At 43.6% G+C, this 129,435-nt stretch overlaps 3 protein-coding genes across 8 annotated transcripts; all 3 read left to right on the top strand.

Annotated features, from left to right (window-relative positions):
- The first annotated feature begins 11,907 nt into the window (after positions 1-11,907).
- Positions 11,908-44,870, top strand: ctsh (cathepsin H). Its single transcript, XM_078530136.1, has 12 exons — positions 11,908-12,123; positions 15,942-15,973; positions 17,147-17,252; positions 18,474-18,544; positions 33,833-33,937; positions 36,651-36,737; positions 36,833-36,888; positions 37,196-37,277; positions 39,253-39,321; positions 39,615-39,721; positions 42,981-43,106; positions 44,162-44,870. Exons 1-12 carry the CDS (start codon positions 12,045-12,047, stop codon positions 44,235-44,237), a joined length of 996 nt encoding a protein of 331 aa, XP_078386262.1. The 5' UTR covers positions 11,908-12,044; the 3' UTR covers positions 44,238-44,870.
- A 2,783-nt stretch (positions 44,871-47,653) lies between these two features.
- Positions 47,654-100,824, top strand: blm (BLM RecQ like helicase). 6 transcript variants are annotated; one of them, XM_078530124.1, is made up of 22 exons: positions 47,654-47,722; positions 57,155-57,253; positions 59,288-60,033; positions 62,768-62,942; positions 67,678-67,796; positions 68,735-68,867; positions 70,115-70,923; positions 72,697-72,876; positions 75,531-75,649; positions 76,609-76,722; positions 79,644-79,742; positions 82,704-82,852; positions 86,520-86,626; positions 88,326-88,486; positions 89,724-89,919; positions 92,157-92,347; positions 92,449-92,596; positions 93,992-94,191; positions 94,366-94,561; positions 95,906-96,028; positions 97,607-97,808; positions 99,965-100,824. In XM_078530124.1, the coding sequence occupies exons 2-22, from the start codon at positions 57,156-57,158 to the stop codon at positions 100,110-100,112; spliced, it is 4,413 nt and encodes a 1,470-aa protein (XP_078386250.1). In that variant the 5' UTR covers positions 47,654-47,722; position 57,155; the 3' UTR covers positions 100,113-100,824. The 6 variants fall into 6 exon arrangements, with proteins under 6 accessions (XP_078386250.1, XP_078386252.1, XP_078386251.1 ...); XM_078530126.1 differs by having other exon boundaries at positions 62,780-62,942; positions 99,965-100,823; XM_078530125.1 differs by having other exon boundaries at positions 59,288-60,055; positions 62,802-62,942; positions 99,965-100,823.
- A 2,398-nt stretch (positions 100,825-103,222) lies between these two features.
- On the top strand, positions 103,223-120,394 carry wdr76 (WD repeat domain 76). The gene is made up of 13 exons (XM_078530123.1): positions 103,223-103,676; positions 104,869-104,967; positions 106,220-106,284; positions 106,933-107,068; positions 108,196-108,285; positions 108,909-108,952; positions 109,062-109,215; positions 111,424-111,576; positions 113,095-113,213; positions 114,789-114,887; positions 115,633-115,785; positions 118,518-118,571; positions 119,503-120,394. The coding sequence occupies exons 1-13, from the start codon at positions 103,371-103,373 to the stop codon at positions 119,771-119,773; spliced, it is 1,743 nt and encodes a 580-aa protein (XP_078386249.1). The 5' UTR covers positions 103,223-103,370; the 3' UTR covers positions 119,774-120,394.
- The last annotated feature ends 9,041 nt before the right edge of the window (positions 120,395-129,435 follow it).

Here is a 129,435-nt window from a genome sequence, read left to right as displayed (position 1 = left end):
TTATAATATGTTTTAAGGGAGGTAGATAGTCCGCTACTGAATTTTCTGTAACTTAAAAAAAAGAATTGATCTAAGTTACAAGAGCTGTTTGTGCTGAAGAGAAAGAGAGAGGGTACTCCTAGGGGTTAATGAGCAATTGACAAGCAGCAGCAGAGAAAATGTGAGCTTTGGTCAGTTTGAAGGTCCCTATAGGTGGAGCCTTCAAGATCCCTTTATTCCCCCACTGCTACTTGAAGCTTCGTTTAGAGTTAAGTTCAATATTATAGGAGTATCAGTACATACTTTTATCTATGTGTTTGTTTGTGTACAATGAAGCATTTATATGTGAGCCTTAATGTGTTTTCTTCCCTGAATTGTCTTTTGTGCGTGTAGTTGAGCACTTTAGAGTCGAAAGCCCCATATGAAATTAAAGGAAAAGTTTATTCAAATATTCCAAAGTTTTGAGTATAAGGTTTGAGTTGAGATTTCTGGCATAAATCGTAATTTGAAGGTAGTGTAAAGATAAAACAGGGCTTGCCTTTGTTTGAGATGAACCAACCCTTGTACCACCCCCATGCAGACTAGCAGGGAATAATCCTCATCATCAGCTTCCAAGATGATTGGGATTAATACATACGAGTTCGTATTCTAAAATTCTGAGGGAAAAAAATTACTTGAAATTCAGAAAGATTCTAGGAAAACCAGAAGACATAAACACGAGGTCTAGGTGGTTCCAATGGATAAAAAGGGGTTTCTTATGAAGAGATGAATTAAATATTAAAGGAAATCTGCTTTCCAAAAGCACTGAAATTTAAATTTGGGACAATCTTGAGATGTAAAGTGCAGTGTAATTTAACAGGTTACTTTGAATAACAAGGATGCTATCTAAGATAAAGAATGTGTCGATAAACATACGGAAATTGTAACTGGGATACAAATTGTTACACATGAAAAAGAGGTTGTTTTAATTTTGATAGTGTAAATTACAGTTCTTACAAAGTTTAAAAATTTGAGGTTTGGTTCTTGATAAAGTTCTCAAAAGGGAATTTTCATTTTAAAAGGCTTTTTGACAACAATTGGCACTAATTTAAATGCTGCAAGCTTTTATGTTTGTAAGTCTGTTCCCAAAATGTGAAGTTAAGCTCAAGACCTTGACAAAGTTTGGCAGAAATCCATTTTTTGGCCAAGTTAATGAATCTGGGATAATGCAAAAAAAAAGTCAGACATAATTTAGTGGGACAATAAGATGTTGTTTGAGAAGAAGATAAGGAAGCAAAACATGTCAATTCTTGATTTCTGTTTTAAAACTGTTATGAGAATACTTTGTTGGACTGTAAAGTCTCTCCAGACAATCTGAACAAGATAAGATGGTAGCTGTTGCATGTGTAAACTGGTATGAGGAAAGTAGGAGAAAGAGTTAGGGAAAGAGGACATAATGTACAAACTATTTTAAGGGAAATGAATTTGATAATCTGGCCATCAACTGAGGGATTGGAACTGCACAGGGGGAGATAAGCAAAGATCTAGAGACAGAGATCCCTGTTGAAATGGAATAGTTAATATGGCCTAAAGAGTAAGGAAACATTTTAAACAATCAAGACAATAGAGAAACTGACTTCAAGAGAATCAAAATGATTGTGGTCAGGGAAAAAAAACCTTAGAGGTAAAATTATTCAGTGTCTGTAGTTGAGGCAATTGAAGGGCAAGGAGAAATAAAACTTAACAATTTACCACAAGATAGATACAGGTGAAGGGAAAGCTGGGAAAAGGCTAAATAGATGTATTACTGATTATATTAATGTGCCTGTGAGCTACAAAAAGTAAGACCACAGGATTAACACCTTGATGACAGGCAGAGTTAAGCGGTTCCCAGAGAGAACCATCACTGGAAGTGAAGATACTGAGCCATTGAAAGATAGGATAAGAAGGTGCACTGTAGAGTTGTGTTGGCAGTTTAAGGAATTGAGGCCTGACATGAGACAGCAGCAGGAGAGAATAAACTGGAAGGAGTGGGGGTGCCTACCCAGATGGATTCAGATCAGGGAACTCATTTCACAGGGAGAGTCATTAAAGAAGTGTGTAATCTTATGGAGATTAAACAGAAATTCCATATTCCTTACCATCCCCAGAGTCCAGGGATGGTGGAAAGGATGAACTGAACTTTAAAAACATCTATAGCCTAAGCAATTCAGGAGACAGGCAACAACTGGGCCACAGTATTGCCCAACATTCTGATGTGCCTTAGGGCTACACCAAATAGGACTACCAGGTTCACAGCATTGAATTGATAACAGGAAGGGCCATGCAATTACCTGAAGGCATTATAGTAGGAGGTGTAGGGCCACTGAAAGGAAAAATACAGGACAATGTAAGGGAATTAAGTAGGCAATTTCATGAGTTGAGAGAGGAAGTTAGAGACTGACAGATGATTAAGGATATGGAAACAGGCAAAAAAAAAGAGCAACAATGGACACCCCCCCCCCCAACCAAGTGGGGAATAAGGTGATGGTCAGGGTGAGCTTGGAGCAAACAGGCATGGACTAAACGAGGTAATTATGACAGGTGACACATGCGCACATGCGCACTTGTAGATATGAGGACGAGAGCCGATGTTAATGTCTCCACAGATCTACGATCCTGGTCGTGGGCTTATCAGTACTGGCAACAAGGTCATACTCATGACACAAGAATCATGACTTGACCGGTTGCCAGCTCAGAGGTTTAACATGTGTATATAGACTGAATGTTGAATGTATAGTGAATAGTAATATGCTAATAGGCATTGTATTAGTAATACCTGTCATACCTATGTCAATGACATAACCCAGGCAAGACGCCCACAGTGACTGCTGGTACGGGACCCCAGCCATGGGGCCCATTTGTACATCTACAAATGGACTTTATACAAATGCCTAAATGTATGGGATACAATTATGTTTTAGTTATAGTATGTTTGTTCTCGCGATGGGTGGAGATGTATCCCACCCGACGAAATGATGCTGTTATTGTTGTAAAATTGTTGTTACGTGAATACATACCCAGGTTTGGGATACCAGAGATTTTATCGAGTGATAACGGGCCTCATTTTACCGCTAAAGTGATAAAGGAACTGTTGAAGGCCTTACAATGCAACCATCACCTTTCCTGCCCATACCATCCCCAGTCTACTGGGGCGGTGGAAAGGCAAAATGGTATTCTGAAAAACAAACTAGCTAAATTATGTGAAGAAACCGATTTGAAATGGCCTGAAGCTCTATCCTTGGGGTGCTCATGACTATGCGCTCTCACCCTAACCGTACCACCTCCCTCTCTCCTTATGAAGTTGTAATGGGACGTCCCATGCGCCTCCCAGTGGCCCCACCTTTGTCTGCTAGGGAACTGGACATCCACGCTATGGATGAGGGAATGGTTACATACTGTATAGCGCTCACTAATTCTCTCAAATGCATATACAGGTAGTAGAAGCTCAGAAAAAAGCCCACCATTGAAGATTGCCATCAATACCAGCCTGGGGACCTAGCCCTGGTAAAGACCTTCAGGAGAAAGAACTGATTGGAACCTCGATGGGAGGGGCCTTTCCAAGTCCTGCTCACCACCCATACGGCTGTGAAGGTTGAAGGACGACCCTCGTGGATCCACGTATTGCACGTCAGGCGGACGCTGACCTCGGACGGAAGTGCTTGTGCAAGAACTTTAACTGAGCCGTCAGAATGCTGACTCTGATTTGGATCCTGTCCTGCATGCTCCTTGTGGGTCCATGGACTACCAATTCTGCGGTTCAATGAATGCAGGCCGTAGCCTCGCAAGTTAATCGGACTAAATGTTGGATTTGTACTCATTTTCCTGTTAACCCCTCCTCCTCAGAGATGCATTTTCTGGCTTTCCCCTCAGATTCCGCATGGTCCCTAGGTAATACAGGGGCCCTCATTCAGTAAACACCCATTTGGAGACGGGAACCCACCTTTGTGTTTGTTAAGGGGGAGGCCTGGCTCTGCGTCAGGAGAAATTATACCAAGGAGAGCACTAGGGTGGGCGAGCTGCCATTGGGTTCCTGTGCCTACCTTGCTGATTCAAGCCAGCTATCTATTCCCTCCCTATCCTCTGGAATCAGGATTCCACTGAGGAAGAAGCTCGGCGACTAGGATACATAGAACTTGGCTCAGGTTGGTGGATTGTCCTTTTAGGACAAAAGGGGGGAAGTGTGGTGGCCTAGACAACTATAGGGAGCCCACTCAGTATTGAAAGGGTTAATGGAGAAATGGAATTAAATGCTTAGGCCTAAGAGAAAAATACTGCAACCTCGAAGAACAATAGCATCTTGTCTGACCACTATAGCAGAATGGACCTTGAGACATTCCATGTGACTCTCTCTTGGGCCAAATGTAATCAAAGTTGTGATAGTTAAATTATAAACAACTGCACTTGTGGTGTAGGAATGGAAATTTACTGGAACATGGATTGGTCAGTTAACGTATGCAAATAAGTGGATTGAGATGTGCAAAATTTACTGATTGGTTGTAAAATGCTTTTAAGCAAGTGTTTGTGTATTCTGCTTGGAGACAGTACAATAACTCTCACTGTATTGTTCTCCCTTGTGCACAAGAAATAAATGGGGTTTCTATGTATTAATGATGCCTCGGTGTGATTAATTTCCGACAACAGAATGTATGGTTGCTAAGTTTGCTGAAACACAAAGATAGGTAAGAGGTTGAATTGTGAAAAGGACATAAGGCAAAGGGATATAGATAGGTTAAGTGAGTGGGTAGATGGAATATAATGTGTGCAAATGTGGACTTGTCCACTTTGGCAGGAAGAATAGAAAAACAACACATTATTTAAATAGAGGGAGATTGCAGAACTCTGCAGTACAGAGGCATCTGGATGTCCTGATACATTGCAAAAAGTTGGTATGCAGGTACAAGTGATTAGGAAGGCAAACGGAATGTTGGTGTTTATTGCAAGTATAAAAATAGGAACGTTTTGCTACAGTTCTACAGGCCATTGATGAGACTATGTCTGGAATACTGCATACAGTTTTGCTCTCCTCACTTAAAAATATATATATAATTGCATAGAAGCAGTTCCGAGAAGGTTCACTTGACTGATTCCTGGGTTGATGGGGTTGTCTTATGAGTAAAGGTTCGACAGTTTGGCCTGTATCCATTGGAGTTTCGAAGGATGTGAAGTGATCTTATTGAAACATATAAGATCCTGAGGTGACTTGACAGGTTGTACACCGAGAGGATGTTTCCCTTTGTGGGAGAAAGAGCTAGAGTTTACAGTTTAAAAATAAGCAGTTGCTCATCTAAGATGGAGATGTGGAGAAATTTTTCTCTCAGGTAATCATTAGTCTGTGGAATTCTATACCCGAGAGAGCAGTGGAGGCAGGGTCTTTGAATATTTTTAAGGCTGTTAGATAGATTCTTGATGAACACAGGGGTCAAAGGTTATAGAAGGCAGACAGGAAATTAGAGTGGGAGCCACATTCAAATCAGCGATGACCTTATCAAATGGTGAAGCAGGCCCGCCGGGCCAAATGGCCCACTCCTGCTCCTAATTCATATGTATCATAAACGAACTTTAAAAGAAAATTAAAAATCTAATTTAAAAAAATCTGGTGATTAATCATAGTGGAGAAATATAACAACATTCCATTACTTTTTCAGCACCAGATCAGTTGTTTAGCAGTAGTTATTATTCAGGTCCCCCTGCTAAAAACCCGGTTAAACCTCAGTGCACAAGGTTTAAGTTTTATGAGATCTTGACAATATGAGAACAGAAAAGGGGAAGTTCTTGTCAAATCTTGTTCTCATCATCAGTTGCAAGATTATCTTTTAATGTTCCCAGCTCTTCTCTTGCAATTCTCTATTTAGTGCAGCATAAAAAGACCTTTCCAGTGAAAGAAGGTTTGCCTTTTTCCCCACATTATTCTTTAAAGGTGATCCATTTTCTTCCATTGAAATGTTTACAAAAATCCTCCATCAATCATCTTGCCTCAATTATCCTCATCTCCTTTTGAATTTAACGGGAAGCTATGTAAGCATATGAGGGAGAAAAGTTTAGAAGGATATGTTGATGGTGTGTGATGAGGAGCGTGGGAGGAGGCTTGCATAAACATCGGTGTGGAAAGTTGGGCAGAAGGGCCTGTTTCTGTGCTGCAAATTCTATGGGTGGAATTTTCCCAAATTTGCACTAAGTGCGGTAGCGGGCAGGTACAACGACGTGGCCAGCAGGTTTTCGCACCATATCATCCCAAATCTGCCTCATTATTTATGCACTCCTGGGAAACATGCCATTTCCATGGTGGGTGGGCTCTCAATCACCCGCCCGCCATCACCCCACCGCTGCATCATGCCGTGCGCCATGTTTAAAGTCCAGCTGCAAGCACACATCTCAGTGCTTCCAGCTCACTACTGCTGCACGGAGGACATGGCCCTGAAACGGAAGAAGACTGCAGCCCCCCGGTTTAATGATGGTTTCTCAAGCAACCTTTGGATGCAGTGGAGGCCGTCGGGATGTCCTGTACCCCCCACTCTGGCCGTAGGGTGGGCAGCAATGTGACCCATCCAGCTTGGGAGGCAGTGGCAGTGGTGGACAGCGCCAACGTCCTTCAGAAGAGGACAGCCACCCAGTGCCGCAAGAGGATGAATTAGCTCCTCTGTTCCGCCAGGGTAAGTCTGTCTTTTCATCACTCTTAACGCACATACTCACAAACCCAGCACACATCCACAGGGCCCTCACTCATTGCCAGTTCCAGGGAGGTGGAGGAAGTCTGCTGACTGCAACACCCTATCTGTGATGACATTGGCAGGCATCCTCCTGAGGGCCGAGACTTGGAGGGCCCCAGCCTGCTTTCAGGGTCCTGCTGTGTGGCCTGTGGAGCTAGAGCTGCTGAGGTCACAGGAAGAGCGGAATCGGATGGGCCGGACACTCTCTCACATCCACCGTCATTGTCCTCATCCCATCCATGGGACCACTGAACACCCACACAGGCCAGGCATACTTGTTATCTGATCTGGTAGGCATCCTGCTTACACCTTCTCCATCTCTATCCATGCAGGACAAGCTGGCAGACAACAAGAGAGAGAGGTCGCTGACCAGTGGCGGAATGCCCAAAATCAGGGTCCTCACGGACTTTGAAAACAGAGCCATTCAGCTGGCCAGCAAGGATCCTGTGTTGATGGTGAGGTCGGCGCTCCTCTACCAAGTGAGGATCCAGCAGTGCAGCATCCATCAGGCGACCATGCCGTGAGTGATGAGCCATTTTCCACAGCCACTGCCATGCACGAATTATCTCTCCTTGTTTTCGCAGGCACATCTGCCAAACAGCCGACAGAGTCCATGGCCCAGGGCCTCTAATCAAGCCCCGAAGAAACCTCTGAAGAGGAATCTGGAGGCACCCTCCCTGAAGTCCCATCACAGCATTCAGGCACACCTTCCACCAGGGCAGAGACACACACCTTGGTGGGACCTAGCTTTAGAGTAGCCTTGGGATCACAATCTGGTGAGCACATCGCACTCTCTGATCCACTTCAGGCGGCGGCAGGGACTTCCCAGGTGTCTGGCACTTGGAGGACTGCTGGGGGCCAGAACATTACTGAGTCCGAATCAGATGATGAGCCTCTGGACTTGGTCATGTCACAGTTGCTGGAGCTGCAAAGGCAAGCTCAGGAACATCAGCAAGGGATGTCTGCTGCACTCCTCAGATTGCAAGACACAATGGAGGAGTCTTCAGTCTGAGGCGATAGCACCGGCATTGCAACACACCGAGGTCAACACTATTGGGTAGCGGCCGCCATGGAAACCTTGGCCCAGGACTTCGCTCCTGCACTGTTGCGCGGGCTCAACTCCATCGCTGATGTCATAGTCGGCCTCCAACAGTGTGTACACGAGAGGGGTGCTGGGCAGCTCAATCTCACTCCAGCTACCCCTGCTCCTCAAGAAGTCAGCCTGGGGCCCCTGGACACCCAGGAAGGAGGATCCACAGCTGCATGCTCCGGGCCCTTCCATCCAGGTGACTCCAGGAGTGTCTGGCCCATCTGATTCCCCACTTCCTGTGACCTCAGCAGCTCTAGCTCCGCAGGTCAAGGAGCGTGCCACTGCCACACAGCACGACCCCGAAAGCAAGCCGGGGTCCTCCAAGTCTCGGCCCTCAAGAGGACGCCCGCCAAAGTCATCACAGACAGGGCGTTGCAGCCAGCAGATTGCCTCCACCTCCGCAGTGGATGTCCGGGGAGCACCAAGGCACAACGGGAGGGTTAGGATGGTTATAGAGAATTAGTTACACAGCCTGGGCATGGGTGTTAATCACTCGTACATACTGTTCACTATTGTCAATAAACTCCCAAGAATGTCTCTCTGCCTATGGTTCCTTGTTTTGATGCGCATTGTTCTTGTCACTCAGATGTGAAACCTTTTTGCACAAGATAAAGGCACGTCCCTCAGTTCAGGGCCTCTTCCCTGTGCTCTGTGCAGCCTTCAGGCCAAAGTGATGGTCTGGCCTCACACTCCCTGGAGACGTTACTGACGCCTGCATCTCAGTGGTGCTTGTCATTGCTGCCAGAATATAGTGGGCAGGTGCCACAGAGTTCTCTCATTCTCTTGGTGTGCTCTCAGCACCTTTATGGAGGGGCTGGCCCCCATCTCTTCAGCATCTGTGATCACTGATGCTGTGCTCCAGCTCCCGAAGGACACAGGTGCTGAAGGCGGACAAAGCATCAGTTGCATCTAAAGTTTCATGGCTGCGTCTCTATGATGTGACCCTGATCACGGGGTGCAAGTGAGCTGCCCTCGGCCAGACAGGAGTCAGAAATTCCCTGGGGCTGTATGAAGATTTATGGAGTGTCTTCACTGCATGTCGTCATCATCCTCCTGCAATCGAATGACTATTAGGGCCTCTACTGCGTCTCCGTGACAGGGGCATTCTCACATAGGGTATTTACACTGCCATAAGCCAGATTTGAATCAAACGTTCACAAATGCGATGTGAGGAACTAAGGGGTCACCTCACTGTATGTCGTCATCATCCTCCACAAATCTAGCAGCTATGAGGGTCTTACAAGCGTGCCTGCCTCATCTAGCCAGTGTGAGGGCCTCATCGCCATCAACGTCGCCTCCGAGGAACTTCTCAGCCTCATCACCATCGGCGTCCTTCTCATCGGAGGAGACAGGCAGCTCCTCCATCTCCTCCTCAGCCAGCTTATCTCCCCGTTGGAGCACCAGGCTGTAAAGGGCACAGGAGACAATGACTATGCATGACACCCTCTGCAGACAGTACTGCAGGGCTCCACCAGATTGGCCCAGGCACTGGAACCTCATCTTCAGCATCCTGATGGTCTGCTCCACCAAAGTGTGAGCTGCAGCAGGAGCCTCATTACACTGTCGCTCTGCTGCAGTCTGAGGCTGCCGCATGGGTGTCATCAGCCATGGCCTCTGCGGGTAGCCCTTGTCCCCAAGGAGCCATCCCTGCCACTTCTGTGGACCCTGGAAGACTCCAGGGATCTGCGAGTGACTCAGGATGTAGGGGTCATGCACACTCCCTGGAAACCATGTGCACACCTGCAGGATGCGTTTCTGGTGGTCGCACACCAGCTGCACATTCAGCAAATGGAAGCCCTTGAGGTTGATGTAGTCCACCATGTGTTGCAACTGAGATCTGAGCGTCACATGAGTGCAGCAATCGCACCCTGCACCTGTGGAAAACCCGAGGTCTGGGCAAAACCAATTGCTCTTGCATCCTGGCTGTCCTGGTCCCGGGCGAAATGCACAAAGTTGTGTGCCCTTGCAAAGATGGCATCCGTGACCTCATGGATGCATTTGTGGGTGGGGGCTTGAGAGATCCCACAGAGGTCACCTGTGAAGTCCTGAAAGGAACCACTGGCATAGAATTTGAGCTCTGTGGTCACTTTCACAGCCACTGGCAGTGGATGCCCTCCATTTCCCCGTGGCGCCAAATCCTGCAGTAAGTGGTAGATGTGAGCGATCAGTTCCCTAGACATTCACAGTCTTCAGCGACACAGGTTCTCAGTCATCTGCAGGGATGAAAGACAGTGTCTATAGATCCTGTGTGTCGCTAGGCGTCAGCCTGCAATGACTCGCTGTGGCTCTTGGGTGGCATGCGCGGGAGCCCGAGCCAACCCTTCTTCCTGAGGTTGCTGCTCCCGCTTCTGCACAGCCAAGAGCCTCAGTCGCTCTCTTCTCCGTCTTCTTCATGCTCTGTAGGCCATCAGGCATACAGCTAGTTCATCAGGCTTCATGATCCTGATGTACTCCTCCTGCAGGATGAAAAACAGAGACACGTGGTTAGCATGGGTGTACTAAGAACCTGTCCTATTTGAGTGTGATGGCCCCTTAACACTTCCCGGAAAGTACTGGCCACCACTTGGATGGCCAGAGATTAGTGCGCTGCATGGCTCCCCTTTTAGCTTGAATCATGGGGGAGATTGGTCCAAACCAGGATGTTGCCATTGCAAGGAGCTGTGAGCACCTCCAGCAATGACTGCTACATGGCCAGCTTTAGCGAGGAGATTGTATAAGGTGTGCAGTCCAACTGTTCTGCAATCCATTAAAGTGCTCATGAATTTTCAGTCTGTGCTGGAGGGAGGGTGGGGGGAGCTCTGGAGAACTTGGTGGCACTTTGATGCCTCTGCATTGCTTGAGTGGGCAGATAGGCGAGGAGCCCAACCCCAATCATATCAATTTGGTTGCGCCTGAACTGTCTCAGTTGCAGAGGAATGGTCACTTTCTACAGGTTTCCCAAATGCGTGGCCACTTCCTCGTCCACCTGACACCCCCGCTCCATCCCGAATGCTTGTGCGCTATATTCAACGGCAGAGCTGCCCTTGCCCAACACCCCCCTTGCCATCAGTTGCCTCAGAAGTAAGGCTGCATTCGCCCACCGCTCCCCCTCACCCTCAAAAGTCACCTCAGAGGCAAGGCTACACTTAACCTCACTCCTGCAGCCAGCAAAGCAACAGGTGACCCTGGCGAGCTCTGCTGAATGTTGCTGTGCCCAATTCGCCCAAAGTGCAAGCCGCCAAGTGCACGTCACCTCTGTGCTGTTGCGAAACACGTCAGCGTGCTTTCCCACCGATGTGGACGGACGGTCCAGTGGGGGTCCAAGAACTTGGCGCGATGGCCTGATAATGATATGCTGATGTATTACAATGAGGTTCCCGATGACCGATGGCGGGAAGCGTGGCCCACCCATTGGCGAGCTGAACGGACAATCGTGACCTGCCTTCCTGCCGTCGTGAAACCGATCATGCCATATTGTCCGCTCATGCCACCTATCCCACCCGTCGCCAGTGGGCATGGAAAATTCCACCCGATGTAATTAACCTATTTAAAGTTCTAAACTTGGTCCTTGGTCTTGGGTTTAATTGGATCCCAGATCGCAATAAACTTGCTGGTACTGTTATTCTGTAATTGCTGTGTTTATATAACATAGCTCTACCCAATTATTTTCATTGTTGCAGGTGATGTTATTACCTTGTAAAACAGCCAGGATTATTATGCAGCAAGATAAAAGCAAAAAACTGCGGATGCTGGGAATCCAAAACAAAAACAAAAATACCTGGAAAAACTCAGCAGGTCTGGCAGCATCTGCGGAGAGGAACACGGTTAATGTTTCGAGTCCGAATGACCCTTCAATAGTTCTGAGTTTTTCCAGGTATTTTTGTTTTTATCATGCAGCAATGTGTCCCTCACACCACATGGTGGCACCAACAGCAGAGGAGAAAAACACAGGATAATCTTTTAACAGTACTAATTCCAATCTAGCAAAATTTCTATCTTTATCTCAAGCTCAGCACACCACAAAGATTGCACAATCCTCCATTTACTAGTTTGCTTTACTGGTTTTATTGTCCCCTCCCCTCTTGTCACTAATGGTCTTCAGTCAGAAAAGAGGCTGTTACTGAGCTCCACGTATACAACATCCTTCCCAGTTCCACATCTGATTATGAATTCGCAGCTGCCTGACTGTAAGAGGAAGTACAAGTACCAAGCTGTAATAGGAAGAAGGGGATTTCCAGCCACTGCTTTATTCAAAGAGCTTACTGAAAATGGGGCTGTTAACTTCACTTATCACAATTTTCCTACTATCGCACATTGTGTGCAGCCTGCCAGAGTTTTCTTTCAAAGGTAAGCAGAAATCTTTTTGGAAACAATTTCATTCAACTTTCGGGGAGCTAATTACATTTGTACAACACCGGAGATTTTAGTCAGGAGAATCTTTTGTAACAGCAATATAATAAAAGCAAAAAACTGCGGATGCTGGAAATCCAATCTTTTGTAACAGTGAGCTGTTATGTTCTGATGCACTGTAGGTTGATAGAAACTGATTTAGTAGTAACTTTCACAATGTAAATTAGATTTATGCATGACAGGGAAACATGTGCAGGGCTCAGTAGGGAGAGAATAGTGGGTGGGACTAATTGGATAATTCTTTCAGACAATCAGCGTAGGCAGGATGGGCTAAATGACAAAACAAAAACAGAATTACCTGGAAAAACTCAGCAGGTCTGGCAGCATCGGTGGAGAAGAAATCAGTTAACGTTTCGAGTCTTCATGACCCTTCGGCAGAACTCAGGGTCATGAAGACTCGAAACGTTAACTGATTTCTTCTCCACCAATGCTGCCAGACCTGCTGAGTTTTTCCAGGTAATTCTGTTTTTGTTTTGGATTTCCAGCATCCGCAGTAGCTTTTAGCTTTTTGTTTTTATCTTTGGGCTAAATGACTTCCTTTTGTGCTCTACCATTATCTAATTTTTAAACGCAGACCTCTGTAAGTGCACAGACTATCTGGCTTTAATTCAAGGATGCAAAACACTAAGAATATGCATGTCTCATCGGTCTCCCAGTTCCTTCTGCTTCTCCTCTGAAAATGCTGACTAGTATTGTGGAAAGTTACACCAGTTCCCCTTCCACAAGTCATAACTTTATGTGCGCACCTAGACTGTGAATCCAGAGTTTCCATTACACTGGATCTCCTTCCACTTTTACACAGACTCCATTCTTCCATGTTGTTTCTATTAACAGTGCAAAACTAGGGGCTGGGGTTGTTGGAATTCAAGTATTATCTGTGGCTTAATAGGGAGCACTTTTACCTTTGCATCAGAAGGGCATGGGTTCAAGTTTCATTGCAGAGACTTGAGCACAAAATTGAGGCTGACAATCCCAGTGTCGTACTGACGGGCTGCTGACTGTCAGAGGTGCCATATTTTGGATAAGATGTTAAACCAAGGTTCCATCAGTCCCCTTGGCCATGATCCCATGACACTATTTTGGAGAAGAGCATAGGAGTCCTCCCTGGTGTCCTGTCTAATATTTATCCGTCAACCAATATTAATAACAAAGCAGGCTATTTGGCTGTTGTCACATTGCAGTTTGTAAAATTGTGCTGTGTGCAAACTAACTGTCACATTTCTGACATTACCGCAGTGAACTTGAAAAGTACTTCATTGGCTGTAAAGGGCTTTGGGTGTAAGGCACTGTTCAAATTCAAGATGTCTTTCTTTCGTTTGTACCCGCTTTACTCCAAAAAAAAAGGAATAAATGATTTCAATCTCTTTCCTAATTACCTTTCACACGTTTGATCTTTGCTCCTTTCTCTGACACTTACACCTGCTCAGAAGTTGGTCACACTCTCAGGGCATCACCACTCACTCCCTCCTATCACTCAGATGGCTGAGCACAGACCTCAGTGATTCTCCTGATGATATTTCTCTCTGACTTGGCTGGGGACTGTTTGACCTTCACTCTGTGCCTTCCAGTTGTGACAGAGAATAGATCTGAAACTGAAGATGTGAAAGATTGCAGGAACGTGGAAGATTGCAAGAACATAGTGGGGAGTAATGAGTGGAGTGTCACGGGGATCAGTGCTGGGGGCCTTAGCTATTTACAACCTATATCAATGACTTGGATGAAGGGACCAAATGTGTGGCTGCTAAATTTGCTGATGACACAAAGGTAGATAGGAGAGTAAGTTGTGAAGAGGACATTAGGAGTGTGCAAAGGGATATAGATAGGTTAAGTAAGTGGGCAAAAATTTGGCAGATTGAGTATAATGTGGGAAAATGGGAACTTGTCCACTTTGGCAGGAAAAATAGGAAAGCAGAATATTATTAAATGGTGAGAGATTGCAGAACTCTGCAGTACAGACGGATCTGGATGTCCTGGTACATGAATCGCAAAATGGTAGTATGCAGGTACAGCAAGTGATTAGGAATGCAAATTGAATGTTGTTGTTTATTGCAAGGGGAGTGGAAGATAAAAGTACAGGGTGTTGGTGAGATCGCATCAGGAATACTGTGTACAGTTTTGGTCTCCTTGTTTACGAAAGGATATAAGTGCATTGAAGCAGCTCAGAGAAGGTTCACTTGACTGATTCCTGGGATGGAGGTGTTATCTTATGAGGAAAGGTTAGACAGCTTGGGCCTTTATCCATAGGGGTTTAGAATAATGAGCAATGATCTTATAAAATGACTCTTCTTCCACTGTTGTCTGGGGAAAAGAATTCCACAGACTAACGGCCCTCAGAGAAGGATTTTCTTCATCTCCTTAAATGGGAGACCCGTTATTTTAAAACAGTGTCCCCTAGTTCTGGACTCACCCACAAGAGGGAGCATCCTTTCCACATCCACCTTGTCAAGACCATCAGGATCTAATGTTTTTTTTTAAATATTCATTTACAGGATGTGAGCTTTGCTGGCTGGGCCAGCATTTATTGCCCATCCATAGTTGCCCTTGAGAAGGTGGCAGTGAGCTGCCTTCTTGAACCGCTGCAGTCCATGTGGTGTAGGTACACCCACAGTGCTGTTAGGGAGGGAGTTATATAAAATAGCGTGTACCATCTGCAAGACGTACTGCAGAAATTCACCAAGGCTCCTTAGACAGCACCTTCCAAACCCACGACCACTACCAGCTAGAAAGACAAGGGCAGCAGATACATGGGAACACCACCAACTGGAAGTTCCCCTCCAAGCCACCCATCATCCTGACTTGGAAATATATCACTGCTCCTTCACTGTCGTTGTGTCAAAATCCTGGAACTCCCTTCCTAACAGCACTGTGGGTGTACCTACACCACATGGACTGCAGCGGTTCAAGAAGGCAGCTCACCACCACCTTCTCAAGGGAAACTAGGGATGGGCAATAAATGCTGGCCCAGCCAGTGAAGCTCACATCCTGTAAATGAATATTTAAAAAAAAACATAAGATGCTGATGGTCTTGACAAGGTGGATGTGGAAAGGATGCTCCCTCTTGTGGGTGAGTCCAGAACTAGGGGACACTGTTTTAAAATAACGGGTCTCCCATTTAAGGAGATGAAGAGAAATCCTTCTCTGAGGGCCGTTAGTCTGTGGAATTCTCTTCCCCAGACAGCGGTGGAAGAGTCATTGAATATTTTTAAGGCTGAGTTAGGTGAATTTTTGACTGACAAGGAAGTCGAAGGGTATTGGGTGTAGACAAGACAGTAGAGGCCTCAATCAGATCAATCATGATATTAACAAAAGGTGGAGCTGGCTCAAGTGGCAAAATGGCCTACTCCTGCTCCTAGTTCGTATGAGTCAATCTCGGATGAATATTGAAGCCTTCCTCTGATCCCATCAGTCAGGGCTGTTAACAGCACTCAATTATGGCAGCAATAGAGACACTACAGCTGCCTTAACACCTCTGGAGAAGCAGGACAAAATTGGAATGTGATAAGCCCCCCCCCCCAACACCGCTCCCACCTCCCCCCCCCGCCAACCCCTGTAATCTAATAGCCTCCTCACATCATCCACTGGGAGGCCCATACATGATGGGTGGCCACTTGGGATAGTATTGATTGGGAGAATATTGATTGGGATGAGACAGTATTGAGTGGAACAACAAGAGTCAGTACCTACAGGACAAGAGAGAAGAAAAATAGTTAAAAAGTGTTCACTGTGGATAATTTTCTTTCTTGTTTATTTTTCAGAAATACGTTTTTTCAAGGAATGGATGATCAAGGTAAATATTTATTTCCTCTGTTTTTTTGCCTGTCCAGACGACCTGTCTTTCTCTCAGCATGTCATGTTCTGTCTCGCTGCACTAGAACACTGCTTATATTTGATAAACCTTTGTACTGAGGGCATCTTGCTCTTTGAAAGAATTAGGGTAGTTCCAGTGGGTTTACCACCACCCCCCAAAAACCAACATCACTAATAAACAGATCATTGCTATTTCAACGATCTTCATGTGCACAAAATATTTGACATATTTGCCTACAAAACAAGTCACTGAACCGCAAAGCATGTCCTTGTGTGTTGAGTTGTATCTCAGAGGTACCCTGGGAAGCTCTATCTGCATTGCAAAAGAAACTGTTTCCACTGCCAGGAAATCTGATAACCAGAGGTCGCTCATTTAATGTAATTGCCAAAAGAGTCAGAGGGGAGTGAGAATTGTTCTTATGCAGCAGGTTGTTGTGATCTGGAATGTGCTGCTTGAAAAGATAGTGGAAGCACATGCAAAAGTAACTTTCTAAAGGGAATTGAATAAGCACTTTAAGGGTAATAATTTACAGGACTATGGGGAAAGAGCAGGGGAGCGGGAATAACTGGATATCTCTTTCAAAGAGCTGGCACAGGCATGATGACCCAACTGGCGTCCTCCTGTGCTGTAACATTCTAAGCTCTGGAATTCCCTCCCTAAACCTCTCTACCTCGCTACCTCTCTCTCCCTCTTTAAGATGTTCCTTAAAACCTCTGTTATTGTAGCCTTGGGTCTTAGATGTGGTAATCGTGGGTATGGACTTACAGAGACTGCGGGAGGCATGGCTGTTGGTAAACTCTACCTTTTATTGAATATTATACTAACTATGTACAATACAAACTCAGCACAAAGCTCTACATAGAACTATCTCTCTCCATGCCTGTTGTCATGTGATCTTACGTTACTGATGATTTTGACTATATATTTACCTATTTCACATTAACCCTTCATGCTATAAAAACTACCTTTGTGACCAAGCTCTTGGTCATGTGTCTTAATATCGCCCTATTTGGTTCAGTGTTACATTTTATTTGATAATCGCTCCTGTGAAGCACCCTGGGACAATTTACTACATTAAAAGTGTGATAGAATCAACAACAACAATGTGCATTTATAAATGGTCATTTACTTATTTCCATTCTTTGCAAACAGCACAACAAAAACTATGGCCCAGAAGAGTACGATCACAGGCTACAGACCTTTATCCAGAACAAGAGAAAGATTGAAGCTCACAACAGTGGTAAACACACTTTTCAAAGTAAGTTCACTCAAGTAGTTTTACAGCTACTTTTTGGCATTGCCTCTCACAGATGTCCCAGGAGCTGCATGTTGCCCAGTGAGGAAGAGTCCAGAGCAAGGAGACATACCCTTAAATTTATAGCTAAGCCTTTTGTGGGCAATGTCAAGAAGCACTTCTTCACACAAAGGGGAGTGGAAATTACTCCCCAAAAGCTGTTGAGACTGAGATTCAGTTGAAAACTTTGAAACTGAGATCCATAGATTTTTGTTAGTTAAGGGTATTAAGGGTTAAAGAACCAAGGCAGGTCGATGGAGTTAAGACACAGCCAGTCATGATCTAATTGAATGGTGGAACAGGCTCAAGGGGCTGAATGGCCTCTTCCTGTTTCTTTGTTTCCAATTAGCCCAGAGAATACAAGATTAAAGAGGTGAACATAAAGGTTGGGATATCAAGGAAAATAGGAACAGGTGGCAGCAATTTAGCCTTTCAAGCCTGTTCCGTCATTAAAAGAGATCATGACTGATCTGCAATCTAACTCCATATGCCTGACCTTGCCCGTGTCCCTTAATTCCTTTGGTTAACAAAAATCCATCCATCTCCGATCTAGTTGACAATTAATATTGTATCTATTGTTTACAAGAGTTCCAAACTTCTACCACCCTTTCTTTGTAAAGTGTTTCCAAATTTCACTCCTGAAAGGTCAGGCTCTAATTTATTGATGTTGCTCCAACTCCTAGACTCACCAACCAGCAGAAATGCTTTCTCACAGCAGACCAGAAGTAGATTATCTAATTATATTTATTCAGGGTATATAAAACATCAGAGATTTAAGTTACTTTTGTGGAATCTTACTCTTGTTCAATTGATGCTTTCACTGGAACACAAAGGAATTTCACAGCCCTGTAACATCATCGCCAATATCTGACCTAGTATCTTTTTTAGTGACTTGGTGTCATTCTTTGTTTTATAATGCTCCCGTGAAGTGCCTTGGGACATTTCACTATGTTAAACACACTATATAAATATAAATTGTAGTAGAATACGGATTAGAGAGTGACTCAAAACCCCACATTTTGTCAAAATTACACTGAGTGGTACTTTTACAGTAACATTCAGTCCCAGTGTGGGAGCTGTAATAATTACTGTAAAATATAAAAGAGCACAGTGACGCACAATCGCCCAGAGATACAAGCATTGCAAGGATCTAACATATTGTTTTTGTTAATTCTGTCTATACAGTGGGACTGAACCAGTTTTCTGATTTGACCTTCAGTGAATTTAAGTCACTGTACTTGCTACAGAAACCACAGGTAACAAGTTCTTTCAGCTGGCCCTCCAGCTGAGTATGTGCTATCTTCCCTTGCTTTGTGCTGGACCTCTGTGCATTCCCGCTAGACCTCTGTGCCCCTCACCTGCGGTTTTAGATTCAAACTCCGTCAACAAAAATACAAAGTCTAGGCTGATGGTGCACAGATCCCCAAGGGTAAAAAAAGCAGAATGAAAATAAGACTGAGGGAGGTAGAGAGGGAGGGGAACACCCAATAGAACTTGGTAGTTTAAACTACCCTATTATACACCTTATTCTCAACTCCTTTTGTGTCCATGTTGAGTTCCATATTCTTTTGAAGTGCTATCTCAGTGGTGGCACCCTACCCTCTCAGTCAGAAGGTTGTGGGTTCAAGTTACACTCCAGAGACATGAGGACATAATCTAAGCCAACATTCCTGGTGCCAGTGCTAAAGTAACGCTGCATTGTCAGAGGTGCTACCTTTTAGGTGACACTGTGAGGCATTACACTGAGGCCTTGTCTGCCCTTTCAGGTTGTTATCACACAGCAATTGGTAAAGCTGAGTTATTTAAAAATCTCAGAGGGGAACTTTAAACAACTGTCACACAGAATCACAGTGCAGAAGAGGCCCTTTGGCCCATCGAGTCTCCACCGACACGTGAGAAACACCCGACCTACCTACCTAATCCCATTTACCAGCATTTGGCCCATAGCCTTGAATGTTATGATGTGCCAAGTGCTCATCCAGGTACTTTTTAAAGGATGTGAGGCAATCCGCCTCCACCACCCTCCCAGGCAGTGCATTCCAACCGTCACCACCCTCTGGGTAAAAACGTTTTTCCTCACATCCCCCTTAAACCTCCTGCCCCTCACCTTGAACTTATGCCCCCTCGTGACAGACCCTTCAACTAAGGGGAACAGCTGCTCCCTATCCACGCTGTCCATGCCCCTCATAATCTTGTACACCTTGTTCAGGTCGCCCCTCAGTCTTCTCTGCTCCAACAAAAACAACCCAAGTCTATCCAACCTCTCCTCATAACTTAAATGTTTCATCCCAGGCAACATCCTGGTGAATCTCCTCTGCATCACCTCCAGTGCAATCACATCCTTCCTATAATGTGGCAACCAGAACTGCACACAGTACTCCAGCTGTGGCCTCACTTATGTTCTATACAACTCCAACATGACCTCCCTACTTTTGTAATCTATGCATTGATTGATAAAGGCAGGTGTCCCATATGCCTTTTTCACCACCCCACTAACATGCCCCTCCGCCTTCAGAGATCTATGGACACACATGCCAAGGTCCCTTTGTTCCTCATAACTTCCTTGTGCCATGCTGTTCATTGAATACTTCCTTGCCAAATTACTCCTTCCAAAGTGTATCACCTCACACTTTTCAGGGTTAAATTCCATCTACCACTTATCTGCCCATTTGACCATCCCGTCTATATCTTCCTGTAGCCCAAGACATTCAACCTCACTCTTAACCACCCGGCCAATCTTTGTGTCATCCGCAAACTTACTAATCCTACCCCCCGCATAGTCATCTATGTCGTTTATATAAATGGCAAATAATAGGGGACCGAGCACAAATCCCTGTGGTACGCCACTGTACACTGGCTTCCAGTCACTAAAGCAGCCTTCTGTCATCACCCTCTGCCTCCTACAACTAAGCCAATTTCAATCCACCTTATCAAATTACCCTGTATCCCATGCATTTGTGTCTTCTTTATAAGTCTCCCATGTGGGACCTTGTCAAAGGCTTTGCTGAAATCCATATAAACTACATCAACTGCACTACCCTCATCTACACACCTGGTCACCTCCTCAAAAGTTTCAATCAAATTTGTTAGGCATGACCTCCCTCTGACAAAGCTATGCTATCCCTGATCAAACCTTGCCTCTCCAAGTGGAGATAGATACTCTCCTTCAGAACTTTCTCCAATAGTTTCCCTAGAACTGACGTGAGACTCACTAGCCTGTAGTTCCCTGGCTTATCTCTACAACCCTTCTTAAATAGCAGAACCACATTAGCTGTTCTCCAGTCCTCTGGCACCACCCCCGTGGCCAGAGAGGAATTAAAAATTTGGGTCAGAGCCCCTGCAATCTCCTCCCTTGCCTCCCTCAGCAGTCTGGGACACAAATCATCTAGACCTGGAGATCTGTCCACTTTTAAGCCTGCCAACACCTCCAATACCTTGTCACTCCCTATATCAATTTGCTTAAGAACCTCGCAGTCTCTCTCCCCAAGTTCGATAACTTCATCCCTCATTCTCTTGGGTGAAGACAGACATGAAGTATTCATTCAACACTCTAGCCATGTCCTCTGGCTCCACCCATAGATTGCCCCCTTGGTCCCTTATGGGCCCTACTCTTTCCCTGGTTATCCTCTTCCCATTGATATACTTATAGAATATCTTGGGATTTTCCCTACTTTTACCAGCCAGAGCTTTCTCATATCCCCTCTTTGCTCTCCTAATTGCTTTCTTAAGCTCCACCCTGCACTGTCTGTACTCCACTAATGCCTCTGCTGATTTGCTTCCCTTGTACCTGCTAAAAGCCTCTCTTTTCCTTCTCATCGTAACCTGAATATCTCTGGTCATCCATGGTTCTCTGGGCTTGTTACTCCTTCCTATCACCCTAGAGGGAACATGTTGAGCCTGTACCCTCCCCATTTCCTTTTTGAACACCCCCCATTGTTCCTCTGTAGATTTCCCCACAAGTAACTGTTCCCAGTCTACCTTGGCCAGATCCTGCCTTATTTTACTAAAATCTACTCTTCCCCGAGTCCAAAACATTTTTTTGCAACTTGTCAATTTCTTTGTCCATAACAAACTTAAACTGTATCATGCTGCGGTCGCTATCACTAAAATGCTCGCCCACCACCACCTCAGCCACCTGTCCGGCTTCATTCCCCAGAATTAGGTCCAGCAATGCACCATCCCTTGTTGGACCCTCTACATATTGACCTAAAAAGTTTTCCTGTACACATTTCAAGAAATCCACTCCATCCAAGCCCTTAACACTATGTCTATCCCAATTAATGTTGGGAAAGTTGAAATCACCTAATATAATTACCCTATTGTTATTGTTTTTACACACCTCCACAGATTGTGTACATATTTGCTCCTCAATTTCCCGCTGACTATCTGGGGGTCTATAATAAACACCTAATAATGTGGCTGCCCATTTTTTATTCCTCAGCTCTACCCACAAAGCTTCATTCGATGCCCCCTCCAAGATATCACCTCTCCTTACTGCAGTAACTGACTCCTTAACGAATAATGCTGCAACGCCTCCTCCTCTTTTACCCTCTCCCCTGTCTCGCCTGAAGATTCTATATCCCGGAATGTTGAGCTGCCAGTCCTGCCCCTCCCTCAACCACGACTCAGTGATGGTTACTATATCACAATTCCACGTGTCAATCCTCACCCTTAACTCATCCATTTTACCTGTAATACTCCTGGCATTAAAGTTGAGGCCATCCAGCCTTGCCTTACTCCCTTGAAGCTTATTGCAGCTGTACTCCCTCTGACTTGATTGTTTTACTGTATTATGATGTGTCCCTATTCTGCTAACATTCTGTGTCCCCTCCCCTTGCCAAATTAGTTTAAACTCCTCCCAACAACACTAGCAAACCCGCCCGCAAGGATGTTAGTCCCGCTCTGGTTCAGATGTAGACCATCCCACTTGTACAGGTCCCACCTTCCCCAGAAATGGTCCCAGTGATCCAGGAATCTAAAACCCTCCCTCTTGCACCAACTCTTAAGCCACGTATTGATCTGCGCTATTCTCCTACTTCTGAGCACATTAGCACGTGGCATTGGGAGTAATCCAGAGATTACAACCCGAGAGGTCTTGCTTTTTAGTCTACTGCCTAATTCCCTGAATTCTTGATGCAAGACCTCATCTCTCTTTCTACCTATGTCATTGGTACCAATATGTACTATGACCTCTGCCTTATCACCCTCCCCCTTCAGGATGCCCTGCAGCCGTTCAGTGACATCCCGGACCCTGGCACCAGGGAGGCAACATACCATCCTGGAGTCACGTTGACGGCTACTGTAGCATCTATCTGTTCCCCTGACTATAGAATCCCCTATTACTATTGCTCTTCCTCCCTTCCTCCCCTCCTGTACAGACAGGCTGCTTGTAGTGCCAGAAACTTCGCTCTGTCCACACTCCCTGGAGGAACCAGCGCCCTCATCAGCCTCCAAAACGGAATACCGATTTGCGAGCGGGACCCCAGGGGACTCCTGAGCTACCTGCTTGTTTCTCTTGGACAGCCTGGTGGTCACCCATTCCCCTCCTTCTTCAAGTTCCTTCAACTGCAGTGTGACCACCTCTCTAAACGTGCTATCCATGATGCTCTCAGACTCGCGGATGCTCCACAGTGTCCTCAGCCGCCGTTCCAGCTCTGAAACCCGAGCTTCCAGGAGCTGCAGCTGGACACACTTCCTGCACACATGCTGGTCCCAGGCACTGGAAATGTCCCCAGCTTCCCACATGGAGCACACCATGGCTTTTGAGCACTCCTGCCATGACTTATCCCTTTAAATTAAATTAATCAATTTCTCTAGGGCCCTTCTTTCCTAATCCTCATTACTGTAGAATGTACAAACTGTAAACCACAAAAAGACCTTAAGCTCTAAGTGATTGAAGTAGTAAATACCTTACCCACTACTTACCAGTGATTCCTTTCCCTTGTAGCCTCTACTGCTGCAGCATGCTCTGAAGATTTAAGAAGTTGGATAGCAAGGAAAAAAATGCAAAGAGCACCTCGTCCCCTATGCACCGAATTGGCGCTTTGCACCAAGTTCCCAATACCCACTCTGGCTGTGCCCCACTAGATAGTCCCTGTGCTACTAGATAGTCCCTTTCTTAAATCGAGCTGAGTTGACTCACCACTAGTTAAGCTTCAGATAGTAATTAACACCTATTCAGGCCCTTATCGGGCTTCAGGTGATTGACAGTTAACTGTCACACAGTCAGCTGAGACAGCTACCTTACCAACCTTTTAACTAGACTACTGAACTTACAAAAATTAAAGAGACTTACCAGCTCAATTCCCGCTTTACGCCAAATTCCCAATACCCACTCTGGCTGTGCCCCACTCAGGATGTGCTCTCTCTCCTGTTCATGTGTGAGCACATTGTCATAACTTATATTTTTAAGTGGTATGTTTGAGATGCAGCTCTAAATTCAGGAATCAGACCATCAGTTCTTGAGAGGTTTTTATATCAAACTACATGAGACATTTATTAATTTACACAAGTTAAATTTATACACATGGCTACAAATTACAACTATCATAACTTTAACAAATTCCCAAACTAATCTCCACAAAGGCAACAGCAATTCATAGACTTCAAGCAGACACCAGGCAAAGAAATTTCACCTTACAAATTCAAAATGAGGTTCCTTTCACTTTGGTTCCTTTGCAGACACAGCCGTAGGCTTACAGGCTTTATCGTTACATGCCTCTGCCCTGCACACACAAAACTGCTATCGGTTATACCCGGCACATCTCATTGAATGTAAATTCTCATTGTATCACCAGCCTCTTTGAACTCCACCTCTTCTAACAATAAAACCCCTTTCATAGTACCAATTTTATTAGTGAAATAAACATTGCTTGGTTTCTGCTAGTGTGGTGCCAGAATTCACTCCCCTTCTTGAATGCTCTATTCAACAAAATGCAAACACACACTGCCTCTTTTACATGAGTTGCTAGATCTGGAATCAAGGAGATCAAGGAATGAAACCAGATGGATCACCCAGCATCGACCTAGGCACCGGAAACGACAATGGGAATCGCAGCCCTGTCGACCCTGCAAAGTCCTCCTTACTAACATCTGGGTGCTAGTGCCAAAAGTGGGAGAGCTGTCTCACGAGTAATCAAGCAACAGCCTGACATAGTCATCCTCATGGAATCATACCTTACGGATAATGTCCCAGACTCCACCATCACCATCCCTGGGTATGTCCTGTCCCACCGGCAGGACAGACCCAGCAGAGGTGGGGGCACAGTGGTATACAGTCGGGTGGGAATTGCTCTGGGAGCCCTCAACATCAACTCTGGACCCCATGAGGTTTTGTGGCATCAGGTCAAACATGGGCAAGGAAATCTCCTGCTGATTACCACGTACCGCCCTCCCTCAGCTGATGAGTCAGTGCTCCTCATTGTTGAACATCACTTGGAGGAAGCACTGAGGGTGGCAAGGGCACAGAATGTACTCTGGGTGGGGGACTCCAGAACTTGCTGCGCCCCTAGCCAAGCTGTTTCAGTATAGCTACAACACTGGCATCTACCCAGCTATGTGGAAAATTGCCCAGGTACGTCCTGTACACAAAAAGTAGGACAAGTCCAATCCGGCCAATTACCGCCCCATCAGTCTACTCTCGATCATCAGTAAAGTAATGGAAGGGGTCAGTGCTATCAAGCGGCACTTGCTTAGCAATAACCTGCTCACTGATGCTTAGTTTGGGTTCTGCCAGGGTCACTCAGCTCCTCACCTCGTTACAGCCTTGGTTCAAACATGGACAAAAGAGCTGAACTCCCTAGGTGAGGTGAGAGTGACTGCCCTTGACATCAAGGCAGCATTTGACAGAGAGTGGCATCAAGGAGCCCTAGCAAAAACTGAGGTCAATGGGAATCAGGGGGAAAACTCTCCGCTGGTTGGAGTCATACCTAGCACAAAGGAAGATGATAGTAGTTGTTGGAGGTCAGTCATCTCAGCTCCAGGACATCACTGCAGGAGTTCCTCAGGGTAGTGTCCTAGGCCCAGCCATCTTCAGCTGCTTCATCAATGATCTTCCTTCCATCATAAAGTCAGAAGTGGGGATGTTCGCTGATGAATGCACAATGTTCAGCACCATTTGGACCTCCTCAGATACTGAAGCAGTCCATGTCCAAATGCAGCAAGACCTGGACAATATCCAGGCTTGGGCTGACAAGTGGCAAGTAACATTCACGCCACACAAGTGTCAGGCAATGACCATCTCCAAAAAGAGAGAATCCAACCATTACCCCTTGATGTTCAATGGCTTTACCATCACTGAATCCCCCACTATCAACATCCTGGTGGTTGCCATTGACCAGAAACTGACCTGGACGAGCCATATAAATATTGCAGCTACAAGGGCAGGTCAGAGGTTAGGAATCGTTTGGCGAGTAACTCGCCTCCTGACTCCCCAAAGCTTGTCCACCATCTACAAGGCACAAGTCAGGAGTGTGATGGAATACTTTCCACTTGCCTGGATGAGTGCAGCTCCTACAACACTGAAGAAGGTGGACACAATCCAGGACAAAGCAGTCCGCTTGATTGGCACCACATCAACAAACATTCACTCTCTCCACCACCGACGCACAGTAGCAGCAGTGTGTACCATCTACAAGATGCACTGCAGGAATTCACCAAGGCTCCTTAGACAGCACCTTCCAAACCCACGACCACTACCACCTAGAAGGACAAGGGCAGCAGATACATGGGAACACCACCACCTGGAAGTTCCCCTCCAAGTCACTCACCATCCTGACTTGGAAATATATCGCTGTTCCTTCACTGTCGCTGTGTCAAAATCCTGGAACTCCATCCCTAACAGCACTGTGGATGTACCTACACCACATGGACTGCAGAGGTCAAGAAGGCAGCTCACCACCACCTTCTCAAGGGCAACTAGGGACGGGCAATAAATGCTGGCCCAGCCAGCGAAGCCCACATCCTGTGAATGAATTTTTAAAAATTACATCTCAGAACTAGTATATATCAAAGCACCCAGACAAGCTGGCTTTAATCCAATTAAGACACATCCACAGACTAACCCTCTAATAATTTCCAATATCATTATATACATTAAAGCTTAATGACATCCCCCATCCCATTGAAAAATGAACCGTCATAATTCTAAAAGATGGTTTCATTTTAATAACCCATCTCACACTATCTCCTATATTTATTACACTATTACATTACCAGATACATGCATTAACATAACATATATATATATATATATATATATATATAGTATATATATACACAAGTCAAATTCACTTTTAGCCAAGTTCATTACCAAACTAGCTTCTTGTAGTCGAGTAAAGAATTCTTCCAGATGTTGTAAATGCTCCTCCCACGTCTGACTGAAAACGATTAGATCATCAATATGAACAGCACAATTGCTTAGACCTGCAATTACTTTGTTTGTCAATCTTTGAAATATCGCAGGTGCATTCTTCATACAAAATGGCATGACTTTAAACTGATATAGTCCACTTGGCATTACATCTCCTTTGCTCTCTCTGACAACGGTACCTGCCAATATCCTTTTCGCAAACTAATCTTTGAGATAAATTTTGACTTTCCCACTTTCTCAATGCAATCTTCCAACTGTGGTATGGGATATGAATCCGCTTTTGTCACTGAATTCATATTTCGATAGTTTACACACAGTCTTTGTGTTCCATCCGGTTTCGGTACCAGTACTCCAATTACTGCAACTAGACTCAATGACATCATTTTGAAGCGTGAAATCAATTTTTTTTTGTACTTGTGATAACTTTGCCAGATTTAATCTATAAGGTTTTTGCCTTATTGAAGATAATATTTCTATACATACATCATGTATAGCTAAATGTGTCTTCCCCAACTTATTTCCACAAATAGGTTTGTATGACTGCAATAGCTTTTTCAAGTCACTTTGACACTTGCTTGGAAGTTAACTCAATATTTCATTTAAATTTTCAAGCACCCCTTCATTATCCAATTTGCTTAGAGGAAAATCAATTTCAGAGCCCTGTACTTCTACCTCTTTCTCAACATCCACCATCACTAATACCTCTTCTTGTTCCTCTTCCCTGTCAAAGTACTTTTAAAGAATATTTACATGACACATCCTCTGCTTCTTTCTTCTATCTGTGGTATTTATTAAATAATTTACTTCACTCAATTTCTTTTCAATCCTGTAAGGCCCAATAATTCTTGCATTTAATGAATTAGCTAGTACTGGTAACAAAACTAGTACTTAATCTCCAGAAACAAAACTGCGAGTTTTAGTTTTCTTATCTGCCTTCACTTTCATCACTTGCTATGATATCTTTAAATGTTCCCTAGCCAACTCACACGCTCTGTTCAATCTTTCCCTGAAATTTGATATGTAATCCAGGAGAATAGTTTCTGAATTTTGACCCACCAATTTCAGTAGTCCCCTTACCTCATGACCATAAACTAGTTCAAAAGGGCTAAAACCAGTTGATGCATTAGGAGCATCTCTAATAGCAAATAACAATAATGGAATTCCTGTATCCCAATCCTGTGCATAATCCTGACAGTATGCTCTCAGCATAGTTTTTAAAGTTTGATGCCATCTTGCCGAAGCTCCTTGTGACTCCAGGTGATAAGCTGTTGACTTAAACTGTTTTATCCCAAACTGTTCATTACTTCCTTAAACAGCTGTGGCATGAAATTTGACCCCTGATCTGATTGTATTTCCTAAGGTAAACCATATCTTGTAAAAAAACGTTTAATTAACTCCTCCACAGTTTTCTTAGCTGTAATATTTCTTAAAGGTATCGCTTCAGGAAACCTGGTAGACATATCCATTATTGTCAGTAAATACTGATTTCCACTTTTAATCTTAGGGAAGGGTCCTGCACAATCAATCATGTAAAGGTAAAAGGTTCTTCAAATGCTGATATTGGGATTAAAGGCGCCAGCTTAATCACTACTTGTGATTTTCCTGTTATTTGACATGTATAACAGGAAAAATTAGAGTATGAGAAAAAGCTAGCCACAAATATAAAAACAGAAAGTGGCGGAAGAAATGAACAAATATTTTGCTTCTGTATTCACCATAGAGGATACAAAAAACATTCCAGTCATAGCTACAAATCAGGAGGTGAATGGGAGAAAAGAATTTGGTGAAATTGAAATCACTAGGGAAATGGTACTGAGCAAATTGATGGAGCTGCAGGTTGGCAAGTCTCCGGGTCCCGATGGACTACATCCTAGGGTCTTAAAAGAGGTAGTCGATGTGCTGTTGTTAATTTTCTAAAATTCGCTAGATTCTGGAAAGGTTCCATCAGATTGGAAAGTAACAAATATAACCTATATTCAAGAAGGGTGGGAAGCAGGAAACAGGAAACTATAGGCCAGTTAGCTTGACATCTGTCGTGGGGAAGTTATTGGAATCGATGATTAAGGAGGTTATAGCTGGGCACTTAGTAGAGCTCAAGGCAATTGGGAAGAGTCAGCATGGTTTTGTGAAAGGAAAATCATGTTTAACCAATTTATTGGAGTCCTTTTAAGGAGTAACATGCGCAGTTGATAAAGAGGAGCCTGTAAACGTACTGTACTTGGATTTCCAGAAGGTATTTGATAGGATGCCACATCAAAGATTATTATGGAAAATAAAAGCACATGGTGTTGGGAGTAACATATTAGCATGGATAGAAGATTAGCTGGCTGGCAGAAACAGAAGGTATGCATAAATGGGTCTTTTTCTGACTGGCAGGATGTGGTGAGTGGCATCCCACAGGGGTCTGTACTCAGGGCTCAACTTTTTACAATTTACATCAATGACTTAGATGAGGGGAGTGAAGACATGGTAGCTAAATTTGAAGATGATACAAAGATAGGTAGGAAAGTATGTTGTGAAGAGGACATGAGGATGTTGCAGATGGATACAGATAGGTTGACTGAATGGGCAAAGATCTGGCAAATAGAGTTTAATGTGGGAAAATGTGAAGTTGTTCACTTTGACAAGAAGAACAAAAAAGCAGAGTATTAGTTAAATGGAGAACAGCTGCATAATTCTGAGATGCAGAGGGATTTAGGTGTTCTAGTACATGGGTCACGAAAAGTTAGTATGCAGGTACGGCAAGTAATTAAGAAGGCTAATGTTATGCTCTCCTTTATTACGAGAGGGATCGAACATAAAAGTACGGATAAACTCAGCAGGTCTGCCAGCATCTGCGGAGAGGAACACAGTTAACGTTTCGAGTCCGTATGACGTTCTGTTGAAGAGTCATACGGACTCGAAACGTTAACTGTGTTCCTCTCCGCAGATGCTGCCAGACCTGCTGAGTTTTTCCAGGTATTTTTATTTTTATTTTTGTTTTGGATTTCCAGCATCCGCAGTTTTTGCTTTTATAAAAGTACGGATGTTATGCTTCAGTTATACAGGGCATTGGTGAGTCCGCACCTTGAATACTGTGTACAGTTTTGGTCTCCTTATTTAAGGAAGGATGTAAATGCATTGGAGGCAGTTCAAAGGAGGTTTATTAGATTGATACCTGGAATGAGTGGGTTGGCTTATGAGGGAAGGCTGGACAGACTGGGCTTATTTCCACTGGAGTTTAGAAGAGTGAAGGGTGATTTGATTGAAGTACACAAGATCCCGAATGGCCTTGACAAGGTGGAAGTCAAAAGGATCTTTCCTCTTGTGGGTGAGTCGAGAACTAGGGGGTGTTTTAAAATTAGGGGTTGCCCTTTTAGGACAGAGATGAGGAGAATTTTTTTCTCTCAGAGGGTTGTGCGACTTTGGAATTCTCTGCCTCAGAAGGTGGTGGAGGCAGGGTCATTGAATATTTTTTAAGGCAGAGGTAGAGTCATTAGGGGAGGGAATCAAAGGTTATCAGGGTTAGGTGGGAACATGGAAATCGAAACACAAGAAGATCAGCCGTTATCTTATTGAATGGTGGAGTAGACTTGAGGGGCAGAATGGTCTACTCCTATTACTATTTCCTATGTTCTTTTAAATGAGTTGTGGGTTTCTGCCTCCACCACCAAACTAGGTAGTGAATTCCAGACACCCACCACCCTCTGGGTGAAGAAGTTTTTCCTCATGTCCCCTCTAATTCTTTTACCAATCACCCTAATTCTGTGCCCCCTGGTAATTGACCTCTCTGCTAAAGGAAACAGGACATCTCTGTCTACTCTATCTAGGCCTCTCATAATCTTGTAGACCTCAATTAGGTCACCCTCAGTTCCAAGGAAAACAACCCCAGCCTATCCAATCTTTTCTCATAGGCTGCAATTTTCAAGACCTGGCAACATTCTTGTAAATTTCCTCTGTACTCTCTCTAGAGCAATTATGTGCTTCCTGTAATGAGGCAACCAGAACTGTACACAGAATTGCAGCTGTAGCCTAACCAGCATTTTATACAGTTCCATCATTACATCTCTGCTTTTGTATTCAATACCTCATCCAATAAAGGAACGCATTCTATATGCTTTCTTTACCACCTTATCCACCTGTCCTGCCACCTTCATGAACCTGTGGACATGTACTCCATGGTGTCTCACTTCCTCTACCCCACCCAATATCTTCCCATTTATTGTGTATTCCCCAGCGTTGTTTGTCCTCCCCAAATGCATTACCTCACACTTCTCTGGATTGAATTCCGTCTGCCACTTTTCCACCTACTCAACCAAACCATTGATATCATTCTGGAGACAACAGCTATCCTTTTCACTATCAACTACGCAGCCAATTTTTGTCATCTGCAAATTTCCCAATCATGCCACCCACTTTTAAGTCCAAATCATTAATTTATTCAACAAACAGTAAGGGACCCAACACTGAGCCCTGTGGAACGCCACTGAAAGCCATCTTCCATCTGCAAAAATATCCATCAATCATTACCCCTTGTTTCCTTTCGCTGAGTCAATTTTGGAACCAACTCTCCACATTCCCCTGTATCCCGAGGGCTTTTACTTTTCTGACCAGTCTGCCATGTGGGACTTTAAAATGCCTTACTAAAATCTGTCAACAACATCCACTGCACTACCCTCACCAATCCTCCTTTATTACTTCCTCAAAAAATTTGATTAAATTAGTAAGATGCAACCTTCCCCTAACAAAACCATGCTGACTATTCCTGATTAATCCACCAGTTTCTAAGTGACAGTTTATCCTGCCTCTCAGAATTGATTCTAATAATCTGCCCACCACTGAAATCAGACTGACAGGCCTATAATTATTTGGCCTGTCCCTCGCACCGTTTTTAAATAGCGGTACAGTATTCAGCAGACCTCCTGATTGGAAAATGATCCTCAGAGCATCCACTATTTCTTCCCTGGCTTCCTTTAACAGCCTGGGATACAATCCATCTGGCCCTGGTAATTTATCCACCTTCAAGATGTCAGTCCCTCCAGTACATCCTCTCTCACTATGCTCATTGTATCTAATATTTTGCACTCCTCTTTAACTAGAAAACTGTATCATCCCTCTCTTTAGTGAAGATAGAGACAAAGTACTCGTTGAGAACCCCACCCACATCTTCAGCATCAGCGCACAAGTTACCGTGTACATCTTTGATAAGCCCTGCCTTTTCCTTACTTATTCTCTTGCTCTTAATGTATTAGTAAAACAACATTGGGTTTTCTTTGATTTTACTGTATCATTTCCTAGTTGATATTAGGGTAGTTGAAGTCCCTAACTATTATTGCCCTATTGTTTTTGCACTCAGAAATTTGCCTACATATTTGCTCTTCTATCTCCCGCTCACTATTTGGGGGTCTATAGTACACTCCTAGAAGTGTGGCTGCCCCTTTTTATTTCTGAGCTCAACTCATATAACCTTATTTGGTGATTCATTTAGTATATCATCCCTCCCCTCACAGCTGTAATTGATTCTTTAATCAATAATGCTACACCCCCAACTTTTTTAGCCCCCTCTCCATCCTGCCTGGAAAGCTTATATTCAGGGATGTTAAGCTGCCATTTTTGCCCTTCTTTAAGCCAAGTTTCTGTTATAGCAATGATGCCATGCTGTCCTATGTCAATCTGTGCCCTCAGTTCATTGGTTTTGTTTGCGATACTCCTTGCATTAACTGAATACCTTTTAACGTTGCCAAATTCCTGTACTGTAAACCTTTTAACCTTTGCTTTTTCTGTCTTTCAGAGTCACTTGCTAATTTTCTGTCTCCCATTCCCTGCTCTGAATTTGTCCTATCTGAGTTTGCTGTCAGTTTCCCACCCTCTGCCAATCTAGTTTAAACCCTCCCCAACAACACCAACAAATCTCCCTGCAAGGACATTTGTCCTGGTCCTAATCAGATGTAGACCATCCAGCTTGTACAGTTCCAACCTTTCCCAGAACCAGTCCCGATGCTGCAGAAATCTGAAGCCCTCCCTCCTGCACCATCTCTCCAGCCGCGCATTCATCTGATGTATTCTCCTATTTATGTACTCACAAACACATGGCCTTGGAAGTAATCTGGAGATTCCTGCCTTTTGAGGACCTGCTTTCTAATTTTTTTCCAAACTCCCTGTACTCAGCCTGCAGAACTTCATCATTTTTTCTACCTATATCATTGGTACCAATGTGAACCACGACATCGGGCTGTGCACCCCCACCCTCCAGAATGCTCTGGAGCCACTTGGTGATATCCATGACCCTTACACCAAGCAATATACCATCCTGGAATCATGTTTGTGACCACAGAAGCACTTGTCTGTTCTCCTAACTATAGAGTCTCCTACCTATAGAGTCCCCTATCACTATTGCTCTTCTCTCTTTTCCCCTCCCTCCCTGCACAGCTGAATCACCATAGTGCTCTGGTCATGAATCTTGCTGCTCTTTCAGGAGGAACCCTGTCCCCCACTGGTACTCAGAACTGAGTACCAGTTAGAAAGTGGGATGTCCTCAGAGGTCTGCTGCACTACCTGCCTTGTCTCTCTGATGGCCACAGTCCGCCTCTGCCTGTTCTTTCTTAAGCTGCGGGGTGACCAACTTCTGAAACGTGCTATCCACATAGCTCTCATCCTCGCGAATGCTCCTCAGTGACACCAGCTGCTCCTCAAGTTCCAAGAAACGGCGCTCAAGTTTTTCCATTTGGTGGCACTTTCTGCACATGTAGTTGTACAGGACATGGGTAGCATCCTGGCGTTCCCACATGGTACAGGATGTGCACTGCACAGGTATGAACGGCCCTGCTGTGCCTCAAATTATTTATTTACTGCACCAAAATTGGAACTTAAGTAAACACAATAAAACGTTAAGTAACTCTCAGTCTGTCCTCGCGCTGGTTATATTTTTTAAATCCCCCGAGTCTCGCTGGAACTCTCGCTCTATCCTTGTGCCGGTTTTTTTAAAGCCCCAATTCTCACTGGAACTCTCGCTCTGTCCTTGCGCCGGTTTTTTTTTCAAATCTTCAACAGCAAATTCTATTTCCAATTGTCTGGCAACCTTAAGCAGAGCTAGACAATTTACAGCTAGGTCCCAGTCTGAGGGAGAATACCAGGATCTAAACCACAGTAGTTCTGGGTTTAAACATTTTTTTATTCCTCTACCCTTCCCCAACAGAACTGCTCAGCTACACGAGGGAAACATCACAACAACATGAAGCTGCTCCCTGAGTTTGTAGACTGGAGAAAAAGAGGAAATTACATCACCCCCGTGAAGAATCAGGTAAAGCTGGTCCACAATAAAAACAGAAAAACGCTGGAAAATACTCAGCAGGTCAGTCAGCATCTGTGAAGAGAGAAATAAGTTATTGGGCCTGATTTTAACTCACTCAAAACCTATTCCCTTACACAGATAAAATTGGGCTCAATGTTAGAGATTTAATAGTTTTTAAACAAGTGCAGAGGCAAAGAAAAGTACAACACCCACTGCATCAGCCAATGAGTTAGAGGGGGTTGGGACGTATGGCAAAACTCGCAGCAAACAGTCCCATTTGAAACAAGTCTATTTACTCAGAAAACAGTTTGTTTAAACAGCACAGTGAAGGAACGGCGATATATTTCCAAGTCAGGATGGTGAGTGACTTGGAGGGGAACTTTCAGGTGGTGGTGTTCCCATCTATCTGCTGCGCTTGTCTTTCTAGATGGTAATGGTCGTGGGTTTGGAAGGTGCCGTCGAAGGAGCCTTGGTGAATTCCTGCAGTGCATCTTGTAGATGGTACACACTGCTGCTACAGGGCATCAGTGGTGGAGAGAGTGAATGTTTGTTGATGTGGTGCCAGTCAAGTGGACTGCTTTGTCCTCGAAGGTGTGAAGCTTCTTGATTGTTGTGGGAGCCGCACTCATCCAGGCAATTGGGGAGTATTTCATCACACTCCTGACTTGTGCCTTGTAGATGGTGGACAGGCTTTGGGGAGTCAGGAGGTGAGTTACTCAACGCAGGATTCCTAGCCTCTGACCTGCTCTTGCAGCCACAGTATTTATATGGCTGGTCCAGTTCAGTTTCTGGTTGATGGTAACTCCCAGAATGTTGATAGCGGGGGATTCAGTGATAGTAATACCATTGAGCATCAAGGGGCGATGATTAGATTCTCTCTAGTTGAAGATGGTCATTGCGTGGCACATTGCGTGGGCCAGCAATAAATGCTGGCCCAGTCAGCAAAGCCCATATCCCATGAATGAATAAAAATGAACACAACCATCTTCCTTGGTGCTAGGTCTGATTCCAACCAGCGGAGAGTTTTCCGCCTGATTCCCATTGACTCCAGTTTTGCTCGGGCTCCTTGATGCCACACTCGGTCAAATGCTGCCTTGATGTCAAGGGCAGTCACTCTCACCTCACCTCGGCAGTTCAACTCTTTTGTCCGTGCCTGAACCAAGGCTGTAATGAGGTCAGGAGCTGAGTGGCCCTGGCAGAACCCAAACTGGGTGTCAGTGAACAGGTTATTGCTAAGCAAGTGCCACTTGATAGCACTGTAGATGACCCCTTCCATTACAAATTCCTCTCGTATATTTGTTTCTGCATCTGAACAGTGCACCCCATACACAGGCTGTAGTTATTTTGTCCCCACCTGACTGACCTGGTCCATTGACAGAATGCCATATGCTTCGTATAGCCTGGTATTGGTGGTTGGAAATGCATTGACCCAAATCCACGAGATACACATTAATTAGTACACTGATACCTGTGAATGTGGGCCTATTGTCTGAGGTTGCAAAAATATGAGGGGGCCATTCAGCTCCTCCAGACTGTTGTACCAATTCATGGCTGGCCAAAAACTATGGGGTAGCCCTTGGCCTGCGTTTTCTCATTCTGCGAGCGGAAATGAACATTCAGGAGTTGAATTTCAGTCAGTTTTTACCCAGACATACAGTTATCTGAGCAAAATCTTCCCCACATTCATGCTGGCCAGAATATTATAACTAAACACTTCCTCCCTCCCACAGCCACGTAATCTCCCAGGGGATGCAAAAACCCAGGGCCAATGAGGAAAAAAATCCTCTGGTGAATTCCTCTTTGACCTCTTCAAGAGATCAAAATCCAGGAGATCACATGGACTAAATGTTACTTATAAAGACACTGACCTATGTGATGTGATCTCTGCCCCAATAAGGAATCGGTCCAGCGCCGTGTGGAACCAACTGGCAACATATTCCAGAGACTCGCTACTCTCTGGGAAAAGAAGAGCCGCCCAATATCCTATTCCTACCCTTCCATAGTTTAAACCCATGTCTCTGATCCTTCCCATTCTGTTAAGCTGTAATTATCTAGCAATAGGGACGCTATTCAACCCTTTAATTATTTGATAGAGCTGTCGCAGGCAACATTCCATCCAATTTTGTTTTTTGGAGTGGGTAATTTATTTAAGTGTTTGTCCCCTTTAATTTTTTTTTTTGCACAGCTGCTCACATGCAGTAAATTAAAGGGACTGACTTGTGTGCAGCCTGCATGGCAACTTTCGAATTGCTGTGTAGCTACAAGGCTTACAGCGAACATTGGCAGCAGTTCATTGCTAAGTCTACACTGCTCTAACAACAGCATTAATATGTTGTCTTTAACATAGTAAAATGTCACAAGGTGCATTACAGGATTGTGATCAGATAAAAATGACATTGAATCACAGAAGGAAATATTGTCAGTTGGTCAAAATCTTGGTCAAAGAAGTAAGTTTTAAGAAGTGTCATAAAGATGGAAAGAAAGTTAGAGAAGCAAAGGGGTTTAAGGAGGGAATTCTGGAACTTAGGGCCCAAGCAGCTAAAGGCATGTCCACCAGTGGTGGAGTAAAGGGAATCGGGAATCAGGAAGGCCAAAGTAAATAGACACAGCTCCAGAAGCCTATCTGAGTAACTAATGTTCTTTAAGCTTGGATTCACACACAATTGCCCACTTTGCTCCTGTTTCTGGTCTCTGAGTTATTTCTGGATTGTATTCTACACAGGGTGCGTGTGGAAGCTGCTGGACCTTTTCTACCACTGGATGCTTGGAATCTGTGATTGCAATAAAGTCAGGAAAACTTGTTTCACTGGTGAGTTTTGGTCAAAACTTTGGTAACCTTTAGAATCATATTACGCATCTGTCCTAATACTGGAGTACATTTTGATATTTTAAATCTTTCCATAGGCGGAACAACAACTTGTAGACTGTGCTCAAAACTTTAAAAACCATGGATGCGCAGGGTGAGTGAGCCAGTGGCACACTGAGTTTCCAATTATATCTTTTTTGAACATGGGAGATACAGGTGACCATTAGGGAGTCATTTCTTCAAAATGAATGCTCAGTTCTCCTTACCTTAACCTCTCATCACAAAACTTCCCAGTGGTGAAAATTTTCCAATGAGGAGTTCACCTCCACACCATCCATTTTAATGTAATACACTCTGCCTTAAATAAACCATGTTCTTAACCTTATAAAATAGTAACTCGCTCTGTGTAACAGTCCTCTATTTATTCCCTGTTTTACATTATTGTTTTTAACATTTTTCAGAGGACTGCCAAGTCAAGCTTTTGAATATATTAAATACAACCATGGGCTGGAAAGGGAACAGGATTATCCTTATGAAGGAAAGGTCTGACTTTACATTTTTAACTGTCTGATAATAATAGAGCATGACTCACTTAATGGTACAGTGTTTTTATCACAAGTCTATCTGCAAATGAACCGATAACAAATACATTTCAAAATGGCAGACTGATGGAGGACACAGTGAACTGGTCTCTGCCATATTGGGAGCAATTTCTACTTGTATCTAAATTAGTGAGAGGATGGGGAATATGCAAATAAAACGCAACATTGAAAAATGTGTGTACATAAGCAGTTTAGGAAAATAAGTGTTTTGAGGTTGACTCTGGTCCAGAGGGTAAATGCACTTCTGCGATATCAGCACACAAGTTCACCATGTAACAAAATTGCCATTACTTTTTTTCCCAGTAAACCCAGCTAAATGTATCAGCTGTAATGACAACATGAACAGAAAGTACAAACTAGTATGAGGAAGTTCAATAGGGGAAAGACAGGAGGATTGTGGCAGATATTTGAAGAACTGGGCTATAATTCCCAAGACACTGTTTATTTTTGCTCTAACACTAGGGAGACCGCTTCCTGCACATGCTTGGCTGCCATCTCAGTACCAGTGCGCCAACTGGCAGCATTAAAACAAACAAGTTGGCTTGACACAGACTAATGTTCAAGTTACCTATTTTTTGGTCTGTTCAGTCCATAAGCAACTGTAAGAGAGATAAAAGAGATCAGGGGAAAAGTTTTTTAAAATTATTTAAGTTTTAAATTTTAAAAAAATACCCAACAATAATTAAAATTCAAATGAATGAGACACCACATGCTTAAAAGTTAAATTTCAGAGCCAGAAAGGTTGTTTGGCAATAATTAAGATTTATCATGCCACTAAAATTTAACTAGACTTGAATGAATAACCCTTAACTTTTTCTGGCATATTTAGTGGGTATCTATTGGGTAAGTACACCAACTTCATGCAATTCATGTGTTTGAGTGTCTCTCGGCAAGGTACCAGTGTGACGAAGCTTGTGGAGAAGCAGGGTAACACGGACAGCAACTTCCTGATTTTCACGTTTAACTGAGCATGTGCAGACATCAGAAGATGCTTTCTGATTTATTCTTTAATAATGGTGAGTGCTGATCACCTCCATGCCATGCTGGTAGTGTTTATGGAACTATGTGCCAATATCAATGAAGTCAATGGAGCATAAAATGAGACATTATGTGAAACAGTCATTGAACCCAAACCTACTCTGTTCCCATTGGGTGGTTTGTATTAACATCAGGGATCAAGTGTGAGAGTCCCAAGGGAAATTTGACCGTATTAACCCAGTTTCCATTGGACATCAGTCCTCAATACAGGACAATATATGATTCTGGCACTAATTTGGTTTTATAAATTGAAGACAATGAGGGAGACTGGTGCTGAAAATGAGAAATGTCACACTTGTGTGAATGGGGGGGGTGGCGCAATACTGGCAGTGTCTCATCTCAAGATAATCATGGATAAGGAATGCTATTTGAACTTCTGGGAAGTTGTGGGTACAATGTAACAATTGCACGATTATGTAACATGGTGATAGTGAGTTGCCAGCAATGAACCCTAAATTGTTTCCACTGTGCGTTGCTTTTAATGCATAGTACGTTTAATTTTTTTTGCATGGCCACACATACATAGTACCTTAAAGAGGACAATTTGTGAGTGGCCTTCTGGTACCTTTTAGATTGGTGTGCAACTTCACGCATGCAGCTTACAGAGAACATTGGTCACCATTCTGTTTTACATCCCATCCCATTAACCTTCAATCCTCTATGATTCATTTTACACAATCACACAAATCCTACTCCCATAATTTAATTTAATGTTCCAGATTTCCCTTCACAATCTTGAGACTGAGAATTAGTCCCAAAATCTTTTAGAAAATCAACACCACTTCAGCAGTAACCTCTTAATGAGCAGAGAATCTGTCAAATCAGCATGATACTGAAGCAAATGGTCCTGTTGTGATTTTCCTTTGTGTTTCTCTCAGGATGGACCTTGTCGGTTCCAGTCCAGCAAAGCTGCTGCATTTGTCAAGAGTGTAGTCAACATCACTGAGGTAGGTTGCAGGTCTTCCAATAACCATGTTATGACACTTGCATAATAGTGCTCGCTCAATAATCCCAGCCATTTCAATTACTTTTCTCAGATAAATCCAGAAACCAGTTTTTTTTAAAAATCCTCAGCTGAATCTAAATTGGATCAAAGCTCCTGATTTTATTTGAAATTAATTAGAACTGATTGAATTGCAATTCTGAGTTTAGAGTACATTATTATAGCGCACTTAGAATGCTGCATTTACTTCTCACCCCTGAGGAAGTACATTGATCTAACACCCTGTTTGTTTTATAGTACGATGAAGATGGAATGGTGGATGCTGTGGCAAGACTGAACCCGGTCAGTTTTGCTTTTGAAGTGACTGATGACTTTCTGCGTTACGAGAAAGGTGTTTATTTCAAGTAAGTCCTTGACTTTCAAGAAGATGGCTCAACACCACCTTCTCAAGGGCAAGTAGTAGTGGACAAATAAAAGCTGGCCTTACCTGTAACATCAACATCCCATGAATAAATTTTTAAAAAACTTTAAATATAGGATTTGGTTTCAAAAAAGGGCCTGTGCGGCATAGCAATGCAACTGTGCTTGTCTGAACTTCTCCATGTTGGAGAGAAGGAGGGAGAAAGAGAGAACACACAAGCTTTACAGCCAATTATATATTTTTGAGATGTAGTCCCTGTAGCTCCCACAAACAATAATTTTTAATGATATTAGTTAAGGAACAAATATTGGCCCAGGACATTGGAAAGTTTCCAATACTCTTCTTCAGAACACTAGCCTTGGGATTTATGCCCACCTTAAGAGGACAGACAAGGCTTTGATTTAACATCTCATCTGAAAGGTATCCTCAATGAACCACTTCTATACCTAATGGCCCATTTCTTCCACTGATTTACAGCAAGCAGATTGTCCTCCGAATTATTTCCATAACACTGTCCCATTTTATGAGGACATTGCCTGACTCAGAACTTCTTTACAGGATATCAAGCTCGATGCGATGGAGTGGTTACCATTTCATTCATATTGGGCATTTTTTACCCCTGTGGACACCAACCCAGTATTCAGGCATCAGAACTCTTGCCTCCACTCATTATGGATGGGGCTTGTACCTCATGACCTTACAATTCAGAGATGGGAGACTAACACTGAGCTACAGTTCAACCCACTAATGGACCACAACCAGAACTAAATAGAAGCTTTGTTATAATGAGAGTTTGTACTAATGAACCGTCCTGAAAACAATTAGGAAGATAAAAGTTGTAGGACCAAAAGTCCAGGGGCATAAGTGCGGTGGAATGGGACTTATGGCTGCCCTAAAGTGAAGGCTGATGATCCCAACCCAAGTGCAAATAACAGGGTCATTAGCACAATATTGTCTGGTGCATTTACGATGCTCACCCTGACTGAGGCTTGGAATGTCAAAGAGCCTTATCGTGTTGGCCATCATTCATTGGATAACTCTCTTGATTCTGAGTCAGAAGGTTGTGGGTTCAAGCCCTACTTCAGAGACTTGAGCACATAATTTAGACTGACACCCCCAGTGCAGTACTGAGGGAATGCTGGAGGTGCCGTTTCAGATGAAATATTAAACTGAGGACCTATCTTTCCTCTCAGGTGGACATAAAAGGTCTTGGGGCACTATTTGAAAACAAAGCAGGGGAAATTGCCCTGGCCAATATTTATCACTTTATCGCTAAAACAGGTTGCCTGGGCATTATCACACTGTTGTTTGTGAAAGCTTGCTGTGGGCATACTGGCAGCTATGTATCCTCTAATACAACAGTGACCACACTTCAAAAGTACTTCATTGGTTGTAAAGTGTTTTGGGACATCCAGAGGTTGTGAAAAGTGCTATATCAATGTAAGTTTTTTTTTCTCTCATTTTGCTCCAACATAGCAGATGTAATTCAAGAAGAGCCTCACAGACACAAAGCGGCTGGAAACTCAGCAGTGCCCAGCGCATATCCTTTACCATTACTGATCTCCTCCAAGGTCGATGACCTGGTTTGGTCATTGATCTGGGGCCTTTGCTGAGCCTGTAGCAAAATCTGTGCCTGTTCTCAGTTTATGCTGAGAGCTATCAGGAAACCTACTGCATGGGATTTCCTGGGAAATCCCAGGAACCCCTCCGCCACCCAAGCTCCTTCACTATGGGAGATGCAGGTGGGGTATCCGCCCATTGCTCATCCCATTAGAACTTAGGAACAGAGGAATAGGAGTAGGATGTTTAGTGCCTCGAGCCTGTTCTAACATTCAGTGGCTGATCTGTGACCTAAATTCATATACCCACCTCTACCCTCTTAATTACTTTGGTTAACAAAAATCAATCAGTTTTAAATTTAACAATTGATCCAGCATTGATTGCCATTTGCGGAAGAGAGTTCCAAACTTCAACCACCCTTTGACTGTAGAAGTGTTTCCTAGTTTCGCTCTTGAAAGGTCTGGCTCTAATTTTACATTATGTCCCTTAGTCCTAGACTCCTCAACCAGCAGAAAAAGTTTCTCTCTCTCTACCCTATCTATTCCCCTTAATATCTTGAAAATCTCAATCTAATTACCCCTTAACCTTCTAAATTACAGGGACTAGGACCCTAGTTTATGTAATCTTTCCTAAATTAACCTTTGGAGTTCAATAATCATTCTAGTAAATCAACGCTGCACTTCCTCCAAAGCCAGTATATCCTTTCGAAGGTGTGGTACCCAGAACAGCTCACAGTACTCCAGGTGTGGTTTAACTAGGGCTTTGTATAACTGAAGCTTGACTTCTACCCCCTTCTCATCCTCTAGTTGTAAAGGCCAGCATTCCATTAGCCTTTTTGATTATTTTCTGTACCTGTTCATGACAATTTAAAGATCTGTGTACCTTGACCCCCAAATCTCTGTGTACCTCCACTGTCTCTAGCTTTTCACTATTTAGAAAGTACATTGTTTTATCCTTTTTAGGTCCAAATTGGATGACCCCACATTTCTCTACATTGAAATCCATTAATGTTTCTACTCTGTCCCTTTTAAACTCTTGTCTCTCCTCAAAATGATCCAGTTCTCCTTGTGGACCCATTTACACCATCCAATTCAATCATCTTCCCCCAATATTTCATTCCATAGCTCTACTACTCACTGAATAAAATGATTCTACCTCACGACCATATAACACTGTGTTCTAAATCTTAACCTGTGATTTCTGAATTTTTGAATCCTTGAAAATGTTTGAGACAATTCTGGAAGATCTGCTTTTCCCCAGAGTTTCTAGTTGGAAATTGGAGTTGATTTCTCAATGATGTTGCACACCAGGAGTCAAGATCAAATTTTCAGGTGAAGTGGGGCTAGAGACCAGTGAATGATTGGACCAGGTCAGAGAATTGTAATTCAGTCCCCATTTCAAAGTAATGTATTCAGTCCTCATTTTTATATGCCCGTTACAAATTCCAGTGGCTGCATTTATGACAATTGCCTGTGTAAACCTGTCACAGTGCAATTACAGCCTTGTGTCACTGGTGGTGATGTAATTACAACGTGACAAGTTTACATTGGGCGTTCTCATTATAAATGTTTACACAGGAATTTATAATGGGAAAAGTTGAATGGAATTGCAAATAAATATAAGAATTTTGATGTATTGAATAGAAATTGTAACACAATTTTTAAAACTTAAATCTTCAACAGCGACAATTGCCATTCAACCCCGGATAAAGTGAATCATGCTGTGCTGGCTGTGGGTTACGGAGTGTCCAATGGTACCAAGTATTGGATTGTGAAGAATTCTTGGGGCACTTCCTGGGGAATTGATGGGTCTGTACATTTTCTTGAAAATAAAATTAGATTTCTTTTTTCAACAGCAAGTACATGAATCGTGGAGAGTACCTTTTAGTGGGTAACATAATGAGCTGTCCCAGCAGCTCAGCTGGTTAATATATTTTATGAGCTCAGCTGTGAAGACAGGAAGGTCCCAGGCTCAATATTTGGTGTGTGTCGAGGTACCCTTTCACTCCCCACCCCTATGTGCTGATCGCTAAGTAAACACATAGACCACATTACACTGATTTAAGTGTAAATTTTCATGGTTTATTTAATCAACAATGTAAGAACATAAGGAAAGAGGAGCAGTGGGTCATATGGCCCCTTAAGTCAGCTCCGTTATTCAGTAAGATCATAGCTGATCTTTCACCTCAACTCCATTCTCGCTCTATTCCCGTATTCCATGATTCCCTTAGTGTCCAAAAATCTATTGATCTCGTAATATTTGTGGAACCAGGTGTGGAAGAGCAGCCCATTCAAATAGTGGAAAAGGGGTTGCAATCTCTCACACTTGGTGTTCACACAGAACACGGCCATATCCAGGCTGCAAAAGTTACAGGCAGCCTAGGAGTGCGTGAAGGTGACTTAAAAAGTTATTTGTCAGTACTGCTCCATGTAACACTCGAGAAATCAGTGTGCGACCAGTTTTGAGTGGGCCTATTTTGTTTGGTATACCTGACATTTAAAGTGCGTAGGAGCTGAGCTACCTTTGGTTGAGTGGATTGTAAGGACACAAAGTGGTGATACAAGTGTTGGCCATCCTGAAACAAGAGCCACTTGATAAGGCCTTATAGTAACAAAGCTACTCAGCCTCCAGAAATAGTCTCGTCACTGTAACATTAACCTTGAATTACACTTACTCAAAACTTTTCATGACTGATGTCTCTCCATCCTGCTGTTTGTTGGAGCTTGCTATGTGTAAAATAGGCTGCTGAATTTCCTGCATTACAGCAGTGACTACACTTCAAAAGTATTTCATTGACTGTAAAGTGTTTTAGGACTTCTTGTGCTTATAAAAGGTGCTATAGAAGTTCTTTCTTTTTTTAAAGATATTTCTACATTGAACGAGGGAAGAACATGTGTGGCTTGGCTGCGTGTGCTTCCTACCCCGTCCCCCTGCTCTGAGATGATGAGGCTGCTCAGGTACAACGGAATCCCAGGCCAAATCCAAGAATCGCAAGGCTGATGTGACACAACAGAAAACTTTACAACGCCGATTACTGCTTAAAAGAGTACTAATTAACAATCTGTTTTCCATTCTGCTTCTTAATGTAAATTGCACTGAGTTCGAATCATGTACTGATTGTATGTACCATTTCTGATTTCTCGGAGCATAAAATGATCTCTGATGATCAGTTTTAAATGCTTACTACCACTAAATCCAGTCAAGTGTCAAATTTCAACTAGAGGCAAATGTTCATTTTATAAAAAGAATCTCTTTTGTGACAAATGATTGTGTTTTTTTAATCGAAGTGCTGATTGTAGTCATGAACAAATGATAAAAAAGCTGCTGAAATGAAATACAAATTGATCAATTTTATCTAGAGCTCGAGACCCAAACAAAATATTTCTGTCAATGAGCTTCACACACTTATCAGAATTCAGTGGCAAAACTTTAATGAATAAAACCTTAGCTATAATTTAAAAAAAATTAAATGCTGCAAATTGAAACAAAAACAAAATATGTTTGAAATACAAAGAAATCTCATCAACATCTGAGTAGACCAAAGGCAGTTTAATGTCTCAGATTCAGACCTGTCATCATGCCTGGTGAAAAAATGCAGGACATCGCCTTTATGAGAGTAACTAACATTAAGAGTAGGCAGGAACTGACAGGTATAGGAGTCAAGTACAGGCTTGCAAACTGCTAAAGACAAAGAGGCAGCAATTTCAAGTATTAACCTCTATTTTTCCAGTTGCCTTCCCTACAATAAAGTGACACTGTCTCATCAACAAAAAAACAAAGCTGCCCTACAACTGATAAAGAACTGAATCATAAAAATAAAGGAAATTTTACAAATATAAATAATATTTTTTGCCAGTGTTGATTAGACACTCCAAGCCCCCTAGTCCTCACCAGTTGCAAAGAACCTCAAGAATGCTGGAGGATATTGCACACTCCCTTTCTAGAGCTACCAGGGCACAGACAATGCCAAGAAAGAGAGGCAAGCAGTCAGAGTGACCACCAGCCTCCATGGGCCTCATCCAACCTGGACCTGTGTTGATGAGTGCCTTGGCCAGTCTTGGGAACAGGCCTTTTATCAAGTGTTGATTAACCTGCTTGGATTTCCTGTAGCTGCTACTTTTACCTTAAATATAAAGCTTGAAACAGACTTATATTGTTAATCACTTTGAGAAGGCTCCTGCTGTGTGTTGCAATGTGAGTGAGGCTGATAGGCTTACATCTGCTGTAATTTGGTACTTAAATAAGTACATTCTTTGGTTTCAATTTCAACCTCTATCAATCAGGCAGGATGCCTTTATGTCTGGTAGATCTTACTTATGTTAGTAACATTAGTTGAGTAATTACAGCTAGAAATTTAAATCAGTGGTGCTTTCACATAAATACCTAGGATCACAGAAACGAGGAGGCCATTCAGCCCCTCAAGCCTGTTCTGCCATTCAGTTAGATCATGGCTAATCCACATTTTAACTCCATCTACCTGCCTAGGTTCTGTAACCTAACAAAAATCCATCAATCTCAGTTTTTAAATTTTCAGTTGATCCCCAACCTCAACAGCTATTTGGGGGAGAGAACTCCAGATTTCTGCACCCGCTTAATGTGCTCAAACTTCTCTCGGTGCTATCTTCACACAAGCTGACTTTGAAATAATTAAAACTGTGTTAAGAATTTGCACAAAAATAGTGTGGATTGTAATTTCTATACCTTGCATTTCATTTTTGTTTTGTTTTCTGTTAAGCTTTTTACAACAGCAATAACATTTTTATTCTTTTGCAATCAAGTGTTTAGTTTTGTCTTTCATGCACAAGATGCATATTGACATTTTAATATGTTAAACTCTCAGCACCACCAGCACGTGGTTATTTTCACATTTTTATGTTTTTGTATTGTCAATGTCAGGAAATGGGAACATTTTCCCACCTCTCTACAACAATGGGTTGCATGTAGAGTATAGCTCCCTCCACTCCGTCCAAACAATTTACCTTAATTCCAATCTCCGAAGATGGGCATTCCCTATTGTAACTGTGACCTTCCCATTTCCCGGACATTCACTCTTGTATTCTCTCTGAGTATGTTGTTGATTTTGTGATGAACTGAAAAAGGCGACATAAAAAAGATCTTATTTATACAGAAGAAATCCTGATATCCATCCAAGGATTCTTTTAACCTACAATCAAAGCAGCACAGAAAAAAATACATACATCAATCTTGTCAGTAATCAATCTAGTTCATAGAAACGTAGAAAACTTACGGCACAGAAGGAAGCTATTTGGCCCACTCGGTCTGTGCCAGTCAAAAAAGTGCTATCCAACCTAATGCCACTTTCCAGCTCTTTATCTTTAGCCATTTAGGTTATGTCATTTCAAGTACATATCCAAGTGTTTTATTTAATGTGATGAGGGTTTCTTCCTCTACCATCCTTTCAGGTAGTGAGTTCTAGATCTCCGCCACCCTCTGGGTGAAAACAATACTCCTCAACTTTAATTTTTCTATCAATTATTTTAAATTTGTTATTGACCTCTCTACTGAGGGAAATAGGTCCTTCCCTATCCATTCTATCTAGATCTTCAAAGGCTCAGTAGTCACAGTTTGATTCAAGAGGGTCTTGGGTTCAAGTCCCACTTTAGTAACATTGAGAACACAATCTAGACAACAGTCTAGAGTTACCCTTCAGTGAATTGCAGGAGTGGTGCATTGCTGGGATTGTGAAAATTTGGAAGAGATTTTAAATTGAGCCTCATTATATTTAAGTGGGTATAAAAGATTATATGGTACTATTGAAGAATAGCAGGGTAATTTTCCTGCCCTGATCAACATCTATCCTTCAACCAACACTATCACAATAAATTAAATGGCCATTGACCTGATTGTTGTTTGCAAACCTGCAAATTGCTGTTGTATTTGACTACAAAATACCAGTGACTACATTTCAAAAAATAATTAATTCATAGTGAAGCACTTTGTAACATCCTCAGGAATGCAATTTTTTACTTTCAATAACTTTTCTTCCATTTCTAAGTTCCCCCACTCACATTTTTCTGTCGAATCTCAAGGGATTTTCTTGCTACAACTTAAACATTACAACTACATCCAGCAATTTTTCAAGTTAGTTCCTATTTTTGCATAAGGAAGCTTGGATGTGGGAAGGGTGACACATAAAACTGTCTTCTGAGGAAAGGTGACGACATCACTAAAAAAAAATGCGGTAATATTTGTTGTTTTTGCGCGAATCTTTCCCAAATCTTCCATTGTAGGGCAAGGGTGTAACTGGCACAGTATTTTTAAGCTTTTCTCACGAGGAAGAGCTTCAGGCTGTTGGCATAGAAACCGCCGGCGGAAGTGAATCCTTGACCTCTGAAGCACTTCCTGGAGACGGCGGTGGCGGTTTAGCCACGGAATTTACGCGGCAACTCCAACCCGGGAGCGGGTAAGTGGGGCGGCCCGGGGACCAGCGTTACAGACCCTTTAAACCGGCCGGGTTGGGCCGGTTACGATGGTTACAGTCCCCTTGATGGGGATATAGGACCGGTTTGCAATGGTTACAACCTTCTTAAAGTGACCACGTCTGGTTTGCAATGGTCACTGTCCCCTGAATCGGGCCTGGACAGGTTTGCAACGATTACAGTCCCCTTAAAAGGATAAAAACAAAAAGCTACTGCGGATGCTGGAAATCCAAAACAAAAACAGAATTACCTGGAAAAACTCAGCAGGTCTGGCAGCATCGGCGGAGAAGAAATCAGTTAACGTTTCGAGCCTTCATGGCCCTTCGGCAGAATTGAAGCATAGTTAGAAGAAGGGAGAAATATAAATTGGTTTAAGGTGGGTGGGGGGGGAGAGACACATTGAGGGTGTGGTGATTGTGGAGATGAGCAGATAATCAAAAGATGTCACAGACAAAAGGGTCAAAGAGGTGTTGAAGGTGGTGATATTTGAGAAAAGTGCTAATTAAGAATGGAAGACAGGATATTCAAAGTACAGCTCTAGTGGGGGTGGGGTGGAAAGACTAACAAGGTTTTAGTTTAGATTTAAAAATAATGGAAATAGGTGGGGAAAGAAGAATCTATATAAATTATTGAAAAAAAAGGGAGGGGGGGAGAGACGGGGTGGGGATGGGGGGAGGGGGAGTTTAAGATCTAAAGTTGTTGAATTCAATATTCAGCCCGGAAGGCTGTAAAGTGCCTAGTCGGAAGATGAGGTGCTGTTCCTCCAGTTTGCGTTGGGCTTCACTGGAACAATGCAGCAAGCCAAGGACAGACATGTGGGCAAGAGAACAGGGTGGAGTGTTAAAATGGCAAGCGCAGGGAGGTTTGGGTCTTTCTTGCGGACAGACCGCAGGTGTTCTGCAAAACGGTCGCCCAGTTTGCGTTTGGTCTCTCCAATGTAGAGGAGACCGCATTGGGAGCAACGAATGCAGTAGACTAAGTTAGGGGAAATGCAAGTGAAATGCTGCTTCACTTGAAAGGAGTGTTTGGGCCCTTGGACAGTGAGGAGAGAGGAAGTGAAGGGGCAGGTGTTGCATCTTCTGCGTGGGCATGGGGAGGTGCCATAGGTGGGGGTTGAGGAGTAGGGGGCGATGGAGGAGTGGACCAGGGTGTCCCGGAGGGAACGATCCCTACAGAATGCCGTCGGGGGGGTGAAGGGAAGATGTGTTTGGTGGTGGCATCATGCTGGAGTTGGCGGAAATGGCGGAGGATGATCCTTTGAATGCGGAGGCTGGTGGGGTGATAAGTGAGGACAAGGGGGACCCTATCATGTTTCTGGGAAGGAGGAGAAGGCGTGAGGGAGGATGCGCGGGATATGGGCCGGACACGGTTGAGGGCCCTGTGAACGACCGTGGATGGAAAACCTCGGTTAAGGAAGAAGGAGGACATGTCAGAGGAGCTGTTTTTGAAGGTAGCGTCATCAGAACAGATGCGACGGAGGCGAAGGAACTGAGAGAATGGGATGGAGTCTTTACAGGAAGCGGGGTGTGAGGAGCTGTAGTCGAGGTAGCTGTGGGAGTCGGTAGGCTTGTAATGGATATTGGTGGACAGTCTATCATCAGAAATTGAGACAGAGAGGTCAAGGAAGGGAAGAGAAGTGTCAGAGATGGACCATGTGAAGATGATGGAGGGGTGGAGATTGGAAGCAAAATTAATAAATTTTTCCAGGTCCCGACGAGAGCATGAAGCAGCACCGAAGTAATCATCGATGTACCGGAGAAAGAGTTGTGGGAGGGGGCCGGAGTAGGACTGGAGCAAGGAATGTTCCACATACCCCATAAAGAGACAGGCATAGCTGGGGCCCATGCGGGTACCCATAGCCACACCTTTTATTTGGAGGAAGTGAGAGGAGTTAAAGGAGAAATTGTTCAGTGTGAGAACAAGTTCAGCCAGACGGAGGAGAGTAGTGGTGGATGGGGATTGTTGGGGCCTCTGTTCAAGGAAGAAGCTAAGGGCCCTCAGACCATCCTGGTGGGGGATGGAGGTGTAGAGGGATTGGACATCCATGGTGAAGAGGAAGCGGTTGGGGCCAGGGAACTGGAAATTGTTGATGTGACGTAAGGTGTCAGAGGAATCACGGATGTAGGTGGGAAGGGACTGGACAAGGGGAGAGAGAAGGGAGTCAAGATAACGAGAAATGAGTTCCGTGGGGCAGGAACAGGCTGACACGATCGGTCTGCCAGGACAGTTCTGTTTGTGGATTTTGGGTAGGAGGTAGAAGCGGGCCGTCCGAGGTTGGGCGACTATCAAGTTGGAAGCTGTGGGAGGAAGATCTCCAAAGGAGATGAGGTCAGTGACAGTCCTGGAAACAATGGCTTGATGTTCTGTGGTGGGGTCATGGTCCAGGGAGAGGTAGGAGGAAACGTCTGCGAGTTGACGCTCAGCCTCTGCGAGGTAGAGGTCAATGCGCCAGACAACAACAGTACCACCCTTGTCAGCGGGTTTGATGACAATGTTGGGGTTGGACCTGAGAGAACGGAGTGCAGTGAGTTCAGAGAGAGACAGATTAGAATGGGTGAGAGGAGCAGAGAAATTGAGACGGCTAATGTCACGCCGACAGTTCTCAATGAAAAGATCAAGAGAAGGTAAGAATCCAGAGGGAGGGGTCCAAGTGGAGGGAGAATATTGGAGGTGGGTAAAAGGGCTGGGGTTGGTTTGCAACGGCGATAGTCCCCTTCAAGGGCCCAGGACTGGTTTAGCATGATTATAGCCCCCTTAAAGGGACTGTGGCATCATCTTGGTTTACAGGGTCCTTTAAACAGGGATGTTCAGACATAGGAACTGAATAAATTCAATTGTTCTTCCTTCGTTGAAATTCTTGCTATTTTTGGAGGATGAAATTGAACAAATGACAAAAACAGTACTGAGTTTAGAATCATTATAACTCCTTAAACCAGCTGTTGTGACCTTTTAGTTTAATGCCTCTTTCCAGTGCAGCATTGCTTAGATAGTGAGCTCAGATTCTGCAAGGGCCTAAAGTGAAATTGAGGGAAAACTGCATCTTTATGAACACCTATTTCTGGAAGGTGTCAAAGGATTAATTAGCAGTTGCAAATTGCCATCCCCACAGAAAAAAGATGCATCCTGTTGGATTCCTAATCTGTCTAAAATAGAAAGATTTGCACTTATATAGCACTTTTCACAACCGCTGGAAGTCTCACAGCACTTTAAAGCCAATGAAGTACTTTTAAAGAAACACAGCCAGAGCTGTCCCTAGGGTACAGCGAATCAGGGCAACCACCAGTGCTTTGGGGGGCCCTGCACTTTGAAATCACAGTGTCAGATGTAATACTATTCCAAACTAGTTAAATGTCTTTATAAAGGGCATAGCATCCGACTTGTGGGGGTAAGTCATTCTCATGCTGTATATGTGTTCAGTCCTGGGCAATTTAAATGCTCTGCTTCTTATTTTTCTTCTAGTATTTGTTTGTTTACCATTGGAAGATGAACAGTTTTTGGTTTAGACCATAAGCAGAAATTAGGCCAATTGGCCCATCGAGTCTGCTCCGCCATTCAATCATAGCTAATAAGTTTCTCAACCCCATTCTCCCACCTTCTCCCCGTAACATTTGATCCCCTTACCAATCAAGAACCTATCTATCTCGGTCTTAAATACACTCAATGACCTGGCCTCCACAGCTTTCTGTGGCAATGAATTCCATGGATTCACCACTCTCTGGCTAAAGAAATTTCTCCTCATCTCTGTTCTAAAAGGTCTTCCCTTTACTCTGAGGCTGTGCCCTCGGGTCCTAGTCTCTCCTACTAATGGAAACATCTTCCCCACGTCCACTCTATCCAGGCCTTTCAGTATTCTGTAAGTTTCAATCAGATCCCCCCTCATCCTTCTAAACTCCATCGAGTATAGACCCAGAGTCCTCAAACGTTCCTCATATGTTAAGCCTTTCATTCCTGGGATAATTCTCGTGAACCTCCTCCGGACCCTCTTCAAGGTCAGCACATCCTTCCTGAGATACGGGGCCCAAAATTGCTCACAATATTCTAAATGTGGTCTGACCAGAGCCTTATAAAGCCTCAGCAGCACATCCCTGCTTTTATATTCTAGTCCTCTCGAAATAAATGCCAACATTGCATTTGCCTTCCTAACTACCGCGTCAACCTGCAAGTTAACCTTAAGAGAATCTGGGCTAGGACTCCCAAGTCCCTTTGCACTCCAGATTTCTGAATTCTCTCCCCATTTAGAAAATAGTCTATGCCTCTATTCTTCCTACCAAAGTGCATGACCTCACACTACCCCACATTGTATTCCATCTGCCACTTCTTTGCCCATTCTCCTAACCTGTCCAAATCCTTCTGCAGCCTCCTCGCCTCCTCACTACTACCTGTGCCTCCACCTATCTTTGTAACATCTGCAAACTTAGCCAGGATGCCCTCAGTTCCTTCATCTAGATCATTAATGTATAAAGTGAAAAGTTGTGGTCCCAACACTGACCCTTGCGGAACTCCACTTGTCACCGGCCGCCATCCTGAGATGGACCCCCTTATCCCTACTCTCTGCCTTCTGCCAGACAGCCAATCTTCTATCCATGCTAGTACCTTGCCTCTAACACCATGGGCTCTTATCTTACTGAGCAGCGGCACCTTGTCAAAGGCCTTCTGGAAGTCCAAGTAGATAACATCCATTGGCTCTCCTTTGTCTAACCTACTCGTTACCTCCTCAAAGAATTCTAACAGATTTGTCAGGCATGACCTCCCCTTGATGAAACCATGCTGTCTTTGCCCGATTTTACCATGCACTTCCAAGTATTCTGAAATCTCATCCTTAATAATGGACTCTAAGATCTTACCAACGACCAATGTCAGGCTAATCGGCCTGTAATTTCCCGTCTTTTGCCTCACTCCCTTCTTAAACAGGGGGGTTACATTAGCGATTTTCCAGTTCTCTGGGACCCTCCCTGACTCGAGTGATTCCTGAACGATCACCACTAACGCCTCCACTATCTCTTCAGCTATCTCCTTCAGAACTCTGGGGTGTAATCCATCTATCTGGTCCAGGTGATTTATCCACCTTCAGACCTTTCAGTTTTCCTAGCACCTTCTCCTTGGTAATGGCCACCATACTCACCTCTGCCCCCCGACTCTCTTGAACTTTGGGGATGTCACTCGTGTCTTCCACTGTGAAGACTGACACAAAGTACCTATTCAGTTCCTCCGCCATTTTTTTGTTCCCCACTACTACTTCTCCAGTGTCATTTTCCAGCGGCCCAATGTCCACTTTTGCCTCTCTCTTACCCTTTATATATCTAAAAAAACTCTTGCAATCTTCTTTTATATTACTGGCTAGTTTACCCTCATATTTAATCTTCTCCCTCCTTATTTCTTTTTTAGTTGTCCTCTGTTGGTCTTTGTAGGCTTCTGAATCCCCTGGTTTCCCATTGCTCTTCGCCGCATTGTATGCTTTCTCTTTAGCTTTTAAGCTGTCCTTGACTTCCCTTGTCAGCCATGGTTGCCTTCCTTTAGTATGCTTCTTCTTCCTAGGGATGAATTTTTGCTGTGTCTCCCAAATTACTCCCAGAAACTCCTGCCATTGCTATTCCACTGTCTTTCCTGCTAGGCTCATCTCCCAGTCAATTCTGGCCAGCTCCTCCCTCACGCCTCTGTAGTTGCCTTTATTCAACTGTAATACCGTTACATCTGATTCCAGCTTTTTCCTCTCAAATTGCAGGGTAAATTCTATCATATTATGGTCACTTCCTCCTAAGGGTTCCTTCACCTTAAGCTCCCTTATCAAATCTGCCTCATTACACATCACTAAATCTAGAATTGCCTGTTCCCTAGTGGACTCCACCACAAGCTGCTCCAAAAAGCCATCTTGTAGACATTCCACAAATTCCTTTTCTTGGGATCCACTACCAACCTGATTTTCCCAGTCTACCTGCATATTGAAATCCCCCATGATCACTGTAACCTTGCCTTTCTTACACACCTTTTCTATCTCCTGGTGTATCTTGTGCCCCACATCCTGACTACCGTTCGGAGGCCTGTACATAACTCCCATTATGGTTTTTTTTACCTTTGCGGTTCCTCAACTCTACCCACACAGATTCTACATCATCTGACCCTCGTCGTTTCTTGCTATCGATTTAATTTCATTTCTTACTAACAAAGCAACCCCACCCCCTCTGCCAACCTGCCTATCTTTTTGATAGGATGTATATCCTTGGATATTTAGCTCCCAGTCCTGATCCCCTTGCAGCCATGTCTCCGTAATGCCCACCACATCATACCTGCCAATTTCAATCTGCGCCACAAGCTCATTTACCTTATTTCGTATACTGCGTGCATTCAGATCCAACACCTTCAGTCCTGTATTTCCCGTCCCCTTTCTCATTGTCGTCCCTTTATCTGATGTGCTTGAAGTTAGATTCCTAGCCCTTTCCAAACACTCTGTCCTATTTTGTGTTCTGGAGACTTTAATAGCCTCCTATTTACCCTTTTCGCTAGAACATTGGTCCCAGATCGGTTCAGGTGGAGACCGTCCCAACGGTACAGATCCCTCCTGTTCCAATACTGATGCCAGTGCCCCATGAAATGGAACCCCTCTTTCCCGCACCACTCCTTTAGCCACGTGTTTACTTCCCTTATTCTCGCGTCCCTATGCCAATTTGCACGTGGCTCGGGTAGTAATCCAGAGATTATAACCCTTGAGGACCTGTTCTTTAATTTAGTTCCTAGTTCCTGATAATCCCCAAACAGGTCCTCTTTCCTAGTCTTACCTATGTTATTTGTCCCGACGTGGACCACAACAACTGGATCCTCCCCCTCCCTCTCCAATATCCTTTCAAGCTGGTCAGAGATGTCCCTCACCCTGGCACCGGGCAGGCAACATACCATGCGGGACTCTCGATCCTGCTTACAAAGGAAGCTATCAATTCCCCTAATTATAGAATCCCCTACAACTACCAATTGTCTTTTTGCTGCCCCCTCTTGAATGGCCTCCTGTGCCATGGTGCCGTGGTCAGCTGGCTCATCCTCCCTACAGCCCTGTTCCTCATCCACACAGGGAGCAAGTACCTCGTACCTGTTGGACAAGGTCAAGAGCTGAGGCTCCTCTGTTCCTGAACACAGGATCCCTCTACGTGCCTCACTTGCAGTCACACCCTGCTGACCCTGACCACTGACCGGACTTGAGGTACTTAATCTACCGGGTGTGACCGCCTCTTGATACAAAGCGTCCAGGTAACTCTCCCCCTCCCGGATGTGCTGCAGCATCCAGAGCTCGGACTCCAGCTCATCAATTCTGAGCCGGAGTTCCTCCAGCAACCAACACTTGCTGCAGATGTGGTCACTGCGGCTCGCAATGGGATCTGCCAGCTCCCACATCATACAGCTACAGCACATCACCTGCCCAGCCATCTCTACTTAGATAATTAATTTATTAATTAGCTTTGCAGTGTTTTTTTTTTCAAATTTGGTGCTGATTTCCTACCAACCAATCAGGTCACAGCTTTCCTGTGACGTCACTTTTTCAGTTTTGGCTTCAGTTACTCTGTGCCCCGAGGTCACCGTTCTGGTGCTCCTCCCTCCGAGTCTGCTCCCTAGAGACAATGCCGCGAATCCCCGAGGTAAGCTAGATTTAAACTCACTGCTCCGGTGCTCCTTCCTCCGAGTCTGCTCCCTGGAGACAAGGCCGCGAATCCCCGAGGTAAGCTAGATTTATACTCACCGCTCCATTGCTCCTCCCTGGAGACAAGGCCGCAAATCCCTGAGGTAAGCTAGATTTATACTCACTGCTCCGGTGCTCCTCCCTCTGAGTCTGCTCCCAGGATTTACTCACCAATCAGCTGCTTTTTCTTTAAAATCCACTTTCAGAAAGCGTGTCCCTCGTAGGTCTGGTGCACTCCTGAAGGCACTGCCTCTTCCTCTCTTTTTTAGGTTTGAGGAGGAGGGAGGGATGGAAACACTACAGCAATGTAATGTTTGGGGCTATTCCGTTCTTTGACAGTGGGTCCTCAATTCCCTCCTGAGTCGCGGTGGCTGCGATTACTTCTCCCAGAATCCTTCAGTCACTTCTCACCAGCTGTTGTTTAAAAAAAAAGTAATTATTTATTGCATTGTTTCTGTAAATTTTTTTTGGAAATTGAACACAGCTCACTCTGAAATTTAGGCTGGAATTTTTCAGCCCCACCACCCCCAACACCGCGGCAGATTTCCCCACAGCGGGGCCAGTGAGCCACTGAAATCCCTGTTCACATCGGTGGGACTGGAAGATCCTGCCGGCGTGAGGAGCTGGAAAATTCCGGCCTTAAAGTTTTCTCCAGTTGGGGTGTGGGGTGTGTTAGTAAAAGTGTTATAACGGAATCCCATAGAGATCATGGATTTCTCCCTAACAAAAGGAGAGCCAACAATTATGTTCAGTCTTGGAAGCAAGGTGTAGTTTTACGTACGACACAATTATCACAGTCAATAGTACAGTGTGTGCTAGTAACCGAGTGTTCAGTAGCTGGGATGCTGCTAGTGCACCTTTTCACACAGACGTTCAGGGGCCCAGCCGTCAGAGGAAATGTGTATAAAAATGTTACGGGGGGCCCACACAGTGAGATTTGCCCCAGGCCCCGCACCTCCCTAGTGCCCTGAACACAGCAGCCAATTTGTACACAGCAAGCTCCCATACAGCAATGTATTCATGATCAGATTACCTGTTTCTGTTTAGTGATGTTGGTTGAGGGATAAATATTGGCAGGTACATTGGGGGAACTCCCGTGCTCTTTGAAAATATCATGGGATCTTATGTTTGCCTGAGAAGGCATACAGGGCCTTAACGTCTCATCTGAGAGATGGCAGCTCTGACAGTGCAACACTGTATAACAATACTGTAACGGGAGTGTCAAGTCTTTGGAGTGGGACTTGAACCCACAACCTTCTGACTTAGCGTAAACAAAACTGAGGAAATATGACAAAAACAGAAAATGCTAGAAAAACTCAGCAGGCCTGGTAGCATCTGTGGAGAGAAACAGAGTTAACATTTCGAGTCCATATGACTTCTTCAGAGCTCGAAACATTACTCTGTTTCTCTCTCCACAGATGCTGCCAGACCTGCTGAGTTTTTCCAGCATTTTCTGTTCTTATTTCAGATTTCCAGCATCCGTGGTATTTTGCTTTTATCTGAGGAAATATGACTCTTGGAGACTGAAAGAAAAGCAGATTGCGAGTTGTCTTGGATCACATTTCTGCTATTTCATGTGGATCATTGTATTACAGCATTAGCAGAAATCTGGGATGAGGGTGTCTGACCAGGGAGAGGTAGTGCAAAGAGAAAGTAAAAGATTTTTTTTTAAAAGAAGGAATATAAGTTAAGCTGTCACTGAGCGTTTACACTAACACAGAATAATGCTTACTCTAACTTGGTTGTTCTGCAGAATGACTTGCTTACCACAGAACAACCTCCAGAAACATCTGGAGCTTCACTCAGAGAAGGGGGTCCACAACAGGCTTTCACTTGGGAAACACAAGCAAGGGTATGTACTAAACAGCTGAACAAAGTGAGGTAATGCAATACTGAGTATTAGACATGTGCTGTTTCTATATACAGTACATTGACATTTGCGGTCGTGTTAACAGCCGATATAACGTTAAAACGTGTATTAGTGAAGCATTTCTTCCGTCGCTTGTAAAAAAAAATTGTATTTGAAGCAGTATTTGCATCTAACTGTTTGCTCTTGCATTTGCTGACGCATCCCTCCTGGGCAATCCATCCCACACAATCACTGGGTTTTGTGTGAAATATTTATCTACTCGCTTGTCTTCTGCTGACTGTGAATCCGTGATCTCTTGTTATAAAGCTCGTGATTGTCAAACATGCCCGTAGGTTTCTATTTATCTAGACTCCTTAAAGCAGAATGCCTCAAACTTCTGAATAGTCTTTTCTCCAGTTAAACATTTCCTGATTCCCTAGTTGCTACTTAAAACACAGCTGTTCAATCCCAAATGTTTATTTTGGGCACCATGTTTTAGGAAGGATAATAAGGCCTTGAGTGACTGGAGAGAAGATTTACTGGAATGGTACCATGAGGGAGTTCAGTTGCTGGAGAAGCTGAGATTGTTCTCCCCAGAGCAGAGAAGGTTAAGAGGAGAATTGGTAGAGGCTTTCAACATAAAGTAGTTCAGGAGCAACTTTCCAGTGGCAGAAGGGTCAGTAACCAGTGGACATGGATTTTTTTAAAATTCATTTTTAAGAGCCAACCACATTCCTCTGGGTCTGGAGTCACATGTAGGCTAGACCAGGTAAGGACAGCAGATTTCCTTCTCTAAAGGACATTTGTGAACCAGATGTGTTTTTACAGCAATCGACAATGGTCATCATTAGACTTTTAATTCCAGATATTTATTGAATTCACATTCCACCATCTGCCGTGGTGAGATTCGAACCCAAGTCCCCAGATCATTACCCTGGGTCTCTGGATTACCAGTCCAGTGACAAAAGCACTATGCCACTGCCTCTCCAATCATTTACAATGATTGGCTAAAGAAGGCAACATAAAGGAAAAGAAGTACACAGGAAAAAAAGTGATCTGGAATGCAGTGCCTGAAAAGATGATGGTAGCAGATTCAACAATAACTTTCAAAAGAGAATCAGATATATTTTTAAAATTCTTTCATGGGACGTGGGTGTTGCTGACAGGGCCAACATTTGTTGCCCATCCCTAATTACCCTTGAGAAGGTGGTGGTGAGCTGCCTTCTTGAACTGCTGCAGTCCCTGCGGTGTAGGTACACCCACAGTGCTGTTAAGGAGGGAGTTCCAGGATTTTGACCTAGCAACAGTGATATAGTTTCAAATCACATGGGTGTGCCTTGGTGGGCAACAGGTGGTTGGTGTTCCCATGCATTTGCTGCCCTTGTCTTTCTAGGTTGTAGAGGTCGCAGTTTTAGAAGATGCTGTTGAAGGAACCTTGGTGAGTTGCTGCAGTGCATCTTGTATATGGTACACATTGTTGCATTGTGTCGATGATGGAGGCAGTGAATGTTTAAGGAGGTAGTTGGGGTGCTGATCAAGCGAGCTACGGTGTTGAGCTTCTTAAGTATTGCTGGAGCTGCACTCAACCAGGCAAGTGAGGAGTATTCCATCACACTCCTGAGTTGTTTGTAGATGGTGGACAGGCTTTAGGGAGTGAGGAGGTGAGTTACTCGCTTCAGAATTCTCAGTCTCTGAGCTGCATTTGTAGTCACAGTATTTATATGGCTGTTTCCATTTCAGCTTCTGGTTAATGGTGATCCCCAAAATGTTGAGAGTGGGGTATTCAGTGATGGGAATGCCATTGAATGTCAAGGGAAGATGGTTAGATACTTGAGGGCAACTCAGGACGGGCAGAAAATAGTGGCTCAACAGCAATACCCGTGTCCTGTGAATGAATTATTTTTAAAAAAGAGAAGGGAATGCAAAATGGAAGCAATATCTTTTCTGGTCCTGTTAAGTATGCCTAGAACTAATACCTTGAAACACTAGCACATCTCCAAATAGGATTTACATTTGAATATAATTGATCATTGACAGGACATTCACGTTTAAGAAGATTCTGCCAGGCACTGTTGGAACACCCAATTTCCAAAGGATAACTGGTACCTGCGCTCTGAGGGACAGGAATGTGAACACTTTTAAGGATGTTACTGTGAGTAAGCCACAATCAGCCCTATGCTTGACGAAAACTAGTGAGCAGCAGCCAAAAACCAACAACTTTTTGAAACAAACTGCCAAGCAATTGGAGTCAGCCTTACGAACAGCTCCTGCTTCGTTACCTGGTTCTCCTCTGAGGCAGGCTGCAATAACTAGCCCCGTTTCTAAGAAGCTTGACCCCGATCAGTCATTTGCCTCTGTTATTAGCTTGGATGACTGGGATGATCTGGATGATTTTGAAACGCCATGGAATGAAAGTAGTAGTTTGAAAGCCAATTCGCCTTCAGGCACAGAGCAACCATTGCAAAAGCCGAATAAACTGAAGAATATAAATACCAGCAGACAGACTTCTCCCAAAAATCAAACTGGGAATGATCTTCATTTGAAAAATGCTGATGCTGAAGTGACCAAGGACAATACAGCTGGGCTGTCTCCAAGTGAACCCAGTACAAAGTTAAAGGATGTGAACGATCTTGACAGCTTCCAGAAGGAATTTCCACATACCGAAGATGAAGACTGCATCGAGCTTTTCCCTCCAAGAAAGAAAAGTTCCTCTTCTTCTGCAAGGATCATCTTGAGCGACAGTGAGTCAGATGGCAGCGGGAAGGAGGATGAAGAAGAGAAAAGTAAGATTAATTTTATTTTATTGTTCTGAGTTGTTGAAAATTAATAAGCTGCTTCAAGGAGGCTCTAGTAAAGCGTTAAAGATTGCTGATCTTTAAACATCTGGGTGTTTACTTTAGTCGCAAATCCAATACCATTAAGCAGAATATCTACAAGCTGCCTTTGCTATGAAATCTAATCTCTCATTGCCTAACTTATGCGGAGGCTTTATATTTAATCTTTAAAAAAATTATACATGTTTCTCGGAATGAGAAGTTGCCCCATAACTGTAGTTTCCAAGACCCATGTGACTGAGCTGTTAAGCTGAATTCTATTATTCATTGATTCTTACTGGACTCGGTCTAATAGCCCGTTGTTGGCCCAGAGTGTGAGATAAATCTTTATTCCTCTCCTCTACATTTCTGCTATTTGCCTGGTTGCTCTCCATGCCAATGTGCCCCAAAGATTTCTCTCCCCAGAGCCACCAAGTTTCTACCTAGGTCCCCTCTCTGGAATTCTGACGGAACATCTCCTCGTCCCTTTCCTCCTCTAACCTTCTCTAAGATTTCACTTTAAAACCCTTCTCTTTGACTAAGCCTCTGGTTGCCTCTCCTAATTTTTGTCTGTTGACTATTCCAGTGTTCTCCGGGCTGGCCTCCCACCTTCCACCCTCTTTTGAACTCAAGCTCACCCAAAACTCCACTTCCTGTAACTTAACTCACACCAAGTCCCATTAGCTAATGCTCGAATTATATTGGCTCCTGATCTGGCAACGCCTTGAATTTCAAATCCTTTCAAGGCCTCTCCTCTCCCTATCTCTGTAACCCCCTTCAGTCCTACAATCAACCCTGCAAGATTTCTGCACTCCTCCAATTATAATCACTCCGTCATTGTTGGTCATGCCTCCAGTTACATAGGCCCTTAGCTCTGGAATTCCCCCACTTAATCTCTCTGCCTTGCCCCTTCTCATTGAAGATGCTACTTCTTTAACCAAGCTTTTGGTTTAAAGTCCTCATAATTGTCTGTGGGGCTCAGGGTCAAATTTAGTCCTATTACTCTCTTGTGAAGCATCTTGGGATATTTTTATTATGTTAAAGGCACTGTACAAGTGCAAGTTGTTGTTGTCTCAGTGCCTCTATAAAAAGGTCATCCCAATTCACTTCTCATTAAAAACAAAAACAAAAATACCTGGAAAAGCTCAGCAGGTCTGGCAGCATCTGCAGAGAGGAACACAGTTAACGTTTCAAGTCCGAATGACCCTTCAACAGAACTAAGTAAAAATAGAAAAGAGAGGTGAAATATAAGCTGGTTTAAGGGGGTGGGGTGGGACAAGTAGAGCTGGATAGAGGGCCAGTGATAGGTGGAGATAACCAAAAGATGTCACAGACAAAAGGACAAAGAGGTGTTGAAGGTGGTGATATTATCTAAGGAATGTGCTAATTAAGGGTAGAAAGCAGGACAAGCAGATAGCCCTAGTGTGGGTGGGGTGGGGTGAAGGAATCGAAAAAGGCTAAAAGGTAGAGATAAAACAATGGTTGGAAATACATTTTAAAATTATGGAAATAGGTGGGAAAAGAAAAATCCATATAAATTATTGGAAAAAAGGGGAAAAAAAGGGGGGGGTCGGAAAGGGGGTGGGGATGGAGGAGAGAGTTCATGATCTAAAATTGTTGAACTTAATATTCAGTCCAGAAGGCTGTAAAGTGCCTAGTCGGAAGATGAGGTGCTGTTCCTCCAGTTTGCGTTGAGCTTCACTGGAACAATGCAGCAGGCCAAGGACGGACATGTGGGCATGAGAGCAGGGTGGTGTGTTGAAATGGCAAGCGACAGGGAGGTCTGGGTAATGCTTGCGGACAGACCGAAGGTGTTCTGCAAAGCGGTCACCCAGTCTGCGTTTGGTCTCTCCAATGTAGAGGAAACCGCATTGGGAGCAACGAATGCAGTAGACTAAATTGAGGGAAGTGCAAGTGAAATGCTGCTTCACTTGAAAGGAGTGTTTGGGCCCTTGGACGGTGAGGAGAGGGGAAGTAAAGGGGCAGGTGTTAAAGTTGCTTTATAGATGTATTGTTGCTACTGTGTTCTGTGTATCAGTTAGAACATAAGAAAAAGGAGCAAGAGTAGACCAAATGACCCCTTGAACTTGCTCCATCATTCAGTAAGATCATGACTGATCTTTGACCTCAACTCCACTTTCCTGCTCTATCATGCTAACCCTTGACTTATTTAGTGCCCAACAATCTATTGATCTCAGTCTTGAATATACTCAATGACTGAGCATCCATAGCTCTGGGTAGAGAATTCCAAACATTCACAACATCCTAATTGAAGACATTTTTCCTCATTTCGGTCTTAAATGACCAACCCCTTACCCTGGGACTCTGTCCCTGTGTTCTAGATGCAACAGCTGAGGAAGCAGCCTTTCAGCATCTACCCTGTCAAAATCTCTGAGAATCCTATACATTTAAATCAGATCTCATTCTTCTAAACTCTGGAGAATATAGGCCCATTCAACTCAATCTCTCCTTATAAACAACCCTCCATTCCCAGGAATGAACTTTTGCACATCAGCCCAGAGCACGAATATTCTTCCTTAGGTAAGGAGGCCAGTTCTCCGGGTGTGACCTCACCAAAGCCCTGTACAATTGCAGCAAGGCTACCTTACACTTATACTCCAACCCCTTCTAATAAAGGTTACCATACAATGCACCTTCCTGTTGTTTTCTGTACTTGCATTTTAACTTTCAGTGATTTGTTTAGTTAACCTAATAGATGTCGACAGCTGCCTAAACAGCCAGCCACAACCACAGCTGGATACCATCACGGACTGTGCACAACCCAGATACCTGGAAAATGAGGATTGCGAGTTAGATTGTATTCCGCCATCCCCTGAAAGTGATCAGCTCTCTCTGCCATCGTTCCTGAAATGCCTCAGGTTTGCCATATATAAACAATTGTTTTTACAGTAGATTGTAAGGGAAGAGACTGATATCAGCTTGTGGTTGGGGGTGTAATATTCTGACCCTCTCCGCTGAGAGACTTCCTGAGTTACAGAATGTAGAATTTCAATTGACTAGAATCTGCTGCTGATGTAGCAGTGAGTATAATGGCATTTACTGTTATTACTATATAAATCATCCAACAGCTTATGGCGAGACCCCATGAACTAGAAATCACCACAGGTTATTGGACAATTTGCGCTATTCTGCTGCTGGCTTCATAAAAACAGCAGCTTGCCCTCAACTTCCCTTTGAGTTTCAAAGCATTGCTGAATTTGTGCATTAACTATCCACTAAACTTGTGACTGAAAGTTAGGGCTAGTACTTAACAAGGTAAATGTTTATGTTCCTGCAAAGCCACTCAACCCCTCTGGCCCAGAAGGGAACAATTTAAACTGTGGAGTCTCATTCCTGCAGCTAGTAAATTGTTCTTAGAGATATTTTCATTTTTTTTTCCTGCTGATTTTCATGTCTGTCTGTTTCTCTCTCCTATCTGATCTTTTTTTGCCTGTCTCTATCTCTATTTCTGAACCTGTTTTGACTCTAATTCGCCCAATTTCATTCTCCACCATTCCCCTGTTTCTTTCTCCGTCCTTATATCTCATTGGTTAAGGAAATAGCCTGTTATTCCTATTGTTCACCGAGCTCCCAGAAGTCCAGTTACCCTCTCCGCGCTGTTAACATTTCACACTTCCTGTAAATTGTGTTGCAAAAGATTTTTGAACTGAAGGGTGGAGGGAAAACATCTTATCGGTCACCGCTGCAGCAAAGGCTGGGCCAATATTTGCCTCCAGCTTTTTTGTTTTCAATGTTTTGTTTGTCAAGTTATCATGGGTTGCACAACCATGTTGTCAAATGAGTTATGTATGGCTTTATTATTCCTGGTTTTTTTTCCATCTTTCACTTGTATTTTCTTTTGCATCGTGTTTAACTGGCTCAGGTCAATAGTTTCACTGAAGAATCCCATAGGGAAGAGTTACCAAACCCAGTTGAAAGCATCATTGATCATGTTAAGAAATAAAAATTATACAGTGCCGCATTATGTCTCAAAAATGCTTCATTGAGCAGAGAATTACTTTGGGAACATTATCACCACATAGACTAATCTGGTTTAAGGAGGAAGCCCACCAATAACTCAGGGCAGCTTGCAATTGGCAATAAATGGAGCCTTATTTACACTGTCTACACTTGTAGGTAAGTGCAGCAACCTGCACACAAGATCCCGCAGGCAGCGATGCTGTTTGAGGGAGGAATGCAGAGTTAGGCCCAGGAAGAAACTTTCTGTAATTTAGCATCATGGCCATGATCACATTGAATGGCAGAACAGGCTGAAGAAGCTGGATGGTCTTGACCTGTTCTTACATAAGACCATGCACTGGAGTGTTGGCTGAAATTAGAGGTTGAGGTCTCATGCATGGGACTTGAACCCACAGCCTCGTGACTCTAGGGAGGGCTGCTGACATTGCCAGGCTGTCAGTTTGTGTGGTGCATCGCCCACACCCAGCAAGGTGAATTGTGCAAGTTAACGCAACTTCCTGGCACATCCTTGGGTTCAGGGACTCCTACAAGCCCAGTCCTGCCTTGAACTCTTAAGAAAAAAGCAAAATACTGCAGACGCTGGAAATCTGAGATAAAAACAAGAAAATGCTGGAAAAACTCAGCAGGTCTGGCAGCATCTATGGAGAGAGAGAAAAAGAGTTAACGTTTCAAGTCCGAATGACTCTTCAGAGCTAAAGATGAGTAGAAATGTGGTGGATGTTATACTATTTAATAGGTGGTGGAGCAAAATGGAAGGTCAGGGATGGTTGGGAGCTCAGGAGAGATTGAATAAGATGTCATGGACACAAGACAAAGAGAGAGTTAATGATGGTGTTAAAGACTAATGCCTCTGATGCTCGACATCATATCAACAATTTCCAGTTTCCTGACATGTCTTCCTTTTCCTTAACCTAGGTACCCCCAGCCCCGCACAAACTATGGTCAACTGGGCCCTCAACAGTGTCTGACCCATTTCCCACACCTCTACCCCCACCCCTTCCCCTCCCTCCCATGATGGGGTCCCCCTTGTCCTCACTTTTCACCCCACCAGCCTCTGCATTCAAAGGATCCACCTCTGCCATTTCTGCCAAATCAGCATGATGCCACCACCAAACAAATCTTCCTTTCACGCCCCTTTACCTCCTCCCTCCTCACAGTCCAAGGCCCGAGCACTTCACTTGCACCTCCCTCAATTTGGTTTACTGTATTTGCAGCTCCCAGTGCGATCTCCTCTACATTGGGGAGTCTAAACGTAGACTGGGTGACCGCTTTGCGGAACACCTTCGGTCTGTCCGCAAGCATGACCAAGACCTCCCTGTCGCTTGCCATTTCAACACACCACCCTGCTCTCATGCCCACATGTCCGCCCTTGGCCTTCCAGTGAAGCTCAACGCAAACTGGAGGAACAGCACCTCATCTTCCGACTAGGCACTTTGCAGCCTTCCGGACTTAACATTGAGTTCAACAACTTCAGACCAGGAACTCCCTCCTCCATCCCCAACCCCTTTCCGATCCCCCTTTTTCCAATAATTTATAATTTAAAAAAATATATATTTTTCTTTTCCCACCTAGTTCCATTATTTTTAAATGTATTTCCATGCATTGTTTTGTCTCTACCTTTTAGCCTATTTCGATCCCTTCCCTCCACCCCACCCCCACTAGGGCTATCTGTACCTTGCTCGCCCTGCTTTCTACCCTTAATGTCACCATTAGCACATTCCTTAGCTCAATCACCACCGTCAGCATCCCTTTATCCTTTTGTCTATGACATCTTTGGCAATCTCTTCTTTACCTCCACCTATCGCTGGCCCTCTATCCAGCTCCACCTGTCCCACTCCCCTATGTAACAGCTTGTATTTCACTTCTTTTCTATTTTTCTTTAGTTCTGATGAAGAGTCATACGGACTCGAAACGTTAACTTGTGTTCCTCTCCACAGATGCTGTCAGACCTGCTGAGTTTTTCCAGCTATTTTTGTTTTTGTGTCTTTAATTTTTATTTTTATTTATTTTATTTATATTTTTATCTTTCTTTTATTATCCTTTTTCCCCAACTATCCCCCCCAACCCCCACCCCACAAGGCTAACTGTCACTGGTTTCTATGTTGTGCTTTCACAGACACTGACCCTTGTTCTGTTATTAACATATTTTGCTGTTATGTTTTTGTCACTATCTGCACCTTCTTTAGTTGTTAACACCGCCATTAACACTCACATTGTCCTGTGTCCATGACATCTTTGTCAATATCCCCTGATCTCCCACTTATCCCTGACCTTCCACTTTGCTCCACCTGCTCCACCCCCTCTTAAACAGTATTATATTCATCCCATTCTGTCTTCAGCTCCCGGTTTTGAAATTATATTCTGATCTTTCCTGAGGGGCACAGACCCATGTCTGCAGCACTCTGATACCTCACCCAAGCGCTCTTTCTTTATGCATCGAACTGGGCGAAGAGTCTTTGCTAGGCTGTCACTGCAGAGGGCATTACAACTGTGTCTAGTCTTGTCCTCAGTGTTCACACGTACACTGTCGAGTAGGAGTGGAAATAGCAGCAACAGACACCCTGGCCCCAGCAGCGTGAAGGCAAAGTGTTGTTTCTGTCTCTGCTGTTCCAGCTGAGATCAGTTAACAGACCACATCTTGAATCCTGGGGTCTTTTGGTATCTATAGAAAGTACCGCATCAGGCAGTGCGAGAATCTGTCAAATAAACTCACTGCCAGAAATTCGTAGCTCCTTCTGAGAGTAAGGAGCCCTATCTCGGGTAATAATTCAGTGCTGAATATTGTTATGTTCCTCAGCTGCTTTCATCTGTAAATAATGATGTGAATAATTGATATATCTGCCATTTATAGAGTGCCTTAAACCAAAAAAACCATCCCAGGGCCCTTCACAGAAGCATAAGTGACAAATTATCAACACTGATCCCGAGACGGAGAATGGTTTTAAGGAGTAGCAGGAGGTGGAGGGATTTGGAGAGTAAATTCCAGTGCGTGAGGATTATGGAGTTGAAGGCGGAGATGAGATGCGGCAGCAAGAGGCTGGAGTCAGAAGAACAATGAGTTCAGGGAATGGTGGGCTGGAGGAGGTGCTGATGGGGTGGAATTGAAATGTATTTTTAAAAAGTGATGTATATGGCACATTGTTAATGGTTGACACCTGGCATTGCCTTTGGTGGTAGCATATACTGAACTCCCATGATCCCTCCTCCCAACTGAGTGATGGGGGTGTGTGGGATTGGGGATGGGGGGAGGGGTTTGGGTGGGGAGGATTGGGGGTGGGGGAGGGGCTTGGGTGAGTGTATTGGTAGTGTGGGTGGACAGGTTGGCTTAGGTCCAACTTTTCACAGGTCTGAAAATGCCCAACAGAGACACAAAAAGTGAAACATTTGTCATCCCCAAACCCCCTCTGACTTTCAGCTGGTTCACAATCACTGCCAAGTGCTCCGAGATTGCCTGATATCTGGGATACCAGCAGAAATGTTAAATTTCATTGTTATCTTACGGTTTGTTGCTGGCTGCCGGCTCCCTGATGTGGGTGGTTATAGAACTAGCAAAGCTTGTGGAAGATAGCCAACAATTTCTGTATAGTTGTATTCGTAAATATAACCCTTTATTTATACAATCTCTATCCACAGTGACTCTGCAGAAACTGTACAGTCCAGAGAAAAAGCTGTCTCCTCGACTTGTTCACAGCCACAAGAAAGGGAACCCACCAAAGGACCAGTGTGTACATCAAATAATAGAATAGTTAAGGGTAAGAGTTGTAATGTATTGCTGGACTAGTTGAGATTTCCTCCTATAGGTCGAGAAAGTGGTTAAAAAAGCATACGGGATCCTGGGCTTTACAAATCGGGGCATAAAAATACCGAAACCTTTATAAAACACTAGTTCAGCCTTAACTAGAGTATTGTGTACAATTCTTTAGGAAGGATGTGAAGACTTTGGATAGGGTGCAGTGAAGATCTACAAAACTGGTTCTGGGGATGAGAGACTTCAGTTACATAGATAGATTGATGAAGCTGGGTTTATTCTCTGTAGAGAAGAGAAGATTGAGAGGAGATTTGATAGAGATGTTCAAAATCATGAGGGATCAAGACAGATTAGATCTGGAGAAACTGTTCTCATTGGCTGAGGATTGAGAACCAGAGGACACTGATTTAAGATGATTGGCAAAAGAACCAATGGCGACATGAGGAAAAGCTTTTTCATGCAGTGAGTGGTTAGGATCTGAATGTACTGCCTGAGAGTGTGTTGGAGACAGGTTCAATCGTGGCTTTCAAAGGGGAATTGAATAATTATCTGAAGACAAAAATTTGCAGAACTACGGGGAAGCGGGGCTGTGCGAGTTGCCCTTGCAGAGAGCTGATACAGATACAACGGGCTGAATGGCTTCCCTCAATGCTGTAACCATTCTAAGGTTTTAAATGACCTACTCCAGCTCCTAATTCGAATGTATATTAAAATATCTTCATACCTAGGTTCACTCGCTGTTAACATTTTTCGTTATAAATTCCTATGTTATTATGGGAACTGCCACTGGAGCAGTGATGGGCAACCTAGGCTAGTGAGTGGGCCACATGAGTGGCCCTCCTTCATCTCAGTGGGCCACAAGACTGAAATATTTCTGAATATTTAAACTTGAGAATTTGTGGACATTAAGATGCCAACTTTGTCTATTTTGATCTGAAACAGACACACCAATCGGCTACAGCGAACAGCTGATCCAAGTAATGGAAGATATCTGTAGAATGGTTGACCGGATTCCTGTAAGTGAACTACAACTTCTGTCCTGTGCAAGTCAGCTGCTTCAGCAGAGAGCGCTCCGGTAGGTGCTGGCTCTCACTCAGGAGCTTCCATTGTATTCATGAATCTTTGAACCAACACAGTGAGTTGCTTCAATTGTTACTTCCAACTATCCTCATGTTCCCCTGGCTGGCCTTTCACCCTCCATAAACTTCAACTTGTTCAAAACTTTGCCCCCAGTATGATAACAGCCCTGTTCACCTATCTCTCTGACCCAGCAATGACTCAATTTTAAGATTCTCATCCTGCTTTTCAAATCCCTCCCAAGACCTCGCCCCTTCTGTTTTGCTGCAGAAAGCCAGTTGGTGAAGGATAGAACTGGAGCCAATCTTTACACACTTTTATATTTATCTACAGAGTTCTACATTACAAGCATACACCTCCTAGCCCAACAACCACAGTTTCAGTCTGTGCCTATTTATAGGGACTCAATTAATGCCCACCACCTTCAAACAATTAACATACAATTAACACTCCCTATTTCTGTAACCTCCTCTGAGACCTTTGCATTCCCCTAATCTGGCCTCTTTCAGATCCTCCACTTCCTTTGGTCCACCATTGGCAGCTGTGTCTTCAACTGCCTATGCCTTAAGCTCTGGAATTTCCTCCCTAAACTCTGCCTCTCTACCACACCCACCTTTGTAGAACTCATCTCTTTTAATCAAACTTTTGGTCATGTTCTAATATCTCAGTGTCAATTTTTGTCTGATAATGCTTATGTGAAATGCCTCAGTTTGTTTTACTACTAAAGGTGCTATACAAATGCAAGTTGTTAAAATTTTTATTCCTATAATGATATCGAGCAAGTAGAATCTTAACTCTGCATGCGCTTTCTGACAACCTTATAAATGTGGACTTAGGAATTTATTTAAAAATAAGGACAGTATAATGAAATTTTAAAAATAAAGACAAAATGTATGGCTCTAACATGGGGCTGAGTTATGTCTGTGTACCTTGGTTCAATTATTTCCCATGTCCCTGGTTCATCTGAATAATACAGAATGGGAGTTTGTGTCATAAACTCACCAGGAGGGCCTGTTCAGCCATTCTGCCAATAGAGGTGCTCAATGACTGAATCTCCCTCCAGTGGTGCAAAACAGTAATGCAGAGGTTCTGTTTATTATCTGCTCTGATTGCCTGTCGAATAACCAGCTATACGGTACTGTATTTGGCAGCTGTCTGCCTACAGACAGTCTGTTACTGCTTCACAGCTCATTTACAGAACGACTGATGGAGGACATAACTAAGAATTTTTATTTTCCCTTCTAGGAAGAAACTTCTGGCTGATAAGAATGAAGCACTGAACACACCAAATGGAGGTATCTTGAGGGCTGCTACACTGCCCAAGCAGAGCACTGTGAAGAGTAATATTTCCACAGATTCTGCTCTCCCTCCTGTTTCCCTCAATTCAACTCAGGGATTGAGTTCTCCTAAAACATTTACATTTAAGAAATCTTCCTTGAATGCCTCAGCTGTGCCTGGGGATAATTTTTTCAGTATTACAGATTTCTTTGCAATGGACCAAACCTCTGTAGAAGCAGAGAGGAACAGTACCTCATCTGCTGCTAGCAACAAGAGCTTGCAGAGTAAGTTGTGCCTCCAAAGAGGAAAGCTGGATCTTTCAAAAGTACGGAATGAAGCCTCCCCACCAAGTGCCTCTCAAATGTCCAAGTATCCTCCACTTGATCGCATCCCATATGAATCCCCCAATGCAAACGGTGCAAGCGACCTGGACAAACACTCGCGTGTGTCTGCTGCAAGAAAAGGCTCCGCTCACGATCAAAAACCGCTCAGCAGCAATGGCGAGGGCGGCAGGATGGAAGAAGAATCGGTTTTTGATGATAGCTTTGATATTGATAACTTTGACATTAATGATTTGGATGAAGAGGAAGTGCCAGAGTGTTTTTTGAATTCACCGAGTCGCCCTGCAATGTACGCAGCAGTTCAGCCAATCCGAGAGGGAGGAGCCAAGACGATGTGGGAAAAGAGAACGCCAACACGAGGCGACAGTGAATACACATCACGTCCCTCTGCAACAGCTAGTGTCAAAAAATCTCAAACAGTGCTGGGCTCCTCAGGTAACCAGTGTTCCAATTGAGCTTCACATAATAGAACCAATGACCGTGTTAGTAAACAAATATTCTGCTGAATAAGCCAGTGACCAAGGCTTTATCTGCCCAAAATGTTACGTCATGCTGTGCCAGACTCTCAGTTTCTGACTCTCCCTCCGCTATCACACACAGCTGATTCCAATCCTCCACACCTCACCATGTGCACCCATTTTTCTTTGAATTCTTTGTTAGCATACGGGCATTGCTGCCATTGATTGCCTATTTGTGGTCACTCTGCTTAAACTGCTGCATTAGCAGTTCGATATAACCAAGTGTCAAACACATTCAATGAGAGTGTGGAGTCGCAGGCAGCTTAAACTGGGTAAGAATAGCAGATGGCCTCCCTCAAAGGGAATTACTAAACCAGTTTGGTTTTGACAACAATCCGACCGCTTCATGCTCGTTTATATCAGTTTTATTATTTCTATATGTTTGAGCTGAATTCAAATTCTCAAACTGCCAATGGAGGATTTGAACCCTCACTCTCTGGATTACCACTCTCAGTAATATAACCACTACACTACTTTGTGCTTTGCAGCACATATTACTGAATGACAGAGCCCCGATTGACATTTTTCGTGCCCAGCCCAGGGCACTGACATCAATTGCAGTGACTGACTGGGATCAGCTAATTCTGCACAGACCAGGAATCAAACCTAGAACCTTTTGTTAATTTGCCTCTGTAATATAACACTTGGTGTACTTACCCAAGACCATCCAGGGACTTATGTGTTTGTTTTGTTAACTGGAATGTTGCGCAAAGATTCCGGGTTTGGTGTACGGTCTGTGAGGAACAAGTTAACCTGGCTGTGGCTATGATTGTCCTCAAAGTTCTGAATTAGGAATGAAAGAAAATGTCAGCCAGCATCCTGATTCCTGATTTGATGGATGATATCTCTTGTATTAGAACGTGACATAATGACAGGATTGGATCATACTTATGATGCACATACAGGTTGAATTTCCATTGACATTAAACAGGATTGCATCCCATTTTAAAAGAAAATCAATACCTATCTCCTTACTAACCCACAGTCATTTCCAGTTACGCCTTCAATTCCAATGTTAAAATGTACTTTTCTTTTGACATCATCCACCCTTTTCCGTGATGCAGGAGGAACTGGTGAGGGTCTAACGTACCCATATTTACCCAATGGTGTGTCACTTGCCTGTGAAGTAGCATTTGATCTTTATTCAGTGTTTGTCCCTCCTACTGTACGACCCAAATGTACCAACAGGAACTTATGTCTTAGAATCTCCTCTGTCCCGCCTCCAAGGTCTTCACATCCTTCCTGAAGTGTGGCACTCACAAAGTACTCTAGCTGAGGACTAACCAGCGATTTGTAAAGGTTTAGCATGATTTCCTTGTTTATGTGTTCAGTGTTCCTATTTACAATGCCAAATACCCCACACATTTTCTTAACTGTCTTATCAATGTGCTGTACTACTGTTAAAAATTTGTGACTATCCACCCCCCTCAAAATAGTGCCATTTAGGTTATAATTTGTCTCTCTCAAAAGTGCAACACTTGACATTATTCTGAATTAAATTGCATCTGCACATTTCACTAGTCTGCCTGTGTCCTCCTGAAATCTGCTACCATCATTCTTGCTGTTTACTACCCTGCCAAGCAGATCACTGCATGACTTCAAGAGACCACCAGCGCCGGGACATGTACAATAACAGTGAGATGTCTTTTTAAAATGCACGGTGTAAAAGTGCGTTTATTTTTTTCATCAGAGCAAGGGTGTCCTAAGAACCCTGTGCTGGAACGTTTTCATGGCTTCCATTTCCCCCACTCCAAGGAGATGATGCATATCTTTCACAAAAGATTTGGGTTGCACCAGTTCCGAACAAACCAGCTGGAAGCGATCAATGCCGCCCTTTTGGGTGAAGACTGCTTCATTTTGATGCCCACAGGTATGGATGCAGTACCTAAGATACTTGGAATATGTGCCTCAAATAATTTGGGTCCTTTTCCTCTTTTAAAGGTGCTAAATACATGCAAGTTTGTATTGTGCTTCTAATTACTGACCTTAAATGACTCTGTGGATGTTAGTTTTCTCTCTCTCTCTCTCTCTCTCTTCACTCTTCTCTCTCTCTCTCTCCTCTCTTCTCTCTTCTCTCTCTCTCTCTCACTCTATCTGCCACCTCAGGCGAATGTAAAAGATTCTGCAGCCACTCTTCAGTAAGCCAAGGGGAATTCTAGACAATAGTTTATTATGTTAAAGAAAATATGATCTGGCCAATTATTTCATTGTTGTTTGTAGGAGTTTGTGGTATGTAAATTAGCTGCTGACTTCCCTACATTACAATAGTAACTACATTTCAAAAAGTACTTCATTGGCTGCAAAACACATTGGGATATCCTGAGGTTGTGAAAGGGGCAAATGAAATGCAAGCCATTTCTCTCTCTGTTGCACACTCTCTACCTGTGCTAATCTTAATCTTCATCAGAGCCTTCCCTCTTGTCTGCCATACCTCAAAATTTGTCATCTTTCCTCCGCCATGCTGAAATAAAGCCCAAGATTTTTAAGATGCCGGAGTTTCCCTTTCTGCCATCTGAGGAGTCGGCGGCAAACACATCCCCACCGATTACTGGCTGCCTCACAGCCATTTATTTAATGCTCCAATGAGTGTTAATTGACTGGAGGTGGGACTTCTGCCCCTCAGTCAGGAGATAGTCCCGCCTCTGGAGATTGGCCGGCGGCTCTCTGGTCCCAGCAGCGCCAGAAGCTGCAATGGACAGGACTAGGACTGCGAGCAGTCCCCAGAGTCTAAGTCCCAGAAATCTAGAACTGGGTAAGTATGGGGCTCTTAGGGTGGAGAGAGGAGGTGAGACACAGCGGTTTGGGCAGAGGGGAATGGGAGTGATGGTGGAGAGGGAGCACCCGCAGGGCCAGATGTTTTTGGGGGGATGGGTGGGGGGGGAGTTGCTGATGTTGATGGGAGCTTGTTGATAGAGGCGCCACCCCCAACCCCTCCTTCCTGCCTGAGGCCTGAGCTGGGTGAGTTTCCAGGCTTCCCCCTGCCCCTAAGACCCTTCCACTAGCCTGAAAATTGAGGCTGGGCAGGAAACGGCCCTTAAGTGGTCAATAATTGGCTACTTAAGGGTCTCAACTGGGGCAAGGGCGAGTGGACTGGTCTGGGCCTTGCCCATTCCACCATAACATTGCGGAGAGGTCGGGGTGGGCAGGAGTCCGGTGGGAAGATCACCTCAAACCTGCCTGCAAACCCACCAGCGGGGAACGTAAAATTCTGACCCTAAGTCTTTTCACACCATCTCCAATGCTCACTCGGTCTTTTGCAGGATCTCCAAACTGTGGAACTCCTCCCCTCCCACTGCCTTCATCTACATGTTCCTGAACACCTCAGCTGAGTGCCACCTAATCACTACCTCCCACCTTCTTTCCTGCACTTTCCATAGCCAATGAAATACTTTTGAATTGTAGTCACTGTCTGCAACATTTCCTGCGTTAGAATTTGCAAATGTGACAAACACCAATGTGACAATGACCAGGTAATCTGCTTTAGTAATGTTGGTGAAGGATAAATATTTGCTAAGATACTGAGGAGAGGACAAATGAGGCCTCATTTAATATCTTATTCAAAAGAGTGATTGCCAAATCAAATGTTCAGTTAGTTGATTGCATTTAAAGATTACTTCTTTTGTAAAACATGCAGCCACCAGGTATGGCTCTTCGTATGTTGTGTGTGTCTGTTTATTTTTTTGTGGTATCTCTTTATAAGAATAATTATTTGTAAAGTATAGCTTCACCGATAGCTCAGTTGATAAAGGCCTTTTGCTCCCCTGGTGCCCTGACATGATTGTGGTATGTGAAAGCCCTAATGGCTCTGAGTCTGAACGAGTGAGTAAAACTGAGCCTTACAGAGCAGCAGGACCCCTGCTTTGTTCCCTGGTCTGTTCGGAGTTAACTGACCCTAGCCTGGGTGGTAGTACAAGCACTACTGTTGACCTCAGTATCTCTCTGTTATTCAGTGATGCTTTCTCTTCCCCCCCCCCAATCACAACAACCCATGGCCTGATGAGGATGTGAAGGTGGGGGATTGAGGTTTGCTGTGATCTCCCTACATTAAATACGCAACCAACATTAACTGGCAGGCTCTCGTGTTGAGAACAGTCCCTTGGCTGTGAGCAGGAGCTGATGTTTCCAAAGCAAGAAAGCCTCATGACATCCTCTGGATGTCCCAAAGCTCTTCACAACCAATCAATTACTTTGTAAATGTTGTTACTATCATTATGTGGCCATGTATAGCAGTGAGTTTGTGCTTGACAACATCTCACAAACAGCAAATAAGGTAATGATGGAGTAATCAGTATTTTTAGCAGGGGACTGAATGTTGGTGAAGTCAACAGGAGCAATACCCCTCCTCCTTCCGTGTTGTAGAGGAAGGTAAACGTGGGCCAAAGAAAAGGTCACAAAACCATCTGGTCTACAGGAGAACAAATGATAATTACGCAGCAATATGGTGTTGCAGATTATTCTCTTGTTCTGCTTCAGCTAGCTGGCCTGTGTTTCTCTGTTGTGATTTATCCTGTCTGTCTGTTTCAGGTGGCGGTAAAAGCCTGTGTTACCAGCTGCCAGCCTGTCTCACTCCAGGAGTCACTGTTGTGATTTCCCCCCTCAGGTCACTGATCCTGGATCAGGTGCAGAAACTGACTTTGTTTGACGTGAGTTTAAACATCATCTTGCTCACTTCAGTGATTTTAGTGCATTCCTGTTTCTCAGGAGTGTTGTAACGATATGACTACAGAATAAACGGGAATATTTCAGCACAGGCATTTGCATGTGATGCTCAAATTCTTCTTTGAGCAGGGAAGGTTGAGTGGAGATTTAATATTAAGGGGTTTTGATAAAATAAACAAGGAGAAACTGTTTCCTGGCCAAAGGCCAACAGAGGACTCAAATTTAAGGTAATTGACAAAAGAACCGGAGGGGGATGAGGATTTTTTTTTTAGCCACAACAAGTTGTAATCTAGAAAGGGCTGGGGAAATAGATTCAATAGTAACTTTCAAAAGAGAATTGAATAAATATTTTAAGGGGGAACATTTGTGGGGATCTGGGGGGGGAAATAGTGGGACTCATTGGATAGGTCTTTCAAAGAGCCAGCACAGACCCAATGGGCCAAATGGCCGCCTGTGCTTTATCATTCAATAATTTATATAATGGGGGAAAGGTAGCAAATGGGAGTTGCTTGTGAGGGGCGATGTAAATCTTTGATGACATTGACAGATGTGGAGAGATCAGGGGGTTACACTATTTAATGTGCATTACACAGGTAGGTGAAAGAGAATGGGGACCCCTGACTTTAACACACTGACACAATTGTTACTGTTGTAAGAGATGGATTTGAACCCTGTGACTACCTGCATAGTGTGTTCCTGGTCAAAGTTCAATTCCAAATGTAGTGCTGAGAAGAGGTCAATCTCAACCCCACGGGAAGAGAGGGCCAGATTCAAAGGACAGGTGAGCATGGGAACACTCTAACACCCACCCAAAACCTAAAAAAAAATTCCTGAGAGCTGTGAATAGATCCAGTGAGCAGGAGCAAACTGTCAAGAATCTTATGTGGAGGAAGGGAAGGGCTGCAGACATGTTTAAAATGTATCCTTTACTTTCCATGAACAGATCCCAGCAACACACCTAACTGGGAATAAGAGTGACTCTGAAGCTGCCAATACCTATATGCAACTGTCCAAGAAGGATCCTGTTGTGAAGCTGCTTTACTGCACACCTGAGAAGGTGAGCCTGTTTTGGTCAGATTAGGAAATTATCTCCCCTTCCTGATTTTCTGGCTTAACCAGCTGAAGTTGTTCTCTTTCTCGCTGGTAGATCTAAGATCGGAGACTCTAAATGAGGGGCCCATACTATAAATCTGCTTCCCAGCAACATACCCCTCTCAACACAATTGCAAATTGAGACTGGGGCAAGGATATAACCTTTTTAGTGAAAAAAAAACAAAAAACTGCGGATGCTGGAAATCCAAAACAAAAACAGAAATACCTGGAAAAACTCAGCAGGTCTGACTCGAAACGTCAACTTTGTTCTGCTCCACCGATGCTGCCAGCCCTGCTGAGTTTATCCAGGTATTTCTGTTTTTGTTTTTAACCTTTTTAGTGAAGTTGGGACTCAGTAGGTATGTGAATCTCCTGTGGTTTTATTGACCCTGATGTCACTCAGTGTAATGCTGCTGCACTCCTCTTTATTGCACAAACCTGACTCCTTTGCAACTTCCCCATCCCACAAGGTGGAACAAATGGAGGTTGTTTGGGTGATTTTACCCAATTAAAACAAAGGCTCATTTTCAATTTCTACAAAAATTGTCGAATTTTATTTCTCATTCCTGTTACAGGCCATGTGTTTTTCTGTCTGATTTTCTTTGTGTTCCATTATTTCTTAAACATCACTTCCATTTGTCTTTCCCATTCCCATTTGTCTTTCCATGTTTGAACTGCAAATGTTACTCTGACTTCTCAAAAACCCAAGCTTTTGCTTATTACTCTGTGTTCCAATTAAGTTGAGGAGTCCTGGTGAAATACTTTTGTAAACTCACTGGTTGTTGTTCTGTAGTGTTACAAGTGAAGATACTTGCAGTCTTCAGGTGACTTGTGTGTGTTTTTTTTTACATAAATCCCTGCTGTAGCCATGTGCAGATATAAATGTAACTGATTTGTTTAATTATGATATAATTAACACTGTACATTCAGCTTTCATTTCCAAAGGGAATGAGTTCAGGGTTTGTGTTGAACCTTTCAAAACTGGTAAATATCAGGGGAAATAGAGTCAAACGTTTTGGAAGAAACAAAACGAATGGTTCAGAAAAGTTGCACGTAACATATCATATCTCCACCACATCTATAAAATTAAAAAGCTTATGTTTACACATATTTCCTGTCAACTGTGGATATAGGAATTTCTAATGGAAACTCCTAATGTAAGCCTGTCAAACTGTAATCAATCTCCCTCCAACATAGGAGCTGCTGTCCCACCACTGGTAGAAGGATGTGATTTTAGCATGATAAAAGAAAGGCTTGCATTTCTAAAGCACCTTTCAGAACCTCAGGACGTCCCAAAGCTCTTTACAGTCAAAGAAATACATTTGAAACATAGTCAGGTGACATGAGGTTAGAGGGCAGGGTCTAACTGAACCAGGACACATTCCCTTGGAGCTATATCGCTGTTCCTTCTCTGTTGCTGGGTCAGAACTCTTGAACTGTTGGTGTATCTACAGCACATGGACTGCCGTGGTTCAAGAATGCGGCTTACCACCACCTCTCAAGGGCAATTAGGGATGGGCATTAAATGCTGGCCTAGCCAGAGACACCTATGTCCCACGAGCAAATAAAAAAATGTTGTAATAAGGAACCCATTTTAAAGTTGTACGATCTGTCCTTATTTTTATATTTTATATTTTCATTTCTAAGTTCATTTCTAAACGTCCACATTTATAATAGGAACTGCCTGTGTAAATTTAGCACAAAGAGACATGAGCACATAATCTAGATGGCACTCGCAGTGCCAGTACTAAAGGAGTTATGCACTGTTGGAGATGCCGTCTTTCGAATGAGTAATAAGGATCACGTGCTAGCTTTCCCTCTTGAGGTGGATAAAAAGATCCCAGGGGATTATTTCAAAGAAGAGCATGGGGAGTTATCCCCAGGACCAACATCACTAAAACAGATTACCTGGTTATTATCACATTGCTGTTTGTGGGAGTTTGCTGTGTGCAAATTGGCTGCTGTTTTCCTACATTATAACAGTAACAATGCTTCAGATGTATTTCTTTAATTCTAACGAGCTTTGGGATATCCTGAGGTTATGAAAAGTGCTTTAGAAATGCAAGCCTTTCTTTTATCATGCTAAAATCACATCCTTCTACCAGTGATGGGACAGCAGCTCCTATGTTGGAGGGAGATTGATTGTAGTTTGACAGGCTTACTTTAGGAGTTTCAATTAGAAATTCCTATATCCACATTTATAATGTAAAAAGTTGATAGGAAATATGTGTAAACATAAGCTTTTTAATTTTACAGATGAGGTGGAGATATATGTTGCGCACAACTTTTTTGAACCATGTGTCTTTTGCTTCCAGAGCGTTTGACTCTATTTCCCCTGAAATCTACCAGTTTTAAAAGGTTCAACATAAACCCTGAATTCATTCCCTCTGGAAATAAAAGCTGAATGTACAGTGCTAATTATTATCATAACTAAACAAATCAGTTATGTTTATAACTGCACATGGTTACAGCAGGGATTTACTGTAAAGAAAACACACATTTCTTGTTAATGATAAGGAAAAGTAGATCCGCCTCAGGGGAACAATACCACCACACATTGTATACGCAAGAAGAGCTGGGACTGTATATTGTGGCATATTATATTGACCTCCGTTCTACAGTTTGTGGAAATATTGAGAGAGTTTTCTTTAGTACCAAAAGCACTGGCAGATTTGTCATTTCAATGTGGTTGACTCTTAACTGTGCTCCAAAGTAGACCAGCCAGCCAGTCGTTGTACCAAAAAGGTACTGCAATTGTTCAAGAAGGTGTCCTACCACCATCTTCTCAGGGAACTAGAGATGTGAGTGACGCCCACATTCCCAGAATGAACTTTTAAGAAAAATTTTCCTGGGTCTAGTGACTTTGATTCTCCTCTTTTAATCCAGGTCAGCGCAAGTAACCGACTGATTGCAGCGCTGGTAAATTTGTACGAGAGGAAGCTTCTGGCTCGTTTTATTATCGATGAGGCTCACTGCGTCAGCCAGGTAACTTACTTCATTATTTCAATTTCTAGATTTCAGTCTTCACTCAGTGGTGGCCCTCTGAGTCACAAGGTATCAGTTTCAGAGCCCACTCCAGAGACTTGAGTACATAGGCTATATGGACACTACAGTGCAAGTACTGAGGGAGTGTCATAGTATCAAACATTACCAAGGATTTTGGATGAAACATTAAGCCAAGCTCCCAGCTGCCTTTCCAAGTAGATAAAAAAATGTCCCTTGTGAATCTTTGAAAAAGAGCAGGGGTATTCTGCCTGGTGTTCTGGCAATATTTGTTAAAGGAAGGTCTTACTTCACAAATTTGATTGAATTCTTTGAGGAAGTGACAAGAAGGGTTGATGAAGGTAGTGCAGTGGATGTTGTGTACATGGATTTTAGCAAGGCATTTGACAAGGTCCCACATGGCAGATTGGTCAGGAAAGTAAAAGCCCATGGGATTCAGGGTAATGTGGCAAACTGGATAAAAGGTTGGCTTTGTAACAGAAAACAAAGGATAATGGTCGATGGATGCCCTTGCGAATGGAAAGTTGTCTCAAGTGGTGTTCCACAGGGCTCGGTGTGGGGACCCTTGCTGTTTGTGTTATATATTAAAGATTTGGACATGAACGTGGGGGGCACGATTGGGAAATTTGCAGATGACACAAAGATTGGCCGAGTAGTGGATAGTGTAGAGGATAGCCATAATCTCCAAAACAATATAGATGGGTTGGTGGAGTGGGCGGTAAAGTGGCAGATGGATTTTAACATAGAGAAGTGTGAGGTCATACATTTAGGGAAGTCAAACAGTTGCAGGGATTACACAATAAATGGGAATATACTAAGAGGGGTAGATGAAGTGAGAGATCTTGGCGTACAAGTACACAGGTCCCTGAAGGCAGCAGTTCAAGTAGACAAGGTTGTAAAGAAGGCATATGGAATGCTCTCCTTCATTGGCAGAGGTATAGAATATAAAAGTAAGGATATAATGTTGGAATTGTATAAAACACTGGTGAGGCCACAACTGGAGTATTGTGTGCAGTTTTGGTCACCACATTACAGGAAGGACGTAATAGATCTGGAGGGAGTGCAGAGGAGGTTTACAAGAGTGTTGCCAGGGTTAGAAAAGTGTAGCCACGAGGAAAGATTGGATAGATTGGGGTTATTTTCCTTAGAACAAAGAAGGCTAAGAGGAGACTTGATTGAGATGTACAAAATTATGAGGGGAATAGATAGAATGGACAGGATAAAATTGTTTCCCTTGGTGGAGAATTCTAGAACCAGGGGACATAGATTCAAGATAAGTGGCAGAAGGTGTGGGGGGGACATGAGGAAGAACTTTTTTACACAGAGGGTAGTGGGTGTCTGGAATTCGCTGCCCAAGTTGGTGGTAGAGGCAGAAACTTTAAACTCTTTTAAAAAGTACCTGGATCTGCACCTTAAGTGCTGTAAGCTGCAGGGCTATGGGCCGGGTGCAGGAAGGTGGGATTAGAAAGTGCATCTGGGTGTCCTTGGGCTGGCATGGACAAGATGGGCTGAATGGCCTCCTGTGCTGTAACTTTTCTATGGTTTCTATTTATCTCTCAACCAACATTACTAATACAAATTATGTGGTTGTTTATCTCACTGCTGTTTGTGGGATCTTGCTTTGTGGCCACACTTCATTGGCTGTGAAGTACTTTGGCATTTCATGAGGCCTTTAAAGGCGTTATATAAATGCCGTTTCTTTCTGTTTGTACGTAAAAGGTTGGGTGTTGGAGTATCACATGTTGAATGAAAGCTCTTTCTATTTACTGCTGATATGAGTGTTTGCCTCTCCTAGCTCAGGCTCACTGACCATGAGTGTGATAACCAAGCTTGATACTGTCTGCAACCAATGCCCACGTTTCCGTTTCTCACTGGGATGTCACTGAATGAGGATTAGGGGGAGAAATGCTGGCTGGTCTGTTCCACCCTCCCTATTCTATGGGGTGTTGAAGCCAATTGTTGTGCCCCAGCTGAGACCAGTTAATTCAGCACAGTTTGGGAACTAGACCCAGAATGTGCTGCTTCATTGGTAGTGGCGAGCTTCCTGTTGCTTTTCTAGACAGACTCAGTTCTGCAGTCATCAGGAGGAATATGTTTTGAGTGGGTGGATGCACTCGGCTGACAAGCACCCTTGGGGATAGAAGAGAGCAATATTTTCTTCAATATTATACCTGCTGCTCAAAGCAATGATTCATCTTGTAAATTAGTACCAAATGAGCGTGGGCTGCGTTTTACGATGCATATCACAGCTAGCAGGGGCTTGTACAAACAAAAAGATCTTCTCCTCTGAGATGCTTCCTATTAAGATCTCAGTGGTGGCAACAGTTGAAGGGAATCCTGTCTTGCATTCTGTGCTGTGACTGAAGTTTGATGGAACAGGAATAGCAGCGATATGGAACTTGTGAGGAGAAAGTTGTTTGGCCAATTGGTGGGCGCAGAGGGATGGGGACCCTCTGTCATTAATCTCTAGCTGAAATAACCAGTTTTAGCAGCACACTAGTTGAGTGCCCAGCCTGCTGCCTTTGCTGTAGCAGATCCAAAAGACTGCTCAACCCTGGTTTTCTTTCTCTCCCTTCACCCTTCCCAACTGGGAAGCTATTTCTTAATTTATTATTCCCCAATACATTCCAGTAGCACTAAGTTTTGCCACCTTTCTCTCTTTAAAATCAATCTTGTTAACTGTACTTTTGTGCTTTCCTCCTTTTACTAATCTGCTCTGAGACCTTGCTGTACATGAGTGATGCTAGTATGTACGTTATAGGAAGCATGGTGTTGGCTGTGGTACCACAATTGATTGCCCCCCAGTGCCCCTATTTCCAACACCTTGGCGATGGGAAAGGTTTCTGCTGGTAGACATGTTTTTTGTCAACTCCTTGTGCTTATTCCTCACTTCCTTCTGAAGTCTGTCAGAAATTAACTCTTTCTGTTTCCATCCCTATTCAGTGGGGCCACGATTTCCGCCCTGATTACAAGAGATTGAACGAGCTCCGGAACAAGTTTCCCTCGATCCCGATGATGGCCCTGACAGCCACAGCCACGCCACGGGTCCAGAAAGATATCCTCAACCAGCTCAAGATGCTGAAGCCGCAAGTGTATGTAACTTTATCTCTTGAGGGAGGGGTAAAGTGAGTTTAGATTAACAAACAATTATTACAGACATTCATCTGTGTACCTTTCAAAATGTGTCACATTTCAGTTGTTACACTTCTATGTTTTTTAAGAAAAAAAGAGAGCCAGTTATTTCCTAGTGGTTTCTCCTGACTGGGGAGGAGTCGGAGATTTAAAAGCCACTGCCAATCTACGAACAGACCTCCTCAGCAATTGGACCTGTGGCCTTGGAGATACTGTATATAGTTCCATCTTAGCAGTAGAATAAGACCACCTTGCAGTATCATACTCCTGTCCTTATAAACCATGATCATCAGACACGCTGTGAGCCATACCATGGGGTCATTATCAATTCATTATATTTTAAAAATTATGGGTGCACCTTCTTTTGTTATAATCTTTCAGTTGGACGAAAAGATCAGCAATGCCAATTTTTAAATCTTAGTTCTGAATCAAAATTTAGTCTGTTTTACTCCTTGTAATTTTCTTGTGTACTTCTATAAATAAAACTTGTAGAGAAAGGAATATTTGAATTTATGTAGCACTTTTTCTGACCTCAGGGCATCCCTAAGCATTTTACACCCAATGAAGCACTTTTTGAAGTGTAGTCACAGTGGTATCATAGGAAATGTGGCAGCCATTTTGTACACGGCGAGCTCCTGTGAACAGCAAAATGATGATGCTCTTCTTTGATTCAAAAGAGTGCCATGGGATCTTTTACATCTACCTGAGAGGTCAGATGAAACCTCAGCTTGACATCTCTGTGAAAATATATCACCACAGACAGTGCAGCCTCCCTCAGTACAAAAAAGTGGACTCCAGACTGCAGAGTCTGGGGAATCATTGAGGTTACCATCAGTATACACATTGTATAATTACTGTGGAACACTGTGCACTACTATTACGTAATTCAAGTGCTAAGATACAGCAGCATATCTGTTATAGTCACTTGGTAGTACAGAACTTCAGCATTGCTGGAAAAAGAAACATGCTATTGAAGCCTTTTGTCTTGCGCTCATCAGAGCAGATTTGCAAGAATATCAAATCCCAGAGGGGGAACAACAATTTCTACTGCATGAGAAGAAGGTGCTGATTGGTTGGCAAGTGGACTCTGATTAGTAGAGGCATTGCCATGGAGAATGCACCAGGGAACAGTTAACTGCCAAGCTTTTTAAATTCAAACCAGGCAGGTCAGCTCTGATTGGTGAAGGCATTGCTGTGAGGAATGAATCAGGGAATGACTATCCCCAGGCTTTTGTTTAGTTGAAAAAGGCAGAATGCGTGGACACGTTCTTTCTGTTTGCAAAGGACCTGTATGTAAATATATGCAGCTTCAAGCAAGCATAAGGAAGCCACACTGTGAGCCCAACTGATGATCTTAAATTGGTTATCAGTGTAATTCTTAGCCAAATCAGGACGGTTTAGCAAGTGTTGTCCAATCACGTAATCATACCAAATGTTGGACAGTACGTTCTGAGTTTTGCAAGCAAGGGCTGATTGAATAGTCAGTACTTTTGCCTGTTGCGAACAGCCAAAAGGACATTGTTTTTGATATGATCCTGCAGTCTTTGGGACATATGGCCTACATATCTGGCATCATGCCAGCACTGAAATTCAAATACCACATTACTCATTTATGTGATAGGCAGAACATCTTTTTGGCTTGACGAAAGCATCCTGTTAGTGGTGAATACCACTAGTGCTAATACCACTACTGCTTAAAAATGGCTAACTTCACCTGTTTCTCAAATTTTTGAAATACCTTATACCTTCCAGGGTGATCTGAGATAGACTGGGCACTTTTCAGGACCGAAAGAGGCAGCCTTAGACCGATTCATGAGTTTGCCTGATGTTCAGTGAGCCATGGTCTGATCAGGGTAGCCATTATCCTACCGGTGAGCAAATGGCTTGGGCCCTATTTATAAAATTGTTAATAAGGCCAATCTAATAGTATGAATCCTAACATTTATATTGACCAGTGAAAGTGGGCTTGCAGTAGGCCGCCGTCAAGAACCCATTTGCAGATTTCTCAACTAGCATGTCGAGGAAAGGGAGCTCATTTGACTGCTCCATTTCAAAAGTGAATTTGAGCACAGGAGGTTAGGGGCCATTCCATTGAAGACACATTTCTTGTGGAAACCGACAAAGCTTGACAAACCATCAAGCCAATAAAACATTCTGCCTACCACACAAATGAGTAATGTGGTACAGGAATTTCAGTGCCAGGTATCTAGGCCATACGTCCCAAAGACTGTGGGATCATATCAAACAGCACATCCCTTCAGCTGTTCGCAACAGGCAAAGTATTGACCCTACTCAACCAGCCCGTGCTTGCAAAGCTCAGAACATAGTGTCCAACAATAGATGTGATTCCACAGTTGGACAACACTTGCTAAACAATCCTGATTGTGCTAAGAATTACACTGATAACCAATTTAAGATTATTAGTCGGGCTTACAGTGTGACTCACACGTGCTAGAAGTTGCACATATTCACACACGTGGCCCTGTCGTTTGCAAACAGAAAGAACATCTCCGTGCATTGCGCCTTTTTCAACTAAACAAAAGCTTGGGGACAGCCATTCTCTGGTTCATTCCCCAGGTCAATGCCTTGACCAATCAGAGTTGATCTGCCTGATTTTGAATTGAAACAAAAGCTTAGCAGTTAACTATTCCCTGTCGCATTCTCCACGGCAATGCCTCTACCAATCAGAGTCCACTTGCTAACCAATCAGCACCCTCTTATGCAGTATAAATTGTTGTTCCCTTTGAGATTAGGTATTCTTTCAAATCTGTCCTGATGAGTGCAAGGTGAAAAGCTTCAAAGCATGCCTCTTTTCTCATATCTGTTATATTAACGTAATTTTCCTTAAAATGAGATTTATTCTTTTGACATAGTTTAGATTTTTTTAATGCTTTAAGTGGCACTTTGTCTCAGCGATGTATTCTTGCCTCTGAGTTAGAAAGTTAAGGCTTCATGTTTCACACCAGAACTTGAACACATAATGTAGGTTGATATTGAGGGAGCACTGCACTGACTGAGATGCTGTCTTTCAGCAGTGCTATTAAAGCAAAATCTTGTCTGTCCTTGCAACGGAACGTTGAAGATCCCATGGCAATGTTTGAAGAGGAGGAGGCAACTTCCCCATATCCATGACCAATATTTATCCCTCAACCAAGTCCACTAAAAACAGATTAAAATGTAATTTATTTTGCTTGCAGTATGCAAATTAGCTACAATTTTTACCAACATAACTACACCAAAAACAATTAATTGACAATGAAGTGTTTCTAGACATTCTGATGTCCTGGACAGTGCCATATAATTTCAAGCTGCTCTGTACCTCCCTTCCCTCTGGCCTCCCTGCTCCGCATGACCTAGCAGTATAACTGGTTGCTAACATACCTGAAGGGTTAGCCAAAGTAATATAAACCTCCAGTTTCCTCTCTCATTTCGATGCAGGAAATGCCCTGCTTCTGCTCTGCACTCCCCACAGTGAGGTAATTGATGTTGGGAAGTGGGCTGTATAGGGAATTGTTCAATCTGCAGTATTCCTACTGTGCTGTAGATTCTGTACAGGGTCCCGAGAGCTGGCTATCACTTCTGTTGTATGGAGTTCTAGTACTGAGGCTTCATGCTGATATTCTGCAGGTTCACCATGAGCTTCAATAGACACAACCTGAAGTATGAGGTCCTGCCAAAAAAGCCCAAGAAGATTGCTGAAGACTGCATCGAATGGATCCGGAGGAATTATCCACGTAAGTGTCGACTGAGTAGTATGCTGCTGGGCCTGCAGCTGCCTGTATAGAACTGATCAATTCTGTACAGAACCCAATGGCTTTTGACAATTAGAGCTAAATATTTATGTGGGCTACATGACTCACTGATGTATTTTGGCTGCAATGGCCTCATGAATCTAATAAATCATCACTGGAGCTTGTGATTGGTCACATCTCAGGAGAGAGAGTGGGAAATGGTGGCTTGTATAAAGTAACTGGGAACCTGCCAACCTTTGTGTAGGTAACTATCTCCATGGGAAATTTTAAAAAGACAGTAACATCCCCTCTTCAGTATCCATCTGTTTGTTGATATTTAAATAATTAACCAGTTATTCACCAAATTACTGTTTTTAGGATCTGGCTGTAAACAAAATAGTTTACTGGCTGACATAGTGACTATGCTTTAAAGTAATTCACTCTCTGTAAAGTTTGTTCACTTTCTTGCATCTCTCTCGTGCGCTCTCTGTGTCACTTATATTCAACTTTGATACTCAGAATTTACACAGAAGTAGATGATGCTTTGATCATTGAAATGAAAGTCAGTAACAATGTGTGAATCACATGGCACCTGCTACACCCATTTTGCTTGGATTACAAGTTTGTAAGTAAGAACATTTTATTGAATAGGGCAGAGGCATGTGTTTTCAGTCAATAGCATAATGATGAACCAAAAGAGTTTCTCACGCAGCCCGAGAGTTCTTTGAAGCACAATCAGTGATTGTAGGGAAAACATGGTGTCCATTCTGCTCTTCCCATTCCTGTGTATTGCAGTGTGTTGACATCAATGCCCAATGAACAATCACGAAAGCTCGGAAACTTAATTCAATCTTTACTTCCTCGGGTGCCAAGTTTTTAAAACTCAAACCTGATGTTACCTAGAGTTACCAACCCTGCTTGGATGTATTCCTGGAGGACTCATCATATCACCACCTGCCTTGATCCACCCCATCCCCAGATTCCTGCTACTGGTCAACTGACATGTCCATCCTCATGATGCCTCGTCCCCATATACCCTCCATTGGTCACTACAAGTCCACTTTCAAGGAGACCTGCCTTCCCAAACCAATAGAAAAACAAACAGGCTCCTTGTTACCTGATTGGATATTTCTAGACTTAGTCAAACAGCCTTTTACCCATCTCCAATATGATTACAACTAATAAACAGAAAATGGAGTAAAACCCCAATTTTTTTGTTTAATGCCTCCATGATTTTTCTCCCGGTTTTGTGTGTAGCAATGTCCTGGAGATTAAAAAGTTTCTGGAGACTCCCAGGCCAGACCTTGGAGGGGTTGGCAATGCTAAATGGAGGCTGAACTTGAGGCACTGCAGCTTAAGGTAGAAACTGTCTGGCCCCCGAGTTGTACAAATGCAGCCGTACAGGAACGTTGCCATTCAGATGTTCAGTGACGTTCCGACTAAGAGTCTTGGCTGCTTAATAAGGCACTTAGATTTAAGAATGATCCCCGAGATTAATCTTCAAATTCTGGAGACTCTGGGTCAAACCCTGGAGGATTGTCAACCCTAACATCATTTAATGGTTAATTTCTGATTTACCTCAGCTCTCTTTCTTCCTTTAACCTTGATGGTGCTTAGCACGCTACGGGAGTTTATCCTTTAAAAGTACTCTTCTTATGTGCAATATGTGCAACTCTTAATTCCCTTGTTTGCACATTAACAGGTGACTCCGGCATTATTTACTGTCTGTCTCGGCATGAATGTGACACAGTGACTAAAACACTGAAGAGAAACGGAATAGCCGCATCAGCCTATCATGCTGGCTTGCAGGACTCTGACAGGGACCTGGCACAAAACAAGTGGATTAACCAAGATGGCTGCCAGGTTAGGAGCCCTCAAAACTAGGGCACGATTATTTCCCCCAGTCGGTGGGTTTGGTTCTTCATGCACATCTCTTAGTGACTGACTAAAGAACAATCTATAGCCTACTCCCTCAGCCAGTTTGCTCAGAATTATGAAATGGTTGCAGCACAGAAGGAGGCCATTCAGTCCATTGTGTCCATATTGGTTCTCTGCAAAAGCAACTCACCTGGACTCACTCCTCCCCACCTTTTCCCCCTAGCTCTGCAAATTTTTCTCATCAGATCCAATTTTCTTTTGAAAACCATGATGGAACCTGCTCCTCCGCACTCTCAGGCAGTACATTCCAGATCCTAACCATTTGCTGAGTAAAAATGTTTTTCCTCATGTCGCCTTTGGTTCTTTTGCCAATCACCTTAAATTGGTACCCTCTGGTTCTCAATCCATCCATCTTTGGGTACAGCTTCTCTCTATCTATTCTGTCCAGACCCCTCATGATTGTCAACACGTCTATCAAATCTTTTCTCAACCCTCTCTTCTCTAACTTCATAGAATGATACAGCACCAAAGGAGGCCATTCGGCTTGTGTCCATGCCAGCCCTTTGAAAGAGCTAGCCAATTAATTGCACTCCCCTGCAAGCTTTTTATTTTCAATTCTATTTTGAAATTTACTGCAAAACCTATTTCCAATACCCACTCAGGCAGTGCATTCCAGACCGTAACAACTCACTATAAAAATAATTCTCCTCACCTTCTCTCTGGTTCTTTTGCCAACAACCTTACACCTATGACCTCTGGTTATTGACCCTTCGGCCAAGAAACAGTTTCTGCTTTTTTACTCCATTAAAACCCTTCATGATTTTGAACACCTCTATTAAATTTCCCCTTAATCTTCTCTGATCTCCAAGGAGAGCAATCCCAGCTTCTCCAGTCTCTCCTGGCAACTGAAGGCTCTCATCCCTGGTACCATTCTATTTAATCTAAATTGTCAGTAAAAATATTATTTTAAGAAGCGAGTTAATATTGTGCATTTTTTGTTTGTAGAGGCCAAGGACATACCTTTGAAACCTGGTGTAAAATTTAAACCCCTCCTATTTTGCTGTTAGTATTTTAGCAAAACTGCAAATAAGCCTAATAATATGTAAAAGAGAAGTGATGATCTGTGTGGTACAGGGGGATGATGATGGGGATTTGAAAACTGGCAGAACGAGTGAATCCTGTGGTTATATAGACTCACCATTGACCTGTGTGTTCCCGCCAGGTGATTTGTGCCACGATTGCCTTTGGTATGGGGATTGATAAGCCAGATGTTCGCTATGTGATCCATGCCACGCTACCCAAGTCCATGGAAGGATATTACCAGGAGTCGGGCCGCGCAGGGAGGGACGGAGAAACGTCCCATTGTATTCTTTTCTACAGCTACAGTGATGTCACGAGGATCAGGCGCATTATCCAAAGTGAGTGAATGGTAGCTGAGAGGATTGTGGAATTAAAATATTCCTTTGTAGCAGGAGCAAATCAGCAGCCTATCAGAGTCAAATAGCTGTGCTGGGATTCATGAGTCTGCCTGGAAATTAATTACCACAATTGGGGGAAGATGCCTTTCAGAATCTTCATTCACTGTAATAAATTATATCTTTATACTACTGTGATTGTGACAAAACTCTATCTTCACAACTCCTAGTTGTGACAGTTGTGCCACATTGTGCCCCCTGCATTGGCCTAGTGCTTCAAGCCCCTGGTTTAGCACTGACTCTCACACACATGCAGAGCCCAGGTTCAAATCTGGGTTTGTGTGGAAGTGGCTGATCTCATCTGGGATGTGAGTGCAAGCGCTCCAATTGTCACCAAGTGCCCCCTGGTGTACGTATCAGCCAATGATCTTGCTTTAATCACTTTTGGAAGTCATGAGGTTTTGAAAGGCGTAATATAAATGACAATTCTTCCTTCTTTCTATTTGTTATGGAATGAGAATACACGTGTGTGGGGATGAAGTATAAAAGTAGAGGAGTATTGTCACAAACATACAGAACATTGATGAGACCACACATAGAGTACTGTGTGGGGCTTTGGTCTCCTTATTAAAGGAAGGATATACTTGCATTGGAGGCAGTTCAGAGAAGGTTCCCTACGTTGATTTCCCGGGATGACGGAGTTGTCTTCTGAGGAAAGGTTGAGCAGGTTGGGCCTGTACTCATTGGAGTTTAGAAGAATGAGAGGTGATCTTATTGAAACATGTAAGATTCTGAGGGGGCTTGACCGGGAAATGCTGAGAGGACTTTCAAAATAAGGGTTCTCTCCCATTTAAGACAGAGATTAGGAGAATTTTTTTCAAAGTATGGATAATTGTTGGAGTTCTCCACCCCAGAGAGCAGTGGAAGCTGTGTCATTGAATGTGTTCAAAGCTGAGTTAGACAGATTTTTGATCTACAGCAGAGTTGAGGACTATTGGTGGGTGTGTGGTGTAGTGCGGCAGGGAGGAAAGTGGACTCGAGGCCTTAATCAGATCGGCCATGATCGTTTTGAATAGCAGAGCAGGTTCAAGAAGCCATATGGCCTACTCCTCTTATTTATGCTGTTACGTTTCTTACGGGCATAGGGTGAGAAGAGCATCGGGCCAGGTCATGATACCTGCCACAGTGGAATCGTCCAATAACCAGTCTCCTCAAGTGCTATAACCTGCAGGGCTATGGACCAAATGCTGGAAAGTGGGATTAGGCTGGATGGCTCATTTTTCGGCTGGAGCAGACACAATGGGCCAAGTGGCCTCTTTCTGTGCCGTATATTTTGTGATTCTAAATCTGCTTTCCAGGAACACATGCACTTGTAGCCACAGTACAGTCACCATACTTCATGGTGAGTCAATGACCTGGGGGTGGAGAATGGACACTGGAGAAATGGGGAGGATAAGTTAAAAGCACATTGGCCCAGAATTTGACGGGGTAATAATAGCGGGTTTAATGCACACACCTTTATTAGTATGTTTAAATAAAAATAAGAAACAGCAGCGTATGGTGAGAAAGTGGTACAGCGTGAATTGCAAAATGTCACAAATTGCTGGACAATTTAACTACTCTGTCACTGGCTTCAGAAGCTCATCCGCAACTCCATGTCCTTTGCACCATAAATACAAATTAAACTCACCACAGAGAGTTAGGGCTGGTATTTAACAATTTAGGAATCTTTTTAATGATGAGATTTATATCTCTGCTCAACCTTGCAGGCCCAGAAAGGGAACAGTTGAAACTGAAGTCCCATTCCTGCAGCGAGTAAATTGTTTTTCAAGGTTTTTAAAATTCAAAGTCTTTAAAAAAAAAAATTATGATTTTCCTTTCCATCTTTTTCTTTTCTCTCTCTTAATCCAGTCTTTATTTCCCTCTATTTCTCTTTCTGATTTGACTTCCCCCAGTTTCTGTTTCTGTCCTTCTTGTTTCTTTAATCTCATTCGGTTAGAGAGATTGGTTCCGTCGTTCACTGATGTCCTGTTGATCTCGTACGAGGCGAGGTCAGATAAGCGCTTCCAGCAATTTGTGGTGCAAAAATTGTTCAAGCTGAAGGGTGAGGGAAAAATTTCTAACAAACAGGGCAGGCTACGAGTTGCTGCTCTCCAGCAAATTCCAAGCCATTTTGTCTCTTTGATGCTTGTTGTGATTTCCATTAATCTGATCTAACAAGTGAGACGTGTGTTCTGCAGTGGAGAGGGACGGGAACCAGTTCACTAAACAGACCCACTTCAACAATCTGTACAACATGGTCCATTACTGTGAGAATGTGCTGGAGTGTCGCAGGACTCAGCTGCTGGCGTACTTTGGGGAAAATGACTTTAATCCCCAGTTTTGCAAAGAACACCCAGAAGTAACTTGTGACAACTGCCTCAGGAAGAAAGTAAGTTCAGCTGATATACTAGTTACTATTACTAGTCCTGAAATGTTAATTAGTTACTTTTTTAATCCCACCCCTCTCACTTCCTTTCCTTTTTTTAATAGAATTACAGGACCAGGAATGTCACAGATGAAGTGAAAAACATTGTGAGATTTGCTCAGGAGAATTGTGCCAGTGCCACTGGAAGAAAATACAATGCAGGCCAGCCTTCCAGCAGGCTCACCCTGAACATGCTGGTCGATATCTTCCTCGGTGAGTGCGGATCAATTACAAGGAGCTGTCTGCTTCCAGATTATCTGGAGAGAACAGGGTAGGGGAAAGGGGTATTTGAACACCAAACGATAAGACAGGGTGGAACCATGTAGAGTTTTTTGATATGTTAATTAGAAAAGGATGTTCCTTCCATTTTGAGCTCAAGGTGGCTTCATGCTGGATTTGTCTTCATTTTGCCTGCCTGTTCTCATTCGTTACCTCGCGCTTGCTTTATCGCACTCACGCTTTCACTCTCTCCCGCTATTGCATCTTATTACCACCTTGTGATGTTCCAAAGCACCTTACAACTGATGGATTGCTTTGAAGCAGAGTCCATGTTGTTGCATGGGCAAATACAGCAGCCAATTGTCCACACAAAGTTTCCAATACTGATACAAGAATGAATGATCCAACAACCTGTTTTGATTGGTGTTGGTCAGGGGAGGATTGTTAGTCAGGAACTCTCTGCCCTCTTCAAATAGTGGGATCTGAGAAACCAAGTTCTTCCCCATGGGGAGGTGGCAGCAGGCGGGGTAGGGAATGGAGGTACGAGAAAACCCATGGGTTGCATTTATTAAAGCAAGCAACCAACATCATTAAACAGATTATCTGGTCATTATGCTCATTGATGTTTGTGGGAGCTTGCTAAGCACATTGACTTCCATGTCTTCTACATTACAACGGTGACTAGACTTCAAAATGACTTCATTGGCTGTAAAAGGCTTTGGGATGTCCTGAGGTTTAGAAAAATGCTGTATATATGCAAGTTCTCATTTTCTTAAGGCAGCACTGGGACAAGATCAGACTAAAGGCATGAAGGAGGAGAAAATGTTAACCTTTGAACCCTCTTTGTCAAAAACTCAGCATGGGACTGTAGATGTGAATTTTGTGGGCATACCTACGCATTCTCTTTCTTTCCCCATGTGTGCAACACTGTAAGATCTTTTCCAGAAGTGCAATCAGTTGCAAGTCCTTTTTCTAAAATTCTGTTTGGGAACTTATTCTTGGAACACCTAATAAATCATGAGGGGGCTGGACAGAGTAGAAAGGGAGAAGCTGTTCCTGCTCGTAAAAGGATCAAGAACAAGAGGGCACAGATTTAAGGTGATTTGCAAAAGAAGCAAGTGTGACGTGAGAAAAAACTTTTTCACACAACGAGTGGTTCGGGTCTGGAATGCACTGCCTGGAAACGTGGTGGAGGCAGGTTCAATCGAGGCATTCAAGAGGGCATTAGATGATTATTTGAATAGGAACAATGTGCAGGGGTACAGGGGAAAGGCAGGGCAATGGCACTAGGTCATAACGCTCATTTGGAGACCGGTGCCGACACGATGGGCCGAATGGCCTCCTGTGCCATTAAAATTCTGTGAATAGCTAACTGAACTTCTCCACTAGGTTGTAAAAATGCCAGGATCCAATCTGGTATATTTGGAGCAGGAGCTGCCTATTCCCGTCACAATGTAGAACGACTGTTTCGAAAGCTGGTGCTGGATAGAATTCTGTGCGAGGATTTGTACATCACAGCCAATGATCAAGCAGTTTCTTATGTAACTGCTGGAGAGAAAGCACAGCAAGTTCTGATGGGTTTCCTTCAGGTGCGTTCATTTTTATGTCAAATTCATGTGTTCGGTTTCCTGCATTGCAATTTGCGTTCTAAGTTATATTCGATCTCCGTATTGCAAAAAGTAATTTATTGCTGGAAGAGCTTTGAGATGTTTTAACATGATGTGACACTGGGTAACTGCCAGTAATTTATCCTTTGACCCTAGGTGGACTTTCAGGAGACAGATAATGCCAGCAGCATCAGGAAGCAGAGGAATTCGGTGGCAAAGAATGTTTCTAAACGGGAGGAGATGGTTAAGCAGTGTCTTACTGAGCTCACTGAGCTCTGCAAGCGTCTGGGCAAAGTCTATGGTGTCCATTACTTCAACATTTTTAACACTGCCACCATCAAAAGAATTGCAGGTATATTTGAAAAATGGAAGACTGGTATGGGAGGGGTCGCCTGCCTCATTAGGGAAAACAAAGCTTCTTTTACGATCACAATATTATTAACTTAGACCAGGATTTAGTTGTCATCTGGAAATACATTACACAGCAAGAGATTAACAGGTGCAATGAAACTGTTGATAAGGGTTCTGATGAAAGAATGATTTGTGTTTCTATAGCGGCTTTCACAGAATGTGTCAAAGCACATGAAGCATGTCTTGAAGTGTCACTCTTGTAGGAAATGTGGCAGCTAATTTGTGCACAGCAAGCTCCTACAAAAAGGAATGTGATAATGATCAGATAACCTGTTTTAGTGGCATAGGTTGAGGAATAAATATTGGGCCTTCAAAATAGTGTCTTGGGATCCTTTACATCTACCTGACCGAGCACATCCCTTAGTGTGTTAGCTGTGGCTGAGGTGGACTCAGAAGGTTATAAGTTCAAGTCCCACTCCAGGACTTGAGCACAAAATCAAGGCTGACATTTACAGTGTAGCACTGAAGGAGTTTTGCACTGTTGGAGGTGGCCGTCTTTTTGATGGGATGTTAAAGCGAGGCCTCATCTGCCTTCTCAGGTGAACGTAAAAGATTCCATGGCACTATTTCAAAGAAGCGCAGGGAAGTTATCCCTCATGTTCTGGCCATTATTTATCCCTCAAACTGATCATCTGGTCATTATCGCATAGCTGTTTGTGGGAGCTTGCTGTGTACGAATTGGCTGCCTTATTTCCTACATTACAAGTGAATACATTTCAAAAGTGAATACATTGACTGAAAAGCACTTTGCCATTCAATGGCCATGAAAGATGCTATATAAATGTAAGTCTTTTTTCAGTGCTGCAGTGGGAGTAACAGCCTGGATTTTGTGGTCAAGTCTCTTGGGTATTCCATCCACCATAATAATCAGTGTTTTAAGAGATAATGAGGAGTACTGTCATCCAGCAGATTGTGTGAAATGCAGTCAAGAGTAAAAATCCTTGACACTTCCATATTTCTCCTAATGCTGGGTTGAATGTTCTGGACAAATTATAACTGGGTTTAGTTTAGCAGGACAGAGCAGGGGCTGTCCTCAACATTCACTTGACCCTCACAAAATAACAGCCAAACTTCCTGTGAGCCTATTTGTTTTTACAAAAGAAAATGACAAAGCGGAAACTTCAATAAAAACAAAGTGAAATGTTGGGACAAAACAAATCGTTTTCACGTGAATTGAGATTATGGCAGGAAAATGTGCTGCTCCCCCTTACAGAACAACTGATTCAGCACTGCTTTCCCAATTGCCTCTCAAAGAATGTTAATGAGCCAAATATGTCTACTGCAGAGTCACTGTCACCGGACCCTGAGATGCTTCTGCAGATTGACGGAGTCACCGAGGACAAGTTGGATAAATACGGAGGTGAAATTATCGACGTTCTCCAGAAGTACTCTGAATGGCAGTTGCCAGGTAATGGAAGCTTCACCAACTTGCTATATGGAAAGAATCTTTAGCAGAAAGGAGGGTGTCTTTCAGCCTCTCACCCAGGGGCACTCCTGCTCTAGATGCTACTAGGACCCAGTTCCACAGGTGATACCAGCCCAGCAGAGCCTCGTCCAAATGGCCATTCCTCTCATGTTGAGACTAGGTGGGGTTATGGATAATACAAAGTGAGACTGAGACAAAGTACAGGAAGATATTCATAAATTGGCCGAATGTGTGTGTAATTGCCAAATAATTTCAATATAGATGAGGCTGGGCATTTTAGTAGGAATAATGAGGAGACTATGTCCTTACTGCTTGGATAACGAGACACTGAATGGGAGGAGGTACAGAGGAATGTAGGGATGCAGATATACAAACTGCTAAAAGTAACAAAGCAGGCTGGTACGGCCATTTTAAAAAAAAGCAAACCAAACACTGGAGTTTATTCCTTGAGGGATAGGATTGAAAAGCAGGAAAGTTAAGTTAAACTTGTATTGAATCTTGGTTAGAACACACTTTAGAGTACATTGTATTTCTGGTCTCAATGTTATAAAAAGGATATAACGCACTGGAGAAGATACAAAGAGATTCACAAGGATGATGCTAAAACTGAAAAGTTATAACCATCAGGAAAGGCTGAACAGGTTGGGGCTCTTTTCTCGGTAACTTGATGGAGGTCTTTAAGATTATGGAAGGATTGAATAGAATAGATATCGAGAAAATGTTTCCACTCATGGGGCATCTAAAAGCAAGGGTCATACATAAAAGACCATCACTAATAAATCCAATAAACTATTCATGAGAAACTTATTTAACCAGAATGTGATGAAAATGTGGAACTTATTACGACAAGGAGTAATTGAGGCAAATAGCATTGATGCGTTATAGGGAAAGCTGGATAAACACATGAGGGAGAAAGGAATAGAAGAATATGTTAATGGGATTAGCTATTCTCACTCAACTCCCTTTCCAGCAGGATTCACGACAATTTGCATTTATATAGTGCCTTTAACATAGTATAACTTTAACATAGTATAGCAAGGCTCTTCATGGGAGTGTAATCAGACAAAATTTGATGAGATATTACAAAGGATGACCTAAATCATGGTGTGTTAAAGGAGATAAGAGGGATAGAGGGGAAATTCTAGAGCTTAGGACCTAAGCAGCTGGAGGCATGGCCACCAATGCGAAGCAATTAAAATTGGGAATGTGCAAGAGGCCAGAATTGGAGGTGCGCAGAGATCTCGGAGGGCTGGAAGATATTATAAAGAAAGGGTGAGGCCATGGTGGGGGGGGGGGATTTGAAAATAAGGATGAGAATTTTAAAGTTGAGGTGTTACCGGACCAGGAACTAATTAAGTCAGTGAGCACGGGGTTGATGGGTGGATGGGAGCTGGTGCAGGTTAGGACACGGGCAGCAGAGTTTGGATGAGCTTAAGTTTACACAAAGTCAAAGAGGTTGAACTCCTGTCCCTGAAGTATGTTTATAAGATTAAGTTGGTGACACTCACTCTTTGTAAACTTCCCTTTTCACGTTTCACAATGTCACCTTTGCGATAACAGAGGAGCAAGTGGCTGAAGTCAGTGCTTCCAACAGTTGGACAGACTGCAGAAGATCTCAGGATGAGGAGGAGCAGTATGAGGAAACCTCGGCGTACTTCCATAAAAACAAAAGTACCAACAACAGAAAACGGAAAAAAGGATCGTACTACAAAAAGGCAAAGAAAAGGAAAACGGGAAACAACAACCGGCAATCTTCCAAAAGGTACGTGACCTCTCCCAGATCACCCGCTCCCCACTCCACAGTGTAGCTTCATAGTTAAATAAAGGAAGAATGCCTTATCACCTCCGTTTGATACTATGATCTGTTTTGGAATACACATTGACATTTGTAGCAAATGTGGCAGTCGTTATATGCGCTGTAAGATTCCAAAAACAGGACAGGGTGAGGTATCGGGTATTTTTGTATTGAGACCTTGCTGATCATGATTAGAGAGGTTTGACATTGTGATGGTGGGGGGGAGGGGGGGCTTGATTTTTTTTTACATCTGGGGCGTTTGGATTTTCTGTGTTGGGCAGGGCCTCCTGTTTCTGCAGAGTCACGTGCAGCCCATTCACACTTGAATCCAAACTCAACCCCCAAAGGTTGTAACCATGGTCCTCCTGATCATTCTTTCCCATTGCCTCAAAAGTAGAATGGCCACACATGTTTTAAAATCCAAGCTTTGTGTCGCATAACTTTTATTTCTTTCATTTCCTCTTCACTCGAATGCTGGTGACTTTGTAACCTTCACCCAAAGTGAAGTAACATGAACATGGCACGTTTTAGAAACAAACCTTCGGATTACAATCACATTTTTCCTCTTCCCTGCCCTGGGGTAAGGGTTTTAAGGCTAACTATGTAGTATCTCCACTGCTCCCAGCTGACCACGACTCATACCTTTGGGACCTGTGCTTCTGTTGCACACTGATCTGGATATTACCAAATTAGCCACTGGAGAGAGCCATTTCACAACATTCTGAAGTTCGAGCAGATTTATAAAAGCATCACCTACAGGAAAATCTTGTATTTCTATTATATCTTATTACATCCTCATCGTTCAGTTCTGGGCACGGCATCTCAGGCAAGATATATTGGCCTTGGAGGAGATGCAGTGTAGATTCACCAGAATGATACCAGAGTTAAAAGGAGTAAATTATGAAGGTAGGCTCCATAGGCTAGGCTTATGTTCCATTGAACATAAAAATTGAGGGCTAATCTGATCTGTTTACGATGATTGGAAAGGATAAACAGAGAGAAACTGTTTCCTCTGGTGAGGGGAGCACAGAATAAGGGGGCATAACCTTAAAATTAGAGCTAGGCTGTTCAAGGGTGATGTCAGAAGCACCTCTTCACACAAAGCGGAGTAGAAATCTGGAATTCTCTCCCTCAGAATAGCAGGGAGACGGTGGCATAGCGGCAGTGTCAGTAGACTAGTAATCCCGGGCTCTGGCTTACTGCAGTGCAACATGGGTTCAAATCTGACATCGACAGCTAGTGGAATTTAAATTCAATTAATTAATAATTGAAAATTAGTTGATTGTTTATAAAAAACCCATCTGGTTCATTAATGTCCTTTAGGGAAGGAAATCTGCCGTCCTTATCTGGACCGGCCTACATGCAAGTCCAGATCCACAGCAATGTAGTTGACTTGTAACTGCCCTCTGAAATGGCTTAGTAAGCCACTTGGTTCAGGGGCAATTGGGGAAGGGCTTTGCCAGTGACACCCACATCCCATGAAAGAATTTTTTTTTTTTAAAGTCGTGTAAGGCTGGGGATCAGTTGGAAATTTTATAAGAGTTTGATACATTTTTATTAGGCAAGTGTACTAAGGGTTACAGATATCGAAGGTGTGTAAACGGGAGTTAGGATACAAATCAATCATGATCTAATTGACTGGTGATACAGGCTCGAAGAGCTGAAGGACCTCCTGCTGCTCCTACGCACCATTATGTAGGTATACACAGTCAAACCCCACAGCCAGCAACTGATATGAACGGCAAGTTAATCTACATTTAGTGATAAAAGCAAAATATTGCGGATGCTGGAAATCTGAAACAAAAACAGAAAATGCTGGAAAAACACAGCAGGTGTGACAGCATCTGTGGAGAGAAAAAAAGCAGAGTTAACATTTCGAGTCCGTATGACTCTTCTTCAGTGATGTTGTTCAAGGATCGATACCAGGAGAACCCCATGCTCCTCTTAGAACAATGCCCTAGGACCTGAATTAGTAGACTGTCAATCAGTTTAAAGTTATTTGGATGATATTGTATGTTACTCCATTCTGGGATAACATTCCTTTGTATATAGCTAACTATTATATAGGTGTCATACAATCTGGTCTATCTAATAATTGTTCTCTTTTTTTTTGTTTAACACAGCTCTAACGCAAAGATTGCAACAACTACAAAACATTTCAGCCCCAAACCAGCAACGGGTGGCAGGCGACCAGGGGTAATGCCACTGCCTGTTCCTCGCAGCAACATCAGTCAACGACCCTTCCTCAAGCCGTCATACTCAATTAGCTAACCATTGTTCACACTTCTTCTCAATGTCCTCAGTCCTCATGACCTCTCTGTGACATGAGCAACATGGATGGTCCCTGGGCTGTGTTTAAAAAGAAAATGAAATCCAAAGCATTTTTTTTCGAATTTTGAGTTCTAGGACTGCTGAACTAGGAGGTGAAAAGTTGCTGCGGATTGAAACTGCTGCTCTCTGCTGAATCCAACCCTACATCATCAGACTGAAGAGACTCTAGCTACATCGATGCAGCATTCTCTGGGAATCTGAAGTAGTGTATTGGCAGCTACCTGGAGCAGCCATGCCCCTCCAGCGTATTGCTTTGCTCAGTAATCTCCCAAGTTATACTGCTACTTGCATTGATCAGCACCTAAAACCACTTTGCAATGACACAAAAGTGGCTGTGGAGGTGCAGCATTTGAATTTGGGAAAGGAATTAAACTTGTAAGCTATGTTGCGTCTAAAGAATATTTGGCTTTGTGGGACCATGGTGGAATTCTTGTACAGTCAATTTTTTCTTTGCATTCGTTAAATATCTGGTCCCCATAAAGTTGCTTTATTTAACCGGCCTGTTCTTCTCTCAGACTGTAATTACATGTTAGTTCAATTTAGCAATTAGCTTTGACAAATTTGCTGCTGACCCTTTTGTTTTAAACATTGCACATAATGACTGTATTTCTGATTAAATATACATAAATTATATTTTAACCTTGAAGCCTAGTTTACCTATTTAGAAATTGTATTTCTGCTGCAAAACTCAATGGGATCGTTGTGTTTTTTTTTGGTTTGAGGTGTAATTATTTCCCCTGGTACTCAACCTCATCTTGCTCAGTATTCTGTACCTTCACTTGGTGTCCCCCACACCATTCCTTCACCAAGTTCGCAGGAGGTCATCCTGAGACCCAGCTGAAAGATTTGGTGGCTACAACTGTCATCAGTTGTTGATTGCATTTTGCCTTCCCTCCCCTTTCCCATCTCTTCCCTCTCCTCTTATCTTCTCACTCCCTCCTCTCTCTTCTTCCCAACTTCGCCTCTCCCCCTCCCTCCCCTTCTCCAAGAAAGTTACACAAAGATAAATTCTGGGGGTGCATATTTACAGGGGTGGGGGAGTGGGGTGGATGGCTCAATTGCCTGCCAGCGGGACTTAACCCCCCCCCCACCACCTCACTGGAGCAGAAGTCCTGCCCTTGGTTTAGCCAGCAGTCCCGGCAGTCCCAAGAGCGCATTAGTGGGTGCTGCCAGACCGCAACCAGTCCCAAGAAGAAAGCCCGATGGATCCTGAAGCAAGGTAGGTCTGGGGTTTGCAGAGAGGGTTCCGCCAGTTTAGGGCAGGGGGGAGTGGGAGTGGTGGGGTTTTGGTGAGAAGGTGCATAGGAAGAAAAGGGGGTATTAAAGGGATTGCCCCCGATGACCTGTGGTGTGGGCAGCGTATTATCGGGGTCAATTGGCTTGTTAACAAGCTCAATTGACCCTTGATTATTTATTTAAATATGGTGGGCGGGCTGCCAATTTTGGCACCCTCACACCCACCGTGTTATGGGGGTGAGCTCAGGTTTGGGTTTGAAGGTGGTGGGGTGGATCCCTGCCGAAAACACGCCCAGTGGGTGAGCACGTAAAATCCAGCCCCCAGTGTTTGATCTGTCCTGTACAGTGCCAAGATATATCTTTTCATTAGTGTTAAGTTCTACAAACCATATAGATAAATTTTGTTTTTTTTAAATTGTCCAATAAATATAAGGTTTCACTTAATAGAGGATCTCTAGACTCTGTAACTTGTGAAACTGGGTTAAGTACATCTTTCTATACACCCTGCTACATATATTCTGCTTGTGTCCATATACAGTAATCCCTGATGCATGCATCTTTAATGTGCCTCACCTATCCCGTACAGAATTTGAAAAACAAAATGACAACCAAATAATAAAGGGATGGTCTGGATTTTGTAGTGAATCCTGAAGGACAGGAATGGTGTATTTGAGAAAGCTCTCAAAATACATCTTTCTAATTGGGTTTCTGCATTTCATGAATTCAAAAGTGTTTTTTTTCAGTTTGAGTTTTAGTGAGTTCAGTGTTCAGAAAGTCTAGATTATATGTACAGTGAATCCTTAGAGAACATGCATGTTTCAATAAATGGTTTGTGAACTTTTACAGCATGTGTGACTGACGAGTTTAGAAACGAGCTTGAATGTAAGCATGAAATTAGTCCTTACTCTGAATGTGAGAAAAATAATCCCCATGATCAAACCTTTAATGTGAAGACTGCAAATAGAATGGAGCATGCTCAAACTGAGTTTTTCAGAAAACTAAAGATTTCAGATTCTGAAATACCATTGTCTTTGAGGCAACTAAATAACACAATAATAATCCTTGTAGAGTTGGGAATGCCCAAAATTTCCAAAGGTTAAATCAAACCTTTGGAAATTTTGGGCATACCCCACTCTACAAGGATTATTATTGTGTTATTTAGTTGCCTCAAAGACAATGGTATTTCAGAATCTGAAATCTTTAGTTTGATCTTTAGATCTGATGCCATTGCCCCCAGTTTCGTCCCTCACTTATTTGCACAGCTTGATTGAGTTCTATACCGAAACAACGCACCTTCGAGATCTGATCTGAAGTACATGTTGACAACTTGGTTGCACTGTTCTGCTTTATTTTGTCCCGTACAGTGTAACCTATAGCCAACAGGGTAGGGTGCTGAACATCATAGAATCAAAACAGCACAGTAGGAGCCCATTTGGCCTACCTTGCCTGTGCTGGCTCTTTGAAAGCGCTATCCAATTAGTCCCGCTACCCTTCTGTTTCCCAACAGCCCTTCAAAATATTCATTATGAAATAATTATCCAGTTTCCATTTGCAAGTTGCTATTGGATCGGCTTCCCACCCTCCCACTTTATTCAGGCAGCGTATTCCAGATCCCAATGCTTGTTTTTTTTTAATTGAGTGAAGTTAACTCCCATAATTTCCAGTGAATCTTTGTGTAACATGTTGCGAAGTGGGTGCGGCTGAGGGGTTTGGAGATGTCGGTATATTTGCAGGCGGGGGGTTTGATGGTTTTAATCTCTCGCTCGCTCCCGCCGCCAGAGGGAGGAGTTTCCGGGTATCCCAGGAGGCTGTGCGGGTTTCAAGATGGCGGATGTGGAATGGCTCTATCCCGCAGCGCGGTAAAGGAGCTGAGCCGCGGGAGTCGTTCAGCATCGTCCAAACCCCGGATCTGCTTTCGCGCTTCAAACCCGCGCCTGGGATCGGCGCTTCTCCCGCCTCTGGATGAAGCCGGCGGGGAACAGGCGCTCGCTGCGCCAATCGGCCGCTGCAGGGAGGCGGCAGGAGCCAGGGGCGGCCCCCCCGAGCCGAAAGCGGCCGGTCGGCGGCGGCGGCGGCGGTAACGACAAGGAGGAGGAGGAGCCGCTGCCCCGGAGGCTGATGAGGAGAATGACCCGGGCTGGGAGTCAGCCGGACCATGTCCCGCCGGGGGGCATCCCTCCTGTGCCAACAGCCCCTGTGGAGACAGACAGCGACTCCTCAAACCAGAGTGACTCCGGTTCCAGCAGCGACGATGAGCTTCCTTTGGCGGTAAGAAGTCTGTGAAACCTCGGGTTGGCTTTTGGTTTTAACTCCCTCTCAAAGAAGTGTATTTATGTAACTTGTTGTGTAACTTGTTATGAAATTCCCTCCCTCTCCACCTCTCTTTGCCTCATATGAGACATTCCCTAACCTACCTCTTAGATCAAGCTTTTGGCCACCTGTCTTAATATCTCCTTATGGGGGTTCAGTGTCTAATTCTGCCTGATTACTGTCTTGTGAAGTTTTATTACATTAAAAGTGCTATACAAATGCAATTTGTTGTTGTACTTGAGGATTAATTTGCAGGACTGTGGTGAATGGGACTATTGAGCAGAGTGACTAGCTCCTGTATTTTACAGGATCGTCCCCGATTTTATGTTTTGCCCCACGTGCCATTTGTTGACTCCCCGAAATGCCATTTGCCCCATAGTTTTTGGACAGCAACTAGGAGACTGCTGGGTAGTCTCCTCTTGTCCCTGCCCATGTATCTTCAGGGTTTGTGCACCCGCGTGTGTGGTGCCGTCAGCCCACATTGCCAATGACAATGTGTGTTGGTGCAAGTGGGAGAGGGGGCTTCACTGAGTCTTCTGTCACCAGGTAACATAGAGAGCTTGGGCCAGAAACCTCCCACCCATGTCTCGCCAGCACCTCCGCACATCACCGGCTCTCTTTCCCCCCACCCCCCCACCCAGTGCCTGCATTCCAGTCAAAGTGCCCCTCATTTATTCCCTCAGTTGATCATTTCTGCCGATTATGTAGTTCTGCCAAAGTGCTGTTGCAATGGACCAAATAACCTCCTGTGCCTTTAGATTCTGTGATTCTACTCTACTTGGGGCAATCGGAGTAAGATCAACCAAGGGTTTAATCTTTTCTAATTAATCTTGGTTTCATCATTAAAATATGAATTGTGAATCTCACAACCTTAACTTAGAAGACTCTGAATTGACCAATACTTCTACATTGGGAAACTGAGGGGTTAATTATCCACTGACATTCTGTGTAGTGTTCCTAAAGTTTGTCTTGTCTTTCACTTTAGAAGGGCTGCTTTTATACCCAACAGAACCAAACTTTCGAACAACTCTCCATTTCCCCTCTCCCACGGCTGGACCAAAAGTTGGCACCAAACAAGAGAGTGAGTGGAGCAGGAATCTGTTACCGGAGGAGCTCACACTCTTTTTTAATTAAAATTTTTTTGTTTTAGTTTCATCGAAAATCTGAGGAACTGTCAGTGTATGAGAAGAAACGACTGAAAAATATTCAGGAAAATGCCCAGTTCTTTGCATCTTTAAACATGCTGGAGGTAAGAAGCTCCGGGATTGTGCTGCTTCTGCAGATCAAATCATAACTGACCTTTCTTGTCTATTGTTAGCCTGCTCAATGTAATCATTTAACATCGAGTGTGTAGATCAGACTTCTACCAGGAACACTTTGAGGTATCCTCTCCTCTATATAAAGTTCATTTTCAGTTTTGATTTATTTTCAACAGTAAATGGTCAGGTCTGAATCTGTAATTTGGGATTAGATCATAAAGTTGATTCTCATTATATTGCTGTCCAGTGCAGAGCTGAGTTATTCCTGCCTGTGATTTAAGTGAATTGAACACACAAGATTTATTATTTTTTTTGAGAGGCGGATCAGCATTGCAGACGTTTGAAATGTTTTCCTTCTGATCAAAACCATGCTTACGTGGCCAATGGCTTTCTGGGATGTCGTGTGGAAATCTATAGTGATGGTGTGGGCAGTTCTCCTTAGAACAAAGAGGGAAGAGATTTATCAGCGGGGTTCAAAATCTTAAAAGAATTTTGATAGAGTAAATGATGGGAAATTGTTTCCAGTGGTAGAAGGGTCAGTAAACAGAGAACACAGATTTAAGGTATTTGGCAAAGGAACTAGAGGTGACATGAAGAAACATTTTTCTTTATGTGATGAGCTGTTCTGATCAAGAATACACTGTCTGAAAGGGCGAGAAGGGTCTGAAAAGAAGCAGATTCAATAATTGGAAAAAGGGAATGGAACGAGAACATAAGGAACAGGAGGAGGCCATTTGGCCCCTCAAGCTTGCTCCATCATTGATTATGATCATGGCTGATCATCTACCTTAACTCCACTTTCCTGCCTGCTACTTGAAGGGAAAATCATTTTCAGCGTCCTTTGATACTTTGATATAGCACATGAGAACTCGCCATATGCTGCAAATCACTGATGTGTTTGGTGAGCAGAGTTGCGCATTGCAGCCAACGTGCAGGCTCTTCCCCAGGCACCACAGCATAAAATGAGGGGACTGTCACACTGCTGAACCTGTCACTCCAGCTTACCCTGGACTAAGCTCAGACAGAGTGTTTGGGATACACTAGGCTAAGGCAAATGTTGCTGTCCTTATTTCAGTACACTGCTCAGGTAAGAGAGTTTACCCAGAGTTCAACAATCCTTGGTACAATCCTTCCTCTCACGTAGCTCATCTTTGGCAAAGCTCAAAATGGTTTTAAGTATTTTGCATGTCGTGACAAAACGCGAATTGCTGACCCACAAAGGAATTTGCTGTTATTTTACAGACTGCTAACAAACTCCGGGAAATTGGTAAAAGGCAGCCGATAAAGAGACGGATTGTACCCAGAAGGTATGCTTTTTGGATACACTTCAATTAAAGAGGACCTGACAGTATTGTTGAATTGTACAATATCTGATTATCTATGTTGTAATAAGCCCATAAAAGGTTTCAACATAAGGGTAGGAGTTAGGAGTAGGCCATATAACCCCTTGAGCCTGCTCTGCTATTACATAAAACCATGGCTAATTACCCTTTCTCCTGCCATATCCCTTAACGACGTCAATTTGGATTTATAGAGTGACTTCAATGTAGATAAACCAATGAAGGAGCTTCTGAAATTCACAAGGGGGGAAAAAATGGTTCACAGATGTGGGAGTTCATGGTAAATCCCAGGACTGAATAGGCCAAAAATAGTTGCTTGTTAAAGGAGTTATTGTAGTATGACGTGATGAGGTGCCACAGGGAACTGATTATTGCCACATTAGAACTAATGTATCAGTCTTGGTATTCAGAAATTGATGAAATTGCAGATGATGCTAAAAGTAATTGTTAGGAGTCAGTTGAAGGGAATATAAAATAAATCTGACAAATGTGTCAGTGGCAGAAATTTCACAAGAACAGTTCATTGTTGTTCTGCTGAAAATGTATTTTTGTTTTAGTTTTATTGCCCCCTCATGTGCAACTTAATTACAAGTTTGATACTTTTGTGTCTTTTAGAGAAAAGCTTAAAAGCTCCGGAGAGCAACTTACAGTTCGACGGTCAATGCGCCTACTGAGATTAGAACCAACAGGCACTCCACTCCCAGAAATACCCATAGAAACACAAATGAAGGCGGAAGAGATAGATGAGAGGGTGCGTTTCCCTGTTCTTGTGTCTGTAAATCTAGGATTTGTAGCAAGTTGACCACTGAACATTTCTTTTGTGCTCACCCAATTTTGATGGGGGTGGAGTTAGTGCTGGGGAATACTTCAACATCACATTGGTAGATGCAGGGTCGAGATCACTCTGCTCTGTCCCACCAGTATACCTTAACCAAATCCATAATACAATACCCTGCCCTACAGTGTAAAACTTCCATTTCCGACACCATCTGAACTTTGTGTGCGTGAACATTTTTGTGCAGACTGTTAGGAACTGAACTGATTTTACTTCAAGTGGGACCTGGTGTCACTGGAAAAGGAAAGTTTCTCTGTTAACTGGATTGGAAAACCTGAGACTTCCAGTCTGCATCCTGTATCATTATCAGATCATTTGGAAACCATCAAAGTAAAGATAATTGTTTTGGAAGAAATTGCAAATGGTACAAAGCAGTAGTAAGTCCATCGAGGACCCCCCGTGAAGGGAAAATCTGGGTTAATGTTTGGGTAGAGCGAATCATCGGAACCAGTCAGCTCCCTACCCAGGCTGCTAATCTCTACATATTTTCAACATTTTCTAGACTTGAAAAATAATGTTATTTGGAAAATATCTTTAAAAATACAAAAGATTCACTAATATTTTCGCCATCATGGAGTCGTCTTCAGTGCAGGAGGGGTGGGTAGGTTTGTAAATTGTCCGTTTTCATTGCGATGATTGTAATTTATGTAGGAACATTATTCAACTGTCCAGTGCATATTTATTGGATTTCAAGAATCTAGTGATGCTTGAGAAAGAAGGTTATTTATTGTATAACCGACTGCCTTAACAGGTACATATAGGTAACGGAAGGAAATGGCATACTAATGTTGAATGGTGAGAATTTGGAACTCGTTACTACAGGAAGTAATTGAGGTGAATAGTGTCGATACATTTAAGGGGTAATTAGATAATCAAGAGGGGGAAGGGAATAGAGGGTCATACTGATAGAGTGAGATGAGGAAAAATGGGAGAATGCTCAAATGGAGCATAAATGCTAGCATGGACTAGATGGGCCACATGGTCTGTGCTGTATATGCTGTGTAATTCTGTATAGGTTATATTTTCTAGCTCTTTTTCCACAGATTCCTGGGCCTCTGAAAATGGTTGGAAACGATGAAGAGGACAGCAAAGTTACTGAGAATCTAATTAACACATGGCTGGACATTAGCCAGGTATTCCATTTATAGTCGAACTGAGACACTGATTTAATCAAATGTCCTGGCTTGGTTAACTCTGATTTTAACTTAGCTGTTGAATGTTGCCCAGCTGTTTAAATGGTTCCAGGCTCTCTGTACGGACAGACTGATCCTTGAGTAATAATTTAAAAACTTGGCCAGTAGTTTTTATTTAATATCTTAAAAGATAATGATGCTCTCTCTTTTAAGAGATACCTAGTTTATATAGTGTTCTGCTGCATAAATACTTGAATGAAAGCACTTTCTAAAGCTACGTAAAACTGCCATGTAAATTGGCACTTGGTTAGGTATTTTTAATTATATGAAATATATAGAGGTATTTGCAACCATGAGGTGAAAGGTGATGATTATAGCAATAGCTTATATGGGAGATTTTATTAGTCAATATTTTTTCAGTATCTTAACCTTTACTTAAATTCAGTCTTTTTGCCCCAACTTCACCCTGTGTCCTCTCCAACTCAAAATAATAAGATTAAAAACTTAAATTTGGTGTTTCAGTCAAAATAAAGCAAATAACACAGACAACTTAAACTGAAATATAAAAATTAAAGGATTCTGGTTGTATCAGGAACTTAACACTTGCTACACTGTCATTCCAGGGTGAGATGCATATTGAAGAAAAGCAGTCAGTAGAATTGAAAAAGTAAGTTTCTTTTCAGTATAAGATTGATTTTAAATAAAATAAAACTATTTCCAGTTTTTTAAAAGTTTGTTTTCTATAAACCCTTTCCTTCATCATTCCTCTGACTTAGGTACAAATCCAGTTTGAACAGGATGACCATCCAAGAAGGTTTTGTTGCAAAAGTGACAACAAAACGAGTCTGCTCACTAGCTTTACATCCATCTCAGCACAGGTTCCTGGTTGCTGCAGGGAGCACTTCTGGACATGTCGGGCTTTGGGATCTGGTCAGTGAACACTTTGTTTTTACATTTGGGATATAAGAAAGAAAGACTTGCATTACCTAGCACAAAGGAAGATGGTTGTGGTTGTTGGAGATCAAATCATCTCAGTTCCAGGACATCACTGCAGGAGTTCCTCAGGGTAGTGTCCTCGGCCCAACCATTTCAGCTGCTTCATCAATGACCTTCCATCCATCATAAGGTCAGAAATGGGGATGTTCACTGATGATTGCACAATGTTCAGCACCATTCACAACTCCTCAGATACTGAAGCAGTTCATGTCCAAATACAGCAGGACCTGGACAATATCCAGGCTTGGGCTAACAAATGGCAAGTAACATTCGTGCCACACAAGTGCCAGGCAATGACCATCTCCAACAAGAGAGAATCTAATCATCGCCCCATGACATTCAATGGCATTGCCATCACTGAATGTCCCACTATCAACATCCTGGGGGTTATTGTTGACCAGAAACTGAACTGGACTAGCCATATAAATACTGTGGCTACAAGAGCAGATCAGAAGCTAGGAATCCTACAGAGAGTAACTCAGCTCCTGACTCACAAAGCCTGTACACCATCTGCAAGGCGCGAGTCAGGAGTGTGATGGAGTACTCCTCACTTGCCTGGATGAGTGCAGCTCCAACAACACTTAAGAAGCTTGACACCATCCAGGACAAAGCAGTCTGCTTAATTGGCACCCCATCCACAAACATTCACTCCCTCCACCACCAATGCACAGTAGCAGCAGTGTGCACCATCTACAAGATGCAGTGCAGAAACTCACCGAGGCTTCTCGGGTAGCACCTTCCAAACCCACAACCACTACCACCTAGAAAGACAAAGGCAGCAGATAGACCACACGGAAGTTCCCCTCCAAGCCACTCACCATCCTGACTTGAAAATGTATCGCCATTCCTTCACTGTCGCTGGTCAAAATCCTGGAACTCCCTCCCTAACAGCACTGTGGGTGTACCTACACCACATGGACTGCAGCAGTTCAAGAAGGCAGCTCACCACCACCTTCTCGAGGGCAATTAGGGATAGGCAATAAATGCTGGCCTAGCCAGCAACGCCCACACCCCATAAATGAATTTTTAAAAATTTTGTAGCGCCTTTCATGACCTCAGGGTATCCCAAAGTGCTTTATAACCAATGAAATACTTTTTTGAAGCATAGTCACTGTTGTAGGGAACAGGGCTACCAATTTCTGCACAGCAAGCTCCCATAAATGACACATATTCTGAGTGATGTTGGTTGAGGGATAAAAAAATTAACCAGGACACTGGGGAGAGCTCCCTGCTCTTCGAATAAATCCAGGGACTCTTTTACATTCACCCGAGATAACTTTTGTATGTAAGACTTGCCTGGCTCTCTGTAGAATTTCCTGGTCAATAGCTGGTTTGAAACATAGGGACTAAATGAGTTGCATAAAGCAAAATGAAGAGGAAGTTTACCTTTTCGTTATTACTACATTCATCAGAAGAAATGATTCTAATCCACGTGTTTACTGCTGTATAAATAATAATTTTATAGAAATGGCCCTTATTGTTACAACCAATCTGTGTCATGAAATGGATTATGAGCTGAATTTGTATCTATGACATTCAAGATGAATTCCTAAGCATTTGGGCAACGTGCTTTCAATGTGGATGGGTAGTTTTTCGAGGGAGGAGCAGCAGATGCTAATGATTCCAGGTTTATTGCTAATGATTCCGTACTGGGGATGTTTATATTAGCAGTGCAGTGATGTGTCAGCGGTTACTCAAAGGGTAGCACTTGCGGCTCATGGGTTCAAATTCTATTCCAAAGACTTGGCACAAAATTTAGGCAGACCACTCAGTGCAGTAGTGAGGGAGTGCTGCACTGTGAGAGTGAGTGCTAAACAGAGGTCCTGTCTGCCCTCAGTTGCATGTAAAAGATCCCATGGAACTTGAAGAAGAGCAGAGAAGCTATTCCTAGGGTTCCAGCCTATATTTATCCTCAACCAACATCACCAAAATAGATTATCTGGCCGTTAGCATGCTGCTGTTTTTGGGAGCTTGCTGTGCCAGTTTCCTACATTACAATAGTGACTATGCTTCAGAAGGGCTTCATTGGCTCTAAAGGGTTTAGGAACATCCGGAAGTTATGAAAGGTGCTATAGAAATGTAATTATTTTTTCTTTATGATCCAACTCTGATTGGACTCTTTGTGTGTGTTTTTATTTGCAGAGTTCCCAGGCTGATGGTATCCTTGAGTTCAAGCCTCACTGTGGCCCTATTAACTGTTTGCATTTTTCACCTTCTAACTCTGCTGAGCTCCTGTCCCTAAGCAACGATGGGAGCATTCGCTGTGGAAATGTAGCTGCTGCTGTCTTCGATGAGGTAAAATGGACTAAAGATCTTTGAACTGTCCCACTTCTTATTCATTTCTTGTGGGCTTTAGTAGGAAGGCTGGAATATGTTAGATTGGTGGTTTGATACAAGAAATGTGCTGTGTGGTTTCTCCGCATGAATTTGTATTGAGCCCTGATGTTCTGGGCACCTTCAGCACAGAAGGGAGAATATCACACACGGAAGCTGCAGTTGCAGTCATACTGGGAACCCAAATACTACTTTGGCTGGAGTGTTGCTTCCAATGAAGTGAAGTATCTTGCTTTGTTTGGCTTTCACGCTCTGAGAGTTTAGAGCACTGTTGGTCAGAAGCATGATTTTCAAGGAGGAAACATGGAAAGTACACTGGAAAATTTGGAGTTAAAACTATCAGCACTGAAGGGGGAGCTCCCATGCAACCGTGTTTCTTCCTCATTCACAGCATCTTTTATAGATTTTAGAAGAGACCAATCATTCAATTGGGATGGAGGGCGCAAAATGCAAGGCAAGTGTCCAATAAGAGCTTAAATCACTTGCAGTTTCAGAATAATCTCTACTCTTGTTAGTTCAGTTTTTTGTGCTTAAAAAATTTCAATTATCCAGTATTTAATAAAGAATACGGCACCCTGGGCTTTTCACTAGGGGCATAGAATACAAAAGTCATGTTAAGCTTGTATTATACACTGGCTGGACCTCAACTGGAGTGTTGAGTCGAGTTCTGGGCACCACATTTTAGGAAGAATGTGAAGACATTAGAGAGGGTGCAGAAAACATTCACGAGAAAGTTCCAGGGATAATGAACTTAAGATACTTAGGTTGGAGAAATTGGGACTGTCCTCCTTGGAGAAGAGAAGATTAAGAGGAGGGTTGATAGAGGTATTCAAAATCATGAGGGGTCTGGGCGGGCTCGATTGGGAGAAACTGTTCCCAGTGGTGGGAGGTTTTGAAAGGACACCAGTTTGAGATGATTGGCAAAAGAAGCAATGGTGACATGAGAATTATTTTTCACATAGAGAGTAGTCAGGATCTGGAATGCATTGCCTGAGACTGTGGTGGAAGCAGGGTCAGTTGAAGTATTCAAAAGAGAATTGGATCATTATCTGAAGAGGAAACATTTGCAGGGCTACAGGAAAAAGACAGGGGAGTGGCAACAGATGAATTGCTCCTTCAGATGGCCAGCACAGACACAATGGGGCCTCCTGTGATGTAACCATTCTATGATTCTTTGTTAATTCAAATGGAATGTTTTAAAATTAATAGCAGACTATACACTCAATATGAACCAGCCCATCCTTTCTCCTGTTATAAGCTATATTATTCTGTCAGTGCTGTCTCCACTGGGAATGGCCTGGTGTCGTCTTTCCTTTGGATTCAGCTCTAACAGTGTATTCTGATTTGCTTTTACCTCATTGCTCGAATATGCCTGGACTTTGTTTAGCACCGATTGTTAAAGAGACTTCTCACTTGATTTGGCGCTTTGCATTTTCTAGTATCTAGTTACATTCAACAATGCCCTTAACCTGTTCCTAGGTGTATACGTCCGACACATGGAATACCTCTTCTTTTGACTTCTTGGCTGAGGATGGTTCCACATTAATTGTCAGTCACTGGGATGGAGATGTCGCTATAGTAGACAGACGGACCCCAAGGTAAGCACCTGTTAGTAAAGGTGCGCTCATGATATTACCCTTGGGTAAACAATTTGAACCCTTTGTTAAATTAGTGTTAGTCAGTGTTAATGATATGTTGATTATATTGAGATACACAGGTGAAGAGTATTGTTTATTTAAGTACTTAGAGCACTTATAAAGAAAAACTTATCACGACCGGTGGGCACCGTGAGGACTGGAGTGCATCATTGGTCCCCAACACCAAATTTTATTTTGATTTGATAAATTTCCTTCAAGATTTTTCTTTTGTTACACTGCCCCTTTAAGGGGCTATCACTTTAATTTAACTTGCTAAATTGTTAATTTGATTAATTAATCCACTTCATTTTACTGGTTACTCAAAAGAATATAAAGAGAAACTGCTGGGACACCGGATTGGTAGGTAGGAAGCAAACAAATATTGTGCTGCGTTCTGTGAATAAATCTATTATCAAGAAAATTATTAGTGTATTGTTTCCTACTTCAGCTGGCTTGGGATTGATATTACAGTCAGGCCCAACAATTCAATAACCTTTCTTGCTATCCGAAGGTGATGACTCTTCCAAGTTTTATTTCATTCACAATTGGACTGTGGCCAATGCTGGAAATGCCAGTTTGCTTTCCCATTGTTAGTTACCTCGAGGATTTGGTGGCTTGCCTTCTCCTTGAGCTGCTCGAGTCCTTGTTGCGATCGATCATGTTCTCAGAATGGTGTTGGCTAGCCTGTGACAGCAACAGTGTGAGCACAGTTACTGACAGTACAGGTTAACATGGGGAACAGCCTGACTGGCTGTCAGGTGGCTGTAAAAGATTCCATGGCACTGTTTAAAGAAGAGCAGGGCTGATGGACCCAGTGTCCTGGATAACATTCAGCCGTCGACCAAGCACCAAGACAAATCTGGTCATTTATCTCATTGCTGTTTGTGGGTCTGTGTCATGTGCTAATTGACTGCATTTTAAATTGATAAACTGTGAAGCACTTTGGGCATGAAAGGTGCTAAATGAATGCACCTTTACTGAGCGTGGGTTTTTTTTTCTACATGTTGCACCCTGGCGTGGGGAAGGGATTCTCTGGGACTGGTTTCACTGTGGAGGGGGTACATATACATAGATCTACACATTAAAGTGTACACTGCACATGCTCAGATCACCCGGCCTGTCTCCAGTTAGCACCATCAATACATTAGTTGCTGGACCCAAGCCCAGACTTTTGGTAAGGCTGAAGTCTTAAAATAAAAACCTGAATGAAGGTAAAGACTCAAAATAATCATATTATTGCAGAATATCTAATTTTAAATACTTTCATTTTGTTTAAAAGCTTATCGTGGGCATATGAAATTACAGCTGAGGGTGGAGTGAAGCAGTCAAACCTATTTCCTAAAGATTCATCAGCCCCCCCCTGATGTCGTATGTTTTTTCATTAATCGGAGGCGTTGCTAAACTATAGTTAACTCCAGATGAACAATCTAGACTAATGCAGGCACTGCTGATGATCGTTTCTGTTGCAGCGAAAGATAAATATGTGCACATTACTGAATCAAAGGACGTTTTGTTTTCTTGTACAACTTCCCACAGCACCTCAGGAGAGCTGGATGCATATCTGGGCATAAAGCGTTTACGGACAGTCAGTGTTCACCCGGTACATCGACAATACTTTGTAACTGCTGCAGCACGGTAAGCTCACTTCGAAGAATGTGTACTGGCATTGCTGCCTTCTCTGCACACTATTATACCATAACCTTCGCAATATTGTATCGCATGTACTGTTTGTCTCCCTCCAATAGGGGAACTGTGTTAAATGTTCTTTCTATAACCTGGCATTCAGTTTGATATAAAAAGCTTTTATACCATTCTCACACAAAGAAGAAAAGAAATGTGGAACTCTCTCCCCCAAATAGATGGATGGGTAAGGCTGGGGGGGTCTGTTGAAAAATTCAGAACTGAGATTGAAGTATTTTTGTTAGGCAAGGTTATTGAGAGATGGGGACCAAAGGCAAATAGATGGTGTTAAGATACAAATCAGCCATGGTCTAACTAAATGGGACTGAAGTTTTCAGGAGTGAAATTAGGAAACACTTCGACACACACAGGGTGGTAGAAGTTTGGAACTCCCCCCATCCACAGATGGCATTTGATGTTAGATCAAATGTTAATTTTAAATCTCTTATAGTTTTTTAATATCCAAAGATATGACGGATATGGGACAAAAATGGGTATATAGACTTGGGTTACAGATCAGCCATGATCTCATTGAATGGTGGAACAGCCTTTAGGGAGTTAAAAGGTTTTTCCTAGTTCAGTGAATAGCCTATTCCTGATCCAGAGGTCACTGATTTGGAATTTCTACTCCAATGCCATTAATGAATGAATAACTGGCTGAGAGAACGAGCCTGACCTCATTCCTTTTGGTTTTTGCCAGTTGTGTAACCATCTATGATGTTCGGAATCTAAAAACTTCACACAAAGAGGCTGTAGCTCACACGGATGGACACACAAAGAATGTAAACTCTGCCTACTTTTCACCAGTTACTGGTAACAGAGTGGTGACCATCGGCTTGGACGATAGAATCAGGTAATGCCAACAAGCTTCAGAGTGAGCATATCTGAAAAGTTATTCAAAAGTTAAATTGTGCAATTAAGAGAACCAAAGGCTAAAGTTTGTATTTTTGATTTGATGTGATTTCTCTCATTATCAGCCCTCCCAGATCAGTGCTAGTATTAGATGCAGTAGTGATGTACCCTACATTCACTGTAGTCTGCATTGAGAGCATTGCGGCGAAGAGCAGTGGGAAGCCTACAAAGACCAACAGAGGACAACTAAAAAAGAAATAAGGAGGGAGAAGAGTAAATATGAGGGTAAACTAACCAGTAGTATAGAAGAAGACTGCAAGAGTTTTTTTAGATATATAAAGGGTAAGAGAGAGGCAAAAGTGGACATTGGGCCGATGGAAAATTATGCAGGAGAAGTAGTAGTGGGGAACAAAAAAATGGCGGAGGAACTGGATAAATACTTTGCGTCAGTCTTCACGGTGGAAGACACGAGTAACATCCCCAAAGTTCAAGAGAGTCGGGGAGCAGAGGTGAGTATGGTGGCCATTACCAAGGAGAAGGTGCTAGGAAAACTGAAAGGTCTGAAGGTGGATAAATCACCTGGACCAGATGGATTACACCCCAGAGTTCTGAAGGAGATAGTGGAGGCGTTAGTGGTGATCTTTCAGGAATCACTGGAGTCAGGGAGGGTCCCAGAGGACTGGAAAATCGCTAACGTAACCCCCCTGTTTAAGAAGGGAGTGAGGCAAAAGACGGGAAATTACAGGCCGATTAGCCTGACCTCGGTCGTTGGTAAGATTTTAGAGTCCATTATTAAGGATGAGATTTCAGAATACTTGGAAGTGCATGGTAAAATCGGGCAAAGTCAGCATGGTTTCATCAAGGGGAGGTCGTGCCTGACAAATCTGTTAGAATTCTTTGAGGAGGTAACGAGTAGGTTAGACAAAGGAGAGCCAATGGATGTTATCTACTTGGACTTCCAGAAGGCCTTTGACATGGTGCCGCACAGGAGGCTGCTCAGTAAGATAAGAGCCCATGGTGTTAGAGGCAAGGTACTAGCATGGATAGAAGATTGGCTGTCTGGCAGGAGGCAGAGGGTGGAGACAAGGGGGTCCTTCTCAGGATGCCGGCCGGTGACTAGTGGAGTTCCGCAGGGGTCAGTGTTGGGGCCACAACTTTTCACTTTATACATTAATGATCTAAATGAAGGAACTGAGGGCATCCTGGCTAAGTTTGCAGATGATACAAAGATAGGTGGAAGGACAGGTAGTATTGAGGAGGCGGGGAGGCTGCAGAAGGATTTGGACAGGTTAGGAGAATGGGCAAAGAAGTGGCAGATGGAATACAACGTGGGGAAGTGTGAGGTCATGCACTTTGGTAGGAAGAATAGAGGCATAGACTATTTTCTAAATGGGGAGAGAATTCAGAAATCTGGAGTGCAAAGGGACTTGGGAGTCCTAGTCCAGGATTCTCTAAAGGTTAACTTGCAGGTTGAGTCAGTAGTTAGGAAGGCAAATGCAATGTTGGCATTTATTTCGAGAGGACTAGAATATAAAAGCAGGGATGTGCTGCTGAGGCTTTATAAGGCTCTGGTCAGACCACATTTAGAATATTGTGAGCAATTTTGGGCCCCGTATCTCAGGAAGGATGTTCTGGCCCTGCAGAGGGTCCAGAGGAGGTTCACGAGAACGATCCCAGGAATGAAAGGCTTAACATATGAGGAACGTTTGAGGACTCTGGGTCTATACTCGATGGAGTTTAGAAGGATGAGGGGGGGATCTGATTGAAACTTACAGAATACTGAAAGGCCTGGGTAGAGTGGACGTGGGGAAGATGTTTCCATTAGTAGGAGAGACTAGGACCCAGCCTCAGAGTAAAGGGAAGACCTTTTAGAACAGAGATGAGGAGAAACTTCTTTAGCCAGAGAGTGGTGAATCTGAGGAATTCATTGCCACAGAAGGCTGTGGAGGCCAGGTCATTGAGTGTATTTAAGACCGAGATAGATAGGTTCTTGATTGGTAAGGGGATCAAAGGTTACGGGGAGAAGGCGGGAGAATGGGGTTGAGAAACTTATCAGCCATGATTGAATGGCGGAGCAGACTCGATGGGCCGAATGGCCTAATTTCTGCTCTTATGGTCTTATTGCTTCCATCCAATACATTTCCATTACCTGCCACCTTCCTAAGCTGATTCGGGGAGGGTGCTACAGACTCATAGCATTACCAGTTTGAGAGACTAGGCCTGGAGGTCATGTAGTTGATTTCAGCGGTCACACCTTGTCCGACAGTAGGTAATCTCTGGGTGCTAGAACACTTAAATATGAATAACCAGTGAACTATTTTCTATTTGGAGCGACAGTTTATGAATCTGATGGACTGACTGACCTGCGAATGGATTTTTTTTTGTGGTGATTTTTTACAGCAAGAGTGATGAGGATATAATTACATAGAATTTAGGCCATTCAGCACGACCGGTCTATTCCGGTGTTTATGGTCCTCATGTACTTCTCTCACCTCAACCATTTAATTCCATCAAGAGTGGAATTGGACCTGCTGTGGTGCACTGATTTGATGAACGATGAATTTACCAGGAACCCTCCATTTTAGGCAGGGCATTGATTTTGTTTGCTTAAAAAAAAAGTAGAATGATTTCTATAAAAAATACACTTTAGGTTTTATTGGATTTGATATTTAACACTGTAGGGTTCATATTAGGTCAAATCTTTTTTAACTGTCTTTAAATAATTTGTTGCAGAATATTTGATACAAGTGCCATAATTCCCAAGATTCCTGTTGTGGCATCAATAATGTAAGTGAGAGATTTTTGAAATAACAGATTAATTTATGATGTTTCTCTGTCAAGAGATGTTGAAGTTGAAATGAGCTCCTTTGGAAACACTCAAGTTCCTGAACATTTTGTCGTGTTGTGGTTTATTTTTGTTCACCCACCCCAAACCCGACTAAAACTGGGGCCCGGTTCCAAAGCTGCATAAGTCTAAACAGTACTAACAGACTGTTTGATCCTGCTAAATCCTGCAGTCAATTCTGTTCTTGCTCAGCGCCCATTTGCTTACAATATCCGATAGGTGTCATGGGTTAGAACTCGGGAGTGTGAACCCTGGTTCAATTTTCGCTCTTTGCCCAGACGGGTGAGTTACCCAAGGCCCAATGTTGGAGGATGGAACCAGGAGCAGAACATTGGCAATTCCTCCTGGAGACTGGCATGAACGTTTGAAAGGGAAGAAGTCAGTGGACAACTGGCCAAACAGGGTAGATGGCCTGAGACCCAATGGTGAACACCTGAAATAGAGTGGGCACAAGTGCTGGTTCCTTCTAGGAGTGGTTATGGGGATTGGTGCAGGGTCGGGGGAAGGGAGCAGGAACTTGTCAGTCATGTGCGCATCTTCCAAAATAGTGACAGAAGTGTATGATTCTATCTGTGGAAAACACAACAGAAGAGAAAAGCCCAGTTCCAGAGGCGAAGGGATCATCATCTAATTGTACTTGCCTTGTTCCATCTCTGTTTCGCTCCATGTCGTTGTGTTTTGATTCTATCTGCTAATAACATGGATGTTTTTAAGAGGATAAACCCAGGAGGGAGAAAGGAATAGAAAGACATGCTGGTCGGGTGAGATGAGGCTCATGTGCAGCATTAATACCAGCATTGGAGCAGTTGCTGTAAATATTTTGTAATATTATTTAACTGGATTGTTAACCTTTTTTTTTGTTGTTTTAAACAGCCATAACAATTTCACTGGGCGCTGGCTGACTAAATTCCGAGCTGTGTGGGACCCAAAAAGGGAAGATGTTTTCGTTGTGGGTAGTATGGCCAGGCCGAGGCAGATTGAAGTGTTTCACAATACGGGCTACAAAGTGCATGAATTCAGGGACGTGGAATGGCTGGGATCTGTGTGCTCCATTAACGTGATGCACCCAACGAAGAATGTGTTGGTTGGTGGAAACTCCAGCGGACGCCTTCATGTCTTCATGGACAACTCATTACGTGGGTAATAGTGGAATTTCTTGTGGAGTTTGAGGGCCAAAGCTCACAGTCACTGTAAGGATAAAGCAGGAATCTTGTCAGGTTGCATTCCGCAGGCTAAGGAGAGAGATCCTTTGGGTTTTGGGTCTTTTATCTGCCCTGTTAATTCATAAATTACAATTGATAGATATATCAGCTTCATAACAACGGTGCACAGCTGATCAAATGATATGTAGAGACTAGAAATTACAACAGATCTCTCGAGGCTGGGAGAATGGGAATAGGCAGCTGGAATAAGATGGTATTTTTAATCTGTAGCATTGCCTCCTCTTGAAAATCACAAAGACCTTAATCTACTCTACCTGAGAGGAGAAACTTTTCATAGAGGAAAGTGGCTATAATAAAATTAGAAAAATATTAGAACAAAGAACAAAGAAAAGTACAGCACAGGAACAGGCCCTTCGGCCCTCCAAGCCTACGCCGATCATATTGCCCATCAACTAAAAGATTTTGCACTTCCGGGGTCCGTATCCCTCTATTCGCATCCTATTCATTTATTTGTCAAGCTGCCTCTTAAACATCACTATCATACCTGCTTCCACCACCTCCTCTGGCAGCGAATTCCAGACACTCACTACCCTCTGCGTAAAAAACTTGCCCCGCACATCTCTAAAGTTTTCTCCTCTCGCCTTAAATCTATGTCCCCTGGTAATTGACTCTTTCACCCTGGGAAAAAGCTTCTGACTATCTACTCTGTCCATGCCACTCGTAATTTTGTAAACTTCTATCAAGTCGCCCCTCAATCTCCGTCGCTCTAGTGAGAACAACAAGTTTCTCCAACCTCTCCTCATAGCTAATAACCTCCAGACCAGGCAGCATCCTGGTAAACCTCCTCTGCACCCTCTCCAGCGCCTCCATATCCTTCTGGTAATGTGACGACCAGAATTGCACGCAATATTCCAAGTGTGGCCTAACCAAGGTTCTATACAGCTGCAGCATGACTTCCCAGCTTTTATACTCAATACCCCTGCCAATGAAGGCAAACATGCCATATGCCTTCCTGACTACCTTATCCACCTGCGTTGCCACTTTCAGTGACCTGTGGACCTGTACAACCAGATCCCTCTGCCCGTCGATGCACTTAAGGGTTCTGCCATTTACCGTATAATTCTTGCCTATATTAGACCTTCCAAAATGCATTACCTCGCATTTGTCCGGATTAAACTCCATCTGCCATTTCTCCGCCCAAGTCTCCAACCAATCTATATCCCGTTGTATCCTTTGACAATCCTCTTCACTATCTGCAACTCCTCCGACCTTAGTGTCGTCTGCAAACTTACTAATTAGCCCAGTTACATTTTCCTCCAAATCATTTACGTATACTACAAACAGCAAAGGTCCCAGCACTGATCCCTGCGGAACTCCACTAGTCACAGCTCTCCATTCAGAAAAGCACCCTTCCACTGCTACCCTCTGTCTTCTATGACCAAGCCAATTCTGTATCCATCTTGCCAGCTCACCTCTGATCCCGTGCGACTTTACCTTCTGTACCAGTCTGCCATGAGGGACCTTGTCAAAGGCCTTACTGAAATCCATGTAGATAACATCCACTGGCCTTCCATCGTCGATTTTCTTTGTCACTTCCTCGAAAAACTCGATCAAGTTAGTGAGGCACAACCTCCCCTTCACAAAACCATGCTGCCTCTCACTAATACGCCCATTTGCTTCCAAATGGTAGTAAATCCTGTCACGAAGAATCTTCTCCAATAATTTCCCTACCACTGACGTAAGGCTCACCGGCCTGTAATTTCCTGGATTATCCCTTCTACCCTTCTTAAACAATGGAACGACATTGGCCATTCTCCAGTCCTCTGGGACCTCACCCGTAGCCAGTGAGGGTACAAAGATTTCTGTCAAGGCCCCTCCTCCCTTGCCTCCCTCAGTACTCTGGGGTAGATCCCATCTGGCCCTGGGGACTTATCCACCTTAATATTCTTCAAGACGCCTAACACCTCTTTTTTGATCTCAACATGATCCAGGCTATCTACACACTCTTCCCTAGACAAATCGACCACTAAGTCCTTCTCTTTGGTGAATACTGATGAGAAGTATTCATTTAGTATCTCTCCCATTTCTTCTGGCTCCATACACAGATTCCCCACCTCTGTCCCTTTCCCTGGCTACCCTCTTGCTTTTTACATATGTATAAAAGGCCTTGGGACTTTCCTTAATCCTGGTTGCCAGTGACTTTTCATGACCCCTTTTAGCCCTCCTGACCATGTTAGAATGGCGTTCCCAGTAATTATGGGACATTAGATTGGAAATATGGGTCGGACAGAACAGAATGCAGTTTCCATTACTCCTGATGTTATGTACTTTGCTGGAGATCGATCATATTGGCAACCCAGACTTGAACAGATCTGTTTGGATGGTTCAGGACATGTTTACCTTTTGTTGTCATTGTGGAGAGCCAGACTCCCATGAAATAATGCTCAGTCCACACACTGAAAGCCAGTCTCAACAGATACACCACTACACTAGGAAATAAGGCTCATCTGTTCAGGAGACCCTAGAAAAGTGGTGAAGGATTTGCTTGCTGTGCAAGTGAGAATTAAGGAAATTCTAAAGCTGTTGTTCTTGTGATAGGAAGTGTTTTGAGAAAAACATTTCTTTCCTTCCCTCCCATCACCTCAGAAAGAGAACCACTAAAAATGTGTGGTAATGTTATCTTCCTCCCACCCACAATATGCTGATATTTTCCATTGTATCTCAGTTGCAAGGTCAAAGAGTTCTGCTGAAAAGTAACAGAACTTGAGTCTGTCAGTCTGCGGTGTGTCAGTAAAGACCCTGCAATTACTGGTAATGAGGTTTCGATATTGCCTGTAATGTTTGAAATTCTCCTCCCATATCTCTCATTGATGTAGCACTCCTTCTCTCTCCCCTCCCCCCTTCTCTCTCTCTCCCCCACCCCGCCCCAAACTCTGCTGTATTCTTCACTGGCAACCCAAAGCATAACCACAGATTTGTGGGACCAGATTCATCTGTATACATAAGATGTAGTGATCAGCAGGTGGAGCGAGGATACTAAAGGTCTGGAAAGTGGTTACGGGGAGAAGGCAGGAGAATGAGGTTGAGAAACTTATCAGCCATGATTGAATGGCGGAGCAGACTCGATGGGCTGAATGGCCTAATTTCTGCTCCTATGTCTTATGGTTACAGGTGGATCATAGGGCATATTCTCAGTGCACAGCCCACTGATCAGAATGCTAGGCTTAATTTTTTTTTCTAAAGGAAATTAGGAGTATTTTTTTAAAACCCTGTGGTGATGGTACAAACTCCAAAACCTCTGCTGACCGTAGGAGCAATGTTTCATAGTTGGGGCAAAGACTTGAAACATTCTTAGCGCATAAATGAATGAGCTGTTTCATATTTTGTTATTGGAAGCTTAAACAATTTTAAAGATATGGATCAAATAAACTTTCCTTTTCTAAAATCCTGCAGTTTATGTGCATTACTTGATTGCCTGTTTTGTAAGGTAACCTTCAGAGTAATGTAGTGGTTATCTTTCTGAATTAATATTCCAGAGGGCAAAATCCCTCCTGTGGCAGTTTAAGGAATTGAATTCAGTTTTTTTTTAAAAAAACTGGTATCTGTAAACATTACCAGAAGCTGTCAGGTTGTTGATAAAACTCATCTTTTTTTTTAACATTTATTCATGGGATGTGGGTGTCGCTGGCTAGGCCAGCAATTTTTGCCCATCCCTAATTGCCCTTGAGAAGGTGGTGATGAACTGCCTTCTTGAACCGCTGCAGGCCCTGTGGTGTAGGAACTCGTGTCCCTTCTGAGGAATAAACCCACCATGCTTACACGCACTGGCTCCATGTGTGACTCCAGTCCCACACCAACATGGTTGACTCTTAGCTGCCCTCCTGAAGTGACCCAGGAAGCATTTCAGGGCAACTACCTGTGGGCAATAAGTGCCAGCGACATTCAGATCCTGAGAATGAGCAAAATGGGAGAATAATGAGGATGTAGCACAGTGGTTATGTTACAGTAATTCAGAGGCCCAGACTATTGCACTGGAGACACGAGTTCAATTCAAAGGGAATGGAGTATAAAAATAAGGAAGTCTTGCTAAAACTATACAAGGCACTAGTTAGACCACACATAGAATACTGTAAACAGTTTAGGTCCCCTTATCTAAGGAAAGATATACTGGCATTGGAGGTAGTCCAGAGAAGGTTCACTAGGTTAATTCCGGGTATGGAGGTATTTTCTTATGAGGAGAGGTTGAGTAGGTTGGACCTGTACTCATTGGAGTTTAGAAGAATGAGAGGCGACCTTATTGAAATGTATAGGATTTTTAGGGGGCTTGACAGGGTAGATGCTGAGAGGTTGTTTCCCCTTGTGGGAGAGTCTAGGACCAGAGGGCATAATCTCAGAGTAAGGGGTCACCCATTTAAGACAGAGATGAGGAGGAATTTCTTCTCTCAGGATAGTGAATCTGTGGAATTCTTTAGCGTAGAGACTGGGTCATTCAGTATATTCAAGGCTGAGATAGACAGATTTTTAATCAGTAAGGGAATCAAGGATTATGGGAAAAAGGTAGAAAATTGGAGTTGAGGATTATCAGATCAGCCATGATCTCATTGAATGGTGGAGCAGACTTGATGGGCCGAATGGCCTACTTCTTCTCCTACGTCTTATGGTCCCATCATGGCAGTTGGTGGAATTTAAGTTCAATTAATTAATAAATCTGGAGAAAAGATCTGATTGTTGTAAAACCCTTCTGGTTCACTAATGTCCTTCAGGCAAGGAAATCTGCTGTCCTTCCCCGGTCTGGCCTACATGTGACTCCAGACCCAAAGCAATGTGGCTGACTCTTAAATGCCCCCTGAAATGGTCCCAGCAAGCCATTCAGTTGTGTCAAACCGCTACAGAAAAAGTACTGTGGGTGCACCTATACCACATGGACAACTTGTCACTGCCTTCTCAAGGGCAGTTGGGGATGGGCAATAAATGCTGGCCTTGCCAGTGACAGACTCATCCCAAGAACCAATTTTTTTTTTTAAATAAAAATAAGTGAAATAATTTTCAGTGTGAGTAACCTGCCTTCCCACAATGAGTATCAGAAAGTCACTTTGCATTCATTTCTGTCGTGCAGGTAGTTATATGCGGTAATTCTTTTAACTGTTTTTAATGGGTCATGCACTAGTATGGAACAGTTCAGTGAAGGGTTGCCAACACCAACAATTGATCTGGTTCCATCTTTTGAATAGGAAATGTCAGCAGGAGTGTAACTAAACATTGCAGCAGCACAAAGTAAAGCTTATGGCGATACTCCCCCAAGCAAGACTCAATGTACAGTTTAGATACCTTTAAGAAGACACAAGGGGTGGAACTTTCTGTGCCCGCTGGCAACGGGTGTGATAGGTGGCGTGAGCAGACAATATGGCACGATCTGTTTCATGATGGCAGGAAGGTAGGTCTCGATTGTCCGCTCAGCCTGCCGATCGCGAGCTGCGTTTCCCGCCATCGGTCGTTGGGAACCTCATTGTAATACATCAGCATATCACTATCAGGCCATCTTGCCAGGCTCTTGCACCCCCGCTGGATCGTCCATCCACGTCGGTGGGAAAGCGCGATGACGTGTTTCACAACAGCAGAGGCGACGTGCACTTGGCGGCCTGCACTTTGGGTGAACTGGAGGTGAGTGCACAGCAACATTCTGCAGAGCTCGCCAGGGTCGCCTGTTGCTTTGCAGGCTTCAGGGGCGCTGGAGGATTGGGTTTAAGTGCTGCCCTGCCTTGGAGGGGGAGCGGGGGTTAAGTGCGACCTTGGCATCGAGGCAACTTGTGAGGGTGCAAGGGCAGCTCTGCCGTTGAATATAGCGCACAAGCATTCGGGATGGAGCGGGGGTGTCGGGTGGGAGAGGGAAGTGGCCATGCATTTGGGAAACCTGTAGAAAGTGACCATTCCTCTGCAACTGAGACAGTTCAGGCGCAACCACATTGATATGATTGGGGTTGGGCTCCTAGCTTATCTGCCCACTCAAGCAATGCAGAGGCATCAAGGTGCCACCAAGTTCTCTAGAGCTGCCCCACTTCCGGCACAGATTTCAAATTCATGAGCACTTTTGTGGACTGCGGAGCAGTTAGACTGCACACTTTGTACAATCTCACTAAAGCTGGCCAGGTAGCAGTCACTGCTGGAGATGCTTACAGCCTCTTCCAGTATCAGCAAGCTGGTTTGGACCAGTCTCCCCCATGGTTCAAGCTAACAGGGCAGCCATGCAGCGCACTAATTTCTGGCCATCCAAGTGGTGGCCGGCACTTTCTGGGAAGCGTTAAGGGGCCATCGCACTTAACCAGGACAGGTTCTTAGTACACCCATGCGACTCGCTCTTTCATCCTGCAGGAGTACAACATCAGGATCATGAAGCCTGGTGAACTAGCTGTATGCCTGATGGCCTACAGAGCATGGAAAAAGACGGAGAAGAGAGCGACTGAGGCTCCTGGCTGCGCAGAGGCAGGAGCAGCAACCTCTGGAAGACGGGGTGACTGGGACACCCGCACACGCTGCCCAAGAGCCACAGTGAGCCGTCGCAGGCCGGAGCCTAGCGACACACAGGGTCTATGGACACTGCCTTTCATTCCTGCAGATGACCGAGAACCAGTGTCACAGAAAACTGCGAATGTCTAGGAAACTGGTCGCTCACATCTGCTAGTTACTGCAGGATTTGGCAACATTGGGAAATGGAAGACATCCACTGCCGATGGCTGTGCAGGTGACCATGGTGCTGGACTTCACAGGTGACCTCTCCACAGGGCGTGGGCCTGCTTTCGGGACCTGCCGTGTGACAGTGGCGTCCCCGCTCAGCCTATGGAGCTAGAGCTGCTGAGGTCACAGGAAGAGGGGAGTCAGATGGGCTGGACACTCTCAGAACCACCTGGATGGATGGGCCCGGAGTGTGTACCTGCAGATCCTCCTCCCTATGGGTGCCCGGGGACCCCAGGCTGACTCCTTGAGGAGCAGGGGTAGCTGGAGTGAGATCGAGTTGCCCTGCACCCCTCTCACATACACACTGTTGGAGGCCAACTATGGCACCAGCGATGGAGTTGAGCCAGTGCAGGAGCGAATTGCTGGACCATGGTCTCCATGGCGGCCGCCATCCTATCAGTGTTGACCTCGGTGCGTTGGCAATTCCAGCTCTATCACATCAGAGTGAAGGCGGACAGACTGCTCCATCATGCCTTGCAACCTGAGGAGTGCAGCAGACATCCCTTACTGATGTTCCTGAGCTTGCCTTTGCAGCTCCAATAACTGTGACATGACCAAGTCCAGAGGCTCATCATCTGACTCAGACTCAGCAACATTCTGACCCCCAGCAGTCCTCCGTATGCCGGGGACCTGGGAAGTCCCTGCCTCCACCTGCTGTGGATCAGAGAGTGCGATGTGCTCACCAGATTGTGACCCCGAGGCTACTCTAAAGCTAGGTCCCACCGAGGTGTGTGTCTCTTTGCTGGTGGAGGGTGTGGGTGAGCGCTGTGATGGGACATCAGGGAGGGTGCCTTCAGATTCCTCCTCCGAGGTTTCTTCAGGGCTTGATTGGAGGCCCTGGATCATGGACTCTGTCGGCTGTTTGGCAGATGTGCCTGCGAAAGCAAGGGGAGATAATTAGTGCATGGCACTGGCCTGTGGAAGAGGACACATCTCTCATGGCATGGTTGTCTGATGGATGTTGCACTGCTGGATCCACACTTGGTAGAGCAACGCCAACCTCCCCGGCAGCACAGGACCGGTCCAGATCGTCGCCAGCCAGCTGGATGGCTCTGTTTTCAAAGTTCGTGAGGACCTTGATTTTGGGCATTCCTCCACCAGTCTGTGACCTCTTTTTATTCATTCACGGGATGTGGGCTTCGTTGGCTGGGCCAGCATTTATTGTCCATCCCTAGTTGCCCTTGAGAAGGTGGTGGTGAGCTGCCTTCTTGAACCACTGCAGATGTTTGTGCGCCAGCTTGTCCTGCATGGATAGAGATGGAGAAAGTGTAAGCAGGATGCCTGCCAGGCCAGATGATAAGTATGCCTGGCCAGTGTGGGTGTTGAGTGGTCCCATGGATGGGATGAGGACAATGACGGAGAGTGTGAGAGAGTGAATGGTGATGTCCCTTGCACTGCCAGTGAGTGAGGGCCCTGTGGATGTGTGCTGCGTTTGTGAGTGTGAGAGTTGAGAGTGATGAAAAGAGAGACTTACCCTTGTGGAACAGAGGAGCTCATTCATCCTCTTGCGGTACTGGGTGTTGTCCTCTTCTGAAGGGCGTTAGTGCTGCCACTGCCTCCCAAGCCAGATTGGTCACATTGCTGCCCATCCTGCAGCTAGTGCGGGGGGGGGTGGGGTTACAGGTCACGCCAGAGGGCCTCCACAGCACCCAAAAGTCGCTCGAGAAACTTGTCATTAAACTGGGGGCCTGCAGTCGTCTTCAGTTTCAGGGCCATATCTTCCGTGCAGCAGTGGTGAGCTGGAAGCAGTGGTGAGCTGGAAGCAGTGGTGAGCTGGAAGCACTGAGATATGTGCTTGCGGCTGGACTTTAAACATGGCGCCCAGCATGATGCAGCAGACGGGGCAATGGCGGGCGGGCGAATGAGAGCATGCCCGCCATGGGAATGATATGTTTCCCGGGAGAGCATAAATAATGAGGCGGGTCCAGGACAATGCAGCATGAAAAGCCGCCATTGTGGCCGGCGTTTTTACCCGCCCACTACTGCACTTGGGTGGAATTTTCTCAAATTTGCACTAAGGAGTGCGCTGTTCCTCCAGTTAATAGGTTTTAAATCACTTCCATCAAGTTAAATTTCATATTAACTTTTCATTTGTTTACTTTTTGGAACGGTTATTTAATTCTCTGTAAAGATGGACGTGCTGTACGCTGTCATGAACACTCAGGAGCTTTGTTCTGCAGATTGAGCAAAGCTCTCTCTACGTCACCCTGTCCTGTGCCCTATTAGCAGTGACTCACAGGGACCATTCTTAGCATTTGTATAGAACTACACAGGTGGTACAGCATAGAAACTGGCTATTTGGCCCAACTGGTCTGTGCCAGTGTTTATGCTCCACAGGAGCCCCCTCCCACCTCGCTCTACCTGCATATCCTTCCCTTCCTTTCTCGTGTACTCGTCTATCTGTCCTGTTCTACTCACCTTGTGGTGAGTTCCACATTCTTATCGCTCTCTGGGTAAAGACGTTTCTCCTGAATTTCCTACTGGATATATTAGTGGCTACTTTATATTGATAGCCTCCAACTCTGGTCTCTCTAGCAAATGGAAATACCTTCTTTATGTCTACCCTATCAAGCTCTTTCATAATCAGAGAAAAGCACCCCACCTTGTTCAGCCTTTATTAGTTACAACCTCTCAATTGTGGTATCATCCTTGTGAATATGAATGGGAGGAGGGGTGTGTGTTGTGGATTTGGGGCAATATTACTGTACACTATTTCACAGAGCTATTTAACAAAGTACTTGCACCAACTTTGGCCTAAAAAGCAACACGTTTAAAACCAAGAAAACTGCTTTTTTTTGCTTTGGCACAAATATTTTCATTGTTACTTAACTTTTAAAAAATAACAGAACAAGACAGGTGGCTCGCAGATCCTAACTGCCCAACAGCCTCATGAATCATAATCACCTGTACA

Source organism: Cetorhinus maximus, chromosome 26, assembly GCF_964194155.1.
Source record: "Cetorhinus maximus chromosome 26, sCetMax3.hap1.1, whole genome shotgun sequence".
Lineage (NCBI taxonomy): Eukaryota > Metazoa > Chordata > Chondrichthyes > Lamniformes > Cetorhinidae > Cetorhinus > Cetorhinus maximus.
This window is presented reverse-complemented; position numbering and strand designations above follow the sequence as displayed.

What these genes read in the sequence shown, in the direction of transcription:
- wdr76 (XM_078530123.1), top strand. Translation starts at nt 103,371, where the DNA reads ATGAAGCCGGCGGGGAACAGGCGCTCGCTGCGCCAATCGGCCGCTGCA. An exon ending in CGGAAGAGATAGATGAGAGG is followed by an intron (nt 107,069 to 108,195) that starts GTGCGTTTCCCT and finishes CTTTTTCCACAG; the next exon opens with ATTCCTGGGCCTCTGAAAAT. An exon ending in CAGTCAGTAGAATTGAAAAA is followed by an intron (nt 108,953 to 109,061) that starts GTAAGTTTCTTT and finishes CCTCTGACTTAG; the next exon opens with GTACAAATCCAGTTTGAACA.
- blm (XM_078530124.1), top strand. Translation starts at nt 57,156, where the DNA reads ATGACTTGCTTACCACAGAACAACCTCCAGAAACATCTGGAGCTTCAC. An exon ending in AAATAATAGAATAGTTAAGG is followed by an intron (nt 67,797 to 68,734) that starts GTAAGAGTTGTA and finishes GATCTGAAACAG; the next exon opens with ACACACCAATCGGCTACAGC. An exon ending in CTCTGAATGGCAGTTGCCAG is followed by an intron (nt 96,029 to 97,606) that starts GTAATGGAAGCT and finishes TTGCGATAACAG; the next exon opens with AGGAGCAAGTGGCTGAAGTC.
- ctsh (XM_078530136.1), top strand. Translation starts at nt 12,045, where the DNA reads ATGGGGCTGTTAACTTCACTTATCACAATTTTCCTACTATCGCACATT. An exon ending in GCCAGAGTTTTCTTTCAAAG is followed by an intron (nt 12,124 to 15,941) that starts GTAAGCAGAAAT and finishes TTTATTTTTCAG; the next exon opens with AAATACGTTTTTTCAAGGAA. An exon ending in ATTATCCTTATGAAGGAAAG is followed by an intron (nt 37,278 to 39,252) that starts GTCTGACTTTAC and finishes TGTTTCTCTCAG; the next exon opens with GATGGACCTTGTCGGTTCCA.